Source organism: Galeopterus variegatus, unplaced genomic scaffold (assembly GCF_000696425.1).
Source record: "Galeopterus variegatus unplaced genomic scaffold, G_variegatus-3.0.2 Scaffold6169, whole genome shotgun sequence".
Taxonomy (NCBI): domain Eukaryota; kingdom Metazoa; phylum Chordata; class Mammalia; order Dermoptera; family Cynocephalidae; genus Galeopterus; species Galeopterus variegatus.
The window spans coordinates 22,749-137,001 of record NW_007732280.1 but is presented as its reverse complement, the minus strand read 5'-3'; the positions used below and the strand labels follow the sequence as shown (position 1 = coordinate 137,001).

General features: G+C 36.5%; 1 protein-coding gene across 1 annotated transcript; it reads right to left on the bottom strand.

Moving 5' to 3' along the window:
* Positions 1-15,472: 15,472 nt before the first annotated feature.
* On the bottom strand, positions 15,473-103,777 carry HSD17B4 (hydroxysteroid (17-beta) dehydrogenase 4). Its single transcript, XM_008590509.1, has 24 exons — positions 103,601-103,777; positions 100,786-100,839; positions 83,419-83,526; positions 81,396-81,455; positions 80,167-80,188; positions 80,021-80,067; positions 78,150-78,234; positions 76,530-76,717; positions 73,205-73,296; positions 71,440-71,464; positions 69,644-69,772; positions 67,225-67,328; positions 64,238-64,474; positions 63,567-63,618; positions 59,646-59,717; positions 57,192-57,295; positions 52,464-52,529; positions 46,784-46,853; positions 45,479-45,585; positions 44,281-44,367; positions 41,204-41,290; positions 40,070-40,208; positions 21,633-21,760; positions 15,473-15,902 (listed from the first exon to the last, which is right to left on the bottom strand). The coding sequence occupies exons 1-24, from the start codon at positions 103,656-103,658 to the stop codon at positions 15,813-15,815; spliced, it is 2,211 nt and encodes a 736-aa protein (XP_008588731.1). The 5' UTR covers positions 103,659-103,777; the 3' UTR covers positions 15,473-15,812.
* Positions 103,778-114,253: the final 10,476 nt, after the last annotated feature.

Here is a 114,253-nt window from a genome sequence, read left to right as displayed (position 1 = left end):
GGCTGATCGCTCGTTCGTTCCCGCGGCCGGGCTTGGGCGCTCTCAGGAGACCTCTTCAGTGCCGGCCCCAAAACCTCGAACCCGCTGCCGCTTGTTTCCAAGTGGCAATTTTAGAAAGTTCTGTAGGTGAGAAGCCTGCAATGTGTTTTGCTGGGCTAAAATTGAGGTGTGGCAGGACTGTGTCACTTTATGGAGCCTCTAGTGGAGAATCTGTTTCCTTGCCTTTTCCCTATTCTGTAATTCTTATGTGAAGATGTTTCTGTGGATACTGTAATTTCAAATGACAATGAAAACTCAGTATTTTAATGGCGATATTTGACATAAACAATGCTTTTTTTTTCATACTTATCAGTTAATTTGCAACAAGTTGAAGCACACAGTAAGATGTTTCTTACCAGAAGCCATTGGTGTAAAATCCTGAAATTAGAACAATATTAGCCTTACAGTCCCATGTGTCTGTGAAATGTTTTCTCTAATTTTCTTTGAAGTGCTCTTTCTTTTCTTTCTATTGCTCACACTATCAACTTCCAAAATAAATGTCCCTGGGCATCAACTCTGTGATGTTTATTATAAAACCTTGCAAATTTTTAATGGAATCATTATAAATTCTGCTTGTTAAACTCAAGTAAAAGTACTGATACATTAATATTGTAAATGAAAAGACTATCAAGGTAACATGCCACATAGACTTTGGAGCTAGGTGGGCTACATCCTAACTCTGACACTCTGGTAACTTTCTTCTTCAGAAAACAATGGTGAAAATTGCAGATAACTCACAGGAATAAAATGCAGTAATGTATGTGGAGCACCAGCATAACAGACAAAGCAGCGCTTTACAGAGATTAAGCAAGAAGATTGCCTGTATTCAGATCCCAGGTCTGTCACTTACTAGCAATGTGATCTGGAGCAAGTTATGTAACCTCCACAAGCCTGTGTCCTCGTCTTTAGAAAGAGGGTAACAATATTATCTACCTCATAGGTTTGTGGTGACGATTAACTGGGATAATACCTCGACACAGGGTACTGCCAGTGATGGGCAACTCAGGAACAGTATTTCCCTTTCCTGGCATCCTTCTTCCTGAGCCACCTCCAAGTCTCCCTCCTCTCCTTACCATCCTACTTAGCCCAGAAGGAAAAAATACATGTAACCTAGAGGCACAATTCCTCTGAGGGAGAGAACTGCCTTTGGTTATGCATATACACTAAAACCCTTGTCAGCTGTGAAAAGAAACACCCCATTGGCCTGGTTGAGAAGCAGAGCTAAACTGTGCTGCGTAGTAGGGGAGGAGTTCGGGGCTTCTGGAGGCCTGGGAAGAAGGGAGGAGGGTGGATGTGAGAGGAGGCAGCCTGTTTGGAACTTGTCAACAGTGAGAGTGGCCAAGGCACTTCTAAAGAACCAGAGTGTCTAGTATATTCCACAAGGAGCCTGCTGGGCTAGCTTCTATGTTAATCCTAACACGTCAGCAATGGTCTAGTACACGTAATTATCTTGAAGGTGTGTGAGGTTCTGGTGGAAATATCAATGAAAAAGAATGCTGTTCCTCATTTAGATTCAATGCAATGATGAAAGAAGGGAGTAGCTGAATGAGATGAGATGAGAGGCTGATAATTCAATGAAATAAAAAAATAATCATATGAAAAAGTGATTAGGAAAAGTGTTAAACACCCTCCTGCCCCAGGAATATGTGGACACATTAGTGGAGCATTGGATTTCTCACTGCAAGCAGGATGGGGACTCAAGCTCTTTAGATTTGAGTATTAAATGAGAGGTGACCAACAGGGCTGGAAAACTGGGATTCCCACCACTCTAACACCACGACTACCGCTAGCATCTTAATCGTGCCATTTTCTCCCTTTTCTTTACTTGCTTTTCAATGGGCAGACATACCCATACAGTATAATTGTAAATAAAGTGAAGTGCATACTTGGTTTCAAAGCAAGGTGGGACATTAATGCTCACAGATACCTAAAATCTTGAAATAGAAGACCCTCTGGAAATGACCTTGTCCAAGCTCTTGAATTAACAGCTAAGAGACAAGCCTAGAGAGTGACTTGCCCAGTTCTCATGGTAGGTGATTAGCGGCAAATGGACTTAAGTTTTCAGCCAAGGGAAACCATTCTTTTCTTCTCATTGGGCTAGCTGTTTCAAGTGAGAAAGGGAATAAATATAAGCCTGCGTGGGTAAGGTGGCTCACAAATCTAGGAAGCTGTTAGTTGCCTGCACATGTTCCTGAGCTATGACATTTGCTAACCCATTTCAGCAATGGCCAATTTCTTTATTTCAGCTACACCAATCAACTATGTCAATACATTATTATATTAAATACCTTTATAATGACAAATTAATGCTCTTCTTAGAATAAAATACCACGATGAAACTCATTCTTTAACATACAAAAGTGAAATTAAGCATGAAAACAGGCCGCATTTGATTATCAGAACTTCTGAAGTTTTCCTTTGCCTTCCTGTGACTTAAGCTGATTTTCAGGTGCGTTGAAATGAATTTTAAGTTGAATTGAAATGACTTTACAAAGAATATGAGACTTCATACAATTTATTTTTTTGTAGTCTATTCAATAAGTAATTAAACCAATTCTCATTGAATTTATGAAATGACAGTCAACTAAACATTTTATTTAAAATTTAAAGATTTAAAACCTTTGATTTTTTTAAATGGCTGAATGATAAACTCATAATTCTACGACAATCAGTATGCTTATAATACTAATAATTTCACTTGTAAGATATACAAAGAAAATAAAAGAGGAGCTATTTTGTGGAAATTGGAGTTAATAGACCATGTATTAAGTATCATTCTTTGTAATAGTTATAGTTATAAGCCTAATTAAATTCAAGAGAGAATTTGTCTTTGTCATCTACAAGATTTTGTCAGTAAAAATACAAAGTATGTTGGTTTGCATACATAGTGTGAGGGAGGAAGGGTAGAGGTCTGGAAGAGATGAGCCCCTGAGGTGCTGTAAAAAGGCACTTAGGAAATGGAACTTTAACACATAAAGAAAGGAGCTATAAAGGTATAAGCCAGGGACACATTTTTGACTCTGCTAGGAAAGTTGGAAATTAAAAATGCCAAAGATAAAGGGGCTTCTCTGGTTCAAGTAGTTCTATGATACCCAGCCCTCTCCTATTTCACTTCTTTTCTATGATTTCAAAGTTATAGAGTAAAAGTACTGCTGGCATTGCAGAAATAACACTCCTCAGGGCCCCATTCACCTTAATTAAGGAGCTGACTTTAAGGCAAATCATATTATCCTTAAGAGGTAAGGAAAGAAAGATATTTTAGAGGTACCACTTGGAATGCCCAGTAGAATAAACATAAACTAGGAGTCAGGTGACCTGGTTTCTTGGTCTGACTCTGATACCTCTCCCAGTATAACCTGGAACAATTCATTTAACTTCTCGGAGTTTCGCCATTTGTCAAATTGAATTTTTTCTTTTTTTTAATTATCAACTCTAAGAAGAGAAACTGATCATTCACATGTGTAGAAATACGAGGGTACTTCAAAAACTTCGTGTAAAGATTTGTATTATATTTTAATTATTTTTCCCATGCTCCTGTTGAAGTACCCTTGCACATATTTTTAAACAGCTCATGGGAAAGTGTTTGTTCTCTAATTAGTTAAAAAATGCAACGTAAACTTGAGAAACCACTGAACATCTGCTAAAGAATAAGAATTTCTTTTTTGTTGGTTTTGGGGGGGTGAGGGGGCTGCTGGCTGGTACAGGAAGAATTTCTTTATATGATAATTTCTAAGAAGCAACAATAAAATTATACTCATTCAGTGCAATTAGCCGCTTAAAGTGAGATATTCTCTGTTACAGTTTGAATGTGTCCCCCAAATTTCATGTGTGGGAAACAATCTCCAAATTCATATGTTGATTGGAGGTGGGGCCTTCAGGAGGTAATTGAGATTAGATAAGGTTATCAGCGTAGGGCCCCCACGATGGGAGTGGTGGCTTTGTAAGGAGAAGAGAGACCTGAACCCCTTTGTACCCTCTTGCTCTCTTACCATGTGATGCTCTCCACCATATTATGACAGCACAAAGGCCCTCACAAGATAACAGTGCCATGCTCTTGCACGTCCCAGCCTCCAGAACCATGAGCTAAGTAAAGTTTTCTTTATAAATCAGTCTGTGATATTGTTACAGCAACAAAAAATACACTAAGACCTTCTCTTATTCACATCTAAACCTCCAGTGCCCAGTACACATGAGTTCCTTAAATACTTGTTCAATAAACGCTATGCATTGGTGGTCTTAAAAACTACTTTTTGGGAATCAGTATGGTCACATGGAGCAAAAGTCATATGACTGGAATAGACCCTAAATTAAGCTGAAAGATGAAACATGAGAGGAAATGATTTGTTCCAGTCTGTCCAAACCCATTCCCACAGGCCAATCAAATTGTGTTTTTTTAACCAGGCACTGGAAAAAGAAGAGATATCTAGTTTACAGTATACAGTGGTCTAGAAAGTGGTGGTGCCAATTACCCCTCTCTCTAACCTCCCAATATGAGCTCCAAGGCAAAATACTCCCACTGTTGAGGTGTTCTACTTTGGGACATGAGCAAAGTGGGCAATTCACTTTGGACTGAGGTTTGGTTGACACTGAGCCTCAACTTCAGTTAATTATTCAGAAAGACCAAAGATTCAAATCATTTAAACACATGGTACTACCCATCTCCTTATGATATATTCTGTGAGCAAGACTGGATATTTTGATAATGTATCCATTCCCACTCAGAAGAGGGGGCCCCCTCCTGCTCCTGGTCTATCGTCTGCATATAGAAGTAGGGTGCATATTTCTTGTCCAATTTACTCCCATAGGCACTTCATATGAATCAAAAGTCTAAATCTTATTGCCTCAGTTACTTTTTAGTGCTTGATGATACAAAGTTTAGTAACAGTAGGAATTAAAGCACAGCTGCACTCAGTGGGCATTGGCTCCTATAAGCCTGTCACTTTTGGTTTTTTTATGACAGAACTTGCCATTTATAAACATACTGACACTTGCTCTCCTTTCCTCACCTTCCAAAGTGGGGTAAGCACTAATGAGACCTTGGGGCTATAATGGAAGGCTCAGACCCTCAGTCCCAATCATCACACTCCTAAATTTTTTTTTTTTTTTTTTTTGTCCTTTTCGAGACCGGCCGCACCGCGCTCAGCCAGTGAGCACTGTGAGCCCACGGGTCATCCCTGTATAGGATCCGAACCCACGGCGGGAGCGCAGTGTTGCTTACAATAGAGTACAGTGGTTCATGAATGTCAATGGGAATAAAAAGAGACGATCCAGGATGATGGTTGCTGGTTGGGAAACTGAGTAGATGTTGATGTTACTCATTGACACAGGGAATGCATAAGGGTGGGCAGGTAGGGGCCAGGCCACTGTACGTGCTGTGCAGTTTTAACTGCCCTGCTGTGGGAGTGGGAGAACCTTTTCTGATCTTCACGAGGCGCTATCCCCCTGCCCAGGGGAGGAAGTTCTTCCTAACACAAAAGAGTGCCCTGTGGCCTACAGCAGCTCCGGTTGGGAGAGCAAAAGTGTGCATTCAGTTGTGCATGTCTTCTGTTTTTGAAGCTCCTGGGGCCTCTGAGAAAACTATAGGATAGAGAGTGGTGATCAGGAGACAAGTTTGGCTGGAGTTATAAATTTGTGGTCGTCAGTGTGCAGGAGAATCAGTGACTACGCTGATGCACAGGGCTACCTACCTTCTTTCATAGTTCGTTGCACCTAAGAAGTGTCAGTTGTAAGACGCAAACTAATTTCAGAGAGATGTTAGAATGTGAAAAAATGGACATGTTAGAATTAATATATTTGGTAAATGAGAACTGCTATTGTCCCTCCAGACCCTGTGTTTTTTTCAAGAGCCAAATAGAAAAGATATGGAAGGACTACTTGGAGAAACAGAAGGAGCAACCCGAATAGAAAGAAAGAAGCCTTCAACTGTCCTTGGAGGTGTAGCCTTTTGGGCATGTTCCCTGCTGACCACTTTTAAATTGATACATAATAAATGAAAATACTCAAATTATTAGAACATAGAGGAAATTGTATATCTATATGACACAAAGGGATGAAGATTCTAGATAAAACAGGAATAAAGGCTCAGAAGAAGAAAGTAAGAAATGAAATGAAATCAAAGTTAAACCAATGAACATATTTTAGGTGAAGATTAAACTTTACAGATAAATTAAATCATCTATGACACCTTCTGCAGTCTCATTCACCAGAAGCAATCACTCTCATGAAGTAGGTGGGGATCCTCTCCAGGCCATGTCTGTTTATTACATGTAGATATAGCCATAAAAAAATAGTGGTTTCGTGTGTGTGTTTAAAATTCTACATGAATTGCACCACGCTACACATTTCTGATGCGTTTTTTTCTAATTTTTGCCAACAGTAGCATTTTAGGCAGTTTACATATTTGTAAGGAAGAGACCACAAACAGATCCACTATAAAATTGGAATATTTATCATTTAATTAGAAAATAAATAATCATAGAAATAATGATCAGGATCAGAGTGTGCACAACAGGAGCTGATGCCGGTGACTGCCTGGGCTGCTTCCCAGCCTCTAGATCCCTAAAGTAGGCACCATATCCAGGGACACTGTCCACACAGGAAGGAACCCGAAGCATCTGAAAAAACAACTGCATTCTTGCCGTACTGCTGCCCTTTTATACTCCTTCTCATAACATCATATAAGAGCATGTCTACAAATACAGGCCCCCCCAGTCCTTACAACTCTCATGAGTAAGGACACAACCTCATGGAGGTGGAGAAATCTGAGTCCATGCATTAGGGCCCCTGCACACTGTGCCCGCCTCTGGCTTTTCAGCATGTTTGTTTCACTCAGTCCAGCCCCTGACTCTGGTTTTAGTACAATTCTACTTATCTTGTTTCTTTCTCTTTTCCACTTGCACCCACTAGTGCCACCAGTACCATGTTAAATGGTAGTGGTGACAGTGGACTTCTGTCTTCCTGTCTATAATGGGAGTGCTCCTTGTGTTTCACCATTAAGGAAATAGAGAAAGAACACTCCCTCACTTTAGGTTAAAGAAGTATCCATTTATGACTGTCATGTTAAACGTATTTATCAGGAAATGTTGCTGAATTTCATCAGTGCTTTTTCAGGATCTATGGAGATAATAACAACACAGAGAGAGTAATAATATGGAGATAATTTTCTCCTTTGATCTATTAATGTGATCAATCATATTAATTAAGTTTCTAACATTGAACCATAAGTACTAATCTTTTAATGTACTACTAGAGACTTTTTATTTTAGATGTTTCAATAGATATAAAAGCCATTCGTTCATAGTTTTGGGTTGTTGTTTTTTTTTAATTTTACCACATTTGTGAAGTCTGGGTATTGGTATTGTACCAACTTCATGAACAAACATGGCAGCTCTCATTCATTGCACTCTGGAACAGTATAAGGAAAATTGGCATTATCTGTTCATTAACAGTTTGGCTGAATTCACATGTAATCCTGGGGCCTGGTGATTTGAGGAGAATAGTACTTTCTCAAAACTTTTTCATATTCTCCTATGTCAAACCATCTGCTTAGATTTTCTTTCTATTTAGTGTCAATTATATATTTAAAAAATTATTTATTTCATCCAGCTTTTCAAATTCCTTGGCATAGAGTTGAGAAAAGTACTCTCCTTTTTTTGATTGACCGATTAGATAAGATTGTGACTTAGCTATTTATTAGACTTTGTAAAAAAAATCAGTCTATTTTGTTCATTTAGTTATTTATTTATGCTAGATTTTTTATATTTACAAATGACTGTTCCTTGGGTTATTTGTTGTTATTTTTTCTAATTTCTTGAGTTGAATGCTTAATTCATTTATTTATATTGTTTCTTACAGTTAGTGATAAGAATTTTAAAATATGAAATTTTCCTCTGATTACTGCTTTAACTGTACCCTGCAGGGTTATATGATTTTCATATATTCCCATAAGCAGATATAATTTTATAAAATAAATGTGTAATATACAAGCTTTGTTAAAATGTACCTTTTCCTTTCTTTTTTTGTTTGGTCTTATTCTCTTCCTCTCCTCTCCCCTCCACTGCAATCACCACCACCACCACCACCCCAGGTGCCACAGTAATCTTTGCTAACAATGCAGTGTGTCGGGATACATTTTTCCTGTAGTGAAAAATTTATATACATACTTAAACATATATTATTATTTTATTCAAAACTGAATGAAAGCATGAATACTTAACTGCGTCTTGCTTTTCTCATTCAACAGTATCTCTTCATACACCTTCAGTATTTGATTCTGTTCAATGTCTCCATAACACTTCATGGTATGTGCTGTAGATTGAATGTCCCCCCCAAACTCATTGAAGCTTGATTCCCATTGTAACAGTGTTGAAAGGTGGGGGGACTTTAAGAGGTGATTGGATCACAAGGACTGCACCCTTGTGAATGTACTGATCCATTCATGGAATAATGGGTTGGTGGCATAATGGTTGTCACGGGTGTGGTTCTGATGGCTTTCTAAAATGAGCAAGCGAGGTGAGTCTCTCTTGCTTGTGCAATTCTCGTAATATTCTGTGTCTCCATGGGACCCTCTAGAGGGTTCCCACCCAATAGAAAGCCCTCACTAGATGCACCCCCTGAACTGTGGACTTCGCAGCCTCCCAAACTGTAAGAAACAAATTTCATTTCTTTATAAATTACCCAGTTTTAGGTATTCTGTTATAAACAACAGAAAATGGACTAACACAGTATGGATGTACCATAATTTATTGTGTGTTCCATTATTGAACATCATTTTATTTCTAGTTTTATTTTATCACTAAAAACAATACTACAACTTTATATATATGTACATACTTCTATGTATATACACAGATACATATATATATATATATATATATATATATATATATATATATACATATAAATACATATAGGTATACATACCAGTCCATTTCCATTGCTTATAACAAAATACATAAAACTGCATATTTTGTAAAGAAAACAAAATTTATTTCTTACAGTTTCTGAAGCTGGGAAGTCCAAAGTCCATCTGGTGGCAACAGTGACCCAGGGTTCTCAGGTTGCAAGATGGTGGAAGCAGAGAGAGCAGAGCAGAGGGACAGACTCTCCTCTCCCTTCTTTTAAAGCCCTCAGAACCACGCCCCTGACCACCATTGTTAATCCATTCACTACTGCACAGTCCTACAATCCAATCACCTCTTCAAGGCTCCACCTTTCAATTACCATAATAGGATTTCCCACCCTCTTAACAGTCACAATGGGGGCCAAGTTTCCAATACATAAAACTTGGGGGACACAATTCAAGCTTCAGTGAGTTTTGGAGAGACATAATTCAATCCACTATAGAATATGTACTTGTATGTGCACATGGAATGTAAATAATTACATATATCCTTGTGATTTTCTGTTGAAACTCTGTTTAGCTGAGAGATGAGATGCTTGTTTTTCAAATGTTTGAGATTTAGAATACAAATTTTTTATAGGTGAGTTTTAATTTTATTGCATTTTGATTAGATATCATTTGTTTCATATCAATTCTTTGAAAGATATTGAGAGTTCTTTTTCATAGCGTACTTTCTTGCTTTCCCTTTAACAATTACTTTTACATATTTTAACAATTGTGCATATTTGTGGGGTACAGTGTGTTGTTTCAATGCATGCATATACTGCACAGTGATGCACTTAGACCCCATGGTTTTGTACCTGTGAGTCCACCACTTCTCCTCCTCCCTCTACCCCACCCCCCAGCCTCTAGTAGCCACTATTCTACTCTTTACTTCTATGAGAGCCATTTTTTTTTTATATTCCACATGAGTGAGATCATCTGGTATTTGTCTCTCTCTGCCTGACTTACTTCACTAACATGATAGTTTCCAGTTTCATCCGTGTTGCTGTGAATGATAGGTTATCATTTTTTTTTATAGCCGAATAGTTTTCCGTTGTGTTTATATACAACAGTTTTTTAAACCCTTCTTCCATTGATGGACATTTAGGTTGATCCCATCTCTTGGCTATTGTGAATAGTGCAAAAAAAAAAAAAAGACTCGTGCACTTATTGAGATGTTTTTGTGGCCTCACTCAATATCCTGTGTGCACAAGGAAGAATATCTATCCTGTGATGAGTGAGATTTACACATCCAGCTATTAGATCACATTTATAAATGATGTTGTTCAAGTCTTTGATATATTTTTATTTTATTTATATTTATATTATTTTTCAGCTATGATTTTGGAGTTCCAATTATCTCTTCTTAATTCTGGTAGTTTTGTTTCATATCTAGAGGTCATGTTTTTAGATGCTTTCTTGCTCATGATTATAATATCTTGTTGATGGATGGTTCCTTTTACCATTACATCTATATTAATACTTTTTTGCCTTAAATTCTATCTTCTCTAAGACCATCCATTAAAATTGACTACAGTCTTTTTCTTTTTTTTTAATTAGTATTTGCCTGGTATATCTTTTTTCATCTCTTTGCACTCTTTCTCTGTCCTTGTGCTTTAAGCATTTATTATTTTATGGCTTATAGATGGATTTTCTTTTTTAAAAATAACTATTACATTTTTCCCAACATTTAAATTGCAGAAATGTCTTTAAATACAGTAAACTTGAAAGAATCTTTACTAAGCACCCATATACCCAGCTGCTGGGTAATTAACATTGTACTGTACTTGTGCTTCATATATCTGTCCATTTACCTATCCCTCTATACATCTCTCTTATTTTTTACGAATTTCAAAGTAAATTGCAGACACCAGTACACTTTACCCTTTAACACTTCGCCATGCATATCATGAATTAGAGTTTCAATAATTGTTTATACTTCTTTAAGAAAAAATTTACATACAATCAAATGTACAAAACTTCAGTGTAGAATTCAATGAGTGTTGACAAAAGCATCTATGTGGGTAACATAAAAAAAAAAAAAAAATACCCTACCATGATCCAGAACCGCTACCAAGATCTGGCCTCATGCTCCTTTCCAGTCAATCCAACCTTTTACCCCACAGAGCAATGACTGTTCTAAATTTGTCCACCATATGTTAATTTTCCTCTTCTAGAATGTCATATACTCTTCTTTCACTCAGCATATTTTGAGACTTATTCATGTTGTTTAGTATAAAACAGTTCACTTTTTAAATTGCTGAGTGGAATCCCATTGTAGTATAAACCACAATCTGTTTATCCTTTTCCTTATTGATTTACATTTGTCTGTTATAAATAAATCTATGAAAATTCTTGTACAAGCCTTTTCTTAAATGTTTTCATTGCTCTTGAGTAAAAAGCTAGAAGTCGAACACTCACAGGGTAGGTGTACACTAGTTTTATAAGAAACTGCTATAAGTTTTTCAAAAGTGGTTGTGCCATTTTACACTCCTACCACTGTAGGAGTTCCAGTTGATGCATGTGCTTACCAAGGTTTGGTATTATCAGTCTTCTTAACTTTAGTCATTCTGGTTGGTATGTAATGGTATCTTATTGCAGTCTTAATTTTCACTTCCCCAACCACTAATGATGTTGAGTACTTTTCTACCTCCTTATTGGCCATTTGTATATCTTCATTTGTGATGTGCCTCTTCTAATCTTTTGCCCATTAAAAACTGGGCTGGTTGTCTCATTAATAAACTAACTTCTTATTTTTAATATTTAAAGAACAAATGTATTTGGGGAAGGGATGAGATGAATTGTGTGCTTGCTAATTCCAACATCTTGACAGGAATCGCAAAAGGTTTATGCCAATCATTCTGTTTCATTAATATACTTTATTTGGTTTACAAACTGATAGTTTTATTTGGCTAGAGATTATGAGATAGAAAGAATCTTAAAGGTGCAGAAAGTATATGACAAGTTAAATGATGAGCAAATGACTTAAAACAGCTGTTCTCTGATAGTAAAAAATTTGCGTACATATTTAAATAATGGCAAAAAAGCCATTAAATTGAAAAGGTCCATTAAAAAGCAAAATATGAATAAACAACTTTCACTTCTTGTTTCTTGACTCCAGTTTTGTCCCTTGCCATTCATTACTGATACATATGTTCCTGAAAGGCATTCATACTTTTATAAATGTTGAAAGCAAATAAAGATGACAGTTTAAATTTCTTTTCTAAACCAGTTCTCAGCACCTGTCCCACCCTACAGGGCGAATTCAGCCCCCAGACTGTTTCTGTTCAGCTAACAAACTAAGAATGGTTTTTACAATTTTACAGAGTTGTTTGTTAAAAAAGAATCTGCTAGAGACCATATGTGGCGCACAAAACCTAAAATATTTACTATCTGGCCCTTTACAGAAAATGTTTGCTGACCCCCTGATTTAACCTGCCATGTGATTTACTGACATTTGTAACTTCAAAGGAGATGAAGGTGTACAGAGCTAGTCAACCTCACTTCAAATGACACCAGCGATACTTTTTCGTCTGTTTTCTGGTTTAATTTTATGTCTTTTTCCATGTTTCCTTCAAAAACTTCCCCCAGCCAATGCTCCTCACAACACACGGTTCTTTTCACTTCTGCATTTTTCAGTTCTTGTCAGCCATGGACTCAAAAGTTGTACATCCAAGCTTCTTAAAAGACGGGCTCTGGATGAGGCTTTAAACAGCTCTTATACAAGTTAAATTTTGAATTTTAGTGCCTCGACATTTTACCAGCTCAGGTATCTTTTTATTTTTTTAAGGTGTCTTAACCCTGATGTCTAGATATCACTTAACTGGATAACTTCATCAAATATACTACATTTATGTGCAATGTAAATCTAGATTCATTTTTAGCTAAGACTTGCAATTTTCCATTTTGCCTATTTATGTGTTTTAAAAGTTTATTTTCTCTCCTCTCCCATCTGAAATAGCTTAATCCACCTTGACCTAAAATACTCTTCAGAAAATCATTTTCCATAACTGTCAGCTTTTGAGGTTTCTCAACTTCAGAATTTCTCAGTGGGTTTGGATTATCATTTAAAGTTTTGCTGCTTTATTTGTTGACCTAAAGGACAAAGTTGAAATATGTTGGGGTAGTATTTTTGAACTCTATTTCTCTCCTACATAAAAATCAGTTTTCTCAGATTGTTGGCTTTAAAATATATATACTAAATTCTGTGAGAAGTCAAGAGATTTTTCTACCAGTGTTGGTTGAGAACAGCTGCACACAGATGATGCACTTGGAAGACTTAATGATATATATGAGTTTACCAGATGATAAGGTAAAAAAGCAATTTAGGAGAGCTAAAGAGCCTTTGGGGTTGACATTTGTGACCTGGTGTCCCAGTACAGTTGGCCCTCCGTATCCATGGGTTCTGCATCCATGGATCAAAAATATTCAGGGGGAAAAAAATTGCATCTGTACTAAACATGTAGACATTTTTGTCAATATTCCCTAAACAATACAGTATAACAACCATTCACATAGTGTTTACATTGTATTAGATATCATAAGTAATCTAAAGATGATTTAAAGTATATGGGAGTATGTAAATAGGTTATATGCAAATACTACGCCATTCTGTATCAGAGACCTGAACATCTGCGGATTTTGGTATCCACAGGGGTCCTAGAACCAATCCCCCCAGATACCGAGGGACAACTGTACTCCAAATGTCCTCTGATATCAAACCCCATTCACTCTTTGGCCATGTATTTTGGGTGGGGCTGATCCTACCAGTGTAGAAAAGCAGGCCTTGAGAATACTATCCTTAGAAAAGTGTGCTTCCAAGGTAGCCCTTGGACTTTGATTTCGGGAAGGTTCCCACCATTCCCTCACTGTACAAACAACGTTCTTTATGCTAAACACCTGCTTTCCTTCTAGGAATCTGGAATTTTGGTTTGTGCTCAGGGAGAGGAAGCCTATGTGAACAAGTCCCACCCCCTACCCCCCAAAAAAACCTTGGGCACAGAGTCTCTAATGAACTTACCTGGCAGACAAAGGAAATCACAAAAAAGACAAGTAGAAGTCAAAGGGATTAACAGATAGGTTCATTGAGAAGTTAATACATTTCTCATTGGAGGTTAAGAGGGAAGTAAAGTATTAAGGAGGACGGTGCATTCAACAATATTAAATATTAAAGAAAGGTTAAGGACTATGAGGACTAAGAAGAAGCTGCCAAATAGGAATGTGAGTAGCTCTCTGCCCTTTGAGATTGACAGAGATGGGTGAGATAATTAAACCATAACTTCCTCAACGTAACTTTTAAGCATTTAGGATATATAATCAACACTTTCATTAATGTATGGTAGCATCTGGTTTACTTTAATATGCTATTTCTATTTGTAAAGTAAGCTTTTCCAAGCTCAAAAGAAACAACAGCTATTTAGTAGAATATAAGACCAACATTAAAAGACTGCTATTGTTTTTTTTTAATTCAGTTGGCAGAACAATGGATCACTCTGAATTAAATTTTATGATACATAGAGTTCATCAGACTATGGCATAATTACCAAATATGTAACTTTTCTTCTATGCCTTCTACTTATCCTACTCATTCATTAAATTAACAATACGTTGAGGTCCTCTACTATGGTCCATCACTGGTCTAAATATTACAATTCCAAATTTTGAAAACTTCTCCCCTGATCCCTAAACTCTAGTTCCCTTAATCTACATTCTTGTTTCCTGAAGCAAAGTGCTGTGCTGAACTCCCTAAAGCCCCATGCAGGACTGAAGAACATACCCCCCCCAGCTGCTGGGAAGATTATCAACTGACTATAGCCTATTCCAGGAATTGCTCTGCTGTTTTACCCAATGTCATGAGTCCTTTGCAGGACAGGCCATAACCAATGACCAGTTGCCTCAGGACATTTCTGAAGAACAATCCCAGCTTCAGAGCTCCCCAAAGGATCAATTGAGGCCTTGGGGTAACTGCACCACAGCCTAACTTCTCTCTCTGCCCAGCCCTGCTTCCTTTGTTTCCCCTGACAGGCATTGATCTTAAGAGCACTCCCACATCAATTCTTGCCCATGAATCTCCATCTCAAAGTCTGCTTCCCAGGGAACTTGCCTGCAAGAGCCACCGACACATATCCTCCTCAGGTGTGCTACATGACTGAAACTGACTCCACCCCTGACCTTAGCATCCCACTTGTTGCTGGTCACCTTTGCAGCCAATCCATCAAAAGAGCATTTCCTCAGCATCCTTCACCTGAGCTAAATGTTGGGGAAAGTAGTGATATGACAGTGCTTGCTAGTGACCATTATTATGACTTAAGTCTGACTGAGCAAGAAAGCTATATCCTTGATAGATTTACAAACACTATATAAAAGTAAAGAATTTCCAGCAGAGGAGAAGAGAAGAAAGAAAACTGTGGGAACACAAAGACCTTTCTCTTGCCTTAAAGCAGAACACTATTACAGTAAAGTGTAAAAAGTGAGTACGCACATGAAAATTCATGTTAAAACTAGGATGTCAATAAATTAGAGAATACAAATCAACAAAGAAACGAAGTGTAAAAGGCATCAAAGTGGTTTTTATTCATTTAATTTTCCTTTCAACTTATAAATGCCAGCACAAATTCTAAAGAAACTGCACTTAGATGGAAATTTTTAATTATGAAGATATAGCCCTAAGAACAGAAGGATAATTATGTGCTAGCTTACAGTTCCTTGTAAAAATAATGATACATAAAAATTAGTAGAAAATAAAAATCTGAGAGGTTATCTGATATCCGAAAATATTAAGCAATTTTCCACGTATCTTGGTTTTGATTACTTTTACAGAATAATCAAGCTTATTTAGGTGAAGAGAGTATTTAATTATTCTGTTTTTATTAATAGTGTAGCGTGCCCTTCAGAGCTTGGCATAGTCTTTAAGAATCATCTGAAGCTTCTGGCTCAACATGATGTTCCCTCTGGCCTTCAGTCTGCCACTAAAGAATGCCTGGAAAGGAGAGACAGAAAATGAGTAACAACCTTTATAATGTTACATTTATTTATTTTTTCTAAAAAACCATTGCTCAAACTGAATAAAATTAATAACTCTGGACAAAAAAGGCGATTTTTTTTTTAGCAATGATAGTTTAACGATTATAAACAGCATCCATATTTTTAGACACCTAAGAAAAGAAAAAAGAAGACTGTGTATTTTAGAAAATCATAGAATAACTTATCTGAACTGACAGATCTGGGAGTTCTATTTCAACCTATGCTTCTGGCTTTACTCTGTGTTTTCACACATGATTTTGAGACCATATGGAAAAAAGGCTACACTGTATTCCTAATAGTAAGAATACTCAGTTCAGAACTTTTAAAAGCAGATTCAAAATATAAAACAGAAAGCAATATAATGACAAAATAAGATAGTGTAACACAGTGGTGAACAGATCTTGGTTGTACCATCAGAAAGGCTGGGTTAAAATCCAGGCTCTGCCACTTATTAGCAAAGTGAACTTGGACAAATTATTTAACCTCTCTGAGCTCCAGTCTCATTTATAAAAAGACATGGCAACAGTACCTAAATATTACAACTTTGTTGTGTGAGTTAAACGAAATAATGTGTAAAGTTCTTAGCTTAGTGTTTGACATGGGGTAAGAACACAGTAAGTGCATCATTATTATCCAGCAAAAGGCTGGCATGTTAAAAGACTAAGAGTTCCTGTACCACCTCCGCATCTGAAATGGCAACAGAAATTTCTGCAAGTTGCTTAAGTTCTCCCTCAGTGAAAATTTCCCATCACTAAAATAAAAATACTAAATCATACTTTTTATACCTTATATGAAATACAAAGTGAAAAAAATGCCCCTAAGTTTTTAGCTAGATGGAAAAAAAGTAGTAACATCCATGTATACTTAGCATGACAAAGCAGCTCTATAAATATTATCTCACTTAAGAATCACAGCCAACTTGACGTGGGCACATCAATAGTCTCACCCCAGTTGACAGATGAGAAAACTGAAGTTCAGAGAGCTTAAGCAACCTGCTCAAGGTCACAGAGCCAGCAAAAAGTACGGTCAGGACTTAACTCAGGTGTTCCTTGCTCAACAGTGCCTCCTGTTTGTCAACTAGCAGCAACTTAATCTCAGAAGCAAATCCTCATCAACTGGAGGAAAAGCAAAAAGTTTTTTTTTTTTTTGTCCTTTTTGAGACCGGCCTCACCACGCTCAGCCAGTGAGCCCTGTGAGCGCACCAGTCATCCCTATATAGGATCCGAACCCACGGCAGGAGCGCTGCTGCGTTCCCAGCGCCACACTCTCCCGAGTGTGCCACGGGCTCGGCCCAAAGCAAAAAGTTTTTATCCCAGAAATAATAAGGAAGAACTCATTCAGTCAAGATCAAGTGCTAGGCATTCAAACAGAAGACTGGAATTTCAAAACTACGACTGCTTTCACTATGCAGTTATAGAAATGATGACTACAACTCCAGCAGGGAAGGAATCAATGCTTAGATCAGCCCACCAGGTACTAAAGTCTGAGAAGGACTCACAGCCTGAAATGAGAACACCTAATCACCTAAAGTAAATATACCAACATTTGGCAATTATCACTGAGCAGAATTTTGTACATAAATCTTTCTTCCTATCTGATTATTTTCTTAGTCTAGATTCCTAGAAGAAGAATTACTGAATCATAACATTTCATAAGTAAGGCTCTTGATCATACTTCCATGTTGCCATGGTTTCCAAATGTGCACCACAATGTACCAGGGCATCACAGCAAACTCACGGGGGCACTGTGGGATATTAAAATTTTTCCAGAGAAATAAAGTCACATTGACTGAACACAACACGAAAAAACCACTCTTGTTTGGACCTAACTACTTAATAAATGGAACCGTTAGGTATTTTTTTTGGCGTAGGAGTGCCATGCAAAAAAAAGCAATGAGAGTATAAGTTGACATAAAGGAAGAAAGTCTGGTAACCTTGGCCACCATGGTTTCTAGAAAGACTGTACAACTTTATATTCTCTCCAGCTGCATGTGAGTAAGATCTTATCCTACCTTAACAATACTATTTTCTTAATCTTTCAAAATTTAGGCAAAAATGACATGCTTTAATTTGCATTTTTTGGATACTGGAAAAAATAGTTTTTCTTATGTATGTTGGTCATTTCTATGTCTTTCATTAATTACTGGTTCATATCATTTGTCCACTTTTTCTATTGAGGTTGTAGAGCTTTATTAGTAATTCCAACATACTGTGTATCATCATTTTCTTGATTTCCCCAGGTTTATGAAAATATTTTACAGAGTCCAATACACAGAAATTTCTGCATAACCTAAATTATTGCTATTGAGCTTATATTTCTATGTCTACTTGCTTTAGTTTACTCAAGTATTAATTGAGTGCCTACAGTACATTAGGTAATATTTTAGGCTAGGGAATACACATCAGTCCCTGTTCTAAATGCAGCTAACATTAAAGTAGGGGAGTCAAAAACCAAAATGTAAACAATTAAAACCTGTTATAAATGTTATAAAAAGAAAACAAGATGCTATTACAGTAAAACAGGAAACAGCTCTCCGTCATGCAAAGAGCTAGGGGAGAAATTCCAGAAAAGACATGTACAAAGATATTGAAGTAAAAGCTGATGGGAAGGACTGAGAGGTAGTTTACATTTTATTCAAGTACAGAAGGAAATCTTAGAGGTGAAATAACCTATAATCTCATTTACACTTTTAAAGGATTATTCAGTTTCCTGTGTGGAGAACAAATTGTATGTTCTCCAAGAACATAGAGAGACAAGTCTGGAAGAAGTAAGACCAGTCAAGCAGCTGGTTACAATAAACCAGGTGAGAGATGAGGGAGGCTTGGAACATGGTGATATCCCTAGAGGTGAAGAGAAGAAGATGAATTTAAGATATATTGTGGAGAAAGATCAGGCAAGAGTAAGGATGAAAAGGATACATCGAAGACAATTCTTACACCTTTGGGTTTATTTGGATAAATACATGACAGTGCCACTTACTGAGAAGGAAAAGACTAGGAGAAAACTAAATCACAAGTTCTATATAGCACATAGTAAGCTGAGATGCCAGTAAGATTTCCCATCAGAGAGGTCAAATAGAGAGTTGATTATATCACCATGGAGCTCAGAGAAAACGAGGTGAAACATTTAAATCTGTGATATGTCAACATATAGATGGCTTTAAATACCATAGGATGGATGAACTCATTTAAGGAAAGGATGTGACATATAAAAGAGCCCTGAATTGAGCCTTGAGGAACACCAAAATTTAATGGTTGGGGGTAGAAGACAACACCAAAGGAGACTAGGGGTCGCCAGAAAGAGACAGCAAAACAGGGGAATATGGTGTCATGAAAGCAAAGGGATGAAAATATCTCAAGAAGTTGGCAGTTAACTGAATTGAATGCTACTGAAAGGTTGAATAAGACATAGATAGAGAAATGCTCATTGGATCTGGCAAAACAGAAGTCATCAGTAACCCTCACAAGAATGGTATCAGTGGAGTGACAGTTGTGGAAGCCAGATTAAGAGAGTGTAAAGCAAAGTCAAGACAGAACGTTTAGATCGGTACTGCCCAGTAAAGTAACCACTAGCACACGTGGCCCTTTGAGCACTTGAAATGTGGTTAGTCTCGGCTGAGATGTGCCGTAAATGTAAAATATATACTGGATTTTAAAGTCATAGATTTTTAAAAGGATATAAAATATCTCATTAATATTTCCATACTGATTGCATATCAAAATAATATTTGGATATATTATGGTTAATAACATATATTCTTAATATTAATTTCACCTGTTTCTTTAACTTTTTAAAATATGGCTATTAAAAAAACTTTAATTACATATGTGGCTCACATTATATGTCTATTGGATAGTGCTGGTTTACACAATTCTTTTTGTGAAAAGAAGCAGAGAAATAGTACAGCATGCTGGATGGGGATCTGATATCAAGGGAGGGTGTTTGTTTTAAAATCAAGATGTTAGCTTACCTTACATGTGGGGAAATTATGCAGTGGAATGGGAGATACTAGTGTTGGAAAGAGAAGAGAAGAGAAGCTGCAGTGACCTTGAATAGGCATCTGGCACAGAAGAGAAGGGACTAGTCTTTGACAGGAAGAGGGAGGCTTCCTTCAATGTAATATAAGGGAAGGAAAAATATGGGTGCAGATGCGGATGAAACAGATCTGGTAATGGGAAGGTAAAATTTTCATCTGAAAGCTTTTTTTTTCAGTGAAGCATGAAGAAAAGTCATCAACTAAAAATGAAGGAGAAGCAGGGGTGTACAAATTTTGAGGAGACAAGTTTGAAATAGTCACCTCAGACAACAGGAATGGAACTTACTGAAAAACCATAGTAAGATTGCTAGATAGTGCTTAGAGACTATTTGAGGCTTGTGATCAAAATTTAAAGGAAAACCAGTTTGTCCGGTTGCATGACTCTCCTCCTGACATGTTTATCTATTCAGATATAGATGCAAAGATGGCAGAGAATGGGTTTAAAACAGGGTGGAGTTCTCCAGGCAAGTAAGATGAGAGAGACACAAGGGAGTTGAGGGTGTTTTCAAGGGCAATATGAGCACAGAACGTGGAATCTAAGCTGAACATGGAGAGAAGAAAAAGCAAGAAGAAGTTGATGGATAAAAGTAGTGACGTCAACAAACTGGGGCCTTAGTGAAGTTTCATTGTAATAGTAGGGCTAACAAGTTAATGAAACGGCAGGTGATGGTCTTAGAAAACAGTGACGTTTTGAAATAGACATTGGGAGCTATACATTTTATGCTGCTAATAAGGACTAAAACTGATGCAAAGTGGAGTGAAAAATAACTAGAAGGGAGATCAAGAAGTAAGAGTCTATTTTTTTGGGAAAGTCATTTTTACAAATGTTGAAGGAAGGTTGACAAGAGTTGGTGGCAGAGAGAGAAAGATGATACACTAGATGATAAGGTCTTTGACAACTAAAGAACAGCAATGATAGGTAACATTAAGGCAAGGGATGAGGTAATACAGCCAAATGACTTTAGAAAAGCCCTGATACAAATTAGAATTTTTCTAAGAATTATCATTAAGAATAATAACTAAACTCCTTGCCAAGATCTACAAGGTCCTGTGTGATTTAGCCCGTTCCTCTCCCATCTCACCTCTTACCACTCTCCCCACTGCTATCTCACTAGTCTTACTGTTCTCCTCTCAGTTGTTTACTCCAGTGAGCCAAGATACTCCTGCCTCAGGCCTTTGCCTTAACCCCACGGCTCACTCCCTTACTTTGTTCAAGTCTCCATCAGGCCTTTTGGACAATTCTACTTAACTGGATGTTATATTAAACATCCTTCTATATCCAGTTTTCAGTGAGTTCTTAACCTTATATCAGGGGTGAAGGTCTAATTTTATGCAATATCTACTAATATCACATGGTTTTTCACCTTTGAACTACTGACATAATATATCAAAAAGATATGGGTTTTATATTATTTGGGTTTGACATTATTTTAATATATGCTGAAGAGGAATTTTACCTAAAAATTCAGTTTTAAAAGTGTCAGCTAAAACTCTATTTTAAAAATGTGAGAATATTGGTACCAACTGTGTCTTCTTTAGAGTCCTAAGGAATCTGTCTTATAAATGAGAATCCAGAAATCAGCTCAAAAATTACAATTGTCAAATACGAAACAAATAATGATAAATAAACGAATATTCTGAAAATACTACCTTCTGAGGGTCAAGCTTGCCCAGGACTACCTGCATGAAATCTTCATCTGACAGTATGATAGTGGTATCAGCAGAGCCCTTTGCAGGGCCTTGGTGCACTTTTCCAGAACCATTTTTCAGGTCAATAGCTGAGAAAAATAGGAAGAAACCAATGTATATTATTTTCTCTACACAATATGAAAGTAAAATAAACCATCCTAAATAAAGACATTTTTATAGTTTCCAAGTAAATGTGGTATTTATTCTATAATTATTCTATCTGTAGATTATACATTATCTGTCATTTAGAAAAATTTAGAAAATCTTTTCAAGAAGCCCTTTTTATAATGTTCTTCAAATTATTCAAATCAATAATGGTTTTTCCTGAATGAAGAAGTTTATTTGACAGAGATATTTTAAATGTTAATTAATGTAGAATAAGATAAGGAAGTTGTTAATAGTTAAGACCTTTTGGTTCAGATAAAGACTGCAGTCATAAAAGGAGGAAAGTTCAATTTTAAAATAGCACAGGTTCAGTAGGTTGGAGGAGAGGATTATACAATCTAGTTACCTTTCAAATACATGAATTCATCAAAGATTCTGTCATATGGATAACAAGATAATCAAAGTAGATTTGAAAAATATTCTAATTATTTGTTACACACTATGATTTGTTTATAAAATATTTACTGCCATAATTGTTGTTCACAATTACGCATTCAAATCGATTTTTTTCCTTTAACAAACTTTTTGACAGAAGGATTAAATGTCCCAGAAACAGGCCTAGTAGGTGGGAAAACTATTAAAAATATAACTTTATTGCTTTCTATACAACATTTATAGAGCTTTATACCAAAAATGCATTTTAGAAAATCTGAACCGTCTCATATGTGACTGAGACCATGCATCCAGGAAACCCAATTCCACCCCGTTCAGCTTCAGCCTCATGAGCGGCTTTCTCCTGCCACAGTGAAGGAGCAGCAACTGGATCACTTGTCCTACGAGTGTGTAAGGAACTCCCAATTTAGGGTCAAGGAAAAGCTACACATAAATAAGAAGACCCAAAGCGCTTATTGACATTCTGCTTAGCCCAACCCTGCTCCAAAGAGAAAATTAAATCTCACCAGTTCTACACAGATGAGAATTTTGCTAACTAAACTAAAGGAAAACAAAAAATAACCTTAATAATGGTTACCTTGGGGAGAAGAAAGGGCCAGGAGAAAGGGACCTTTTTGCTTTGTAAGCTTTATACACTTTGTTAAGTTTCCAGTACGGGTGTCAGACAATATGCGAGGTACTAGAAGTGTAGCATAAAGAGCAAAGGCCGTGTTCTTATTGGCACTTAAGTATTATGAAGGAGTTTTCATATATTATTTGTATAGTTAAAAAGAAAGGGAATGAAAGAGAGGGAAGGAAGGAGGAGGGATAGAAAGAAAGACTTCAAAGAAAAGCAACCCTCTAGTATTCAACAGACTTAACATTCATGGTTTTCATTCTTCACAAGTAAAGCTAAGGCCAAATTTTGCTCAGGAATAAAACTAGACCCCACACACCTTAATGCTAGAGTATGAGAGTAAGTCTCATAGTTAACAAAGGTTCGTAGCTGTCCCCCTGCCTTCTCATTCACCCAGGCTTTTTTATGTGCTGCTTCACAGCCATGACTCTTGTAAAGTGATAAATCACAAAGAGCTACTAGGAGAAAAAAAGGAGCTATTTTTGTTTATGCCTCCTTCCCTTAAGATTACAAGGGAAGGAGGCACAAACATGTTTGCTGGCACAGACATGTCTTGTCTTTGTTTCCCCTATACCTCCTTCAAGGCTAAAGGACTTAGGAACTTTTTGTGAAATGAATGATTAGGAAAGCACAGGGAAGAAGGATCTCTACCAAAATAATAATAAAAATAATAATAAATAATAACAACAACAAAGGAAAGACTTAGATTTAAGATTTTTTTTTAAATCACACCAAAACACAATACTTTGTTGTGCTATTCCTGTCACAATTCATGAACTAAATTTAATCATGAAAAAACACCAAATAAACACAAACTGAGGAACATTCTACAAAATAAATGGCCAGCACTCTTCAAATATGTTAAGGTTATGAAAAACAAAGACTGAGGAACTCATCCAGATTAAAGCAGACTAAAGACACCTAACAACCAAATGCAATGTATGAGCCTAGACAGGACCCTGATCAGTTCTTTCTTTTTCTTTCTTCATTTCTATTATTGTTATCATTATTATTCTTTTGCCATAAAGAACATTATTGGGACAATCAGTGTAATATTAATAAGGTCTGTATATTACAGTATTGTATCAATGTAAATTCCCTGATATTGATAACTGTTCTGTGAATACATATGAGAATGTCTTTGTTCTCAAGAATTGCTACTAGAACAGCCTTTTACTTTAGGGATAGAGGGACATCATGTCTGCAAGCTACTCCCAAATACTTCGGGGGAAAAAAAGTGTATGATGAAAAGAAAATAATAAAGAAAATGGGACAAACATTTGAAAGATTTGGGTAAACTGGGTAAATCATAGACATAAGTTCTCTATACTATTTTTTGCAACTTTTCTGTAAGTCTGAAATTATTTCAAACAACAAATCACAAATAGATGTTATTAAGATGAATAACACACACAGAAGATGGAAAGCCACAACTCTTTTAAGTGATTTGTAAAAGGTGCTTTCCTGTGTACTTTGGAGTACTAAATGCACATGGCCAAGCAGTGAGGAGTCACCGCTGGTAAGAGGAAAAACAGTCATTGTTGCAAAGGGAGCAGAGAGTGACCCTGAAGCAGGTGTCTCTCCAACAATAGGCCCCCATCTCTGATCAGACTGCGTATTTCTTTTCAAAGGTCATCTTTCAAGACTTTTCTATAAATGTATAAGATGCTCATTTGGATCCCAGTCCAAAATTTGGAACCAACAACCTTAAGATTTCATTTACATCCAAGCTGAGAAACCCTAAAGGGTGATCTGGTTTGACTGCTAGATGAGCACCAATCCAAAAACTCCTAGGTTCTAATGATCAAATGGTATCCTCAAGAATGAATGTATTCTGAGCTCAAAGAATGCCAGTTCCCAAATCTCTCCCAAATTCTTCCATATTGTGGCAAATTGCCAAGCTCCGAAATAGATGACTGCTAACATTCAAAGAACATCCTCATCCAGTTGTGGCATGCAGTGCATAATGGATGCCTGCATTTAGTCCAGATCTGTGGCCTTAGCCCTATACAAGTAATTAGAATACATATTTTTTAAAACTCAACTCACTTTATTACTTAAACAATACTTAAACAAAAGCACATAGTATGCGTCTAATTTTTCTATCTAAATGTAAATTCCACTTGTTCCTAAAATGGAAAAAAATTACAAATATGTGAAAGGAAACCAAATTTAAATTTAGGAGGAAAACAATCAAATTGCTCCATGCAAACCAGCTTAAACCTGTTTTCCTAAGGAAAACAAAAGGGTTTTGCTTAGGAACATTGTATCGGTCCACATCCAGCCCAGTGAGGAGGGAAGCGCCCAGGCTGCTGGGCCAGGGTTGGGGGCATACAAGGGTCTCAGCCACCACCACCCCTGGATATCGGCATCCAGCCCAGTGACAACCAACCTGCTGAAGGCCCCTGGGCTCTAAAGCTAGAGTAGGGGGGTGAGGGCCTCTGCCCCATCTCTCAGTGTTCACGTCCTGCCCAGCGACAACCAAGCCACCACTGGAAAACCCCCAGCTGCCGAGCTGGAGTTGGGGGAGCCCACAGGCCTCAGCCACACACCTCCCACCCTCCACGACCAGGCCAGAGAAGGAGCTGCCTGTGAGCCAGCCCTGTCCCCCCACCTCCGCTTCTGTTTCCCTAACCCCTCTCACCTGCCCCTCCCACTGCTCCACAACATTTTTGAATGCCAAAAAAAAGATAAATAAATTTTCTAAAAAGAAACATTGTATCTTTAGCACATGAAAATAAATCTTTGTAAAAAGTATCAGTACTATCTATGGCTATTTTTCAGCTGATACATTTAAACAACAAATAGAATCCTATTTAGAAGCATGGGATTTCTGTTTAGAGTTATTATAAATTGCATATTTAAACTTGAGGGTCAAATCCTAACATTTTCACCTTGTTTATGAGAATCACTGTTCTATGAAGTAAAGAGGAACAGCAGATAATCCTCCAGAACCAGCAAAGATTTTCCTTCCTTTTTCTTCCTCCATGAAATGGAAAAAAATGGAAGAAAAATCTTTGTTGGTAAAAAGATTCGAAAGTAAGGTGGTGAAGCTAATGTTCTTACATTAGTAGTTAGTTGGAACTACTAATCTATCGAATATGGTTTTCAACCCTCTGCCTCCAGATATAAATTTACCCCTAAATGCTAGGCCCACAGTCCGCATAATTTGGCCCAGATCGTGGTCACCTACAGTTCTGGCACCATAGCTCATCATCTTCTCTCCCAAACCTCCCTCCTCTCCCGTTTCACACTTCCAGTAATGAAGTCAACATCCTAAAGCTTACCTGCTCAAAATCTCAGCATTAGTTTTGACTCTCATTCCTCTTGTTTTTCAGACGTAATTAGCAGCCAAGTCAGTTGATTGCATCTAAGCAGTAGTTCCACACAGGTTCTCTCCTCTCCATTAATACCATTATCTTAATTTAGGTCTTCCTTCTACTCTTCTACTCTTCCTTTCTTCTACTTTGTTTCCTCAACCCTAGTATTTCAATTTTCCTGACACATTGCCAACTAATAGTTATTCCCATGGACAAAGAAAAGACATGCTGTCTTTTCATATTTGTAGTACCCAACCTAGTAGAGAACTTGGCAGATAGTTAAATAGTCAAATATTTGTTAAATTAACCAATCCTCCCATTCTCTGAAAGCTAAGAGCACCATTTGCATGTCTCTTATCACTTGCACCTGTAAGAATAGGTAATAATTCCTTTTCTAAATTGCTTCAGGCTGGGTGTGTTTTGGAATTCAGAATTTTTTAGATTTTAGGAAGGAAATACTATACATAAAACATATTATATATTAGAAAATACCCCCAATGGTGCCACATTCTATAAACAAATACAATATTTCTATACTTGATTAATTCACACTAGGTGAATTAAATAAAGACAATCAATAGCATCATGTAAGTTCAGGTCAGGCCTTGCCACCAGTGAGTTATGAAAAAAAAATCTCCCATCTTGAGAGGTTTTTGGTCTCTGGAGTTTCAGATAAGAGTAACTATGTTTTAATTTTTAGGAGCAGACTATTCTGTAGGCCACATAAAGCCTCTGTAGGGGATTGAATTATGTCCCCCCAAAACTCCCTGAAACTTGAATTGTGTTCCCCAAGTTTTATGTATTAGAAACTTAGCCCCCACAATGATTGTTAAGAGGATGAGAAATCCTATTATGGTAATTGAAAGGTGGAGCCTTGAAGAGGTGATTGGATTGTAGGACCATGCAATAGTGAATGGATTAAAAATGGTGGTCAGGGGTGTGGTGCAGAGGACTTTAAAAGAAGAGAAGTCTGTCTTGCTTTCTCTCTGCTTCCAAAATCTTGCAATGTGAGATCCCTGGGTCACTGTTGCCCCCACCAGATGGACTTTGGATTTCCCAGCCTCAGAAACTGTAAGCAATAAATTTCATTTTCTTTATAAATCACCCAGTTTCAGGTATTCCGTTACAGCAACACAAAAAACATACTAATACAGCCTCTGATTCTTTATCTTCTTTACCTTTCTATCACCTTTCATTTCCTCTGAATTTTTACTGTTGCTTAGAACAATAGAATAGGATCCAAGGTGTTTATTAGAACCACTTTTAGCTAGTTTTAGAAATTAATAGTAATAAATGTAAAATGCTGTTTACTTATAAAATGTTTCAATGGTAACATATTTTTCCTACATACTTCACACATCTAAATAGAAAATAAATGTCACTATCCAAACAACAAATCTATTAATAGAAAGTAAGGCATCCATTTCAGTACTTTTTTAAAAATGGTAACCATCCTATTCCATCTAAAACTATGCTTTCTGTGTGACTTTTAGCTCTTATTCAATACATTCAGAGTCAGGCTAATAATATGTGTTACAGACCACACTAGAATATGGAAACAGACAAATTAAACTGCAGCCTTTTCTCAAGATTAAGCCCAAGTTAAGTGAGAGGAAACATATAATTATAAATGATCATAATATAGCAAGATAACTGTGACAAGCAACAGACCTTGTTAAACGGAATTCAAAGAACTATTTCTCCACCTGCTGTCTATTTCCACCTTTTTAACCTAATCAAAGAATCCTTAGAAAAATAAAATGCCAAAGGACAATCTTTACTCAAAAGGGTAAAACATCTGAAGGCATAGGATATTGGAAAAAAGTGTTCAAATGTGTCCATTCGTTTCCATTTTGGAGTAATAAAAAGACGCAGACAACAAAATCATTGTGTTCTTGCTATTACAAAAGTTGTCAGAATCAAAATGGAGTCACTTGTGTCAAACCCGACAAAATGGAGCCAGGGAAGTCCATGAAGGAAGGGTTCTAATGCAGATAGGCCTAGTAACAAGAGCTATAACAAAAGACTCGGCAAAAACCACAACCCTGCACAAAGGCCACCACAACCTCACACAATAAAAATACTTCTGCAAGGACATCTGCCCAGCAACTGCCTGTCTTACCTCACACTTGCACCCATCTTGTTAGTGATCCTTGTTATTGATCTAAGGACAATTGTTTCAAAACAACTTATAAAATGTTTTAATGGTATCACATCCTCCTCCTTTTCTTTTTAAAATTTGTCTTCCTTTACCTCCCTGAATATGCCCACACATATTCCCATTGCAATGCTCATTCCCAAATAAATATCTTTTCTTTTAGAGAGGCTCTCTTTCTGTCTTTTATCTTAAGAAGACATAATCTGATGTCAAGAAGCAGAACCAAAGCAAGCTCACCTCAGACGAATTGGCAGTCCCTGGCATCAAGTGCAGTGCCCACTGAGCACTTTGTGCTCTCCACTTCTGAGAGTTGCCTTTTCTGCCCTGGTGAATATCTTCTCAGATTCTCAGACTCCCTCCCTTTGGTGAGGTCTTTCGACTTTATTCAGGATCTCATTTGGTTATAAGGCAGCCTTAAGTAAAGGACCTTGCATCCCGCTTGGGAAAATAAAAGACTTTTTTCTTTTCTGGCAAGTCCTTTCTGGTACAAAGACATTTCGTCTTTCTGGCGAGGAACCCTTCCGGTTTACAGAGAATTTACGTTCTGTCTGTGAAGCCTGTCTTTTCTATTGAATTCACTTTTGTTTTTTTCTGTACACCTGGTTTAATATTTTGTTTGATTTGCATGCCTGGGTTAAAATTTTGTGAGCACTCTTATTTGGGTTTCATTTTGGTTTGGTGCATCTGCAAATGATTTGGCTCTTTTACTTTTCTTCCCCTGCTTGTTTCTGAACATCTTCTGAGAGCAAAAATAAACATTCTAAATGGGAGGCACAGGACGGCCAATTAAAAGCCACTAGGGCAGACGGCACCATCTATGAGGGATCCTCATATAAGGATCTTCGAAAAATTCTCCTATGTTAAGATAAACTGGTCACGACAGGCAAGATTACCACAGAGGAGCCTGCCAGTCTCAAGAAAAATTCCATGCAACTAGGGAAAACTTGATCACAAGTTGTACAATTCAAATATTATATTTTGCTGTCTGCAAAATATTTTTTTAAAAATTGTGCCAGGTACATTTGTAAAAGCAAAACACTTTGCCCAAACTCTTAAAATTCCTTGACAAAGCTTATAGAATTTTATTTTACTCTCGAGAGATTTATAAAAAACAGAATGAAATTCTAAAATTCTAAGGCATGCCAAACCCTCTCGGACTCCAGCCAACTATACATTCGAAATTTATGGTCCACTCTCATGCACATTTTTACATTGATGGACAAATTAAACCAAAGATAATTTATGGCCATCATGGGAATTATTCAAACTCTCCAAGCTTGTTTTTCATAGAAAACTACAACTGTATAGAGTTAAACAGTCTGAATGTGGTATGCCCATAGAGGCTTCTAACCTATTTCTTTTTTTCCTCTGCCTAAATTGAATCTGCTGACTTTTCTGCTTGTATTAAGATAAAACTTACTGCTGCATTTGTCCTTGTAATACAAATTGGAAGACTGATAGTCTAAAAGAAGAGAACCAGGCAAGTGTTTATAAAATTTGGGCTCTCAGATCCAACAGGTCTACTCATTAACCACCCTCATGCCTTGGCAAAAATCTTAAGCTCAGAGAAATAATAAAAGATATCTCTGCCCAGCATAGAAATTGCTTTGTCTGCCACACATAGGCCAGGAAAAAAACTCAACAACTGCAAATAATCTTTTAAAATCCATTCCTGGGCTGGCCCGGTGGTGCACTAGAGAGTGCGCCGCTTGGGAGTGCAGTGGCGCTCCCGCCGAGGGTTCGGATCCCATGTGGAGACCGGTTCCCGCTCACTGGCTGAGCGTGGTGCGGGCGCAACACCGAGGGTTGCAATCCCGTTGCCGGTCCCCGGTACGGGCGTAACACTGAGGGTTGTGATCCCGTTACCGGTCAGTAAAAAAGACAAAAAGGGAAAAAAAAAAAAATCCATTCCTAAAGTGTTTTCCCTGCCTGCACAGACTAGTCAAGCAACCAGATCAGCAAACGAAAGATAAACCTATTACTACATTCAAGGACACTTGGAGGTTTGTTTTTCTAGCCAGTTCTACCTAAAATGTAATTATCTCAGGGATTAACCCTTAAACTCATTAGAAAAAAGTTAAAAAAAAAAAAAAAAGTAAAAAGAAATTTTTTTTTGAAAAAACCAAACTGCTACAAAAACCACTTTATCCAAAAATTTTGTTCACAGCCTACAAAAGGGAAGATGAAAACTCTAAGATTTTTGCTTTTATTCATCTGTATGTTTTTATGGCTTTGTGTCTATATAACATGTGTATATGATATTTAATTTACAAAGAGCTCTATTTAATTGGCTTAAAGGAAAAATATTAAGCACTTAAATCTTATAAATTTCTAATAAATTTATCAGAAATACACTAATTAACCCAAATACTTTTCAAATCCATGTGACTTAGGTAAATATTTGGTAAATAAACTAATTTTAAAATTGCTGATAAAATAAAAATAGAAATGTCTTCAGAATTGTCAGCATACATTTTTACCTGGGTTTATTGGTCAGGCAGTTTTACATCTGTCTCTGCCAGGTGTGAGAGTTTGATATAAAGTCATAAAATTATAAATCTGGCCTTAAAAGCAAAATGACATTTGTTTCTGTAACTCTTTGATAAATAACACTAATATAATATTTTAATTAAAGCAATCATGTCTCCAAAGTTTTCAGCATTAAATATGACAGACATACAACTTTTATTTCTGTTAGATCTTTAAGATAATAAAGAAATGAGTTTAACTTGAGAATAAATGTACATAGGAGAGAGCAATGTGTTGTCCATTGCTTCCTGTATGTCATGCACAGCAACTTAACTTTTAGGGTTTTTCTTTGACAAGGAAATAACTTAATGACTAGCTTTGTCTAGTATCTTAGTTTTCATAAGTAATCTAGGTATAATTGTTAAAAATAATAAATTAGATAAATGTAAATGGAATAAATGTTTATAACTGAACTTTTCATGTAACTTAAAATCTTAGTTATATTAAGTAACAGATATTCAAAAATGTCTGAAATCATTTCCAAGTAAGTCAAAAGACTGAAACATTAATAATTAAATATAAGTTCCTTTTGGCTTTTATAGAAAAACAAAAGATATGTCCTGGGGGAAAAAAAGTGTTCTATGAGAAAATGCATTTCTAGAAATTATAAAATATGTATTCATAAAATATTGATATATGAAAGTTCAGGGTTTGCTTGTTTCCTGCATTTCCTCTGCAAATTAAGGTTGCTAAAAGTTGAAATTCCAATTAATGTATATGGCTGTGCAAATAGGATACATAAGAAGTATATATAAGAAATATTTTTGAAAAAAATTTATTATAAAGAGGACATAAAAATGTATTATTTTATTGAAAGGGAAAATAGCTTTGTCTAGTCCAGAGGTTATTTAAAAATTGTTTTCAAATTAGGATTTAGGGGAAAAAATTAAAACAAGGCAAAAAGGGACCAGAGGTAAGAGAGAGATACAAAGAAAGTTATGAGAATGTATTTTTGGTAAGAAAGGTTAAAAAGAAAATAAAATAATTTTGTATGAGAAAAAAAATTTGTGTGATCAAAATGACAAAGGAAAAAGGAAAATAAATTTTTGTCCTAAGGCAGAATAAAAAAGAAAAAGGTATAAGACAAAACTAAAGGTTTAAGAAAGCCATAGAAAGTATTAGCAATCTATAAAAGGTTCGTGAAAAATAAATCTTAATAAAGGAATTTTATGTATAATCGAGTTGGCTAAAATTAGAAAGGAATTATTTATAAGTTTTTCTAATAATTAAGCATTGGTGTCAGGGGTGCACTGATGCTGTACCAGAATCTGGTCCTCTATGTTTAGAAGAACAGGTTTGCTTGGAATGTTGATGTGCTCTTGGTAAAATTTTTAAAAATTGCAAGACGTTTTTGGTTTTTAATTCTGAAATCTGTTTCTTAAAGTTTTCAACCATCTTCTGAACTTCAGCTTTTTCCAGTTTTACAATTTCCATTTAATTTCCCTATTTCCACATTTAAAATGCTATCTTCTTCAATTTAAAGCAGTAATGTCATTTCTCAAAATAGGATTTTCCTTTGGAAGCTTTTCTGATTCGTATCTCAGAAGCTCAACTCTTGCTGCACCTCACTGCACATGGTTTGCAAGTCAAGCATCATTGCCTTCAGCTGTTCCTCCTTTTCTTGAGAAGGTACATCTTTCTGCTTGACTGGGGTGATAACTCTCTCCCTCAACTTTTTTGTCAGCTCCTAAATCCTTTTTTTTTTTCCCCTCTCAGTTCTGACTTTGCTGTTGTGGCCTGACACTAAAAGTGTTTATCTTGAAGGCCTAATATTACTTGATTCTGTACTCTTGGCTTTTCTTGATGTGTCTGAATTGTTGCAGGTAACCAGGCAATTTCACATGCTTTTACTTTTTCTGAGAGCCATATATTCCCCTGCTCAAGGTACTAGTTTTCTCGTTTACTTCTTCTACAACATGTTGTACACTCAACCTTGAACACATACTCTTCCAGTGTCTGATTGAATTCAAGTACTTTTTCATCAGGTTCAACTTCCAGGTTATCTAAATTGGCTTCCCATAAGGAGAAGCAATCACACAGCAAGAGGTTTTTCTATACCTTTAAATAATTTACCTAGAAAACAAAGATTTTTGTTTTTTATCAGAATAATTTCTTATTCTTCATGTTGTCTTTATTAAGGTCTTTTAACTATATGGGGAAATTGAGTCATCTCTGTTAAAGGTGTAAGGTTTTTTTTGTTTTCTCTTTAATCCTGTAACTTCGGTATTTTCCTTTAAAAATTTTTAATTTTCACTCAGTTAAGTGAATGACTTATTTCACAGTGATTTGTGATCCTATTTTGATTAAGTGTTTTAAGCCTTTGACCTTTTTTTTTTAAATGAACTTCCCCAAAATCAAAATTAAGTCTTTTTGACGTTAAATAACTTCAGAATTTTCCAGTTGGGCCCCTAGAGAACCTCAAAGGATGTATCTTTCATATTCAGAGATGTTAAACTGATTAGGCTTATTTAATGTATTAAATTGTACAGGAAATTTGTATTGTCAAATAATAAAGTAATGCTAAATCTTCTTTAAGTTATATTTATATGGATATGTTTTTGAAGTGCATGTTCTAAAGATTATGTAATATTTATAAAAGTCTGATGGTCCTGATGTGGTGCTATCAGTTATGATTGTGGTATTACATTAAAATGCTATATGCAATAAAAATAACTGAACTTCTTTGTCAATTATGAACTCTCATCAGGTTTTAACCACGGCTATTCTGTCACCCAGTTTTGATCTTTCTCTACAGGCATCTGCAATCAGAGTCCCAGAAAAGACTCTAACAAGTACTCCTGAATACAGGTTTCTAAAAACTTTAAGATCGATGTACTAAGTAAAAACTTCCAGAACTCTAATGAAAAAAAAAAAAAACTGATGAATTCATGAAACTGCTAATAAAAATCAAATAAAACAAAAATGTATTACATGAGATTGAATATCTTAGGAAGATGTTTCTATGACTTTTATTTGAAACGATGTTGGTTCTTTACTTAAATACTTTGTTTTCCAGACTTAAGGAAACTTTCTCTCTTAAGCTATCCATAGTCTACAGTAACTTGGTAAGGTATACTTTTGTGAACAAAAGTGGAAACATTTACTTTTTCTGCCTACTTGATCCCTCAAAATTTGGACACTATTCATGAGTGCTCTAAATTTTTCGTGGCAATATAGTTGTTTGCATAAGTTCAATAAGAATTTGCTTTCTACATAACAGGATACAATTGGAAAAATTGGTTATATTACTAACGTTTTGACCAAATTTGAATTGTTTACAGGCACTATAGACAGAGTCTGAAATCTGCCTTGGTTTGGCTTTCTAGCCTCAAGAAGTTTTTAAAAGTCCAATCTGAGATTCCTATGTCATAATTTACTATTCTTACTGCACTTACATAAATGATCAGGCCAAATGTGATAAAACTAAACTTATTTTATAAACAAATTAATCTTACTCTGATTATCTTTGGTAGAAATCAGGTGACTGGAGAGAGAAAAATGTTTCTAAAGAAAAATTATAATACACCTGTTGTTAGATTGTAGCCCTGTGCATTGTTTTTGAGATTTTTTTTTTTATCTACTGTAGAATAAACTGGATCCTAAATTCTTCTAGGTACCTCCAAATCCATTTTCTCCCATGAAATTACTGAAAATGGGAACTGCTCTTTCCTAAAGCCCTATAAGCTGAAGCTAGACAACTTGGTGTAAATCTCAAAGGACAAACCTTGTGTCTGAGTAGTATGAGCCATAGAGAAAGTTCACCAAACCATCTAACACCATAACCAGAGACATTAAAACTACAAACCAGATGGAGAAATGGATGCATTCATACTGTGGACAACTTTTCCCAAGAATTCGAAACAAGACTCTATATCATAATGAGATTATTACACCCCTTAATACCTACCTTTTTCACTTGAGAGGATAAGGTGTAATTGAAATTTCACAATCAGTAGCTACTGCGGGTAACTTGACAGAACCTGACCTGAGAAATCCTTTAGTCCACCTACTCAGAAATTTTGGTAACATCCCTAATACAACTTTTTGTTCAAATTGTACCAACAGCTCTTTTATTTTTTTTTTTTAAATAAAGCTAGCTTTCGGGCCGGCCCAGTGGCGCACTGCTACAGTGCGCCGCTTGGGAGCGCGGTGGCGCTCCCGCCGAGGGTTCGGATCCCACACACAGACCGGTTCCCGCTCACTGGCTGAGCGAGGTGTGGGAGCAACACCAAGGGTTGCGATCCCGTTGCCGGTCCTGGTCCGGTGTGGGTGCGACACTGAGGGTTGCGATCCGTTGCCGGACACGAAAAAAAAAAGACAAAAAAAAATAAAATAAAATAAAGCTAGCTTTCTCTGCTTTAATTCAACCCACTTGGAATGCTAAATAATTAAGACTGCTACCTACTAGCTAAACAAATAGATTTCTATGCCACTGCTAACACTACTAAATGTTGTACCTGGATAAATTCCTTGGGGAAAATTGAGACCCAATTATCCAAAATAGGAGATCCAGCCACACACATATAATAGGCCTCACCTAATCCTCCATAGTTATTTAACTGGTTACCTTTAAGCCTAGGTTCATGCTCAAAACTATTAAGCAAACTGGGATTATCGCATTACTGTTAATATTACTTTGTATTTTCTTTTTTAAACTCTGTACCTGTTGCCCGTCAAATTTCTGCAGAAGCACACCTCCAAAAAGAATAATGCTGGCCCAGTGCTTTGAGATGATAGCCAATGCCTATGGAACGGACAAAATTAAACTTAACAATTAACACCAGGTAGACTTAGCCTGGGAGCCACTCCCTTTAAACCTCCTTTGTTGCTCAAATGTGGCTAAAAGGGGTTTTGACACTGACTCCTAGTCACCAATCACTTCCTGCCAACATGAGAACAGACCAACAACCTGGGACAGGTCCATCCCAGTACTGAGGAACAATCAAAATCTGACCATAAGATGACTGATCAATGATGCTTTCAGAGAAAGACCTTGATCAAAAGGGAGAAATGTGAAAGTTGTCAGAATCAAAATGGAGTCACTTGTGTCAAACCCTGACAAAATGAAGATAGGGAAGGCCATGAAGGCAGGATTCTCATGTACATATGCCTGATAACAATAACCATCACAAGAGACTGCAAAAATCACAACCCTGCACTAATGCCACCATAACCTTACAAAAAAAATACTTCTGTGAGGACGTCTGCCCAGCAACTCCTTGTTCAACCTTGGACCGATGCCACCCTTGTTACTGATCCCTGCAGCCGAGGATAATTGTTTCAAAACAACTTATGTAATCCTTCTTATTTTCTTTTAAAAAAAAAACTATTATCTTCTCTTACCTTCCTGAATACACCCACATATATTCCCATTGCAATGCTCATTCCCAAATAAATACCATTTTCTTTTAGAGAGCTTCTCTGCCTGTTATTTCAGGATGACACTATTATAAAAGATATTAATAGTAAAATAAGAAAGATAGGCTTAATCTTGACTACTAGCTACTTAAGAAGGCACTATCTATGAATCATAACACTTCTATTAATCAATCCCAAAACTATTCTTCACAATCAAAACATTGTCCCCAGAGGTAGAAATAAGAAGGTGCAGATGAGCATCCCAAGATGTGGCTTCCTTTCCCAAAGCACCTCACTGAGGCCCTCCCTCTGACTTCCTATGCAGACCAGGGGCTTGCCCTCTCAGGTCCACCCTCTTGGCCCACAGAGAGAAGGAACGCTCTCCAGCCTCTCTCACATCATCTCAGTCCGACAAGGTAAAGGCCACACTGGCCTTTCCCAGGCAGCCCTCCAGCTCCTAGATAACCATGCATGACCTCAAACCTCAAAGAAGACTAAACTCAAAGACACAGTTATGACTCCTCCTCCTCCACAGTTAAAACCAACATTGATTGACCCAGCAATGACAGCAGAGCTCCACTAAGTCTCTCTAAACCCAGACTAATTTGGTTTGAAAAGATTTCCCCCAACACTCACATATAAACACACACATTCTTCCCAGAGATGAGTTGTTGTCATTACGGTTGTTGTTGTGTGGATGGCAGGATAGGAGAGGTAATGGGGAAGATGGGCATGGTCCAGGATCTTTAGATTGGAATGCACCTTTCAAGCCATTGAGCCCAAACCCCTTGGTTCAGTCAATCACCAGAGCAACCCCAGTGACACCTGAGTCCAGCTGAGGTGAACCGAGGTGCTAGGCCCATTCTCTGCATCTAGATTCTGGTCTGCCATGATGCGAACAAGGCTGGGACAACTTAACAGCAATTTAAAATACAAAATATTTGGTAATTAACTGTTTAGCAAAACATTTTTAAAACTGCTTATAAAAAAGGGGCAAGCCAAAGTTTTCAGTCATCTATTTCATGTCATTAAGCACCAAGATGCAAAATAGAGATCCCAACATGGAATCATCTTCTAAGATACCATAAGCCAAAAAACTTAGCTAGCTTCTACTGCTGCCACCTACTGTGACTTAGATCAATTACACAAAGAGCAGGAGAAAACAAGAACCAGAACAGAAAAGTTACTCAGCTGAGACTCAAATCAAGTAACAGAGCCAGGCAGAAGACCAAAGGAAATGGTGAATCCCTTCAGAGAAAGCCTTAAGATCTAATTTGACTGTTATGTTTGATAAATAAGGACCTAAAAAAAAGAGGTGAGAAAACTAACCAAAGCCACAAGGCATCAATAATAACAATTAACAGGATTCCAATATTCCCATTTTTCCAGTGGAAACATAAGGAGGAAAAAAAAACTTTTCCTAGGCTAACTAAAGGTAATTTTTAAATGTAATCATATTTTCTAATATTGTCTGCAAGGAAAGTATCATTAAAATGAGAGGAAAATCTTGGTTGGTTACTGAACAATACTAGCTGAAATTACACTATTTGCCTAGAGTGAATCACTGTACACTTTATAAATCCCCACAGACTTTATTCTGCCAACTTAAAGAATCATAGTTGTAGCACCTTTCCTGATTCTTGTAGATCTCACTCCTCTCATTCACCAACATTTTCAAAAATCCTGTCAGTTATAACTCAACTTCTAATATACTTTCAACCATAGGGAAAAACTTGAATTCCATCATGGATGGAATGGACAGAAAGAAGGAAGGAAGGAAGGAGGGAAGAAAAGACAAAAGAAAGGATAGTGATGACACACCTACATATACACTGGTTATCTATAAAGTTATTTAGGAAAAATTTAGGCACTTTGAGATTTGGGGGAATAAATACTAGTACATACTACATTTTTGCCTTCCTTTATCCCTCTTATGAAATAACTTTCTAAAATTACAAATGTTTTCCAGAAGAACAAACACCAAAAGATTAACTGGAAGTAGTGGGATTATACATCATTATTTTCTTTATATCTTTATTGACCAAACTTTATATAATGAACATAACTGTCTAAAATAGCAAATGTCATATTAAAAAGAAAATTGTTTCTATTGAATCTAAACCAATTGAAGAAAACTTCAAAATGTTTTCTAAGCATATGTAATAGATTATTTCAAAAAGTTTCAGTTGATTTACATAAATTTTCATTTTTTGGTCTGAGCATATAGAGTGATTCTTTAGTTGTAATGAGTAATGAAACAATCTGATTTTCAAGACACTTAAATAAGTACTCTTAAATAATAATCTTAGAATAAAAAGAATATAAACCTGCAAAATATCAGCTTCTGCTGTGCAAGTAAAAACCCAAACCTATACATTGTTTTTCTTAAAAAAAAATTTATACAGACACATTACCTGTACAGTATACGGTGCACAAACACTAAGTGGAAAGATGGTTATTTCCATCAGTTGTAGGGCTTTCAGAAGCACAGTCTGCAGCCCTTGCTTTCAGGTACCACCACAGTAAAAATCTAATATGCTGGCGCACTGTCCCCAGAGAAGGATTAGAACCAGACTTGAGCTGGACCTAAAAGTTTAGATGGTCCTATAGTATAAAACCTCCCCCAACAGCATTCCAGGGGTCTTACCCAAACTAAAATACATAGGATTCCATTGTGTCTCACAATTAGGAAGGAAAGGAAAAATCCTTGGAGCAAAAAACTATCCTGGATGCTTCTCGTCCCATATTAGTATGTAGATTCAGAGGATCACAGCCCCTTGACTAAAAGCAAAAGGACCCTATGCTTTGGGATTTCCAGGTAGAAAAACATGAAAAATCAAAAAGTTTCAGTAAAAATTCACGGGTACACCATATTTCTCCAACAACTCTAGAGGTTAGAATATTCTAAAACATAAAGGTAAGGTTAGAATACTCTATGAATAAAAGGTTTTTTTACATTAAGACATAATTAAGAATGTGAGTTACAAAGCAGACACAAAAGATCCAGTACAATTATTTTTTCTTTATCTTTTAAATTCTCTTTCTTCATCAAATGGTACCAGGGTCCTTTTGGACCTCCACATTAGTGAAAGGAATTGTAACTGCTTCCTTTCTGCAGCAAGTTGGTTTATATTGGGTGCCTAGCCAGCTTGCTAACATGGCGCTCTAACAGGTAATTTCCTACGCTAGATAAATAAGCACCTTTGATTGCAATCTGTATACTTCAAGAAAATAATTATGATTTTATACTAACAGTTAAGATGATAATCCAAATTATTGTTTCAGGATGAATAAAACAATTTTAAAATTGTCAAATATAATGACTTAGAAATACAGTCATGTGTCACTAAACGATGAGGATATTTTCTGAGAAATGCATCATTATGTGACTGCGTTGTGCGAACATAGAGTACACTTACACAAACCTAGATGGTATAGCCTACTACACACATAAGCTATATGGTATAGCCTATTGTTCCAATCACCATCATATATACAGTCCATGGTTGGCCAAAACACCATTATGTGGTGCATATCTATATTTCATTTGAATTGATGAACTTGCTTTATGTTTAAAAGGAAGTTGAATGTTTGTTAAAGAAGCATACAGCTAAGATTATTGTTTAAAAGTATTCATTTCAGGTATTACAATGAAATTTTTTAAATAAATATTTTCATGTTAATTGATTTCTTATATCTCTAAAAAAAAATACATGTTATTTTCCATGAAAAAAAAACTTGCCTAAGAAAGTAAGACTTACCTACCTTCAAAGAGATAGTTTTCCATTATAACAAAGATACTTTATCTCTACTTACTAAGAGTACCTTATAATATTATAAAATCAGGTATAGGACTTACTCCACTTGGCTGCAATATTTCCACCTTTAGTGATATGCCACTCAAATACAGCATTTACTTTCTTTACCACCTCATGACCAACATCCTTAAGGCGGCGACCTATTTCCTCAAATACAAGGGTACTCTGAAGTTCCCCATCCTAAAAGAAAAAGAGAAAATTTAATTTTAAAAGTGCTGTAAAATTACTCAAGGGAAAAAAATAATTACAAAATATATGTACAATAAAATTAATTTTTAAGAAAGTCTGCACGTAGGGCAGTTAAATTAGTTTTTTTTATTTTTCCCCACACTGGGCTTCTTTCGCACTTTCCTTAAATTTATTTATGTCATACAGAACCTCAGTCCTCTTACTAAGAGGACTTTACTTTTATCAGAATTCAGAAATATTGTTTTTAAAGTAAACTAGGAACTGGACAACCTATGTTGTCAGGAAGATACTAGAGAAATCCATCAACTTCTGAGGGAGGTCTCATTTTTTTATTTGTAAAATGAGACTAAATTGCATGAAGCCTGAATTTCTAGCTTTAAAACTTCATAAGTTTTTTTTTTACTCTTAGATAATTTTTAAAGAATTTTAACTTTCAGTCAGTTTTATATAATAATGTATGGTTTATGAAAGACAATTACAGATCATGGGAATGAAAACCTCAACATTACAAAGTTAGTATCTTGGAGACAGAATATAAATATATTTTTCAAAAGTTTCAGCATGTTAATAGAGAACAATACAAATATTTTAATAACTAATATATGCTATTGTTTTTATATTTGCATACAAAGCTCCATACAGATCTTTATACAAATCATTTGATATTTAAATTTTTAACCTATTTTTCTCCAAAATACTCTTTGCTTAAGATTTCTCATTAAACAACTGATTTAGTTACTCTAAAATTAGAAAATTATTTCCTCTCAAAACATTACAGTATCTTGTAAAAAGGTTTTAAAAAAATTCATAAGCTGCCAAAGTATTCCTCTTATTCTGAGCAGTTTTGAATTAATGTCCTTCACTTCAAGAAATAAGAAGCTTTTCATAGCTCTCAATTTTCTAAAGTAGCCTCAACATTCCTCAAGTGATCTTAACTGAAATTTATATATAAGGAAGTGATTTGGATACCAGTTTTTATAACCTACCTCAGAGGATGGCTTTTTTGGAATATTAGATGTTGGCACAAGATCCACATATGCATTTGAAATGACAATGTCTCCAGTTTCTTGGGCCTTATTAGTAGAAGAAGAAAAAAACAGTTCATTCTAATAATTCTAAGAAACACAATTTCATTGTAAAACAGGATAAAGTCATTTAAAAGAAATTTATATTTTGCCTTATGTGAAAAAGAAAATAATAATCCAAATAAGATAAAAAGATTATTAAATAAATAAATGTCAAGATGAATGAATACACAGGCTTTGTGATTTAATACTAGTGTTACTAACCCTAGCTGGAGAATCAACCGGAGCCATTTTAAAAAATACTTATGAACAGGTCTCATCCCCCAAAATTCCATTTAAAGGGTCTGAGATGAAGCCTGGGCATTGGTATTTTGAGGATTTTTTTTTTTTCCAAACAGAAGTCAGTCTAACTGGAAGACAGGGTGAGAAGTGCTGAATTCTTATATAAATAATAAAAGACATGACACAATATCCACAAGAGGCAGCAGTACTTGTTCCGTTAATATAGAAAAAAAGTGGCTAGAAAAAGACCATAATAGTGTTTTAAAGTAATAATTGTAAGTTCTTACTTCAAATGGGCAGTGTACATAGCATAAACTAAATGCTAACAGGCTTTTATCAAAATAGACATTAAAGGAACTAGTCATTCTAATTCCTAATCCTTCATCTCAAATTATTCCAATGGCTATTCTTTCATTAAAATTATGGTATTGCCACAAATGTATAATATAAGTTTCTAAAAATTAAGGTAGCATTTATTAAAACTTTAACTTTAAGCAATTAGTAAGATCTTTCTGCCTTGACTATTTACTATCATACTTCAGAGGAAAAAAAAGATCTTTCAAACAATTTGTTCATTTTACTTCAAATTATATATAGTGAAAAACATGGAAAGAGACAATTAATGAAAATGCATTTTGTAAATTACTTTCTTGTAACCAAGTCAAGCATATCATTTTGAAATATTGGTTTAAAATGTTTCTTAAAATACAACAGAAAGGGGGCCGGCCCGGTGGCACACTGGATAAGTGCGCCGCTTGGGAAGTGCGGAGGCGCTCCCGCCCGAGGGTTCGGATCCCACATACAGACCGGTTCCCGCTCACTGGCTGAGCGAGGCGCGGGAGCGGCACCGAGGGTTGCAGTCCCGTTGCCGGTCCCTGGTCCGGTGCGGGGGCAACACTGAGGGTTGCGATCCATTGCCGGACACGGAAAAAAGATAAAAGACAAAAAAAAAAAAAATACAACAGAAAGAAAGCAAGGGAGGGAGGGTGGGAGAGAGTTGGTCCTATACATAACTAATAGAAAAAAGGTACCTCTAATTTGGGGGGAAATAGCAAATATATTGAAAAGATAAGAAAGCATGCTTAGAAATTATCAGAATGGTAAGAATGTATTATATTTAGACATTAAATAATTTCTCAGCCCTTTAAGTTCATATTCATAGAAATTATTTACAAACTGTTCATTACTAGAATTGCAGGAAAATAAAAACCTATAATACTGACATGGTCCTCAACACTTTCAGAGTTCATAATCTTACTCAAAAATAAAATAAAAGAGGGATCCAGAACATGTGGCACAGATATTAATTGTAAGAGTTTCAGAGAGAGCTAATGTGTGTGTATGTGCAAGTGGGAAAGAGGGGAGTAGTAAGAGACTACCTCTAAAAGCAAGGTAGAGCCTGAACTAAAGCCTAAAAGACAGAAGAAATTTGAGAAGTAAAATAAACAGTATGTGTAAACAAAGCAGGAAAATGATATTGTAAACAGCAGGAGGGAATCTGTGAAAGAAAACATGATACCATAAAAAGAGCTGGGAACCTAGGATCTAAGCTTGGGAGCCAGGCTGACCTAGGGTTCTATCCCAGCTCATCTACTTGCTATGTGACCTACACAAGTTACTTAGAACAAACACCTAGATTTTCTTATTTTTAAATGTAGAGTTGTTATGCATATTAAAGATAATAGTATAGGTTCTCAATAAATGGAAGCTGTTGCTATTACCACTGGAGTTGTTTAACCTGCTCTTATTTATTCCACAAGAATAAAATGATCAAGCCAAAAAATATTAAATTGGTCAACTCTGTTAACAAAAATTATCTTTAAAAATCAAGTAATGATTGCATGTCCTTTTAGTATTTTACTGGAGCATTGCTAACAGCCTCACCCCAAAATTACTTAACTCTATAGAGAGAAATGCCTTTATTTGGCTTGTCACTTACTATTAATTAGACCTACACTCTGTGATATAAGATGTTAGTGGATTTTTGTGTGATCAAAATAGATTTTTGTACAGAGAAAAGGTAACCATAAAGGATATGATTTTATTTTCTGTAGGACTTTAACAAGTTTTGTCTCTAACTCAGTAAAATTATTTTAGAATGCCTCTCCTATTGGCCTATATAAATTGTTGTTCTAATTCTCTTTTGAACCAGTTTTATCATGTTGCAAGAGCCGTCATTAATGAATTTTAACTTTTTCGGTACTTTGATTATTTATCTAAGTCATGTCTTTTATTTTTTGAAGATTATATTCTGACAATGACTTGGTTGACTGGTTGAACCAAAAAGATATGGTTGGTTGGATTCTCAGAACAGCTGGGCCACTGTTACGTAGACAGGCACCAATTTAGTTGAAAATAAAAGAGAAACAGAAAACAAGGTGTATAAGGCATCTTATTTTCAATTAAAAGTTATCACTGGTTAAAAAAAAAAGCTTTCTGGGCCGGCCCGGTGGCGCACTGGAGAGTGCGCTGCTTGGGAGCACGGCGGCGCTCCCGCCGAGGGTTCGGATCCCATGTGGAGACCGGTTCCTGCTCACTGGCTGAGCGTGGTGCGGGCGCAACACCGAGGGTTGCGATCCCGTTACCGGTCAGTAAAAAAAAGACAAAAAGGAAAAAAAAAAAAGCTTTCTGGATTTTGTCTCACATCCGTAGTACTAACCAAAAAACAAAATACTAAGACACAACAAAATTATAGGATTATAGGGTGTGGTGAAGAGGGTGATGAAGCAAAGTACCTCTAACTCTATTATTCATACCTTAGTTTGAAAATGAATTCTGTTTCCTTCCTTCCACATCTCGGTTTGTAGAGTTTGTCCTGGATATACTGGTTTTGCAAAACGAGCCTTTAAAAAAAGAGTTTGGGCTTAAAAATGTTTTAAAATGTAACTTTTCTACTTGTGGGGGGAAAAAAATAAAAGTCAGGTTGGAGAGCATAAAAAGAATAAAATAGGGGTTTATATATTTTTAATTCATAAAAGACCTAAAAATAATATGATAAAATTAGTAAAGAAAGGATATAACTAGTATAAGTAAGCTATTTCTTTGTCTCTCAAAGTACAGAATCAATAAATAGTGTTTTATCTTGACAAATCAAGAAACAAAACCACAATCATAGTAGGTGGAGATATATAAATATAGATAACCACCAGAACAACTTAAAGAAATAGTTAAAAGTGGTACTAATTAAGTTGGGAGAATAAGGCCTGGAGGGGGTATATACAGGGCAAAATAACTCAACTTTTTATTTCATAATTTTCTATATCATTTTCTCTGTGCACATATCATTGGATAATAAAAATTGTGGTAATAAAAAGAAAAGCATGAGAATAATCAGTGTTATCAAGGGCAAGGCATCAGAAAATGCATTTTTATGCCACATGGAGCATAAACTAAAAAAAGTTTTTGGAGCTATCAGAAACTGCCTTAAATTTTTTTTTTAACTGTACATCTTTTGACTTACAATTATGCAAAAATATTGTGAACACATATTTTCCCTTGTAATTTATAATGAATAAAAATTTGAAATCAATTTAAAAGTAGAAAAACTAAAAATATGCAGCTATCATACTGCTGTAGGTGTATGGTTATTAGAGTCAAATACAGCCACTTAACATTTTCAATTAAATCAAGGCAAATTACAAAGTAGTTGGGGAAAAAAAAGTAAATCTTGAGTTTTTAAGGCATATATGCTGATATATCTGTGCCTAATTAATTTATAAAACAATCTAATTAATCTGTTAAATTGTAACTATATATGATATCCTTCATGGTGCACATGTAATGGAGCTATTCAGAACTATAAAAAGAAAATATGCTGATTGCCAAATCAATGAAATAATTAAAATATATATTGCTGCAGTACAATACATATTTTAAATTGTCACTAAATTCCTTTTTTTCTCTAAAGATAAAAAAAGGAACTAATATCCAAATTATGTAATAATATACATATACCTTAATTGCCTTGAATTTTGACACATCATTATCTGCAAACTGCTGTAAAACATGCCTGGCAGAAAATCCAAATGTACATAATCCATGTAATATGGGCTTATCAAAACCTAAAAAAAGAGAGGGAATTTAGTTAGAGATAGGCACCTTTCATGTATATAAATAAAGCATAGTTAATTCAGGATTTTAAAAATGTATCTTTAAACTGCATTAGAATGAATTACACTATTTATTTTAAGAAACATGGAAAATATTTTATAGATAATCATTCCTAGGAGAAAATTATGAATTAAACAAAGAAAGAAAGAAAAGAACAGGAAAAGATTGTGAGAGATCTGAGAACACAAAGAATTGTTTTGTTTAGCTTTGGTTGTTGACGATGAAATCATCCATGGTGATTTCAATATCTAGGTAGATAGATGATTCTTCCCTAACCTTTCAGTTCTTTGCTCTCTCCTCTCCTCCAATGACCTTGTCCTTCATGATAACTCAAACACCCACCCCCAAGGTCCTATTGAACCAGCAGGAGCTTCCCTCTACCATAATCCAAATTTCAAGTACACCATTTTCTGAACACTACTTCCTACCTTTCCATAACGCAATGTGGACAGTGCTATTTTTAAAATGTTGCTCGGGGGAAGCTGAACCCTGCCACAACTACGCAAACTGCTGCCACCACCCCCAAGCCCCACTGAAGTTCTGAGGCATGGAGCTGAGGGAAGCCAAACCCAGCCATAACCAGGTAAACAGCACACCAAAGACACCATTTCCACACAGGTAGCCAAACACAGCCACTGCAAATGCCATGGCTGCCACAAAAGCAGCTAGTCTCTATAGCAGCAGTCACAGCCACTGTGCAGATGGCACACCAGACTCAACTTCACTGACACAAGGAGAGGCACCAGCAGAGACCAAAAAAAAAAAAAAAGAGGTCCTCTCTCTCCATAAAACAAACTCTAGAGTACTAGAGTAATAGAAGAAGCATCTGCTTTATGATAACAGGGGCACTTGATCATACCTGTCTCAGTACTGGACAGATCATCTAGGCAACAAACCAACAGAGGAACAGTTCATTTATCAGATGGAGAGAACAAATCTATGGTTATCAGAGGGGGGAGGGGGAGGGGATAAGGGGCATAAAGAGTAAGTATGATGTATAATAATGAATATGCTAATAAAAAATAAATTAAAAAAATAAATAAAATTAAAAGTTACTCAAACTACAGTCATAAATATCAGTGTCTTTAAGTATATTATTTAGATAACTGAGCTAATATTTTTCATTGATACATATTATTAGCAACTCACCTGCTAGGCTAGCAAAGTTTGGATCAACGTGTAAGGGATTCATGTCTCCGCTGAGGCGGTACAAAGCAGCCTATGGAGAAAGAATTATAAATGTAACTAGTACTTAATGCTTTCTTAGAAAATATTAAATGAAAAACAGATAATATGGCTGCTTATTGTATGAAAAATGCATCATAATGTACTTAATTAAGGCTCTGATTAAAAAAATAGCTATTTCTAACAAAATGATTACCTATAAATTAAATGTTTTTTCTAACACCTGACACTGAAATCGATGATGGGGGAAAAAGTTGTCAAATAATAGGAAGAAAAGCCAAGAAGTACATCTGGTTATAACACTGCTCCCACTAAGGAAAATTTCACAAAAAGGAATCCATCAATCTACTCTCAACAAAACACAATGAAGGAAACCAAGTAAAATTTATGTCATCTTCCTCAGTGGGGTGTTTTAAATTGCAGCCCATACACAATAATCGACATATAAACATCAAGGACTTCTCACAAACTTTCATTGTCCTATTACCCTAAATCCTGAACATTAGCTCACACTGCAAGAAAATGAACTGATAGCTTGCCCTTATGATTAAATTTCCGCTTAGTCCAGATTTTCACATTGCTAGTTTACTTAAATAAGATAGGATTAGCAGACAGACATGGATAACAATAGGGTAAAATTCACCATACTTCCTGGCACACTTTAAATTGTGCATTGTTCAAGCTAGAGAGTACTTTTCAGTACTGAAGGAGAAAATTTCACAAAACAGCTAACAGAAAGTACTGAATATGTCAGTATATTAACTCGACCTTTTTGGGTCTGCCTCAAAATGTCTTCCCTTTCTTGTCAATTGCTGTGTTAAGTTTTCCAAGACTATTAAACTGTTATGTAAAGACTAGCCATGTCAGCATATTTGACTTTTTTAAATTACTGATTTTTTATTATTTTTAAATTATTGATTTTTTTAAACAAGTTTGATTTATAGAACATAACATTTTCTATCATTCTTAAGAAAACTTCATTTCCTTTTTAATATGCTTTGTATAATTTTAATAAGCTCTTTCCCTTCCCCATGACCCCATATGATAGTTCTATAAATTATTCATTCTTTCAATGAAAATATTCTTTCCTTTATACATCTTCTAAACATAACTAAATCAAATGAATTATTGAATACTAATGACTTGCAAGATTCTGTATAAGATGTTAGAGGATTAAATGATCATTTTTCAAGCACTTTACAAACAGTAAAACACTAGACAAACAGACTCATCATGTTGTATATAAATGAAAGAAAAAACACATTTCAGGGCCTCAAAGGGAAATTGTCAAACACATGATAGACCATGGGCTTTGGCACCAGACAGACTCTGATTCAAATACAGTTAAACCATTAATGGACATATCTCTTACCACTCTAAGCCTCTATTGTATCATTTTAAAAAATTGAGAGGCTAACAAGACCTACTTTCACAGAGTTGCTGGAAAATTAAATGAGATAAAGCTTACAAGGGATAATCCTTGATAAATATTAATCAATGTTAGCTTTTATTATTTTAAAAGATTTTTGGGCCCGCCCCGTGGCTCACTCGGGAGACTGCGGCACTGGTAGCGCTCAGGCCACGGTTTCGGATCCTATAAAGGGATGGCCAGTGTGCTCACTGGCTGAGCATGGTGCAGACAACACCGAACCGAGGGTTACGATCCCCTTACCAGTCAAAAAAAAAAAAAAGATTTTTATCAACAATATAAGACAACCAAGTTTTTAAGATTAGTGCTAGGATTCTTATCTCACAGATATCATTCCTATAAATGAAAAGAAATAATCTTCTAAATAAATTATTTTAAGTAATATGAAAAATGTCATTATTCCAATGATGGCACTGCTCCCTACAGATTGCATAGCTAGCAAAGACAAAAAAGGTTCATCACAACAAATGACAAAAGCTGACTGACTGGATGTTTGATCCATTCAATCATAATACAAAATAAGTGTTCTTCAATTAATAAGGTAACACTGCCATTGTTTATTTTCTAAATATTTTGAAGGACTGGCATATTTTAAAGGAAAGTTAAAGTTTCTTGTTTTTTTTTGTTTCATTTCTACCTAAATACAAGATATTAAAAGGAACAACCAAAAAAAAGAAAGAAAGAAAAGTACCTGTACATTATTTGTGCATTTAAAGTGGGTGGGAGGATCATCTGTATAAGAGTAAATTATTTAATTTGATTTTTTGAATATAAAGGCTCAGAAACTGGTGCTTTCTATATCCTCATATTATGAAAAAAAAACTATACAGATCAACAAAAACAAATAAAACTACACAAATCACAAGCCTACGTATAACCAGAAGACAGACAACACTGCAAACTCCAAATTCCCATAAATAGAAAAATAAAAACCAATTTCCAGCAACACTCTCTTTTGAGCACCCTCTGAAAGCTACTGCAAAGAGTGGCAGGGTTGGAGGGTCAGGTGGTGGGGTAGAAACAGGGCATGGAAGAAAAAAGAGGAAAACAAAGGAAGATCACTCCCAGATGAACTCCACCTTCGAGTCAAAAATACTAAAAAGAATCCTGGAAGATCAGAGCACTGACTACAGAGAAAAGAAAAGTGCACAGTCCTCCAAATGGCAGTCCAAGAAAGCATCACCTTTAGGGAAGAAGAAGACAAAACAAATATATCCCCTTTGGAGACTGTATCATGAAGAAAAAAAGAAACAAGAGGGAGAATTTATAATCCCACAAATTAAAGAGAACTAAAAAAAAAATTTTTTTTTAAATAAAACACCTCCCCACAGTGCCCCACTTCTGAACATTATCCATTTATAAAATCGCACTTTGTTACAAGAGGACAATTTTGAATTAACAATCTGGGAATCATCCCAAACCATCAACTTATCCACAAAATGCAAAGAGGTAAATAATATTCATCTACACAAAGCTACTATAAGACTAAAACAGAAAATAAAAACATTTAATTTAAAAAAAAAAATCTTCCCAAATGAAACAGCTACCAAACGTAAAAAAACTATAACAAAACACTCAAGCATTTCGGGACATAAAACAAACACTGTGAATCTTGCATATTGCAATGTTAGGAACACAGTCTCTGCATCTATAAATACCGAGCTGAGCTGAACAGCAGTTAATTTTGATGATCCCATTAGAGAATGAGCACTTTCTGGTAGGTACCTGGAAGTGACCCAGATGGTCCAACTAACATCCATGATCTTTCCACAGTTTATGGCCCCACAAAGTGGTGTCCTAAATCTGCAAGAGTCCCTGAGTAGAAGACCTGTTTTTGAGCCTATGTCTGCTTTGAGTTCATCACAGCAGTAATTTTAATAAAGAATTATATTTTAAGGGATAATAGATCCAATATCTCAAAGATTAACTTTACTTAACAATGATAACTAAAAGCCTAATTGTTAGAATAAATAGTATAAGGTTATGTATCTGGAGATACTACAGGTATTTGTTCTCATTCTCCCCAAATAAAAAACTTGACATCTGGTACCTATTTATTGTTTGGTCTTTCTAGATTACTGCAGTAGAATTTTCTCTTTATTAATATATGAAAAATACAGTATACTTGTATTGTCATACAAGTTTGAAAATAAAGTAACTCTCCTAAAGATATTGTAAATAGGATATTCCAGAGGTGATATTGGTAGAGCTAAAAATATATGGTTGACAGTTTTCTTAATGATTAAAAACTTACTTAATATAAATACCTAGCATAAAGTTTATGCTATACTGGCATAATTTTTTCCTTATTTCTACTTCTCCCTAAAGATCTGTCCAACCACAATTACCTTCCACTATTCTCCAATGTGAACACTAATTTTACTCCTTAGACATATCATGCCCTTCTCCTCCTCTCTGACACTTTGCTACCCCTAGTTCTACCCTTCCCAGACACACTGCAAGCCCCATGTGGGAAGGGAACATCCATATATCTTCTCAGTTCAGCTAAGTCCCATCTTTACTACCAAACCCTTCCATATATCATTCCCTATGAGTACCCTTTCTCTGAATGTCTACAGCACTTACTCTACAAATAAAAGTCTTGTATTTAATCATTCATTGCTTGGAATAGGTGCTCCAGTTATTTCAGACATCTACATCTTGAGTATCCAAGTGTCCTTTCTACTCCTTGACAGGAGATGACATTTCTTCTACTTGATTTGTATTTCCTACAGCATGAATCCAGTTTCAGATGGCCCACAAATCTCCTGAAATTTATGCAAAGCCTTATGCAAAAATGTTTTTTGAAGAAATGGCATATAGCTTTCACCATATTCTTGAATGATCATATGATACAAAATTGTCAAGAACCTCTGCCAAATGATGAATGCCAATTATTTATACGAAAAATACTTGTTGACATAAAAACTGTCCTTTGTCACATAGCAAAATATTAAACCCTACTAAAAGCTAACAAAAAGTTCTAGTCATCAGGAAAAGAGTAAAAGAAAGAAAATCCCTCTACTTACAGTATGTAGAAATTCAAACCTTGGAAACAGCTTGTCTTATCTATAGCAGATACATTTTATTATTTCAGTGGAACCCAAGAATAATAAAGAGGCATTTGTTGGGTTTTCTGAACCATAAAACCATGAATCTTTTCTGTTTTTTCGCACCCTTCAAAATTATTTCTGTTAAGCTTTACATAAACATAAATAGGAGTGCATTCTTAAGAAACTGACAAGAAACAGTAAGGGCTATGGGAAAAACATTTAAAAGCAAAAACTAGTCTGAAGAATAAAGTGGTGTTCTTTCCATCATCTCATCATGTGGTGCAGAAAAAAACAATTTATATGTAACAATTTTAATTCATTCTGGCTCATGAAATTATATTTCTATTTCCTAGGAAACAAATCCTGTGGAAATTCTTATATCAAAAATATAAAAATAAACATCAAAAAGTAAGTGAACTTTATGAATAATGTGCTATTATGTACATGCACAGCATAACCCCAGATGTTTAGGATTTTGTGCTAATCTGCAAGGTTAGTCTTCTGGCCACTTTAGAGAAGAAACTTGAGGTCTCTCAAAAATAAACTTGCTTTTTCTCACCTTTATGGTTACCGTTTGTTTGTTAAATACTCATAATTCTTAGATTACGCTTACAGAATTTGTGAACTGACTGGGCATCTCCTCCATCAGAAAACAAATTTTTTATGCCAAACAAAAAAAATTAAATCACCTACTGCTTCTAAGATGCTTTATTTTGCCTATCTTTTAAAGTTAGCATAAAATAATCTATTTCCAAGCAATCTGTTTCCAGGCACAGATTTCGTTCCCAAAGAGAAAAGAATGACTAACACATGCCTTTTAATTCTCTTTTTTCCCACTTTCTAAGGCTTTCATGAAATTCTTCACTATTACGGTAAGCAGTCTCTTTAAGACAAGCACTCCATTGCCAACAAAGCATCGTGCTTTTTGAATTGACTACTAAAAAACTATTTTATATTTTCTTTTGATATCTAGTGGAGAAAAAAACTGATAACTAAAAATTTAGAAGGAATAAATTCCAACCATAGGAAACATGTCTTTATTTTTACTACAGGGAAGACAAAAGCACCACAATTTTGGACGCACAAAATTATAGTATCAGAGTTATAAATAAAAGTGTCATCAGATAGGTGGACTTATCACTTTCCAAAAATATAATCTTACCTGATTAAGTGAGGTGGTATCTGTACGTACAGCATCAGGAGGTCTATTAGGTATGGCTACAGCTACCTGAAACCAAAAGACATTATATATCAAATCTTAAATATAAAGTATTATTATTCTTTTTACCCAAACTGGCATTTGATAAACAACCAAGTTTCAATATAATAAACTGTAAATTGGATAAAGAATTTTTTTTAAATATATATTTGGGAAATAATAACATTTAAAATTTCATAACTCCTACCTTCATATACATTATGATTTCCCTGAAAAGACTCTTTCCACTGTAAGGAATTATATAATAAGATCCATTCTACCTACAGGCCATGAAGGAGAAAAAATTAAGGACAGTTTTTCCCTATGCAAAAGATGATGACAACTATAAGAATTAGACACACAATTCATATCTAAATTGATTCAGTCTTTAAAATTGTCTTTTAAAATCCCCACCTATTTTAGTTTGCCATCTTAACAAAATAATTTTAAGCTCAGTTACCCCCCAAAATTTGAATTATTAGCATTCCTTAATGCTAACACTTAAAACGACTATTTGATGAAAACTTTGTAGCACCCACAAAGTAAGTTTCTGAGCACCAAATTACGGTTGATTTAAATCAAAGAAAAGATAAAAACATTCTCATCAGTTGAATTGTATTTTAATAGCTAATATCTACTTTTCAATAACTTAGAGGCAAAATTATATTATTCATTTTTTCTCCATTAGGTAAATTTTCTACAATAAAGTCAGCTTTTATTCTTTCAAAGATTTAAGGAATTAGACAGTGATTTTTCATTACTAAAATGCCGAGCTTAGATATATTCCCAAATTTATCCTCATAAACCCCCAAAAACATAATAAAAGATGGGGAAAGTCACTGCTTCTAAAAACAAACAAAAGGCTGCTGATTTTCAAAAATTACTTCATGAATTGCATCTCTTCTTTATTTTAGTTGCATCCAGTGTGTTTTGCAGGTTTTCCTTATATATTTATTTTCAGTTCATTCTACTAGGTTTTGAAAGAGTGATATTTGGGGACTTGACGTCATTCCCAATCTTATAGGTAAGTAGTCCTAAGGAGTCATTTAAAATTTTGTGTACACTTTCTCCACAAAATCAGTTGTAAGTCATGACCATAAAGATATGTGCAAAGAGCATATAAGATTCACCATACTGCCATAGTAGTTATTTTCTTAACAGAATAGCAACCAGTTTATGACATACAGCTTCACCATAACTTAGCATCTCTTATTGTTTCTCAAAGCAACAAATAATACTAGTGAGAAACTTCTGTTTAATTTGTACAACAATATCTAAGGAATACCTAGAGAAATGGACCTAGGTTAGATTCTTTGTTGGTCCATGATACTTCATTGTTGTCCAATACTAAAAATGAACAAAAATTTAAGAGTGATTATAACATTTCCAAGCTTTTCATCTGGACAAGGCTGTTACATATGCTTGTGCAGTGCACAATCTGCAATAGGGTTCTTAACACATAAGTCACTATCTATAGACAGATATAATCTCATATATACAATAATCATCTAATAGCTATCAAGTAATTTTGCTGCATACAAGCAATACATGGTCACAATTTTTTTTAAAAATGTGGGCCCAAGACATGCTTTTCATATAGTACTGATCAATATTACTATTTTAATAGCTTCACTGACATATAATTCACATCTAATTCACCCATTTAAAATGCACAATCCAATGTCTTTTAGAATACTCACAGAATGCAACTATCACAAGAATCCACTCTGGCACATTTTCATCTTCCCAAAAAGAAACCCTATACCAATCAGGAGCCAATCCCCTTTGTCCCTTCCTCTTCTACCCCTTGGCAACCTCTAATCTATCTCTACAGATTTGCCTACTCTAAACATTTCATATAAATGAGATTATATGGTATGTGGTAGTTGCTATCAACCTGAAGAACTTCCTTTAGTATTCCTTGTAAGGTAGTTCTGCTAGCAACAAATTCTCTCAATTTTTGTTTATTTAGAAATGTATTTTAGAGAGATAGTTTTGCTGGTTATATCCTTGATTGATGCTTTTTTGGTTTTTTTCTTTCAACACTCTTAATACATTACTCTACTGCCTGTGGGCCTCACTGTATCTGATGAGAAGTCAGCTGTTAATCTTATTGGGTTTCCTTCATAAGTAATGAGTCATTTTTCTCTTGCTATTTTCAAGATTTTATCTTTGTTTTTGGCTTTCAACAGTCTTACTATGATGCATGGAGTGTGGATCTCTTCAGATTTATAATCTATTTGGAATTGGTTGAGCTTCCTGGATGTATAGGTTAATGTTTTTCATCAAAGCATTATTTCTTCAAGTTTATTTATTTATTTATTTATTTTGCTCTTTCTCTTTCTGGTACACCCATTTTATGAATGTTAGGGTACTTAATGGTATCCCACATTTCTCTCAAGCTCTTCATTCTTTTTTCTTGTCTTCATTTTTTTCTCTCTGTTCTTCAGATTGTATAATCATTATCAGTCTATCTTCAAGCTTTTTGATTCTTTCTCCTGTCAGTTCAAATCTACGTTGAGTCCCTCAACAGTAAATTTTTCATTTCAAGTATTATACTTTCAGCTCCAGAATTAATATTTAGTTCTTTTTTATAATTTTATATCTATTTTTGATATTCTCTACTTATGAGTCATTATCACCATACTTTACTTCTTTAAGTATGGTATTCTTTAGTTCTTTGAACATATTTATAATAGCAGATTTGAAGTCATTTTCTACTAAGTCCTTTCAAAGGCAAAACTGTTGCCTGTTTTAGGTTTTCTTTGTCTTTTATCCCATCTGTGGATTACTCTTGTGTTTCTTTCATGTCTTTTAATTTCCTTGTTGATAATTAGACATTTCAGATAATATATTATCTGGGTACTGATCCCCCTTCCCTTCCAGGGCTTGTTGTTATTGCTTATCTGTTTAGTTACTTGGCTAGACTATTTTAGTTATTTAAGTCTATTTTCCCACAACGTGTGGCCTCTGATATTACTCCTCAGAGAAGTATGCACACAGTCACCCCGGATGACAGTAGTTTTAGCAGTGTTCTCCTTGGCTCTCTCTCCCTGATCTCTCTGTAAAGTCATCTGCCTATTTTGGTATCATACTCAGCTGTTAAGCTCCACTAGTTGCCAGATGACTATTACATTATTTTCAACAATGTCCTGGGGCATAAATTGTTCCACAATCTGATCCAATTAAATTCAGTTCTCTTTGTAGAGGTAATCTTTGAGGCCAGTCTTTGAGGTTTCTTATGATCCCAAGAAGGCTCTTCTTAGCTGTCTCTTTACCTGGTTCTCTCTAGTAAACATCTAGCTGGACTACAGGTTAGCTTCCTGCTCTCATGGAACTAACAGCCTTCTCTTAATTGCTTATCACTAAAGTCACCTTGTTTTCAAGGGCACCCTTATACTTGAACTTCCAAATACTCAGTTCCAAAAGGAGTCAGTTTCCTTGAGAACAGCTTCATAGCTCTCTTATTACAGTCTGTCTATCCCACTGAGCAAAAATTCTCACCGCTGCAAAGATGGGGATACAGACAGTGGCCCACTTGTCTCCAAGTGACACCCTTGCTTTACAAGAAGAGTGCTAGGCAAGGGTAGTAGCTTCTGGTCTTCTCAGTTTGTCCCTCCAAGCATGGACCCTCCACCCTATAGGAAAGATGGGGCAGGGGCAATCAGGGCCCCAGTACTCTCAGCCTGCCATGTGTGGGATAGAGTTTCCACCCTATAAGTGGGGGCTGGGTGGAGGAATAGAGCCCCACAAGTCAGCCATTTTTACCCCAAATACAGCTTCTTCGATAAGGAGCTGGTGCAATAGAAAAAAGTTAGTGGCCTGCTCCTCCCAGAAAGACAGCAGGGCACTATTCTGGGAGCTGAAGGCAGAGAGATCCTGTGTTCTTGGGGTACAGCTTTGGTCATGCTGAGCCAGTGGAAGGGGAAGGAAGGGAGCAGCTTGTGGCTCAAATGCCACAGATTCACACTGTTCTTACCGAAATATAGTAGGTTGTCTTGAATAAATACTGCTTCATTTGCTATATGCCCTTAGGACAATTTCCAGAGACTTTAAATGGTTGTTTTTTAATATTTTTTATAAGTTAAAAAATTCATTGGCAAGAGAGTCCAAGGAACTCCTTATACCACCATTCCAGAAGCTGTCTCTCAATATCACTTTAAATAATATTTCATTTACTACAGAAGAATATTAACTACAGTATAATCTTATTATCTCAAATAATTTAGAGATAAAGCCCAAGTTAAATTAATGTAAAACCCAAATTATAAAATATTTTTAGGAAAAACACGTTTTGAAAATTTGAGAAATGAAGAGTAACTAGAATTGTCTCACTCAAGAGAAATACTTAGGTCATTTAATGAATGAAGATTTTAATCTACATAAGGACCACTTGTGCTAGGTTTTTCTAAAAACTTTTGGGTGCTCTAAATATTACACAAGAAAGTAACAAACAGTCCCACAATTATCTGAGGTACTTTAAACTTATCTCAGCAAGCATATATAAATTGTTATATATAAAATATATAAACACAAAAAGCATGTCAAATCCAAGAAACATTCTAATTCAAAAAAATGTGGCTTACTAAGTCTCTACTCTATGAAATTACTTATATGGTAATATGAGAAAATCAAAATATAGATAAGAATCCTTAACTGCACATATATTTTGCTTATAAAGCCATGGCCTACCTTGACTTTGTCTGATGTCCGCTTCCCACCAAAGCCTCCAGAGCCAACGAGGAAGACAGAGAACTGATTATAGCATATAAGTTCCTCCCCAGAATAAGAATAGACTAAAAAGTAAATTTAAAATAAAAAAAAGGAGTTATTAAAAGACATAACTAGTTAACCAAGACACATTCAACAATTCCTTTAAAAGTTTCAAAAACAAAAAGGGTTCTGTAATTTACAGTTGCCTAAGTTTGGATTACAAAGCATTTGTTTTAATGTATTTACCACCAGTCGCTGAAAGGGAGAGAGAATAGGAGCTTCACTAATCCTTTCTTAACTTTGAAATAGCTGTTTCTCTCACTTCTTCTTAAACCTCCCCAACTGTCATTCATATTTCAATTCTTTCCATACCAAACATTTCTTTTTTTTTTTTTTTTTTCCTTCTTGTCTTTTTTTGTGACCGGTAACAGGATCGCAACCCTAGGTGTTGCGCCCGCACCGCGACCGGCAACGGGATCGCAACCCTCAGTGTCGCGCCCGCACCACGCTCAACCAGTGAGCTGACCAGTCTCTATATGGGATCCGAACCCTCGGCGGGAGCGCCGCCACACTCCCAAGCGCTGCACTCTACCGAGTGCGCCACCCGGCCGGCCCCATACCAAACATTTCAAACAATCACACTAAAAAGTGCAGGTAACTATATTCAAACTTTCAAACATTCTTCCAAAGCACTCAAGAAGAGCATGGAATATAAAAGAGAAAATGAGTAAGAATGGAGGTATAAGCTACATGAAGGCAAGATCATAGCTGTTCTGCTCACCACTATATTTTCAGCGATTACAATAATGCCTGGTACAAAGAAGGCACCAAGTAAATGTTTATTAAATTAATTAATAAATCAATGAATAAATGTGTGAGCAAGTTAGCAAATAGGTAGTTAATGAATAAGACAGCTGACCCTCTATTTACTAACTAATTTACTAGTGAGAGTTTGAGTATATCTAGGTCTAGAATACTAGGAATGTGATTTTGAACTGCATACTACAGAAAAATCTAATTATAACAAAAATATTTATAAGTCATGGCAATTGGTATTCAAAATAAGATTTTTATCTTTATTACACAGGAAACTTGATACCTAATTTCATCTATATTTTATCTACAAAATCTAATACACTATGACCCATTACCAAGTCATAGTCAAAGAAATGGAGCAGATCAAGAGAGAACAGTAAAAACTACAGCAAGATTACTACAGAACTTTTGTGGTACAATGGTAAGACGACTAAAAGAGAACTGAGAGGATTGTAGCCACATGTAGGCCAACATCTGGAATGAAAAGTATAAAAACCTAAAAAAAAAGGAGAGAAAAGAAGAGGAGGAAGAAAAGAAGAGAAAAAGGAGAGAGAACATATATAATATTCAAGAGCATCAAAAATGTTCTCAATATATTATTAAGGAAAAACAAGTCAAGTTCCAAAACAGCAAAAACAGTATAACTTCCTATGTATTTACAACAAAAAACAAGGCTTGTATTCCAAATATAAAACAATATTAAATTTTCCACTGTTCTTTATTTCTTTATTTCTTCTTTTTTTTTCCTTTTTGTCTTTTTTATTGACCAGTAACGGGATCGCAACCCTCGGTGTCACACCCGTACCGGGGACCGGCAACAGGATCGCAACCCTCGGTGTCGCGCCCGCCCCGTGCTCAGCCAGCGAGCGGGAACCGGTCTCCACATGGGATCCGAACCCTCGGCGGGAGCACCGCTACACTCCCAAGCAGCGCACTCTCCAGTGCGCCACCGGGCCAGCCCTCACTGTTCTTTATTTCTAAAATTTTTGACAATACCTATTTCTTTTGTTCTTGACTTTAAAATAAATTTTAAGCAATGTATCTTTGGCTGATGTTAATTACCACTATTTCGACATTTATTAAACTATTATCTTTTTTTTCTCACTGCAAATAAAATGGGACTATGGTGTTTAAACCACATTATGAGTTCAATAGGCTTAAATTCACAATTCTAGGACACTAACTACCATTTATAACGATGATTCAGTGATCAAACATGTTCCAAGTTCCAAACAGCTTACACAAAAAATACCTACAACACAGCCTAATTATCAATTGAGGTCTATTTAATATTCCTTCCTGCCAAAAACATACTCCAGCAAGCATAATTCTCCTCTACGTTCTCTATACAAGCCAAATTTCTCATCTCTGTGCTTTGGGAAGATTGTTTTAAATCCACTGAAATGCCGCCCCCTCCACCCCACAGCCCTAGCCCCAATCTGCTTCCTTCCCCTCCCCTTATTTTTCTTAAAGACCTTAAGAAGTTTTAAAATGCTTACTCACTTTCCTACAAATTGGAAGATAAAAACTTGCTACTCAACTTCTATGTGAAATATTAAGTTACACACAAAGCCTATCAATCTAACAATATTATTATAAGAACTATAAATGAGTTACCATCCATAAGAATTACTACACCAGATCCTTTATCTAGGACATCAGCAATAACCGCTTCACATTTTAATTTTCCTAAAATGAAAAGTAAAATAAATAAGTAAATACACCATTTTAAAGGGCATAAATAATTACATTAAGACATGAAAAAATTTAATTTCCACCTGCAAGTTCAGCAAATTAAAAAATTATGGTTTGAAATAATTTTCCTGAACTCAATAGAAAAAGCAATTCAACATTAAAAGCAATCAGAACACCTGATTACCTAAATATGAAACATCAGTATTTCTGATAAATTAGACTTTTAAAAAATAATCATTTTCAATGCCAATGACTCTTCTTGGTCTCTTTTAACTCTGTCATTCAACAAACATTTGTCAAGCATACAACCAATACCATTAACCCCATTTCTTCTCAAATCTCTACTGGTTTAATGAGACATTATTTCTTTCAAATAACTCTGTTCTTTTCTGGACTTTTTTCCCCATCATTTAACTGGTGATGTCTTAAGATTATCACTTTCTTGAGGTGAACTCATCATCTTTCTCTCAAAACCTAACTTTTCTCTTTCTTTCTCTATATGAATGAATGGTACTAAACACCCAGCAGCCAAGCCAAAAACTTGCGCATCATCCCTGACTCAAAATAGAGAGTAAGCACATGGCAGGACTTGAGTATGCGGAGATTGGTAGAAGCTAAATTATACTAAAAACTTTCTACTTCACCCTGCAGTCTCTGGACAGCCATTTGGGATTTTTAACAGAAAAGTGGCAAACATATATTCATTTTTTCGTTTGTTTGCTGTTTTTTTTGGTGCTGGCCAGTACAGGGATCTGAACCCTTGTTCCTGGTGTTACAAGGATGCATTCTAACCAACTAAGCCAACCGGCCAGTCCCTTTGCACTTCGGAAATAACATTCTGGCTGCAGTGAGTTGAATGAACCTGAGGGGAACAAAAATAAAGGCAGAGAGAACACTTAGAAGGTGAGAGATGAACAAAGTAAGAAACAAAGAAGAGGGAGTGGAGACACAGAAATAGAAGGATTATCGGTGGATTTAAAGGAAAGAATCAATCTGGTAACTGTCTGCATATGAGATGGTCAAAGAGAATCCAGGCATTGCAAAGATGAGCCAGAGTGATGCTTTCCAAAATCCAAATATGTTCTTATAATGCTCTCCTGCTACTGCCTTTTAAATGAAATCCAAGCTGCTTAACCTGACTTTCTAGGCCTTTCAAGACCCCTCTCACTTCTCTACTCTCATATCTTGCTACCCTCCCCAACTTGCCCTTAAGAAAACATGAACTATTCTCAGTTCCCCTAACAACCAATGCTCTTTCTCACTTCTACCCCTTTGCACATAGTGCTTCCTTTGTCTGAAACATTATTCAATCTCCCCTTTACATGATTAACTCCTAATTCATCCTTCAGATTGCAGTTTAGAGTTCATTTCCACCAAGAAGCTTTCCCCAACTTCAAGTTCAATTCTAAGTTAGAGACCTTCTTGTGGCACCTATGCCACACTTATATGATGGTACTTCGAAAAGTTCATGAAAAAACAGAATTAAAAGATAGGCTGGCCACAAAAAAATAAAATAAAAATGATAATACAAATCTTTCCATGAACTTTCTGAAGTAGCCTCATACTTCTCCCATTATAACACATTATACAACGTTTATCATTGTCCATTGTCTCTTAGACGGACTCTAAGCTCTGTATAAGCAAGGATGATGTCTTTTTCATGGTTACACTCCCAATTGTTATCAGAATGCCTGGCACACAATAGGTATTTAATAAATATTCTATGAATGAATAAATAATTACAGACAATTGTTTTCTTGCCATACTTTCCTGTAGTTTCCAAATTTTCTACAACAAGCACATACTATTTTACAACTTTGTTAAAATCTACTTAAATGAGTACTTAGGAGAAAAAAGTTAAATCTACCCTAACAACCAAAACCACAGCTCCATGAGATTCTATTTTGAAAATCTGGCATAATAATTACATTTGCAGAATGCTTAATTATTCAAAAACACTTTCACATATACTAAATTTGATCATCGCATTTTCCCTGTTAGAAGATCAAAGTTAGTAACATTATCAGTCTTACTTTCCAGATGAAATAAAGTACTGTTTTGTGCTAATAATAGAAATTACCTTGAAGGAAATGAGTCTAATAAAGACAGATATCAAATAGAAACATAATAAAGATCAAACTCTTAAACCCAGAAAATCTAGAGACCAGTATATATCCTGGACTAGAATATGTTCTGGTTCATGAAGGAAAATAAAGTGCTGCTATTAGGTTTCTTTCACTCCATCTAATGGTTATTTTTTATCATGATGAGGGGTAAGCCAGCCTATGGTACTACCACTATTGCTAACAAATGAGCCATGAAGAGATGCTGATATCAACCTCCTGAAGCTTGAGGCTTTATGTCTCACCCACTGTTATATTTTATGGAAAGATTATAAATAGTAGTTATGCTCTTGGTTTTCTGTAGTTTAAGAAGCTTACAAACCTCAAGGATCTCAAATTTTCAATATTCACATTTACTAGACAGTAAACTTTAAAATTACAAAAAGAAAAGGCACCAGTGCTACTGAAAAAAAATAATTCATGAGAAACATAACTTGAGGCCAAGGAGGTAAAAGAAATTAAGGCATTATCCACACCTTCCTATTCCTATCATTGTTAAGTTGTAATCATTTTGGAGTACAAGTCTAATCTTTCTCTTCATATTTTAAAAACCTTGCAGGCAGAAACCTATCTTACACATTTCTGCTTCCTTTATAACAGCTGTTACAAATGAACCCGTTAGACTGGTTGAATATAAAACATGTAAGGAGGGAGCTTCCTTAGCCACCACCACCCACTACCACTACATACACACACACACGTACAAACACACACAAGATCTCCAGGGCTCAGGTCCAGAATCCATATTCTATTAAAAATGACAGGTAATATAATACAATAACTCAGGTGATTTTGATATGCCACCAGGTTAGAAAATTGTCTAATAAAACCTAATACTATGCCTTGCAAATGGTAGGTTTCCAACAGGTATTTGATGAGTATATAATCACCACAAACTGTGCACTGTCTCAGATAAAAAGAGCTGTTTGAAAACTTGTGCTGTAGTACTTACACTGGAAAAAACACTATCCAGCCTTAAGCAATAAAAAAATCTCATAAACATTTTAGTAAAATAAAAAGGTTTAAAAAAAATTAAAATAGGATTCTAGCTACTTGCTGACCTCTACATTATATAATATGAAATGATAAACACTCCTTTTTGTATTTTTCCACCTTATATGGCCAGGAAATAATTAGACAACCTTCTGATATGAAAGGAGAGAAACAAAACAAATATATCAAACTACAGTGAAAGAATAAAAAGAGAAGTTTTACTAAACAATATATTATTGAGAAAAGTAAAAATTACTATTAAGCAGATTTGGCTTCATTTTCTCCAAAAGAAAGTAGGAAAAAAAATTAATCAATTACAAGAAATTCTCTATCTTTTAATATTTTTTCACTTCATGAAAATCAGTATCAAGATTAAATGTCTGAGAAAAAAATGAACTATAATCATAGGAATCATAACTGATTGTAAGCAATCACTAAATTTAGAACACACACACAATGTTCCTCTCAATTGTTAACAACACATACATCAATAGAGATAAATTGGTAGTATTACGAAATAATTTATTTCAAGACTATCAAAGGACAAAGTTTAAGGTAACCAAACAGGTACTAGTTAACATCAACCTATTCTAGTGGTTTATGTGCACATAATAACTTATATGTTTTATTAGGTCACTGTATGCCAGCTTATCACATCGACATAGTTTGGAAGCTTAATCAGAAAATAAAATTATGGTATTATGAAATTAGTGTATCAAAAACTCACCTGCTCTGGGAAATGGTTTATATAATTCCAAGTACTGCTCCCCATGAAGAACCTATGTTAGGGTAACCAAAATTTTATGAGCAAACTTTTTTGTTCCACAGGTTACACCTATGGATATTGCTAATCACAAGTGACATTTTACGATATGTTCACATCACTACTGTCCCTAAATTATCTATCTCAGTTTGGCTTCTACTTCTTAATCATATGATTCAGAAATAATCGGTCTTCCATTCTAAAAACAGTCAGCTCTTTTGGAACAGAGAAGATATATTTGTATTCTTCCTTGGCACTCACAAATCCTTGTTGACTGATAATTACAGATTATTTGCCATTAAAGACACTAAACTAGGCTGTATTCCCAGTGCTTATAAAAGTGCCTGGAACATATTGGGCATCCAATAATGTTTAATAAAAATGAACAAATGGGTCAGTGCTTGTAAAGTAATTCCAGGTCACACATGCAAATACAAACGACTCAACTAAAATACAAAGAAAAACCTTACAACCATGTTCAAAGTCAAAGCACTGTCAATGTCAATACTCCATTCCTAAAATATGTTGGGAATTACCTACATAGAGTAGACACACATACACATATAGGATGTGACATTTATCAATAATATTTAAAGGAGCAGAAGAAAAGCAAAACAAAGATTTATTAGGCAAACCTTTGCAAGGTTGACTGAAAGCCCAGGAATCTGTGTTAATCCTCCATCCATTAGAGATTTCTGACCGATGATAACTCCAAAGGTAGGCAAACAGGAGAAATCAGAACTTCCTTCATAAATAAATTTCATATCTTTTGGCTCCTTGACTGATGCTCCCACTCCAAGGGCATACATAATAGCTTCCAGTTCCGTATAAGCAGAAGAAAATGGAGGAAGTTTATGGCCAATAGCTTCAGCCTACAGGATGATTGCAAAAGAATGATTTTTTCATTGACATTTTTGTCAAATCTTCGAAATTTTAACTTTTCAAAACTGTTAGTTGCCTACATACCTAGTTTTGTTTTTGAAAAGATGTGAATTGAATGTCATTGAATTTGATGGAGCATAGTTTCTTTACATTTGATTTTTTTAAATAGAAAACAATTAGATAATGTGTAGAAAAGGGCTTCATTTACAGATAAGTACTTTTTTATTGCTTGCTTCTTGCTAACAGATAGTATCATTTTCAACTTTCCTGTCTTTGATGGTGTGAAGCCCTATTAACTCAGCAACTGATAGCTACCCTTAAATCAAAAAAATAAGGAATTTGTTATAATTAGGTATAGTGAATTGTTTTATATGATCTAATGTTTAAAATTCACTGTGAACAGATGAGCCAAACAGTGCCTAATGCTTGTAAATTAGACTGCCTCAATGGTTTTAATTAAAATGAGCTTTACCCTAAAATTTCTTCCCAGGAATGTCCTTTGTCTAATAAGATGTATTTTTTTATTTAGTGATTATGTGACTAGCTAATGTATGAAGCAAATATTAGGTTATAAAAGAACAATGTCCAATTTTTTGATTACTTTTATCCTACAGCAAGAGTTTGCAAACAAGGGCTGAGAACTAAGAACAATTTTCAAATTTTTAAAAGGTGTTTAAAAAAAGAAAAATGGGAAGAATATGTGACAAAAATAGTATGTAGCCCACAAAGCCCAAAATATTTACTATATGGCCCATTACCAAAAAAGTGTGCTGACCCCTATTCTAAAATAAAATCACATTTATTGCCTGACCATATTGTCAGGCTTAAAATTAGGGTCCTAATTTTATCATTAAGCCTGCCTGGGGTCACAAAACACCAGAATCTAATGTGGCAAATTATTTATTTCTTACTATTTATCCACTAAAAACTCTTTTTTAAGAAGTGGGATATGTACAAGAGTCAGTGAATGGGCAGATTTCACATAGGCTATAACCGCAATTACATTCAAATTTCTGACACAGTGGGAAGCTTTTCACTTGCAGCCACATTGAAATTTTCCAAAACACATCCTATCAAAGCTTTCTCTTAAAAGAAATGACCACTAAAATAAATATCCTTTTCTAAAATGTTAGAAAAATAATGACTAGAGTACAACGATCAATGATAGTCAAGGAAAAAAATGACACTTGTCAAACCGTAGTGAAGAAGAGAAAGCAAAAGTTACATTCAATATTTTAGCTTAGGGCCGGCCCGGTGGCACACTGCTACAGTGCGCCGCTTGGGAGTGCGGTGGCGCTCCCGCCGAGGGTTCGGATCCCACATACAGACTGGTTCCCGCTCACTGGCTGAGCGAGGTGCGGGCGCGACACCGAGGGTTGTGATCCCGTTGCCGGTCCCGGTCCGGTACGGGCGTGACACTGAGGGTTGCGATCCGTTGCCGGACACGAAAAAAGACAAAAAGGAAAAAAAAAATATTTTAGCTTATGTTCAATATTTCGTACATATTTTATGAAAAGTTTTGTGGTCACTTACTTAACAACAAGTTGATAGCTTAGAAAGTAATTTTTTTGTATGTGAAAGAAAATGTTTTTGAATTGTTTATATTTCAAACAAAATTTTGCTGATTACAGGCATTTTCAATATAGAGGCATAAAGCCTTGTGTGTGGCAGGTGAAGGGGAGAAAACACAGCAGAAAACCTGCAGCATATAACCTCCACGAGTCTTATTGCTTTGTCCCCCCCTCCAAAAATTCCACACAATTCAAATCTACTTAAAATCAGTTTAAAGCTAGCCTTGGAAAGAGAAAGGGCTATTAATGGGAACAATGAGAACTATATACAGAAGGTAGATAGGCTGGGCAGACATAGCTATCCAGATCAGATATTAGTTTAGCCTCAAGTACTTTTTTTTTTTTTAAACCACTGAACTGTGCACTTTACTTATTGTTTTGGAAGCTGGCCAGTATGGAAATCTGAACCTGTTACCTTAGTGTTATAAGGCTGCACTCTAACCAACTGAGTAACCAGCCAACCTTTGGCCTCAAATATTTTTTATCAACAGTATCCCCCTGAGCTAATTTCCAAACAGCAATGGAGAATGGAAAAAAAGAGATGGCTGAAGCATCAGTCAGGCAAATAACTTGATTCATTACACCCCCAAAGGGAGACTACTAAAAATTATATGCAAGTAAAGAGTATTCCTCTGAAAAGTTCATGATAAGCTTTCAGCACCTCTGTTTCCAATCATCCAGAAAAGCTAAGGGAAGATGCTGAATGAGTTACCTTCTATTCTCCTATCCCCAGTCAGACTCTAGGAAAAAATTTGAAAACTGACACTCAATTGGCCTGATATTTCAAGACACAGTCCTCCACTGGGGGAAAGAAAAGCATGGTACTGTCCAGAGAAATCAAGAAAGAGAGGGAGAGGGAAAAAGGGTAAAGAAGAATAAAGTAGTCTAGATAGCTTTAGAATTCATCTAAGCCACCTCCTCATGTGATTCAACTGTTATGAATTCCCTGCAGGTCAGAATCTGCCTTGTTCTAAAGTCAATCATAAATAATTTCTGAATAAATCCTCTATTTTAAATTTTCTGTGCCACTGCTTCTCTCCATTTTTAGAGACTGCATCCAAAAGAAAGAAAGAAAGAGAGACGGAAAGAAAGGAGGAAAAAAAGGAGGGAAGGAAGGAAGGACAAGTCTCCTGAGAAGGTAAAAGCTTTAGGCTTTTTTCCCCACTTACAAATCCTGATGTGGCTGCAGATGCTGTCTGACTGGTATGATTTGCTGAAACTCCTCCTTCTGAATTTATTTTACTTAGAATTTCCATTAGACTGCCAGTTGATTCTAAAATTTAAAAAAATAATTAAAAATTTTTAAAAAGCTCTTTTAAAGATGTGACTAAGAAAAGCTACAATATGATAGATAATTATTCCTATAGCATTCAGCAAACCTGCTACAGAACCTCCACTGTCACTCATGAACTGAATGTATGATGTCAGGCTAATGTAGGGGAAAACTGTGGAAGACTTTAAAGAAGACCAGAGATAACTGGATGTCTTCAATGAAAAACAAGGCATTATCTAACATACCTTTCCCAGGTTATCTGATTCTAAGGGGCTCTGGGCTTTTCAATGCCTTTGTGCTATTTTATAACTCTGTAGTGTGGAATGCTTGTCTATAGACATGCAATTTCTGTCTTACGGAGAGACAACTGATTTCCCTTCTCTCCCTACCATCATCCCTTCTCCAGAGGAAAGAATGCCAATTTACCCCCCAGGTCTCTGTACATGTAATAGCTCTGAGGACAGTACTAAAAACTCTTCCAGAGAAAACCATCATCATGACCGGTACCTACAAACAGGGTTTGGAAGCTACTGTTCTGGGGCCTAAACAGTCAATAAAAGAGGCTCATGGGGCATCCCTATATGCCATAAGATATTCTGAAGGCTCTGAGACATTTCTAACAAATCTTATGGGCTTCCTTCTGAACTCAGACAAAAACCATAACCAAACTACAGAGTCTGAGATGACCAGGGATACCTGCCATTCCTGGTGACACCAGCGGAGAGGCTTTTTGCCTACTAATCCTCCCCCTACAACCCCTTTCAGAATGCTGCCTAGAGGGGAGGCTATTTCAGTGAAAGGCACCTTGGTACAGACTAACAGTGCTGCACTAAGAGACAGACAACATGAATTCAAGCTTGGCTCAAACACTATCTAGTTTAGTTTTTCTGGACTTTAGTTCTGTCATCTGTAAAATGGAAAGACTAGAATAGGTATTCTGGAAAGTCAACTCTTATAGAAAAGATGACTTTTTTACTGCACTCTGAATAATAAAGTTATATTTTTACATTATTCAATTAGTTAGCTTTCTTAATAATAATCTGATACTTTTGAGGCAGAAATACTTTTTGAGGCAGATTTCAGAGAAAAGTTTTTAATATATTTCTTCCTTTTTTCTTTCCTCAGTTTTCACTGAGAGGTGACTGTTATTCATAGAACAAACATCTCAAATACTAAAATACAGAATACAAAAATGCTACCATTTATGACATAAAAATCATGCTATCATCTGATTGAGAAAAAGCACAACGAAAATTTCAATGAGTGTACCAGCAGGCAAGAAAGTATCATTAAAGAGAAGAAAGAAAAAAAAAGAATAGTCATTTTTCAGATATATTCTTCTATCAAACTTTGAATATAAAATTACTATGAGAAAAAAAAAAAGTTTTTCTATAAAATGACTCTGATACATGATCTTTCTGAGAAAAATCTTTTAAATTTCATGTACTGCATGCACATGTGAGTTATACTGGAAAAAAAAGTGACTTATACTTGGTTACCTATTCCCATGTCAGGTAATAGGTGATTAAATAATTCAAGTTAACAAGTATTTATTAAATCCCTTCTATGAGTTCAGCACTATGCTAGCACCAAATATAAAAAAAGTACCTACAAGGTACAGTCTCTGCCCCAAAAAAACTTACCAGCATTTAAGAAACCATACATTCATGAAATAAAAGCAGTGAACAGCAGTTACAATTAAATGCTTTAAGTGGTAGGATTGACGATAACAGGAATATCAACATAACCCAGAATATCTGGGGAGGGTTTGTAGAACATCCGAAGCTTGAGTTTTTCTAAAGAAGCACTAAGGTTAGCAGAGGTAATAAAAGGAGGAAGGGGCATGGTAGAAAGGCAGAGAAATAGCAGCAAAGACAAAATGCTAAAACAAAGCCACATCTATTCACTGGACAGGAAAGAGTAAAGCCTAAATGAAATAGGCTTAAATAAACTTTTTGAGAAATAGAGAAAAATCAGGTCAGATTAGGAGCTAGATAAAAGAAGACTATGAAACCAACCATCAGCTGGGATGTAGGTGCACTTAGTACAAATGTGTAAACACCTCATGCCTCCCATCTTCCAACCACACATAAACCAAAAAACCAGAATTATAAAAAACTGAAAAACTGACAGTGGGAGTACTTAAATATCTCAAATGCGAAGAGTTCTAATACCTAACAGAGCAGAATTATGCTACAGATGTTTCCAATATCTAAGTCACCACAGTTAAGACAGAAGACAAATTCACAGGACAAAAGAATGCTTGTGGCTTCTGGATCCCCAAGCAGGGTAAACAGACTGGGGACTCTCCTTACCTTGGATACTCTGAGGCTTGCTGGCATTGTCAAAGTCACAGATCTTCTTCCAGTTAGCCTTCACTGCCTCCGGAGTCATTGGCTGATCCCTCTGTCTTACAATAGCTCCAAGGGTCCTCTCCCAGCGTACTGGTTATAGAAATAAAACTAAGATACTGAGTACACAGTTTAAGAGGGAGACAGAAAGTAAGATGCACAGGAGCTCCTTAAAGTTTTTTTTTAACTTCAAGAAAAAGAAAATTCAGAAAAAAAATTCTAACTTCTAAAGAGATTTACTGTACAATCCTTAAAATGCATTTTTCCCAACAAACCTATCAGGATAATGTCAAGTATTTTTTAAAACTTTTTGAAGCTGAAGGGAAAAACTTCTTCTCTGACTATGCCAGACACTATTAAAAGTAGAACGTTATGCTGCACCTGAAAAATCTAAATTATATACTAATCACACAAAAAGACTGATCTCAAGACCACAGATCACTCAATACTTCACTCTCCATGTTTATAAAATGAAGATAACAGAATAGAGATAAGTAGCAAACTGAGCACTAGTGGTGATAATAGGTCAAAGACTCCAGTTAACAAAATATTAGTATATTAGGCAGCTCCGAATAATTCTCCCTTATTCTCCCTTTGCTCTTCCTCCACTTCCACAAGTACTCAACTAGAATATACAGATTCACAGAAATCATTACCTCTGCATAAGCTCCACGAGGAGAATTTTAATACTGTTTTCCTTTTAAAAACCCAAAGTAATAGATAACTACTAGTTAACCTTATTTAAACACAACGGTCAGACTTTGATGATTGCTGAATTAAAGATTTGTCTAAGGGAATGACAGAAATGCCTGCTTTTAGAGCTTCCCTATTGATAAAGTGCCAGATGCAGCTTTTATTGCAACAGTTGGTCTTCCTTTCTTAAATGGATGTCATGTGACACTCAGAAATGCTTGAGGAATACAAATCACTTTAACGACTGCAGAGAACAGTCACTAATGCTAAAAATATTGATACTCTACAATATGTTGCAACAGTGCCCTCCAGTAATAGCAACCTTTTAAATAATTCAATTAATTGTGTGATTAATTTTGATACCAGCAGCCAACTGAAAATAAGTTGAGACAGCAGAATTTTCACAATATTTTAAAATGCCATACAGCAATTATCAAATTTAGAGTGCACAAGGTTTAAGAGATGGTGTAGGAGAGGGTTGATGCCAAAAAAAATTCACTGTTGGGCTGAAGGAAAATAATTCCCATAGATCAGTTGCAATTTCTTCCCAGAAAGTTGTCCAGTATGATTCCTCACTCTCTCCTCCTGATAGCTCATGCTCCAAGGAAGAAAAGAATTACATGAGAGAATTGGAGAATTTGCCTGATGTACCATCTAGAATAGGCTCTTCCCATCTTTTCAAAAACAGCCCTCCCACCCACTAACTTCTTTGCTGAAACAGCAAGAACAAGCATGTGGGATGCTAGAGATGTGGGAGGATAAATATCAATATAAAGAGAGACTATGCTGTCTAAAGGACTAGTCAATTCTGAATAAGACAGGATAAGTTCTGAATAAAGACTGCACACAGGAAGAATAGGTGGGTTTCTGGAAGTGCCACAGGCCTGCAGGACAACTTCCATGTTTTAGAATACCTGTTGCTATAACAATGTTTAAGTTCAAATATATGTGTGCACTAGATCCAGTGATTAGGCACCTGACAAGATCCTTACCCAGCTTAAATTAGATATGCAGGTTTAAAGATACGTAATCAGTCTATGGAAAACCAAAAACCAAGAGAGACTCACATTTTCCAATCCATCCTGCTCCAACCTACCAAAAGGAAGGGAAAAACATTATACCATTTAATGTGAAATCACTCATAGAATTCTTAAAATTAAAAAAGAAAAAGGCAGCTATCTTACTAGGATTATTAGAATGCTAGATGACAATCAATAAAAATAATACAGTTCTACAAAAGTCCATTGGCCCCCATGACTGTGCATTGTTCATGTTATCAAACCAGAAACATAAAGCAGCACAATGTAATAGAAATGTATGTAATAGAAAAGAATGACTGACATCAGAGATCAAGGTTTGACACCGTTCTTCAAATGTTTTGGGGGTTTTTTTTTGGTAGTTGGCCAGTACAGAGATCCGAACCCTTGACATTGGTGTTATAACACTACACTCTAACCAACTGAGCTAACTGGATAATAAAAATATTAATAGTAATTCTCTCTGCATAGTGATAATGTGGGTGATTTTTATTTTTCTTCTGCATCCTTTTCTATATATCTGAAATTTTCACGAAGAGCATGTATTATTTTTGTTCACAAAATTAATGATAAATACAACTGTAAAAGATAAATAATTTTTTAAAATTCCTTAGTGACATAAAAGAGAGGCAGGCCAAATTTTAAACTCCAGATGACCTGATATTACTAAGTTTTCCTTTTCTGTAAAACCAGGGTTGTAAAATTCTTTCCACCTCTGATATTCCACAATTCACACTCAATGGCTGTGATTAGAAAGGTGGAGGCACATATCTCTGCTTAGACATGTGTGGGCTTTTTTTGTTTGTTTGTTCTTAATTTACTTATCAGCTTGTTATTCAGATGAAACAGGCCAATATGTCATTCACTTCAGACTGAGCCAGGTTCTATTGCTACCAAAAATAATATTCCACATACAACAGGTTCATTATTCCCACAGAGAATAAAACTCAGGGGGACGGGGAGTGGGGGGATGTTAATATATTGCAGTTCAGGCTAGAAAAGAAAAAAGATCAAATTCAAATGCATAATCAAAAATATATAAATTGGCTTAGAAAGGTCTAAAAGGACTTTTACCATGGAATGAACAATGGATCTCACTAAATGATGGGAATATGGGTGATTTTTACTTTTACAGTAAACATTTAAAGCTTTTCTTTAAAGAAAAAATAGGAAGTTTATTTTTAAAGTTAAGATAAATAAGTTGTATTTATTGATCTAATAAACCCAGAGTAATTGCCTGCTATACAGATACTTAAAATTAGGGGTGGGTGGGGTGGCGACTGCTATGTACTAGGCCAAATGCTAAGAGTTTGAAACATGATTTGCAGTTATCACAACAAACCCCAAGAAAACTAGAGCTCAGGAAGGTTGATTTATACAATACCCCAGCAAGCCAGTGATTACCAGACAAGAACTTAAAGCCTGATCTGGTTGGCCCTAAACCCTAAACTCCATCCTTCCACTTCATCATTCAGCTTCTTAAATCAAGGAGGCTTTCTATATTTGACTAAACACATCAAACCAGCCACATTTTCATTTGTAAGTATATTAGAAATCAAGAATTAAGGAAAAACAGAATTTATGAAGTTGTGTTACTTTTTCAAAAAGAACATTAGTCAACAACACTTGTCCCTTAACTACAGCACATACATAATATTAAAAAATATACAAGTGATGTCAACTAGTACAGATTTTTTACAAATGTAAGCAATTGGAAAATACTAATTTTCAAATCATTCTTTATATTTAATTACACAACCATCACTTCAGGAGAAAACAGGAAGGTGGAGAATACCTCAAACAAGCTGCCATTTTCCTCACAACTCTCATGGCAAAGCCAAAGGACCAGAGGTGCCACATATTCTGGCTTCAGGGCTTCCAGAATATCTGCAATAAATAAAAAAAATTAAAAAATTTAAAAAAAATTTTTTTAAAAAGAAAGTTTATAAACAAGAATATATACTTACTTAATCAATAACCTTACTTTCTGAAAATGCCTTTCTTATAAGAACAAAATTATATACATATAACTAGTATAACATTAGTGGCTTTTAGAAGAACTTTTTCATCACAATGAAGACATTCCTGAAGTACTCTCAAGCTTCTAAAATTGTAGGCATCGAACATAACTTTCCAAGATGGGTAACATACTATTCTAGAGGAGAAAAATTAGAGCTGCCTAGGTAAAGACTGGTGAGCAAAACTGTATATAAGATAAGATATTTGGGTACCATTCATTCCCAAAACTATTTTACTTCCCAGCTATTTAACAAGAATCTAGAAAACTATAAAATAGCCTTGACAATTGTAATGGCAGATAATGATTAAAATAGAACTTGTAACTATCACTGATGAGTAACAAAGACTAGAAACCATTTTTCCATTGCATACTTTGAGCAGCTTTGTAGAGCAGAAAGGTATCATACCAGGAGTATGAACACATGGATTTTAGTGTTGGTCCTGCCACGTAGGCAACTTGGGAACTGAACACAGCACTCAACGCCCCTGGATCTGTGTCTTCATCACTAATCTGGTAATTAAAATATTTTCCCTGCCTATTCCACCAAGTCATTCTAAGGCTCAAATGAGATAGTTTCTATTTTATAATACCTTATATATCTTATAATACCTTAAATACCTTATAGTCTTATCTAAAGGATCAAATAAATGCAAAAATTTAATTATGAAATGACAAAATATAATTTTATATTAATATGCTAAAGAAACAAAGGTGGCATTTATAGTCCCTGTAAATTAAAGAGAAGCTCCAAAAATTTTCACTTTATACCCTCTAAATGCTCTCAAGTATGCAAGCAATCCAATGGCACACTGTTCTCAATTCTCCATTATATCCATGAGGCAAAAACAAAAGGTAGACTCTAACCATCTCAAATTACACAATGCAACAAATTCTTAATCTATATACCATTCATCCCAATACATAACATTCATTCCTCTAATTTCCCATAAATCAATTGGCAAAACTGAATGTTAAAGATATTTATATTTTGACTTGACTAACTTCATACTTAATATAAAATAAACATATCTATAAAACCCAACCAAATATCTGTTGAGGAAAAAGAAAAAAAAAAGCCACATAGGAAAAATATTTCTGCTTTGTACCTTATTTCTTATATTATCACTAATATTATAAGAAAATATTTTTGGGAGATTTGGGAATTATCAGACTGGGAATTTAAAATAACTATGATTTATATGCTCGAAGGGTTCTGGTGTTAAAAGTAGACCACACACAAGAATAGATGGGTACTGTAAGGAAAGAGAGGGAAACTCTAAGAGTGAACCAAAAGAAAATGCTAGAAATTAAAACCACTGTAAGAATATAAAGAAAGAATCAGTGAGCCTGAAGATATGCTAATAGAAACTTTTCAAACTGAAATGAAAAGAGAAAAAAAGAATGAAAAAAATGGAAGATATAAGAACTGTGGGACAATTAACAAAAGATATAACATATGTGCAATGGAAATCCCAGGAGAAGAAAAGGAGAAAGAAGCAAGAGAAGTATTTGAAGTAATGATAGCCGAGAATTTTCCAAAAGTAGTAACAGCAAACCATAGATCTAGGAAGCTCAGAGAACACCAAGCAGTATAAATACTAAAAATCTCCACATAAGCATATCGTATTCAAACTGCAGAAAAGCAAAGACATGGAGAAAATCTTGGAAGAAACCAGAGAAAGAAAACATCTTACTTATATAGGCACAGGAGAAGCATTATGTCATACTTCACCTCAGAAACCATGTAATCAAGAAGTGAAACATTTGAAGTGTTGAAGCTAACCTAGAATTCTGTCCCCAGTGAAATTATACTTCAAAAGTAAAGGAAATTAAGAGAATAAAAAGGCCGCAGACCAGGAAAAAATATTTGAAAAACACATATCTGATAAAGGACTTGTTTCCAAAATATACAAAGAAGCCCTAAAACACAAGAAAACAAACACAGTTAAAAAATGGGGAAAAGATCTGAATAGATACCTCACCAAAGAATATAAATAAATGGCAAATAAGCATAGGAAGAAATGCTCAACACCGTATGTCATTTGGGAATTGTGAATTAAAGCAACAATGAGATACCACTATACACTACAAATCCAAAAGGCTGACAACAACAAATGCTGACAAGGAGCGGAGCAACAAGAACTCTCACTCATTGGGAATGCAAAATGATAAAGTTTGACAATTTCTTACAAAGCTAAGCCTAGTCTTACTATACTATCCAGCAATCACACTCCTTGGTATTTACCCAAATTAGCTGAAAACTTATGTCCAAACAAAAACCTGCACATGAATGTTTATAGCAGCTTTATTCATAATTGCTAAAAACTGGAAGCAACCACGATGTCCCTCAATAAGTAAATGAATAAAAGAATTGTGGTATATCCCTACAACGGAATATTACTGAATGATAAAAAGAAATGAGCTTCAATCCCCCCAGGATTGAATAGGCAAAGTAAAGGGGACTTTTAGGGCAGTGAAACTATTTTGGAATGATACTGTAACAATGAATACATAACATTATGCACTTGTGAAAACCCAATTAACTGCACAACACAAAGAATGGGATTTGGATCCATGCACCAGCCAGCAGCAAAAAAAAATAAAGTGAATCCTGGTGTAAACTATGAACTTTAGTTAACAATAATGGATTAATACTAGTTCATCAGTTGTAATAAATATACCACACTAATGCAAGATGTTAGTAATAGGGGAAACTGAGTGGGAAGGGGAGTATATGGGAATTATGTACTAACTGCCTAATTTTCCTATAAACCTAAAACTGCCCTGAAAAACAAATCTACTACTTTTTTAAATAATAGTTACTATAAAACAGTAATAATGTTATTACCCCATTCTATAAAAACATTATGTCTATGCAAAGAAAAAAAAAAGTTCACTGTGGTGTGGTAAAATTAAGTCACTTTTTATTTTTTCCTTTGTCCTTTTCTAAACCTTCCACAATGAACATAAATTATACAAAATGGCTTTGAAATTGGAAAGAAAATAATTTTTTTAAGTATTCAAAAAAGTAAATGCTTTTGCAAAGCTCACTCCTCACAGATTTGTGGGTAACAGAACTCAAAAATCTAAGCTTACTTACCTTCAGGCATAACAGTCTCAGTCAGCCGTGACCCAGCAGTAGGGGCAATAGTGTTACAATGAATGTTGCTTTTCCTTCCTTCAATTGCAAGAGTATTTGCAAGACCCAGAAGACCCAGCTTTGCGGCACAATAATTTGCCTGACCAAAGTTGCCATATATTCCTGAAGCTGATGAAGTCATAATGATCCTAAAACGAAAATCAATCTCTCAATGTCATCGTTTCTATGTTTTGATAATGTTGCAACTCTAATCCTGTTCTGGTACTACTGTGCCTGTCAAAAGCAACTCTGTACACTGTCATTGGCTTCTTACAGTCATGATTCATTTATCTAAAATAACACTAATATAATAAAAGTAATCTCTCAAAATTCAACTTTTAAAAAGAACCCCTAGTCAAAACCAAATGAATTTAAGTGTAAGAATGTACATTCATTAGCTATCAAAAACAACAATAAATATTTACAAACATTAAATAAACTGGCAATGTATACGTCAAAATTTTAGCAAGAAATACTAGATAAAGCAGTTCTAATTCTTCAGTCTTCATCACTTTGCCCCTCTCCCTTTCTGGATAATATTAAATGTCTCATTAAAACAATGTTATCTCATAATCTGACCCAACCTCACTCACTCTACTTAGACCAAGTAAAACAAATCATATCATTTATTTTCAGAAACCACCAGGATCAGGATAAACTAAAAATTTCCAAAAACAACAGGCATCAGAGACAATTTGCTTCTAGTAGCTGTGTATGAACGCTAAGTTAACAGGAATGACTTTGAGACTAGAGTGCAACGGAGTGTATGAGTAAGTGTACTCGCACTGCCACATTCTGAGTTACTCACATAGCAGCAATCATGAGAAGTCCTACAGTCCCTAACCAGTAAAGACTAACTCATGTCTGACCAGCCAGCTAGCACAAAATAGCCACTCATCTCTCCGTAATTGGTGACTGGACACACAAAATGACATTTTGGCTAGAGAATAAGGTACAGCTGTATCCTCAATGTTTGTACTACCTTCTTTTTTTTTTTTTTTTTTTTTTTTTTTGTCCTTTTTGAGACCGGCCGCACCGCAATCAGCCAGTGAGCGCTGTGAGCTCACCGGTCATCCCTATAGAGAATCTGAACCCGTGGCGGGAGCGCTGCTGCGCTCCCGGCGCCACACTCTCCCAAGTGCGCCACAGGCTCGGCCCTTTTTTTGTCCTTTTTGAGACTGGCTGCACCGCGCTCAGCCAGTGAGCGCACCGGCCATCCCTATATAGGATCTGAACCCGCGGCAGGAACGCTGCTGCACTCCCAGCGCCGCACTCTCCCGAGTGCGCCATGGGCTCGGCCCTGTACTACCTTCTAAAATGCCAGCGAACAACAGGAAATTCATTAGTGAAACGTAGGAGGTGAGAAATACATAAACTGTCCTGCCAGCAACTCTGTGACAAAATGATACCAGTTTAATGAGAGGGTATGTGCCAAAACTACATTTTAAAAGGCTGCACATATCTTAAGATATTTTCCTCAACATCAAGCTATCATTTCATTAACACTTTGTATAATCCTTCCCTGTATACAAGAAACCACACACATCATCAATCTCCCGTGACAGCCACATGCCTCTGTACCTTCCATAATTCTGTTTCTTCATGTGATCCCATGCTGCTCGGGTCACTTGGAATGAGCCCCGCAAGTGAACTCTATGGATTATATCTAAAACAAGAAATTATTTTTATTATATATTTTGTCAAAAATTACATAGGCATGTCTCAGAACAAACATAAGCAATGGTTTACTTATACAAAGATGTTTATTTTATACCTAGCATTCAAAATCACCTATTGTCACACCCTCTTCTGAGTATTTTGCTTTTGTTCCTACTATGCTACCAATCAATAGCTCACACCCAGACTTACAGTTTTCCCTATAATTTACAAAATTATTATAATCTCTGTACACATCTAAATACAATGCCATCTTTAATTTATGCCTACTTTATATAAAAATTTGCTAATATAAATATTCAAAAATTTTACATATATAATTGGCACTCAACACCAATATTAGTTAAAGCATAATCATAAACCACACAGTTCATCATTAAGAAATATTTTTAAAATACTCACTATATCCCTACTTTTACCACGTTTGCAAATGAGTTAGAGAGAGAGAGAGAAGCCTGTTCTCAGAGGTTTCAATCTAATGAACAGACCATTTAGGAAATGTTGTTTAGATATACAAATCTAGATTTAATTTGATTCTTCTGTCGAGTTTTTTAATCATTCTTACTTATTTTTGCTTCAGTCTGTGGCTTCAACAAATGTTTTCATGTGTATTTGAAAAGAATGTAAGAGTGAGAAGAAGAACTTAAAACAGAAAGTGTAGTCAGGATGGTAGAATTGGTAGGATGGAATCAGAAAAGAAAATAGCCCAGTCCCATCACAGCTCTGAGAAAAGCACCAACATAAGCCCCTTCTGCCAGCAAATCTTATCTTTTTCGGGAGAAAAAAGATTTTACCGCAGTTGTGACAAGTGCAGTGGAAACTAAAAACTCTTCTTTGCTTAATTCTAAATCACAAAGATATTTTTCTTCTTTCAAAAGAACTTCTGGCAATATTCTCCAGAAGCACACTTTATAAACTATGAAACAATTGTTGCACCTGAGTTGCCGTGCCTGCCGCTGTCACAGCCAAAACCACCACTGGTTGGTTGGTTGGTTGTTTTAGTTCTGATGGTCAATGAAAGTAAGGGCAAAGAAGAGCAAAAGAAAAAAAATAATTCATAACTGTGATTTGTTCATTATCTAAACTCGATCTTTCCAACATGGCAAAGAAACACAAAATCTTTCCTATTTATTAGAAGCTTCGAAATTACATCCAGGTTTTGTCCTTTCCTACTCACATATTTCCATCATTTTTAGTGCCCTACACTCCCTTCCATATCCTACTCCTGCTGTTGAAAAAAGAATCACACAGCTAGATAAGAATGTTAAAGGCTGTTGGAAAGAGTTTATACTGGGCCGACCCCGTGGCTCATTCAGGAGAGTGCGGCGCTAGGAGCGCTGAGGCCGCAGGTTCGGATCTTATATAGGGATGGCCAGTACGCTCACCGGCTGAGCGCAGTGCAGGCAACACCAAGCCAAGGATTACGATCCTCTTACCCGTCACAAAAAAACAAAAAAGAAAGAAAGAGATTATACTGCTAGAAAATGCTGACAACCACTTGAGAAAAAGGGGGAAACGAATTGAAAGAAACAAAATCCTTTTAGATAACTTCTGCCAAAAGACTTAACATTTTCTTAATTCATCAAATGTTGAAAAAAAAATAGGCTACTTCCAATTATTGATCATTTGCAGTACAGAGCTTATTCATCATTTATATTAGCAGAAACAAAAGTAGGTAGAAGCATGATTTTCCTTAAATGTATAAATTCATCAAATATTAAAAAAGCTAAGTGGGTAGGTATATTCCACAGACATACATATTAAAAACAACTTACCCCAGTCTTCGTCACTTATCCTAGCAAAGGAACGGTCCCTCAGAATTCTAAAAAATTGATATTACATAGGGTAAGGAGCGGGGGGGGGTAGTATACACTTAAAAAATAACTGTATGCTCATTCACTAAAAATGAAAAAATACTCACCCAGCATTGTTGACCACAACATCTACAATATAAAAAAATCCAAGTCACAAATATAAAAGCAAGCATATTAATGTGCATTTGCTTACAACTCATATTTCTTTCAAAACTGGTTATCAAAACAAAATTTTATACCTATGGCAAAAAAACTCATTCACAAAAACACAAGTATTACATTATATCAGCATCTTCCTCTTAAACTTATATGAGGATATTTACATTTTCCCACCTCTACCTTCAACTTAAATACTATCAGCTTATCTATAGAACTAGCTGTGGCACGACACTTAAATTCTGAGGATTCAGAATATAAGTCATCCTTCACTTTAACCTCAAAATCCACTTGGAAGGTTAAAAGGTTAGTAGATTTGTTCCTTGCCACTCAAAAGTCAAAAGCCCCCCCCCCCAAAAAAAAGTTAGAAATTTGACACATAATTGCATTCTCTATGCATGAAGATACAAAGACAGTAATTATTTTTTAAGGTTAAACCATCATCTTGTTGCCTCACCCTATGACTTCACTCCTTTGTGGTCTCTATTCCTCTGTCAGATGATATGCGAATATGGCTCTTATGAGTTCAACCTAACATAACTAGAAAAATAAATACACTAGACCAAATAAAAAAGGAGGGAGCACATTCGATTTACAAAAGGTAAAGTTTTTCAGATTGTAAACATGTTGGGCTTATCTGCAGTAATGCTTCCCTCTAGTAATTCAGTAACCTTTAATTAAGAGTGCATGAGTTTTAAGTGGGAAGATTATCTAGAGAAACATGGACTAAACAATATATGTAAAGGGCTTCCTAAAAATGAAGATATTTATGATACCTTAATTAACTGAAAGATATTGAATCATTTCTATCCAAATCATTATAATTATACAAAAGAATCCACTGAGTCCTCTATTGCCAAAATACTGACATTTTTCTTACAAACATATTTGGGGTTTAATTGAGTTATTATAAAAAGGGAACTGAGCAAATGTGTACAAGGTTTTTAAAGTACTTAAGGTACAAAAAACAATAAACTCAAAACATATATCAATAAAATTGTCACATCAAGCTGTTTATGGAACAAGGCAGGGTATGTAAAATAATTAACTTAGAAAACAAATCTAAAATTTGATTATCAAGAAAGTGAGATGTGTCTAATAAACAAAAGTAAATTCAAAAATATTTTATGAGGAAGGTAGAAGCTGCTCTGTTAGAACCATAAAGGCAAAGAAATATCACCTATTTTTCCAAAAGCATCCAATGCTGTCTTCACAATCTTCTCTCCTGCTTCCACTGAATCTAAGGGAAAGGGATATTAGTACAAAACTTCAGCAATCTCCCTCACAAATGACTTCTAAATTCTATGGATCAGAGCACATGGTGGATGGATACTATTTACCCAACAGAATATTTCCAAAACAATACATTTATATCACAGACACAACATAATATGGATGGTCTAATACTACAAAAAAATTTAGCCCATAGACAATTCTTTAACATACAAAAAAAAAAAAAAAAAAAGGGAGAGGTGAGAAGATGAATGAGAAATATTTGGCAAATACTATCTAAAACAGCACTGTCCAATGCAACATCTTGTGAAGATGGAAATCTTCTATTTCTGCATTATCCAATATGGTAGCCACATAGCTGCACATGGCTATGGAATGCTCAAAATGTGGCTAGTGTCACAGAAAAATTAAAATTTTTATTTTATTTAATTTATATTTAATTTTAAATAGCCACGTAGGCACTTCCCCTTAAGGATGCAAATAAGAATTTGAGAGACAGGAAGGTACACATTTAATTTGAAAAAGCACGGTTAATGCTATATAACTATATATGGAAAACAAACCTGTTTTTGCAATACTAACTACAAAAAGAAAGCTCAATAAAATCTTATGGTTTTATTATTTTCTGCTAACCAGCCCAGAGAAGAGCTAACATCTGCACAGTGGTGTGTCAAACGGACTGTTGTCAACTCAACATTGCTGCCTCTTCTGTATTCTCTTTAATCACAGGTCAGAAGCCAAGAGATACAGTCAGTCCCTTACCTGGGACCCATGTAGCCCTGAGTTACATCTGCCAATAAAAGATATTCACCTAGAAGGTAAAAAAGTAGGAGAAGGCTGCAGATGCAGGCAATATTGTGAGCAGACTACAGATGTTAAGATTGACAGCACATGTAAGTGAGCTTTTGAGAATCACCCGCTGCAGGCTGAGCTGGTCACCAAAAGTTTCCCTGACCTTCACTTGCCCAGACCTCCCAACAGTTGTGTGAGCCTCTAATTCCCTACCCTTCACACTTGGAAAACCTTGAGGGGCTTATGTTTTCCTGACTAAAGCCTGACTGATACAGATTGCATATCAGAACTCGGCGGGGAGAGGAGTTTGGAATTTTTATCTTTATAAGATAGGTTTTTAAAGCTCTAGAGTTTAAAAAAAAAAAGTTGAAAACATTTTTGTTAGATGTCCAATGTAGAAAAAAAATACTAAAATGTCTCTCTCATTATTCCCTCAAAAACTTAAAACAAACCATATCCTATTTCCTTTCCCCTAAAATTTCAAAATAAAGTCACTCAAATTTTATCCTCAGCCCATAAAACCAATCTAGTTTGCAGAAAAATCAGTAAGCACTAGCATCGTAAAGTATATCTACTCAACAAGGCTCCTTACAAATACTATGAGGATCAACCCATCAGATGTAAAAGTTGCATTTGCTGTTTTTTTCTCATGCCTTTATTTAATGCCTAACTTTGACTCAAGTTTTTACAAAGATAAAAAAGTTACATATAGCAGTGACTACTTCTGCAAAACGGAATATGAAGGCTGGATACAGAAAAGGGGCATTTCACTTCTTACACTATATTATTTTAAGAATTTTTTTAAAACAATTTTTAAAAGAATTTAATATCATTCTGTGGAAATGTATTACCTTCTAACTAAAACAGGTCTTTTAAGAATAAGAACATATCCATATCTGTAATAATTTACTCGTTATATCATGTACTCATTAATAAAAATATTAGATAAACATCAGAACAAAGGTTAGAATCATGTGAAATAATCTACATCAAAAGTTTTAAAAAATCTTACATATTATATAAAATAGGTAGCCAAAGAGCTTTGGCCAACTCAGATAAAATCTAATTTCATAATTACACTAGAATGCTGAGATATTTACTAACAGATTATTAACATGGGCAATAGCATAAGTTGAAGGAAAATAAAAGAAACAGTATAGTTCTCTCAAATACCATACCATAGCTGGCCACTGCTTTTCCACCTTTCCTTCTTATTTCTTCAACAACCTTATCAGCAGCTAAGGAGCCTTTACCATATCCCCTGAAGTCCCCTCCTAAATCATTCACTGCAATGCAAAAACAAGCAAAGAATAATTAATTTCTAGACCTCCAAAGTATAAGTTGGAAAGAAAATTCTAATTAGTAGTGTATTTCTTCAGTCATCTGCCCAATTCCCTTCTACCCTACTCCCATCTTATTAAACACACCATAAAATAAGTATTTTCAAAACATGCCTCTTTGTTTTTCCATGTAGATATTTTTAAAAACAGCAAAAATACTTAAACACATGTTCATATCAAGAATTTTTAACTTTGCAATGCTTTTTATCCTTTGAAAAGAACATGATTCAACCCATTTTTTAGCAAAAAAAAGAAAGAAAAGAAAAAAATGTAAAAATCACTTTAAGTACACAGGAAAACAGTATGAAGATTCTTGAAAAAACTAAAAATAAAACTATCCCATGACACAGCAATTCCACTTCTGGGTATTTATCAAAAACAATTGAAATCAAAACAAAAAGAATTGAAACTGTCTTCAAATATCAGATATCTTCATTCCAATGTTTACTACAACACTATTCACAATAGCCAACATGTGAAAACAACCCAAATGTCCACTGACGAATGAATAAAGAAAGAAAATGTGGTATATACATGTAATGGATTATTATTCAGCATTTTTTTTAAAAAGAAAATTCTGCAATATGTGATAACATGGATGAACCCTGAAGACATTATGCTAAGTGAAATAAGTCAGTCACAGGAGAAATACTGCATGATTCTACTTATATGAGGTATCTAAAACAGTCAAACTCATAGAATCAGAGAAAAGAATGGTGGCTGCCAGGGACTGGGGAGAGGCTGGAAATGGGGAGTTGCTAACCAATGGGAATCAAGTATTCAATTATGCAAGATCAGTAAGTTCTAGAATTCTGCTGTACAACACAGGGCTTGTAACATTACTGTATTGTGTACTTAAAAATTTAAGAGAGTAGATCTCACGTTAAGTGTTCTTACCACAATAAAATTAAAAAATAAAGAACAGAAAGATTAAACATACAATGTTTAAGGCATGGATTAATCATTAACAGGGCTGAAATTAAATGTCCAAATATATGATTTCTTGACATCTTAAACCTTAAACTCTAGCAGCATGAAGTTTTTTGTTTTAAAATAAACTATAGAGCAAAGACACAAACAGTCTACAGTAATAGAGAAGGTTAGAAGAGCCATTTATGCTTCAAAGATTACAGAGAGACTCATAAGTAACCCAAAGATGGCATAAGACAAAACCATACAAACACCCATTATATTTTTGCCAGGACTTCAAAACTCTAACATATACATATATATGCTTTGGATATCATGTAAAGCCTACATCTAAATTTAAAAAATCCCACAGCAAAAGAAATATGGTGAAATGGTTATATATTAACAACTAATTAAATATAACACTTGAAGAAACTAAAAATCCTAAAACTCCTTCAAAGACTAAATAAAGAACTATAATCACATTGAGAAACAGCAAATGTCTCACACATTAGCTGCTTTACTATTATATTCCCAAGATCCCTAATGTTTAAAAAAAATCAAGAGACAATCAATCAGATAAATTCTCAGTAATATGCTCTAACAAATAAACCAAAACAATTTGCTATAATCTTCTTTTCCAAAGGAAAATAGAGGGTCTCTGTTCAAAAAACCTCCTTGTACACTAGAGTTCTAATCTTAAATCCCTAAAGAATAAAATGTACTGTATTATTTTTTTCATAATCCATATTAAAATTTGGTGAGATTTGTATATGAGTTAAAATGTTAAAAATAAAAATAGTAGCAACAGTATTCTTAACAAAATAATTAATGAACAAGAAGCATTATTTAAAAGATAATGAGGCCGAGCCCGTGGCGCACTCGGGAGAGTGCAGCGCTGGGAGCACAGGGAGGGTTGACCGGTGCGCTCACAGCGCTCACTGGCTGAGTGCAGTGCAGCTGGTCTCAAAAAGGACAAAAAATAAATAAGTAAATAAATAAATAAAAGATGATGATTACAAATACTATTTTTAAAAAATAATGACTCTTTTGTTGGACTAGGGTGAGGGTTGAAAGTGGAATTGGGTGGTTAAGGAAGTAAAGGGAAGATACAGAGGAAAAAGACAATGCTTGGCCACTCTTAAAATAAGGTAGAGCAAATGTGTTTTCACTTAACTTTTTTTCTTTTTTAAAAGGAAATGAGTTTTTCAAAATGTGGACTGGGATATATTTTTTTCTAACAATGTAATAGTATCAGTCTTACTAAAATTAAAAAATGCTGCAAAGACACAAAATAATGTGAAAAGGCTTACATCAACCCTCAAGAGATGAAAAAAGTGATAACACTCTCAAAAGACTGAATTTGTATTAACTGTTCATGTTCATACAATTATTCAAATAACAGAAAACTACTGGCTAAAAAATACCAAGATTGTGATGTCATCAAAATGGCAGAACAGATGGTCCCCAGTGTCACTCTCCTCTGCAATTAACCAATTTACAACTATTAAAAAGCAAAAGATTGCCAACCTGGGAATTCTAGAGCTCAGGATAAGAAAGGAGAAACCCTCAGAGTTTATGAGGGAGAAACAGCATTGAGACCAGACACGAAAAAAGACAAAAGACAAAAAAAAAAAAAAAAACAGCATTGAGAGGAAGAAGAAACTGCTTCAACTGTTTCAAGCACCAGCAGCTTCAGGGCCCACCCTGTGAGAGGTAGGAAGCTAAAACACACAGAACAGTAGCCAGCAAAAGCCACAGCTGAGCCATTTGCATGAAGTTGCCTGGAGTCTGCAGGGGAGAAGAGGGCCTCGGAGTACACCATACCAGCTACCAGGCCAGCGAGAACACTGACAGGGTTCCCAGAACCACACAGGAGGGGACACAGCTGACCAAAGAAAGGAACCACCCAAAGGCTGGTGAGTCATCAAAAGGGACCTGCACACAGCCCACCCCACAGGAATCGTCTGGAGTACAGAAGGCAGTCTGGCCTGCCAGGAGAACACTGGAGTGCAGCATGAACAGCTGATCTGCCTTCCAATCAGCACAGGCCCACTCCATGGAGACTGATCAGGGTGACAGAACTGCAGGGGGGGCAGTTTACTGGAAAGACTCAGACTTGGACCCAAATTTCCACACAGCCCAGGTGTATCTGACCTCACAAGACCTGGAAGTGATTACAAGGCCAACAATTAAAATCCGGTCCACACAAAAAGCCTTCCACAGAGAATCAGCAGCAAAGCGACAATTTAGCATCACTACAGAGCTCAAGTGCTGGTCCCCATAGGAAGTTCCCCCAGTTTTGGAATTAACCAAAACCACGGACCAGTAACAAAACTCTGATTTGTTCACCACCAAAAGAACACCTATAAAACCTAGAAAAGGTAGCAGTCTCCTTAAATGCCCAGGAATCAACGGAAAGATTCAAAGATCAAGAAAGTACAGAGAAATATGACACCAACAAAGCAAATGAACCACCAACAATGGACCCAGAGGAACAGCAGATTCATGAAACATCTGACAGACAATTCAGAATAACTCTCTTAGGATGTTCAGGAAGTCACGAGAAAATACAGAAAGAAAATTAAACAATATCTGGAAAACAATTCAAGAGCAGAATGAGAAACTTGACAAAGGAATAGAATCAACTTTTTAAAAAAAAAGAAATTCTAGAAATAAAGAACACATTATCTGAACTGAAAAACTAGATAGAAGGCTCTAACAGTAGACTTAAACAGAGGAAATATTCAGTGAGCTCAAAGACAGAACATATGAAATTATCAAATCAGAGGAGCAAAAATAAAACAGAAATACAGCAAATATAGGACTCCATCAAGCAATATAACCTCTACATAACTGGCATACCCAAAGGAGAAGAAAAAGGAAGAGATGTAGAAAGCATATTCAAGGAAATAATGGTTGAAAATTTCCCAAGTATGGAGAAAGGTGACAGCATTCAGGTACAGGAAGCTCAAAGGTCGTCAATCAAATTAATTGCAAGGAAGAATACCCCAAGACACATTGTAATCAAATTATCAAAAACCAAAGGGGAAAAAAAAAAGACAAGAAAGAATACTAAAAGCAGCAAGAGAAAAGAAACACATAACATTCAACAGAGCCCCAATACATGTCTCAATGGATTTCTCAGCAGAAACGCTACGGGCCAGAAGAGTATGGGATGATATGTTCAGGATGCTGAAGGAAAAAGACTATCAGCCAAGAATTCTCTATCCAGCTAAACTAACCTTCAAACATGAAGGAGAAATAAAGTCTTTCCCAGACAAACAAAAGCCAAGGGAATTCATCAACACTAGATGTGTACTACAAGAAACACTAAAGGGAGTTCTTCAACCTGAAAGAAGACAATGTTAAGCAGCAACAAGAAAACATCTGAAAGTATATAACTCATTAATAAAACTAAGTTCACAGACAACCTCAGAATATTCCAATGTCATAAGGGTGGTGAATAAACCACTTACATCCTTAGTATAAAAACTAAAGGACAAACCTAACAAGACACTAACATATACAACAACCATACAAGAGATGGGCAATATAAAAAGATGTAACTTGAAACAACAAATTGCCAAAAGTCAGGGGAAATGACACCAAAGCAGAGAGTTGGCTTTGGTTTTTCTTTTTTCTTAGATATCAAACTTAAGTTGTTATTAATCTAAAATAATCTGTTGTAAGTACAATGTATTTTTTGTAACCATAACCATAACTTTTGTAACCATAACCAAAAATTTATCAGAGACATACTAAAAATAAATGGTGAGAAATCAAAATACAGTGCTAGAGAAAACCAATCACAAAGGAAGAAGGAAGATTGGCAAATAGAATCAACAAAATAACCATAAAAAAAGGAACACATGATCTCACTCACATGTGGAATCTTTAAAAACAAAAGTGGTTTTCATAGGAAGTAGAGTAGAATAATGGTTACCAGAGGCTGGGAGGGGAGGAAGGGAGCAGGGAGCAGAAGTGCTGGATTAACAGGTACAAAACTATGCTGTCTGACCTAAGTGAATCATTGTGCAGCATATGCATGTATTGAAACAACATACTGTACCCCACAAATATGTACTAGTAAACGTTAAAACTAATTCTTAAAAAATCAAGATGTTCAAACATGCAGCTAACAGTCTTTTATGGCTGTTTTAAAATAAGCACAGGAAAGTTCAAAAGAAAATTAGCAAACGTGATATATATGTTAAGAAAGAATTGTTCAATTGTGCAGTGAAACACTACCCCCAAGTGGAAATTTTACAAAGTGCTTCCAAACAGGTAAGCATTGAAGCCTGGAAAAGTAATTTATTAAGACTAATGATGTGCAGTTAAACAATATTACAACAGATTTATTCAAAACAAGTCTCTACATTGGTTAGCACTAAATTAACACTAACCCAGTCAGTCATCCCTCTATCACCAGAGCTCAATCACAGGAAGTAGTGGTTATATGCTGAAGTGCTTGGACAGCAACGATGTTAAAAAGAGTTTTTGCAATGACATATGAAGAGAAATGTATCCACACTATGTGACACTGCTTAAATGTATAACTGAAATTCTAGTAATAATAATAATACCAACAACTTATACTGGTATGTGTGTTCTTCACATTTTCAAAGAATGACTATGTACAATGATGCATTTAATCTCCCTCTAGCTTTTTAAGTGATTGGCAGTAACAAGTGTTCCTATTTTCACAGATGAGAGAAAACAGTTTGGAAAAGATTAGGTATCTAACCTCAGGCTCCTAGGCTATATAAAATGGCAAAATTTAGACTAGAACCTGGACCTACTACAATACTACTCTGCTCCCCTATGCTGTAAGCAAGTTTCTTTTCTCCTAAAAAAAAAAAAAAAAAAAATTATATATATATATATATACACACACACACACATATATATATATTATTATTATTATTATTTCCACCAGGAAAAAAAATCAAATTTGCTGGCGAAGATATAGAGGAAAAGTTAGACCAGCCACCCCACTAAACAAATAGCTTTTTAAAAGATAGTAAAAATGGTAAGATTATGATACGTAAGGATAGAATCTTTTCAGTTGAAACCATCAAAATATTCCAAAGTGTCATAGATTTGTAATTTCTCCATACAAAATCCAGTTTGGTTTGAACTGAAGGTTCTTTTAAGACACAAAATATTTTCCCTATTTCTGTCATTTTAAGTAACACAGTGACCTGAATAGCCTATTAAAGATTATAGAAGTTTTCCCTAAAAATCCAACCTCAAAATTCTATTAAATATCTGCTATATTGGGAATGTAAGCATCCAGGGAATTCTAAAATACACCTAGATCTTATAAAAAGTATTCAATAAGTAGGTAAATGGATAAATAAATATAAAGTACAAAATTATCAAGCAAAGACAGCCTGAAAAATAAGACCACATGTTTGTAAGAATGCCTGTTCCCCCAAATCTTCACATTGTCTATTATCATTCTTTTCAGTCTGACAAATAACTATAAATTGTAGCTTATTATTTTAATTTACATTTCTTTGAGCATTAGTAAAGCAATATTTTATTTTCATGGGCTTACTGGCTTTTTCTTTATATTTCTTATTGTTTTGCCTGTTTAGTCCACATTTTATTTGGGGTATTCATCTTTGTTATAAACTTTGTGTCCTTTATTTTTAAAAGATTTTAATTCTTTTGTTATACGTTGCAAATCATAAATTCCTTTACTAAAATGTTGACAAATAAAGGTCACGTCTGAGCATCAATATTACTTGATGAGTGTTCTGTACACTGTTTTTCAGTGTATCGTTATATAAACCAGATTGAGAAATCTGGATTTGTCTTATTTAATAATCCTGTTTGCTCAATATGTCTTTATTCTTAGAAACTGGTTTTCTTGTTCTTTCTCTCTGTCCTTCCCAGCCTTCTCTGACTACTGGCTCCAAAGACTACAGAAAGAAATGTGCTAGGGTCTCCTGTTATCAGGGCTGCTAAACCAGCTGAGGGGACATGTCTCACTTTTAGTTTACACAAAAAAATGCAAATCAAACCGAGCGTTATCTTCTTCAAACTGTCCCCCTCTTCTCAGAGTCACTTCACTGCTGTGTAAGACTTCCTTCCCCCAGGCACTCTATCCCTTCTTCCATTTCTGAATAGCTCAGGCCACTGAGTCATTAGTTCTTGTCAACAATTTCATTAGAATTCTTTACATGTTTATTGTGTTCCTACTCTGTATCCAGCACTGTCCTGGGTGCTTTGGACTCAAAACAGACAGTTTATGTACTGAGAAGTTGCCAGTTCTTTTTAGGAACTATCTCCACTTCTTTACTGTTCTATCGTTTCATGCCTAGATTACTGGAGTTGCTTCCCAGGTAGTCTTTTGCCTCCAGTCTTAACCTATCATCAGACTGTTGCTGCGTAATGTTCCTAATGTGGCCTTTACACTATGTCAGTCCCTTGCTCAAAAACTGCAGAGGATTTCCCTATTATTCACTGCCTAACGTGAAAGATACCCTGTAGTCTGGCCTCACGTTAAAGCTTCGATTTACCACAGGCACTTCCTTCTTTTTGCTGTAGACCAGTGTGGAAAATTATGTATATAGGAATTTCTGACTCTCCACTTACCTACCAAGAGTAATAATGTTATAAAGCTTTACGTTTGTAGAGTGCTTTAAAATTACACTTACACATATTCATGTTCATATACATACTCAATCCAAGGATTTGTCACTACGGCACATCTATTAGCAATGACAAATCTATAAACTACTCTTATTTCCAAAGTAAAATGGTGCTTCCTAATTCTGCAAAATCAGAATAACTTTTAAATATAATTATTATGTGACATCCTTTGTCCTGAGTAATCCAAGTATATATAAGAAGGGCAATATCATATTATAAATATATTTATTTTTTGGAGGGATTATTTACTTTTTTATGCTTTAAAGAAACTCATACTGTGCAGAACCAAAAAGTCCTTTTTTACTCTTGCCCCTACCCTAATCTCTACCAGAGGTACCTGCTATTAACTATTTCTTGGATGTCTTTCCATACATTCCTGTTTCTTATACTTGATGCCTTTTCTGCCATTTTGATATAAAGTTTCCTATAGCAAACAATAGCATTAAGAATCATTTCATTGATTTTAGAGCGGTGGGCCTGATGGGGATTTTTTTTTTCCTGTATTTTGTTTATGCCTTGACTGCTACCAAAAAGTATTTGAAGTGACTTATATATAAAATGCAAGTGTGATAGGACTATTAAAGAAGGGGAAAATTAACAAGAAGTTATGTCAGGGAAAGACAAGCATACTGAAAGCAAAAACTAATGGCAGTTACTCTGGGGAAAGTGTCAGGTTTACTCTCAAGCTTCTTAACAGCCAAGGAAACAGGAGAAAACATATAGTTACACTGCTTTCAGTGTTTGGTAGAAAGATACAATCACCTTAGTTCATCAGGAATCTTTTCCAGAATGGTCATGTATGTATCTAAATATGTGAAAGACTCCAAAATGTGGTGGTAGTTCAAAGAGCAGTAACTTGAGTTAGATCCCTTTAACTGATTTTCTTTGCCTCAACAAGAAGGCATCAAAGGTATCCTTAAAGGAAGACGAAAAGTGAAAATGAGAGACTGTTATCCAGAGTTCAGTCCTCTGACCTCTTCTGTTTATCTGTAGTCACTACCTAGGTAATCTGATCCAGTCTCTTAGCTTTAAATACCATTTATAGGGCCGGCCCGGTGGCGCACTGGATAGTGCGCCGCTTGGGAAGCGCGGCGGCGCTCCTGCCCGAGGGTTCGGATCCTACATACAGACTGGTTCCCGCTCACTGGCTGAGCGAGGCACGGGAGCAACGCCGAGGGTTGCAATCCCGTTGCCGGTCCCCGGTCCGGTACGGGGGCAACACTGAGGGTTGCGATCCGTTGCCGGACACGGAAAAAGACAAAAGACAAAAAAAAAAAAAAAATACCATTTATAACCTGAGAATACTCAGATTTATGTATCATATATCTAGCCTCCACATGTCCCCCCAACTACAAAGCCCTACATCCCACTGCCTACCTGTGGAATATACTATAAAACAAATGCACCTCACAGGGCCTGGTTTTCCAAAGTCTTGCAGTTTCAAATATTGACCTTGCAAGGACAGGAAATTTTCCTCGGGCTATAAGTCTCTGGCGTAAGATAAAGATTTGTGGCACAGCAGGTTGCTGGCTCAAAGACAGACTTGTTACTGATTGTTATGTAAAGACACTGAGAAACTGCTAGAGGGAAAAGGAATGTTTGTTAAGACCAAAGCTTTTGTTGATAGCCTTACTGGAATGTCACCTGGCTTGTTTCACTGAAAGTTACCAGCCTATATTGTTAAACTAAAACCCCACCTTTGTTCTCTTCCTGTAACTTCCTGGTCTGGAGGATAAAGGCAGGAAGAGAACCCCAATTCGGCATTAATTTTCCCAAGGAAGGGATCTCTCTTGCTGGAGGAAAAGCTAACCACTTAGGGGCTTCTCACTGCTCAGAAGAGATGGGTTTGAGTAATCCTTTACGTCTCTGTCACCCAGGGGAAGTGGGGTGACAAATCCGTGGGAGGCGAAGCAACACAAAGCAACTCCTACCTAGTATCTCCATCTGAAAGTCTAATAGGAATGTCTCTTCTCTTCCAATCTGTTGCTCCTTCAGTCTTTCCTATGTCAGTAAATGGCCACTCTATCCTTTCACATGTTCAACTCAAAAACCTTGGAATCATCCCTGACTTCTTTTTCCCTTACAATCCACAAACTATCAACAAATCCTACCATACCCTCCTTTAAAATATGTCCAGAATTTAACCTCTTTGCACCACCTCCATCCCCACCACCCAATCTAAACCACCACTATCTCTTATGTGGATTATTGCAATAGTCTCTGACTGGTCTCTATGCTTCCACTTTTTTTTTTTTAATGGAAAATTACAAAGCATATACCAAAAGAATAGTATAATAAACCCAATGTGTCTATTCTCCACTTCCACTCTTGCTCCATTACAACCTAGTAGCAACAAGAATGATCCATTTAATACTTAAATCAGGTCATCTTGCTCCTCTATTCACACCCTCCAGTGGCTCCCCATCTCAATCAGGGTAAGAGCCAGTCCTTACTCTGAACTAAACAGCCCTTGTGATCTAGCCTCCTGCAACCTCCCTGCTTTCATCTCTTGCTTTTGTTCCCCTTGCTAACCTTGCTCACTCAGCCACACTGGCCCCCTTTCTAACCATGAAACACACCAAGCCTGCTCCTGCCTCAGCACCAGCTGCTCCCCCAGAAACTCTTGGGACCCAAATCTTGCAAGGCACACTCTTTCACTTCCTGCAGGTCTCTCCTCAAAAGTCCTCTTTCTATCCCATTCACTCTTATTTTTTTCTCCATAGCACCTACCATTATCTACTGTATTTTTTACATATGTATTTATTATCTGTCCCTCTGCTACCCCCCACTAGAATGTAAGCTCCATGAAGTAGGCACCCTGTTTTTATTCCCACTATATTCCCCCAGCATCCAGAACAGTGCTTGCTACATAACAGGCACTCAATAAATACTTATTGGTTGAATAAATGAATCCATTCGATGCTAAGTCAATTAGCTTTATTACTTTTTTTTCAATCGGGCTTTTAAAATGATAAATAAGAGCTATTCTAAAGCTATTCAAAGGTTTTCCCCTATAACCTGGGTTGGTGACGGTCATGGAGACATTTAGGGGAGATAAGGGTATTGTGTATAGGGCTCATTCATTATAAGCTGGAATCCACATGTGCTTCTTGTGTTATATAAGTTTAACTTATTTACTCAATCAGCTTATATTCTTGATCACTAAGCAAAGCACTATGCTTACACATGCAGAGAATATATCGGTGCCTAAAGCAGCCCTTTTTCTTCAAATGCCTATAGGAGAAACATGTTTTATAAAAGGGGGCTGGGATGCCCCCTGAGTGAACAAGACCTCAGGTTCACTTGATACATCTAGTTCTTGAGCACAGTGCCTAGTACATGACACTAATATTGGTTCCTTTCTCTTCCTTCTACAAAGGGCTTTAATTTTTATGTCATTTAACCTCACCATAATCCTAGAAAGTAAGACAACTACAGAGAGATCATGTAATTAGGCAGCAGAGCCAGGATTTGAAGCCTGACCTGACTTCAAGGGCAATACAGTTTCCACACTAACGTTCACTTCCCAGCTGTCAGCATCACACGATGATTTAAAAACACAGGCTCTGGCATCAACCCACGAGAATTTAAGACTCAGCTTCACCAGTTATTATGCAACTGCAGCATGGAAAAGAAGTCAAGTAATTTTACTTTAAAGGATTGTAATTGAATTTACCCAAAGGTGTTACTTCTTTAATTCAAGAGAAGAAAACTTTCTGCCTTCCTTACTAAGAAGAGGTTCTTCTTGCTGGAACACTTCAGCCTTTCTTTTATTCATGTCCTCAAGATAAAACTTACTATTCAAGGAACTGGATATGGCTCATCTACTAAGGAAACCTCAAAACTATTCAATTCCCAGCACCTACTTCAATATGTGCCAACGTTTCCTGAAAGTTGTAATTTATACAAAATCAAATGTCCCTTGTTACAGTAACAGCATAAGGCTTAGTAGTTCTTATACCCAAATTTAAGTATTCCATAATGCCTTATATGATGGAATACAAAACACAGCCATCATATTAACATGAAATTAGACAATATCTTAAAAGATTCACTTAACTGTGGACTTGGTCAAGTGATTTCCTTCAGCCAATGAAACATGAATGAAAGTGGCACACCACTTCTGAACAGAAGCTTTAAGAGCCATCAAATAGATCCACTATTTCCCCTCTGCACCAAAAACAACGACGTCCCAGATAGGAGCTGCTCCTTCAGCTGGGATCCCAAAATGAGGAAGACACATAAAGCACAGCCACGGATGACCAGAGCTAAAAGGTCACATAAGCATGAGATAATCCTTTATTATTGTAAGCCAGTGAGATTTAGAGGTTGTTAATCTAGAATAACCTAGCAAAAGATGACTTATATGAGAAACAACCTACTGTATCTCTTAAGATCTTACTTTTTATTGGCCTCTGAGCTGGTCAAAAAATAATCTGATTAATCACTTTTCCAAAAACAAAACAAAAAAACTCTGATATCACCATAACATCATAGGTTTGCTTATTCTTCTTTACTATCTTTTGCTTACTCGGGTAAAAATTATGCTAAGCAGAAACAAATTAACAGAGGAGAAATGTTAGTGCATGTGGTGCAACCAGGAAGTAGGGTGTCTATGTGAGCATGTAAAAAAGCTAAAGTAGAGGGTAGTCATGGTAAGGAAGAACACAAGATGTTGGTGGCCTAGAAAGTTCACAGGTAGGACACAGACAAAAAAGGTATAGGAAACATCAGTCAAAAGTTCAGCAGTGTCATGTAGACTGAAATCTCCCCTTCAACAGTAAACTAAACCTGGCTTCCAGCCAAGTTTAGCAAATATTTTTCTTCTGCCTTCTTTGACTTTCACTAGGACTTGCTGCAATATCATCTCTACTATCATAAGGTAATAAGAGAAAAAGTAGAAATATTGTTCCTGTTTATTTTATATTTTTCTTAGAACTCACACACTCCTAATCTGAATTTAATAAATTCAAAGGAAATAGGGAAATATGCATTACTATAAAATTTTTTATAAAACAAGTTAGTAAAAATATATATTAAATAAAAATATATAAATATATATATTTATAAATACATAAATAATAAAAATATATATTAAAAAATATCTTAGTCAAAGCAAAAAAAAAATTTATTCAACCAATATTAGACACACCAGCCTCTCCCCCCAAAAAGAGACTACATCAACAATAAAAGAACCAATGAACAAAGTACCTTTCTTTGCACAAGGCAAAATTCTAGGTCCTTTTAAGAGATATGAAAGATAAAACAAAATCTCTGCACTTAACAGAATTGAGTAGAAAAGAAATAAATAAATAAAAAGTTATAAGGTAAAAATATTAAGAACTAAATAGCAACATAAAAAAAAAAAAAAAAAAAAGAACACCAAGGTCAAGGTTTTGGATCCCTGTACCAGCCAGTAACCAAAAAAAAAAATAATAAGAAGAAATAGTAACAGCACATGTCTTTAGGCCCAACATGAAATATTCTTGGATGGGCCGGCCCGGTGGCGCACTGCTATAGTGCACCGCTTGGGAAGCGCGGCGGCACTCCCGCCGAGGGTTCGGATCCCACATACAGACCGGTTCCCGCTCACTGGCTGAGCGAGGCGCGGGAGCAACACCGAGGGCTGCGATCCCGTTGCCGGTCCCGGTCCGGTACGGGGGCGACACTGAGGGTTGTGATCCGTTGCCGGACACGGAAAAAGACAAAAAAAAGAAAAGAAATATTCTTGGAAAAATTAAGCAAACAGAACCTGAAATACACACTCCCTATCCAAATACTACAATGTCAAAATTTGTCCTTGAAGTAAGAAGCAGATGGAATTAGTGGGCACTGGCTATGATCTTGAACAAGGAACATCCAAAGTCTCTGTGTCCCTTCCAGAAAATAAGCTACACATCCACACTGAGGAAGAAGAGTACAGTTGGCCTTCAGTATCTGTGGGTTCCACATCCACAGACTCAACCAATCACAAATGGACAATATTTTTTAAAAGTAATAATAAATAATAATAATAATAAATGCAAATTAAAAAACACAATATAACAACTATTTATGTAGCATTTACATTGTATTAGGTATTATAAATAATTTAGAAATAATTTAAAGTATATGGGAGGATTTGCATAGATTATGTGCAAATACTACACCATTTTACGTCACGGACTTGAGCACCTGCGGATTTGGTATTTGTAGTGGTCCTGGATTCAATTCCCAATGGATACCAAGCGACAACTGTATATTAAATGTCCTGCTTGTTTAGAAAACCTGGTTGCTTGCTTATCTTCTGTTACACGTACATATCTAGTTTTATAGCACTTTACCTTATTGTGCTTCATAGACACTGCATTTTTCACAAACTGAAGATTTGTGGCAACCCTGCACTGAGCAAATCTATTGACAACAACATGTACTCACTTCATTTCTCTGCATCATATTTTGGTAATTCTCACAATATTTCAACCTTTTTCTTTATTATCATATCCATTATGGTGATCTGTGATCAGTGATCTTTCTAATTGTTTTGGGGTGCCACGAACCACACCCATCTAAGATGGTAAATTTAATCAACAAACATTGTGTGTATTCTGACTGCTCTACCAACCAGCCATTCCAATTTCCCTCCCTCTCCTTGGGCCTCTCTATTCTCTGAGATTCAACAATACTGAAATTAGACCAATTTCAGTACGATGGCCTCTAAGTGTTCAAGTGAAAGGAAAAGTCACAAGTCTCACTTTAAACCAAAAGCTAGAAATGATTGAACTTACTGAGAAAAGCATGTCAAAAGCCAAGATAGGCTGAAGGCTAGGCCTCTTGTGTCAAACAGTGAACCAAGTTGTGAATGCAAAGGAAAAGTTCTTGAAGGAAATTAAAAGTGCCATTCCAGTGAATACATGAATGACAAAAAAGCAAAACAGCCTTATTGCTGATATGGAGAAAGTTTTAGTGGTCCAGGTAGAACATCAGACCAGCCACAACATCCTTTTAAGCCAAAGCCTAATCCAGAGCAAGGCACTAACTCTCTTCAATTCTATGAAGCCTGAGAGGTGATGAAGCTGCAGAAAAAAAGCTGGAAGCTAGCAGAAGTTTGCTTATGAGGTTTAAGGGACAAATCCATCTTCATAACATGAAAGTGTAATATGAAGTAGCAAGTGCTAATGTAGAAGCTGAATTGAGTTATCCAGAATATCTAGCTAAGGTAAATGATGAAGGTGGTTGCAGGACACAACAGATTTTCAATGGAGACAAAACAGCCTCATACTGGAAGAAGATGCCATCTAGGACTGTCAAAACTAGAGCTTCAAAGGACAGCCTGACTGTTGTTAGGGGCTAATGCAGTTGATGACTTTAAGTGAGGCCATTGCTCATTTACCATTCCAAAGATCCTACAATCCGGGCTGAGCCCGTGGCGCACTCAGGAGGGTGCAGCGCTGGGAGCGCAGCAGCACTCCTGCCGTGGGTTCGGATCCTATATAGGGATGACCGGTGCGCTCACAGCGCTCACTGGCTAAGCGTGGTGCGGCCGGTCTCAAAAAGAAAAAAGGACAAAAAAACCAAACAAAACAAAGATCCTACAATCCTTAAGAATTATGCTAAATCTACTCTTCCTGTGCTCTAGAAATGAAATAACAAAGCCTGGATAACAGCACATCTGTTTGCGGCATGGCTTACTGAATATTCTAAGCTCACTGTTGAGACCACCTACTCAGAAAAAAAGATTCCTTTCAAAATATCACTGCTTACTGACAATGCACCTGGTCACCCAAGAGCTCTGATGAACATGTGTAAGAAGATTAATGTTGTTCATGCCTGCTAACACAATATCCTTTCTGCAGCCCATGGATCATGTATAATTTTGACTTTCAAGTCTTATTATTTAAGAAATACATTTCATAAGGCTATAGTTGCCACACAGTGTTTTCTGTCATGCATCTAGGCAAAATATATTGAAAACCTTCTGAAAAAGATTCATCATTCTAGATGCCATTAAGAACATCAGTGATTTATGAGAGGAGGTCAAAATATCAACATTAACAGGATTTTGGAAGACATAGATTCCAATCCTCATAGACGATTTTGAGAAGTTCAAGACATCAGTGCAGGACGTAAGTGCAGATGTGGCAGAAATAACAAAAGAACTAGAATTAGAAGTGGAGCCTGAAGATGTGACTCAATTGCTGCAATCTCATGACAAAACTTTTAACAGATGAGGAGTTGCTTCTTATGGATGAGCAAAGAGTGGTTTCTGAGATGGAATCTACTCCTGGTGAAGATGCTGTGAACATTGTTGAAATGACAACAAAGGATTTAGAATATGACATAAACTTAGCTGATAAAGCAGTGGCAGGGTTTAAGATGATTAACTTCCATTTTGACAGAGTTCTGTGGGTAAAATGCTATCAAACAGCATCCCACGGTACAGAGAAATCTTCTGTGAAAGGAAGAGTCGATGGATGCAGCAAACTTCACCAATGTCTTATTTTAAGAAAGTGCCACAGCCACCCCAGCCTTCAGCAACCACCACCCTGATCAGTCAGCAGCCACCAACACTGAGGCAAGACCCTTCACCAGTGAAAAGATTAAGACTCAGTGAAGGCTCAGATGATCATTAGCATTTTTTAGCAATGATGTATTTTTTAATTAAGGTATGTACATTTTTTAGCCATGATGCTACTGCACACTTAAAGTACTCTATAACTTTTATATGCATAGTATAAACATAACTTTTACATGCACTAGGAAACCAAAAAATTTGATTTGCTTTACTGTGATTATAGGTCTGGAATCAAACCTGTAATATCTCCCAGGTATCCTTATACATGTCTCTATAATCAAATTGAGGGAAATTTGTATCTCTGTATTCCATAGTAAGATGTAGAAAAGCTGGGATTAGGAGGTCAATGTGGATCAACAATTTTATCCCAGTAAAGATACCTACACACCCCCTGCACTTAATGTTCATTCAGTTATTCCCCACAGAGACTTGGTTGTGAACTTCACTCCTGTTCCCATATCAACTGCCAAGTACAGTAAATCCAGTCCAAACCATTTGGATTACTAAAACCTCCCACCTTTTGGATTCTTCAATATAGTATTTTCCAATTGACTCCCCTCCCTGAAATAAAACTAAAACTCAAGTAATTACCCCACTCCAATTAAATCCTGTTTTTCATTTTTTTAATAAAAAAAGCTTCCAACTGAAAAGTTTTGATGAAAGAAATCAGAAATCCATACTTTGGATCCCCTGACTCTTAAATTCCAGTTCTCGAAATTCAGTTCTTACTTTTTTCAGCATGCTTACAGGGACTCTCCTTTGACCTTGTGCCAGTAGATAAGCCTTCTATCTCAAAAACTTACAGCCCACAATTTACTGAAGTCAAGAATTTCCTTTTATATAATGAATGCTTGCCCCTCTTTATCAATTCTGTTAAGTTGGAAATTCTGTGAAACCAAGTTACTTTAAAAAGTAAATTAAAAAGTTAGCCTTGAGGGGGGCAAAATTTTTCTGGCAGAAGTAAAAATTATGATGAAATTCAACTTTGACAAACTATTTGATAGAAATACAAAGATAGTTTATGGAAACTGTTCTTTAGTTATCAGCTACTGATTAAAAAAGAAAATACACCAACTTACCAACAACTAATGCTCCTCTTTCTGCAAAAGCCAGGGCATAGGCTCGGCCCAATCCTAATTGAAAACAAAATAATCAGAAAGTTGAAGAAATGTCAGCATAGTTTTGTTGGTCCACTCAACTCCTCCATTTTAAAGTAACTGAGGAGCAATTAATTATATTACAATGGTAGGCTTCATTGGTACCCTCAGTCTCTATTCTACCTTCTTCTGCTTACAGAGGTTGGAAAGCTTACCTACATTTTTCCACCTATTCTACCAACCGTTTCCTACTATTCTATCTAGCTGCTGGGATGCTAGATATGGGTTCCACCATTAGACGTATTTGCATGAAATTCAGAAGGTGGAAGTGGGGCAGAGGCCACCTTACTTGTGAGTTCTGGCTGTCGCTGTTGGTTAAGACGTCCTACATATTAAGAAACAGTGGCTACAGAGGCAACTTCTTGATCCAGCTCCCCAATCCCTGGATGGCAGTTTCTACACTTCAGGTCCCTGGTGTCCAGTGGCTACTTGAGCTGTGGCAGAGCTCCAATGACAGCCTCAGAGGTATTGGCTCCTCTAATGGACCAGTTCCATATTATTCCAGAAATCATTCCAAGAGGACCTGCCTAAAATCCATTTGCCAATATTAAATCCTTTCCTGCTTAAAATATCTAGTGATTTCTGTATCCTGAACTGAATTTTGACTATACAATCACCAAACACACAAAAAAGTATTTAATTCTGACTCAGAGCTATGAGGTATAAATTTATATATCCCAAAAGGAACATATATGTCTATAGAAGTTTTATAGGCATAGAATATCTCAGGAAGTATACATAAGAAACTCTGGCAATTAGTTGTTACCTCTGGGGAACAGAACTGTGTGGCTGGCAACCAGGGGTACAAGGCTTACCTTTGCATTGCTTAATTTTTTTAACGTGCTCACATTTTTAAAAATTTAATTTAATTGATAAATTTCATTGATAAATGGATAAATTTAATTGGTAACATACTTAGTATAAATTAATTGATTAATAAGTATACAAATAACAAACAGATGGATAAATTATCAGGTTCTTCCAAAAAGAACCCAAAATATAGTTTTCCAAAACTATAAGATATCACCAAATAATTTATCTTAGAATTTAATCTACCCTGAATGGATGAGAGAGAACTCAACCAGTTTATGAACAGGAAATGCTAAGCTCATAATCGTCTAAATTCATCGACATTTCACAAAATCAGTTTGGTGGGTTGCAATCAGAACTTATTAAATAAAATAGAGGAGAAAACAGAAAATTTCAAAGTGCATTGCATTTATTATGTTACCATATCATGAGCTTGTTTCCAATATAGATGGGGTGTGTGTGTGCGTTGTGTGTATGTATACTGGAGTCCTGACGTAAAAGGTACAGCATACTGCAAGTCACTGTCAAAAGAGGTTTAAAACACTGAGTACATGACATTATTTCTACTAAAAGCAAAGAGTAAACAAAATGTTTTCCAAAAACATCATTGTAGGATGAAAATAGCTATGGGTATAAAATACTTAGCTATCAATTAATACCAAAAGCATTTTCTGAGACAAGAGCATTAAGAATCCATTTTATCAATGGAGATGTAAAAGTACATATGAATTAACTGAAAGAATTCCATTGCTCTTGACTTTTAATATACAATTCAAATAATTCATGCATGAAGGCCTTTCTTGATATAAGGTACTATCAGTGGGGAATCAAAGGTGCATAATGTCAAGATTCCTGCACTTGGAGGTTATAGAGGTCACCCACTGGTGGGAAACTAATGTAAAATCTCACTGTAGAGCATCTCTGTGGGTATAAGTGGTTTGTTTTAATTTTCTGTCCTTTAAAATTGGAGTTATTTCAGATTTTGCTTCTCCTGGGATAGGAAGATCTGGCAACTTTCCCACCGACTGGCCTACTTCAGAAATATTTCTGCTCTCCAGTACCTCACTGTTCCCATCCCACTCCCATTTTATTCTATCATCACTTTTATCATCTGCCTGACCTCTGTACACATGTAAGTTTACAACCTTTGCCAAGACTCCAGTGGACTTTGAGTACAGTGTGTGGCTTGCTAAGCATACAAAGGCCAACAAGGAGGGCTCTTATTGGATGCCCTCTTTAAAAAAACTTAATGGACTATCGGGTTCCCAACTGGTTAGAGCGTGGGGCTGATAACACCAAAGACTAAGGTTCAATCCCTGTACCGGCCAGCTCGCCAAAACAATAAACAAATAAATAAATAAATAAATAAATATCATCCGACAGAAGGAAACAAACTCTGAATAACTGAGCTTTCAAAGGCAAGGGGTTAACATCTCTACACCTCTTGAGGACGGGGGGGCACCGAATTCCAGCTCCCCGGCGGCTTTCCAGGCCTTTAAAAGACTAGACAAGGGCCGCAAACGACGCCACAGACAAGCGTCAGAAAGAACTTTTACCCAGTTCTGCAACCGCAGCCCAGCCTGGCCTCTCCCTTCAGGCAAGACCTGCGACCCTGGGGTGCTCCCACTAGGGTGCAGGGGAGAAGCGGGCTGCACCTGCCTGAATGACCGGGAGTTTCTGGCTCCACTTAAGGCTAACCAGCCCACCCCAACCCACGCCCAGCAGAACGGGCGCCCCGAGAACAGTTGTTGCCCTACACCACCACCCGTCCCGCTGCTCGCTCTTCAAGCCGCCCCTCCACCACTGTCTTTAGCCCCTACTGCTGGGGTCCCAGCTGCGGCTGCGTGCGTACGCCGGGCCCGAAAAGCGGGGGCCCGCGGTGCGAGAACGAGACGGCGCGCCGACCCTCCAACCTTTGCGTGCTCACCTCCCCCTGCGCCGGTGACCAGTACCACCCGCCCATCAAACCTCAGCGGCAAGTCCATGAGTCCGGCCGGAAGCGACACGCACACAATCAGAGCCTCTGGGCTCAGACTGCCGGACAGAGAACAACAGGGCACTGGCGGGGGCGGGACGCGAGTGAGTGACCTACCAGTTTCTGGTAGGACGAGCGCCGTAGTTTTTCAAGTGCGCCTGCGCGGGGATTCCTAAGACCACTGGGAAATGTAGTCCAGCGTGACTCCGCTCTGGGAGAACCTGCCAAAGAGGCTTGGCTTGAAAGGGCCATTCCCGCAAAGAAGCAATGGGAGCTGCTGAGACGTGTGTGGCAAAGTGGCTGACTTGGTATCCGTAGTTCATCTGTTCACTTATCGTTTCGTCATTCACACAACAAACGTTTTCTGGATTCAGGCGCTGGCTTAGAGTGATAGCACGCGGCCCCGATTGTGGCTTTCGGATATAGCCCCTAAGAAGGAAAATCACTCTTAGCGATGGTGAAGATTTCTCAGAATGTAATTCCTGGACCTCCTGTATAAAAATCATCCGGGAGCTGTCAAAATGCAGCGTCCTGGGCCCCCCATCACTGACTTCCCGAAATAGGAACTCAGGGGACAAAAAGTTTAACAAGTGCTCCAAAATGAATTTTGCATTTGTATGTTGAGAAGAGTCATAGGGTGTCATTCATGCATTCAGTATTTATTGAGCATCTCCTGGCTTTGGGCACAAATTTACAGATGAGAGAAGGTCCTCTGTAACTATTCGAAGTCAGATGGTAACCTTTCAATAACAGTGCAGCATGATAAGACTGTGACAAGTATAAGTTAATGGTCTCAAAACCCTGGGGATAAGGAGGAAAAATTTCCAAAGGAGGTAAAGCAGAAGGACCTAAAGAAGCGAGCCCTGCAAAGAAAGCAGGACATTACAAGCACTGGAAATACCAACTAGGTTTGGGGAGGAAAAGCGTTATGCCGCAGTAGTAGCAGAGACAGTTAGTTTATGTTTAGATGTTGGAATTTCATGCTGAAAACAGTTTCAAGCAGAACTACTCCAGAGGGTGGTCGGAACACATTATATCGTGGAAAGATCACTCTGCCCCATTATGGGGGATTGATTGGAGGTGGGCAAGGAGAGGACGGGAGTGTACTTCAAAAACTTCATGGAAAAATAGAATTAAAAGATAATACGAATTTTTCCACGGTATGCTCGTAGAAAAGAGGAGAAAATTATGGAGACCAGAAGTACAGCAGAGAAAATGTTGAAGAGGGAAAAGTTTGAGATGTATTTGGAAATCGAGCCAATAGGTCTTTGTGATTAATTGGATGTGGATTTGAGAAAGGAATGAAAGAAATAACACCATATTTATGACTTGAGAATATAAATCATGGTGGGCCATTCCTCGAAATAAGAAATAGTGGTAGAACAGCAGCTTTAGGAGGAAATACGGCTTCGATTTTAGACAAACTGTGTTTGGGAATGGAAAGTGAAGCTGTAGCTAGGGATGCCTAGCAGACAGCTGTGGTTCTAGAGCTCTGGAAGTTTGGTTTCAGTGCTCAAGAGGAGGAAATCTCTCTGGAATTCAAGCCTAAATCTCTAAAGAGCACGTCCTTTCACTGAAAGTTCGCCCCTCAATCAGCACCTTGCTCTCTTAGCCATTTGTCCACATCTGCCTTATGACATTTGGCCCCTAAATTCTGGTTCTCACTGAAACCCAGGGTACTGGTCCCAAATGTAAGAAAGCCCTTGAGATATAGAAGTGCAGGAGGCGGAGGGCACACCAGGCACTTTAGGCTGGGACTGGCTCCACCAGGCACAGCCTCCAAGCAACAGGGCACAATGCCTGGAGGGGAAGCCTGCTTCTCGGCTCCAAACCCACCCTGCCAGTATCCCACCCACCCTCGGCCCTTTCCAAAGGTGCATCTACCAGTGTCGCTATCCTTGATTTAGACCAATGACAAATTTCTTTGCGTGTAGGCCATGAGGAAGGCCCTGCAGCCCAATCCGTGGGCATTATGAATGCAGGCTTAAATCAATCTGTAAGAGTGAGCCTTGAGCTCAGCCATTTGGAAATCCGAAGTGGGTAAACCTGTGTGACAACTCATTGAATTTTGGTCTTCACGACCCTGCTCCCCGCCAGTACAATTAATAATAAATTAATAATCCAAATACCCTTTGGATATGTACTTGGAAATATCAATGGTGGATGGCAGTCCACTGACCCCTGCGCGGACAAGTCATGTGGCAAGAGTTATTGGAATTAGGACATGGAAAGGAAGTAAGTCTCTTCCATGTCACAGGACATTTCCCCTTAGCCAGTCCAGGCAATGATGAAGCTGACACACTGGCTAAGGTAAGATGGCTGGAGACAGCCCAAGACACTGATGTAACTGGGTGGCTACATTGGAGAATGCAACATGCTGGCTTCAAGACTGTGTGGTCAATGGCCTGCCAGGTGCTGCCTAAACCCAAGAAAGAATGCCCCCGATGGGCAGATGTACCCTTGATGACTTTCTGGGTGACACACGGAGATGGGCAGAAAGCCCTAGAGGAGGATGCTCCTAACATGGAGCAGGTGGATCTTGTGGGATCACTGCCAAAGCCAGAGAACTACAGGCATATCTCCACAGCCATTGATACGGCTACTGGTCTTCTGTTTCTATGGTCCAGTAAGGCCCCAGACCAGGTAAGCACTATTAAGGTGTTGAATAGTCTTACGGCCATGTACAGATGGCCCCTGGTCACAGAAAGTGATAATGGAACCCACTTTACTGGACAAGAAGTACAGAAGTGGGTTTCCCAGTTGTCCATTCAGTGGCAGTTACATGTGCCATATCATCCCCAGGCAGTGGGAATGATTGAACAGTACAATGGCCTTCTGAAAAAAGGGACTAAGGCTATCTACCCCATCCCCATCCCTGAAGGGGTTGACACAGTGGTTATGGCCGACAATCAGGATCTTAAATGAGAGACCCCGCTAGGGTGGGCCCTCTCCAGTGGAGGCTCTGTTGAGTAGAGCCGCAGCACCTGTTCCTGCAACCGTTCTTTCCAGGATGGTAAACTGGCAGGTATTCTGCCAGAGGGACAAGAATTACCTCTATTGGTGCCAATAACTTTTTTGTCTTTTTACCCATAGTATTGTGGCTGCAGGCACCAGAGTCGACTGGATACATACATACGTTCATGTGGCCAATGTGCTGGCTTGCTGAATATGCACCAAGTTTCCCACCAGTGTGGCTGCAGGATTCCTGTGGACAATCACCCCTATAGTAACTACTAACTGAACATGTGTATGGGTGGGTTTTTTTGTGGCTAATAGTTGGAAGGATAGAGCTACGGGGACAAGCCTCAAGGTGTATTGAATGCACAATAAGTACGGAGGTTATAGGGATGCAAGGGTCAGCCATCCTTGCTAAGGGAACACTGTGGAAGATCACAGATGTGTAGATTGTACAGTGAGAGACCCTGGAGGGGTGGAGTGTGAGGAAAATGGAGTTAGCCCAGTCAGGCCCTTTCGCCTCATATCCGGCTGGGTGTGATTCAGCACATCCCTTGTAAACGAGTTGCATGGGAGTAGAGTTAGTGCGAATGTGTGCCCAGATACTACTTAGCTTGTTGCCACTTTTCTGTACCTTCAGTATGGAAGGCAGCAGCTCTGAACTGCAGGTTGGCAGAGCTCACGTCTAAAAATAAAGCATGTCCACATTGCCAGCGGCTACTCGGTTTTTCTTTTGCTTACCTGACTCAGGACCTGCACAGGATGGGGTAGAAGGGTCTGTGATCTAGCCTGACACTAGTCTTTCTCGTGTTATATCCAGTGAGGAAGTCTACCAAGCTGTGCACTGGCCCCTTTGCCTAATTCCGGCATGGAGCTAGTTCCCAGATCAGCACAGCAGCGTAACTGTCTCAATCTTGTGTGGTAATCTTTCTTGTTTCATCCAATAACCCTGTTCTTCTGTTTAAAAAGGGAAAAAATATCTTCAAAAAAGAAAAAGCAGGGCACATTATTTCTATGTTCAGAAATGTACGTGAGAAACCTACGAGGAGGTGCATTCAGCCACCGGCCCACAACATGAGCAAGAATTAAATTTCTCTCAGCCATTGCTGGGGAGCCAAGATCCCACTTCCCAGAAGCAAAACTGGATGCTGGCCAATCCGGGACCAAAGCCAACAGGGATAGGTAAATGCAAGTGCCTAGGACAATAAGTGCCCAAATAAATGTGACTTTAATATGAAGTAAAGGTGATACAGATTTAGGAATTACAGTCATCAAAGTTCAGTGAGGTGTATAATTTAACACACTGTGAAAGAGTGTTGCCATATAAGTGTAGATTATTTTATGTAATGGTCTCATCTTGCTCTTAAGTCCCATTTTTGTCGGAGGGGAGGCAGAAAAAGAAATGTAAACTTGCCAGTTAAAAGTAACTCAGTCTGTTGGGGGTAAATGTTGTCTTTGGGGATTTCTTCCTGCTCTCTCTTCTCCTAGCCTAAGTGTCACTTTAACATAGAGGAAAGGTTTGGCAGGGGTGGGATGCTCCTTAAGGCCATGCTAGCCCCTGCTTCTCCCTCCAGCTACTGATAATGTCTGTGGTAGATGAAACTTGTGGTTTGTTTCTCAGCATAACTGAGAGGTCTAAGTAGTCCTCAACCCACCTGCTCTTGGCCCCAACTCAAATCCGTCTAGCCTCCGAGTCATATTCACATCAGCATGTGGGCTTAGGTATTCCTAGAATCTGCTGTGTCTTATCTCTTACCCTCTGTATTATTTTATCAACTTCTGTGAGTCTAAAATTATTCTAAATATAAAATTATTAAAATAAAATATTTTTTACTCATAGATGTGTATTAGTCTTTTTTGTGTTGCTATAACAAAATACTTGGAACTGGATAATTTATAAAGAAAATGAAATTTTTTGCATACAGTTTCTGAGGCTGGGAAATCCAAAGTCCATCTGGTGGTGGTGACAGTGACCCAGAGGTCTCACACTGCAAGGTGATGGAAGCAGAGAGAGCAAGAGAGAGAGAGAGGAGGTGCCAGGGTCTTTTAAACAACCAGCTCTCGTGGGAACTAATACAGCGAGAACTCACTCACTACCCCTCCTCCCCCAGGGAGAGCATTAATCCACTCATGAGGGATCTGCCCCATGACTCAAACAGCTTCCAACACTGCCACATTGGGGGTCAGATTTCCACCTGAGTTCTGAGAGGACAGTACATCCAAACTCCATCACTATATAATTTTATTAATAAAATGGAATCCATTTTGATAAACCAAAGCACTATATAAAGAAAGATGGACACTTAAAACTTTAAAGAAAAAAGTTGACAAAGTATAAAGACAATGCTTTGCCTTTACAAGCACATTTTAAAATTTTAAATTAAATGAAAATACTCCTCTTTGTAATTTGACATTGGCAAAATTCTAAATAAGCGTAACCACTTCCAGTTTTTTCAATTGCTTGAGCTTCTGTGGTTAATAGCATTAGATCTATTAATTATGGTTGTCCTATTGTGTTGCTTAAATAGTTATTAATTTACTCTAATATGGAGAAAGACTAAAATAAAATATTTAAACAAACAAAGATATATCCCATCCACTCCGGCAAGGAGTCCAGGAAAACTGGAGTAGGATCTTCAGCACACTCATCACATAAGTCAGCAACCAGGCCATTGCCATTGTGCTATAGTCAACCTACGATGGTTCAAGATCACCTGCAAGGCAGTGTCTTCTCAGGGTCGAAATCTATCTGCTGTGTCTATCCCTTCCACTGCACCATCTCTTCAGGCTGACCTGGGAAGGGGAAAAGGGGTGTTGAGTCCCTGAAGAACCCAGACAGACCACACCTCCTATCATCCACCCTCCTAATCGTTCTCCATCTTTTTCCTAGGAAGAATTCTACTCATCTTTTCTGCTGGCTAGAACCTCCTAAGTTTGTTCTCTTTGCTTCAGCCTTATGAATGTTTTTCTTCTAAGAGGTCACTCTTCTTTTTTTTTTTAAGGTAATGTAGACGAGGTGTTCGTTTTGTTCCACACAAGCTTTAAAACGTCATTCTGCTGTACTGTGAACTAATGAGTAAATGTGAATTCATAATCTTACTGGTGATCTATCATAAACTTTTGTTTTGGGGGGTTTTTTTTGTTATTTTTAGTTTTGGCCACAAAACAAGTCTTAATACATTTAAAAAGACTAAGATCGTGGAAAATATGTTCTCTGGCCAAAATAACAAAAGGAAATTTTAAAAATTCACAAGTGTGTAGAAATTAAACAACACTGTCCTGCTTCCTGGTGGACGGGGCTGCCCATGGGTCCTCTAAGGGGTCAGTCTTCCAAGGGAAACTCTAAGCTTTATGGTTTAGTCCTGATGGAATATGGAAAGCTGGGAGAGCATGAAGGGATATTACAGTGAAACTGCATTCTTTTCCTTTTTGTGCTGTCCAGTTTCTAAGCCAACTTCCTATTGTTGGAGAATACCTCACCTGTTTCCTGCCTTAGAGGTTGAAAATACCAGACACTCATCTTCCCAGCCTCTCTTGCAGCCAGGCATAGTGCATGACCTAAGTTCTGCCAATCAGATACTTCCTCCCAAGGTGGTGAATTGGGAATTAATGGTTGATGGGATGAATGACAAACTATACAGAATCTATTCTGGTGACAGGTGGTGGATGCAGCAATGACACCAGTTCTAGCAGTAGTGGGCAGGATTCAATGGCAGTAGCCTCAGAAGTACAAGTGGCAGCATCTGGTTTCCAGTTGTAAGGATAATGGTATCTTCATCAGACCAATTCTGTGGCATGATCTGGGTACAGGTCATGGCTGCAGAGCCTCGGAAACTCACTCTCTGGCACGCCTAGAGATTCTATCAGCTATCCCATGTCCTTCTAATAATTCTTCCCTACTTAAATCAGCCAAAATCAGTTTTTCTTGCTGGTAAATAAGAACCCTGAGTGATACAGTTATTTCCAAAGTATTATCCTCATCATATGTAATATTTGAGGCCACTGTTGGGGTAATGATTTTAAACAGATGCTGTGCCTAATCCTTCCCCCATTCCTTTCAGGATCTCAGTAGTCTAGCAATAGTCAAGAGTACCTTGTTCTATTAACAGTTTCACGTGGGCATGAGAGAACCTCATTTATCTTTATTGAAAGTATACCTAAATTTACTACAGTTTCTGATATCAAAGAGGTTACATTTGAGACATATAGGAAAAACATGTAAGTAGCTAATACAGTACAAGGCAGGATGTTTCTTCTCAACTTATGACAAGAGGCACTAACTCCCAGGGACAAAGAATGTTCGTGTCATGAACAATATAATGAATTGGAAGATAGAGATGGCATTTTCCAATGTACAAAGGAGAGGTTTGTTTCCTGTCTACTATAATAAATATAAGATCTCCTTCTAGAGCAAGGGTCAGGCAGGTTTGCTTGTAGCCATTTAAAAAGATCCAGTTTCCCTATGCTCGGAATTCTTCAGCTGTGGCACAAAACCACTGCATGCTCAGCAGCCTCGTAGGTCCCTCTAACTCTAATTCATGGGACATGGTGAGGACAACAGAACTAATGCAAACATAAAGTTCATGTAGTTTGCTGTGCTTTGTGCAGTAAAATCCTTTGTCTCTGACCCCGGAGTCTCATATCTGATCACTGCACCCATTGAACTATGCCAGGCTAACTACTAAGCTTGCAAGTAAGGTACAATCTTCACAGTGCTTGACAAATCCATGCTAAAAAGAAAAGTAAGCAACATATTATGCAGAGATAAGAGTTCATTATTCTAACCAAAGTGTTGTGGAAGACTTCAAAAAGGAGGAATTTGATCTAAGCTTGAAAGATTTAGGTAGGCATGCCAGTAATTAGAATAGGGAACCTCAGAGGAGGAGTGAGTTTGTCGAGGGTAACGGGTAGAAAAAATTGGGGAAACAGAGGTGGAGTTGATAAATTTGGTTTGACATATAAATTTTAAGATGTATGTGAGGCCTTTTTGTGGACAACCCAGAAAGCAGTTGAAAAATTAGGTTTGGAAATTAAGAGAGAAGTAAGAGTCTAAGATATAGAAGAGACCAACGTGAAAGAAGACCTGAAGTTTTGCAAGTGAATGAAATTATACAGCCAGAATATGCAGAGAACAAAAGGAACAAAAAGAGAGAGAGAGAGAAGGGAATTCCCATACTTAAGACCCATGTAGAGAAAAGGCAACAGTGAAGAATGAGAAGTAAGTGACAGCTGTGACAAGAACCAGAAAAATATAGCATCCACCCAAGGGAGAGGAGAAAGTGGAGACGCCAATTATTTGAAAGTTGCAGAGAATATCATTGAAAGAGTGTCATTTCGACAGACTTCTCCAGAAACAATCACTGCTTAGGAAGAAGGGGGAATTTTCTGCACCTTAAGCCATGTTTCAGCCTTGGCTCACAGTGAACAGAGGACATATCTAGTTCCTCTTTCATTTGGCCCCATTTAAAATCTCTCCCCCAAAGTAGGAGGAATGGCCAGTCTGACTGAAGAGCACCAGAGACATTCACTGAACCGCACTTACTGCTCTAAAGGCAGTCATCAGGCCCACCATGTCTCTTTCACTTCCTACACCCATACAGCAAGATTTCTCCACTTCCTTTCTTCTATCACATGGATCAACAAGTGGGTCAAGACTGTTTCTCAGCTGGTAAGAGGCACAGCCATCACCTTTCTGTCCTATTATTTCCAGTATGGCGGCTTGGTCCAGATCATCTCTTCAGCCATGGACTGGCCAGCCTAGACCTGCCTGACAATGGGCATTGGGAAAAGCATACTCTTTTTTGTAATTTATTTTGTTTTCTTTTGGTTCCTGTGGGCATAGCTTTCCTATCTCTGCAGTTGCAGACCTTAGGGTGTGAAATAGAGAGAGGCCCATTCTGAACCCTGAACATATGGTGCTCACCGATGTGGCAACAGATGAGACCTACCATCTTGGGGCAAAGTATGACAAGGAGAGAAGAAAACTTTTATACTTACTATGGCTGGTTTGAGCTGTCACTGAGTTGCAGCTGGTTTTAGATTGTGGCTGTATGAGCTGTACTTTTAGACAACAGTAGCCAAATTTAATAAGAAAATGGATTTATCTGGGGATCAACACAGGATTTCCAGGAACTCATATTGCATTAGTCAGGATCAAGTCTTGGATGGAGATAGAAAACTTTTTTTCCTGGGGGTCACCAGAAGCTCTCTAGGGAACCATATACTGCAAAGGTAGCTGTGCTTTGCATGAATTTCAGAACAATTGCTAGAGCCAGGAATCCAGCACTTCAGACCCGGTTTTTCTTAAGCTCAGCTTAGTAGGTGAAATGTTACACTTTCCTCTGTGTAACCGAGATGTATAAAAAGAGAAAGAAAGAATTCACTCAAAGTACCATCAGTGAGGCCTGGAGGGACTGCCACCCATCAGGGGAGCAGCAGCCCCGATCCAAAATCAGCCTTTCTTTTTATTGACAAGACAAGGAAGTTTCACAAGAAAAATCAGTTGATTCAATCATCAAAGAAGGACATAAAAACAGGCAGTGTAAAACTTGTAACAGCAGTAAATTAGCAATGTGACATTCCAGAATATAATTTGTAAAAAGCTAGGTTAATTCACCAACAACCAGCTTGTCCTTAGTAAACATTTTCTTTTCCACACGCTTCCTACAGCAATTTCCTTAGCATATTTAAATAGCATTTAAGCAGTTTCCTTTACATTATCTTAAGAACAATCAGTAGGTTAAATAGTCAATAGCCATTCAAGCCAGAATCAAACCAGCAACCTAAAACAGTCAAAGTACACAATCCCATCCCTAAACAGTGATTAGAATTGATTAGATGGCTTTTGCCAAACTTATCTGTGGACTCTTGTCCCCTTCCTCAAGAGCCTCTTGGTTCATTCATGCATTACCTAAAAACCCTATTCTAAGATCACAGGAGAATCAAGATTTCTAACCCACTACAGTGAAAATCGAATGGATTTTTTTTTTAATTTATTTATTTGGCGGCTGGCGAGTATGGGGGTCTGAACCCATGACTTTGGTTTTATAAAGCTGTGCTCTAACCAACTGAGCTAACCGTCCAGCCCGGATTTTTTTTTTCTAGTTTTCTTCTCCTTCGTCTTGTTTTTTAGCCTTGTATTGATGATCCACATTAGACTTGCTGCAGCAAGAAAATGTTTGCAAGAAAGAAACTTCTATGCATTTTTTGGAGTAGCAAAGTTTATGTCAGTGTGCCCTCACTGGGTCTCTGCAGTCCTGTCATGATGGTGATAGTAGCTACTACAGCTGGGGAATGCCGTGGGTTTCTGGAAGGTATCAGGAAGAGCACATAGAAGCATAACTAACCTCTTTAAACAAGATATTTCCCAACTGGGTTTAGGTTCACAGACCCTGGCCAACTGGCACAGTATGACTGGCAATCTGACAAACTCAAACAAGAAGCTTTTCTCTTTTCTCCATCCTCCAGATAATCCTTAATCACTTGGCTGGCAACTGCAATATATATATTGTCTGGGTTGTGCTGGGATCTGGGAATGTCATTTTTGCTTGTGATAATTGCTGCTAGTGTTTTCTAAATATTGTGAGTGTGTGGCTGCTGCTACACTGTCTTATAGATCCTGTGCTCTTTGGAAAAGTAAGACACATGAGT

Coding starts and splice junctions, on each gene's coding strand:
- HSD17B4 (XM_008590509.1), bottom strand. CDS start 103,658: ATGGACTTGCCGCTGAGGTTTGATGGGCGGGTGGTACTGGTCACCGGC. Junction 71,465..73,204: donor AAAATGGCAGCTTGTTTGAG/GTATTCTCCACC, acceptor TCCTTTTGGTAG/GTTGGAGCAGGATGGATTGG. Junction 52,530..57,191: donor GGACATCAGACAAAGTCAAG/GTAGGCCATGGC, acceptor TTTTGGTTTCAG/GTAGCTGTAGCCATACCTAA.